This window comes from Seriola aureovittata, chromosome 3 (assembly GCF_021018895.1).
Source record: "Seriola aureovittata isolate HTS-2021-v1 ecotype China chromosome 3, ASM2101889v1, whole genome shotgun sequence".
In the NCBI taxonomy this organism is placed as follows: Eukaryota; Metazoa; Chordata; class Actinopteri; order Carangiformes; family Carangidae; genus Seriola; species Seriola aureovittata.
The window spans coordinates 1,211,248-1,355,426 of NC_079366.1; the positions used below are offsets into that span (position 1 = coordinate 1,211,248).

At 41.4% G+C, this 144,179-nt stretch overlaps 1 protein-coding gene across 1 annotated transcript; it reads left to right on the forward strand.

The window, feature by feature from the left end:
• Positions 1-5,288: 5,288 nt before the first annotated feature.
• Positions 5,289-67,031, forward strand: vegfc (vascular endothelial growth factor c). The gene is made up of 7 exons (XM_056371463.1): positions 5,289-5,665; positions 26,743-26,986; positions 28,650-28,840; positions 42,846-42,985; positions 53,692-53,834; positions 62,264-62,588; positions 65,923-67,031. The coding sequence occupies exons 1-7, from the start codon at positions 5,549-5,551 to the stop codon at positions 66,029-66,031; spliced, it is 1,269 nt and encodes a 422-aa protein (XP_056227438.1). The 5' UTR covers positions 5,289-5,548; the 3' UTR covers positions 66,032-67,031.
• The last annotated feature ends 77,148 nt before the right edge of the window (positions 67,032-144,179 follow it).

Sequence of the window (144,179 nt, forward strand, 5' to 3'; positions counted from 1 at the left end):
GAGTCTCTGTTTCTTCATTTAATTTATGACTTCTGATCACAGTTTGATGGTTAACACTACTGATATTATAAAAATTCATTTAATAAATCATACATCATTTCTGAATTTTCACAAGAAGCATCGTTTTCTTGAACAAAAAAACTGGGTCATTTCCATTTAGACCTTCATGATTTATGGCTATGAGTCTTTTCCATTTCAAGAATTTTTCACATAGCTGACACACACACCCACACGGACACCCATACCCACACACACCCACATACACACACAAACAAAACACCCTACTACCACCCTACCCATTGTTGTTCAGTTCCGGTAGACTAAAAATTCCCACAGTTGGAATGGGTGGCTGACTACACACACACACACACACACACACACACACACACACACACACAGAAAACACAAATATTAATCACTTTCCTCTTGACTGTAAAGCCTTGGTAGATCGGACCAGTTCAGAACAGTCCTCACAGTCAGGTCTGGAGTCTGGGTATAAATGTCCTCTACGTGGTTCGGCCTTTAATACAGTTTCTTTTGTTCTCCTACATGTGTCCACACAGCCTGTGATGGAGATGGTCCATCAACAGTTAGGCTCATCTCTAGAACCAACCTCCCAGAGAGGGACTGGACTCTGTTCTTCTCTGGAGCTGTGCAGGGTGAGGGGACTGAGATGACCCCACATCTGGGCAGATTTTACCTGAGATGATGAAGGCTCTGGACACTGGACACATGTCCTTCAGGGTCACGAGGCTGAGGAGAGCCTGTGGACTGGCAGGCCAGGTGGTGGTTCCCATATTTAACAAGACTAAGTATAAATCTATTGTCTGGACTGTGTGTTGGCACTGTGGGCTTAGGACTACACCTCTTGTTACAGGCTGTCACCCAGCCGCTCTGGGTTCCCAGAGACTTGGGAGCTTTTATTATATGTACCATTATCGCTTAAAGGGGCCACAACGAGCAGAGAGAGCAGGGGAGAGAAACGCCATTGCTAACTGCTAAGCTAAAGAAACTAGCTGATCTGAACAGCATGTAAACAACGGAAACACCAGGAACCGGAAAATGAGACATTACACCTACTGCAGCACAGCAATTAAAGTTATGTTAAGAAATAAAAGGTTTCTGAAACGCTAGAGGGCTTTTAAGTTGAAACACTTACAGGAAATGTTGATTTTGTATTAATGCATAATGCAGTGAATTTAACAGGAGAAGATCAAAAGGTTTTATACTAAAATACTAGTTGGATCAATTATATGTATATCAAACAGAGGGAGTTAGAAATAAAGGCCTGACTCTAATAAAGACCTGTTACGTTCTGCAGCTGAGCTAAATGTACTATTTTACTACACTATTTGAGGAAATACAGGCGTTGAAAACTGATGACGTAATACAAACTGTTCACGCCAAATCATTTTGAAAGAGCAAAGGTTGAAAGGTCGGAGACAAGAGGGTAAACCCAAAACAAGAGAGAGTTTTTTTTTCTGGCGTGGGATCTCTCAGGAGATCCTGGAAAACATTGCTATGTATGTGTATATCCATAATATCCATATGTATGGGGGACATACTGTATGTATATATCATTAAAAAGTCTCAGGTCTTTCAACTATGGAGGATGTGATCTTTCCCTTTTGGATGGAATCCAACCCAGTCTGTTACACTGGTGGATATGACTGTATCTTTGATTCTGGATACCCTACTGCTGGCCTCACCAGTGGTTGTCATGGCGATAAGTGATCCCCAAACACTGTTGACCCCTTGACCTCTGAGGCACAGGCAAATCACAAATCCCCTTTTGGTCTAATGAACTGTACATACACACACACACACACACACACACACACACACACACACACACACACACGCACACTCATTCCTCAATATAGAGTCTTGGCTAAACTTGGAGATGAATAGAGACCTCCTGCGTACTACAACCTTTCCACTTCACTAATACATATTGTGTGTGTGTGTGTGTGTGTGTGTGTGTGTGTGTGTCTGTCAGTGTTCGGCCTGCAGCCCAAGGCCTGTTCAATAACTCTGTCGCTCTGTCTTTCTCTTGTTCATTCCATGTTATTTCAGCTGAACCTGCTCACTCTGTGGACTGATTTCACCTCAGCACTTGTACCCATCAGGAATGTGAACGCAGCCTGAAACTCTCCTCTGATTTGTCAACAGTGAGGGAAACATAATCAGATGCAGTGGTACTCTGAAAAAACAATCCCTGTCAGAGATGTCTGTGAAACAGCCTCAAAGTTCATACACAAAACCACCAAGATGTGAACTGATTTATTTTTTGTAATATTTAACTTGAGGAAAAAGACAACATTAAGGACGAGTACAAAACAATAAACAGAAATTTTAGGTAGTTTCTTTTCAAATGTAATAGGTTACAGATCACTAAGTTTTAATTATTTCATCAAAGCAATAATACTTATTACATTTTATAACTTTTCAATTCCTGTTGGTGCTCCGTAAAAACAACAATGATGTCTTATTCACATTTCATATATACTGTATATTCAGTTAAAAACCCCCAGCTGAATGAAATCAGTGGGGCTATGTCCACACTACTACATGTTTGTTTTGAAACTCATCTCTTTGGCTTTGTTTCCTCCTCACATTCACACAACGCTGGACCAAAACAGAGACTTTGAGAAACTCTGCTGGACCCGTTTCAGTTCGAAAACTCTGGGGTTGTGTTGTAGTCTGGATGGACAGAAACGGAGACCTTTGGAAACGATGATGTCACACTCACGGTCTCTCCTGATTGGCTCTCATCAGCCTGGAGTACCAGTGGTGAATACAACATGATAATGAATTACAGTCTTACTGACCTTGTTGCCTTTGCTAGCAGCTGTTGTTCAATTATATTCTCTATTTTAATGTTACAACTGTCTTTCCTGTTCCTCTTACGTAGTATTTTTTGCAACTAATCAACTGCAGAGTGCCCAACGTACTTCGCCTGAGTGTCATTAGATCTGTGACCTGTCTGACCCACAGATACACCAACAGAAGACAAATGTCTTATTCTACCTGTCAGCTTTTTACCAAAAAGAATATATTCAGATGTAAAACCTTTGTAATCACCAACACTTTCATTAGTAACTGTGATTTATTTTTTCCTCAGTAAATGTAACAGATTACAATTACATTTATTTTTTAAATTTAATTACATAATCCCATTACATGTAACGAGTGTCTGCTCAACACTGTTTATATGTGCATGTAAATATACACTGAACAGAAATACAACCCTGTTGTTCTTGTTTCAATTTTTCATGAGTTGAAATCAAAGATACAAGACTTTGGTTCACTCACTCACTCACTCATTCCCTCCTCCCTCCTCACTATCCAGGAAGTTCTCTGTAGAGGACTGAGCTCATTGGTAAATGAAAACATTCAGGTCATTTTCTCTGCACCCTTTTCAGCGAAGGCGCAATGCATGATGGTATATATTGCTTGGTTAGTGACCATCAGTTGTACGCTAATTTTTCACGATGCATTGTACTATGAGTCCACTATAAAGGGCATCATATTTCTCACCACTATATGTGTATATATATGAGATGAGCTTTGAACACCAGGATTTGTGGATTTTCTGTCGTCCCTCTCAGGCTGTCTCTCACCGAACCCTCAGCCCAGTCCTGAGCGCTCTGGACCAGGTTTTCATTAAGGATACCTCTGTACTTTACTGTACTGTACCTGATGCTGTGTCCACCATGCTTCACTGTTGGGATGGTATTAGGCAGGTGTTGAGTGGTGCCTGGTTTCCTCCAGACATAATGCTGACATAAACAGTTTCATCAGACCAGACGCTCTGATATCAGAGCTTGCAGACATGTAGACTGGCTCCTGAGCTTTAGCTTCCAGCTGTAGCAGCACTGAGGCTTTGCCAAATGTAACTCACATTACATAGAGTCATAACTGAATCCTTGTAAGCACTGACAGATGGCTGTGGTGTATTTAACTCATATAGGTTAACATGGTAATAAAACTGCTTTAATAAATGCCAACAATAAATCACAGCAGACAGTGAGATGGAAGAACTTCCTGTCAGTCTGTATGAAAACTATAAATAAGGTTAAACTGTTTACCTTCCATGTAAAATACCCAGATCAATTAGGAAACCTAAAAGATATTGTACAGACGTAATGAAGTAATTCTGACATTTAATGCTCAACACAAACAAACAAACAAACAAACAAACAAACAAACAAACAAACAAACAAACAAACAAACAAACAAACAAACAAACAAACAGTGAGTGTGTTATTTTGGAAACAATGGCAGTATTAGTGGAATCTACTTAGCGAGATGGGTGTAAGCAGTGAGCCAGTTAAAGTGTGAGAGGGCGGCAGAATGAACCTGGCGCATACGTGAGCAGATTAATGGACCGCGAGCATTAGTCCACTGGGACCTTGTAAAGAAGGGAGACACGTCCGGTGGGTGCTGGACACCGCTGCTCCTCTCAACTTCATTCTGGCACTCACATGTTAAGACGCGGGGATCATTGTGAAGCTGTAAAAGACGAAAGTCGGGTGACTTCCTGCAGGCCTTTCGCAATAAAAGTACGTTTAGCTTCATATAACATCGATGTGACAAAACGGACTACATCAGTGGTTCCCTGAGTTTTCCTTTTGCAGATTTCAAGCACTTGTTTTGTTCGGTTGCTCCTGCACCTAGAGAAACATGCTCTGTAATCAATACAGAACTGTAACTTCAGTGTGTGACATCTTCCTGAAAAAACTAAATAAGGAACCAGTGGCTTATTGAGAGGAGGAAATTAAAAGTGACACTGCAGCATCTCCTGCATCTTCAGCTTGCAGCGTATTTTCTGCCTCTCTTCTACCATCTCCCTGGGAAATAAACACAAACCAGAACATTTTCTCTGCAAGAATTCCTGTAATCCTTTCAGTGACTGGCGTGGGCTAGCTTTGTGATAATATGTTTCTTTATTTGATCACCTCTGATATATATGATATGAGGCTATGCTGGAGCTTGGGTCACCAGATCCAGACCTTTAGTTCATGAACACCAGATAATAATAAACGATAACCCAATACTTATATATTTTGATATTGATATATAGACCCAGAAAAAAGGAGAAAAAAAGAAATGTAATTCCTATCAGCTGTCGATCGAGGTCAGTAGATAAATATTTACTCTATGCATGTTTTTATAGCTGACCAAACAAGTGGCCGGTTACCCCGTAGGCTTTTATTTTGAAGGCCAATAGCTGGATTTCCTCTACTTTTGCGCTTTAACGGATCTAATTGACGCAGCACACTCTTCTGACCGGATTTATCTGTTTCCATATGACCGGGCTTACTTTCACAGCGGGGTTCACACTGGAATACTGGACCTTGACAGAGAGAGAGAGAGACAAAGAAGAGAGAGAGAGAGTGTGTGTGTGTGTGTGTGTGTGAGAGAGAGAGAGAGAGAGAAAGAGTTATCAGCGGCAGAAGGAGAGGGGAGCGCAGACACTGGGGAGGTATTTTTAAATATCATTCCTATGGTTCTCGGATCATAATCACTTGAGGACTTTATAACCATGCACCTACTGGGAATATCCCTCCTACTGGCTTATCTGCTCTACACCAACCTCGCCAGCGACTTCAGCCACAGCAGTTATGATGATTACTACGAGCAGGAGCAGATGGACGAGCCGGTAAGTTTGAGAAAAAATGGCCAGAACTTGTTTGAAGTATGTCTATCTATCTATCTATCTATCTATCTATCTATCTATCTATCTATCTATCTATCTATCTATCTATCTATCTATCTATCTGTCTGTGTGTGTGTGTGTGTGTGTGTGTTCTCATAGAACAAGGCTAACATGTGCTATGATGTTTCACCTGATCCTGTCAGTGTGGGGGTCCAGGGACCACCAGGGTCCATCATGTGGTTTGATACAATAATTTGAATAAAGGATACAAAGACCATTTGAAAACCTTGTTGTTTTGCACATAACTTCAACCAAGTCAAACCAGACTGCTTTTCATTGTGAAATATTTTAAAATGACGAAATTCTGTACAAATCTATTAAAGTGGGCATGGATTTACCCATGAATTAAAGTTTACTCATCATGAGGGATGGTGGAAAAGTAGCCCTGATGATGTCATAGTGATGTCATCAGGGTGAGCACATCTTGAATTTTTAACAGAAAGTTTGCATTGTGAACTGGAGGTGTGTCTAATGAGAGATGCCACTGACTGCTTTGTATTTGTTGCTTTGGTTATGACCATTTCTGTTTTTTTTTTTTTTAAATGATTATCTGTCCTCCAACTTTACGGAATTGCAATATTAAATTGATAGAATACTCCTTTGATTTGGTTAAAGCTAGAAATAAGAACATTAACACAAACCTGTGGCTTCATCAGAACCTAAAATCTGCAGCTGCCGTGAACGGATCATTTTTATACATCAACAGGATATTACATAAATGAGGTTGTAACATCAGTGTGCTTTATTCTGAATTATTTACATTTTCTTTCCAAAAATTGTACACATATCCCCAAGAAATATTCTTATATCCCCTATCCTGGGAAAACACACCATTATGACCCCAGAACTTACCCCCACATCTCCTTTATTTACCCCAAGCCTATCTACAAAATGTGCCTGTTCACTCAGATAATGCAGACAAATCCCCTGAAACACAGAGAAAAGTGCCCAAACAAATGAATAAAACTTTTGCACTTTCTCCCTCTCGGATCAGTTTTAGCAATTATCTCTATTCACTTCCCAAGTTTTATTCTGCTGTTGTGTGTGTGTGTGTGTGTGTGTGTGTGTTTGTGCGTGTGTGTGTGTGTATGTGTGTGTGTGTGTGTGTGGCTTTAACAAGTGAAAACAAAAGGGACATTAGTAACAGTCAGCGCTCAGAATGAGAAGCCAAAGCCAAATCTCGGAGTGTATTTTCCTACTGATGGTAATCATCTGTTCTGGTGCGCAGGATATCATTAAAGGTTTAGCCTGAGCTTTTTCTGCTGAGCCTCTGGATCTGAGAGGTCAAACAGTGTTTTTATGCATCACACTTTAAATGAGGTGTTTAGTGTTTTACACAAGAAAAAGTAACACTGATGTTAACTTTCTTTTGTTTGATGGTTATTATCCATCCGTCAAGTGCTGTAATAATAGTTGGATTAATACACCATTGAAACATACTTTTCTTTAATGTTATGCCAGCATAGCAGATTTGAATTGAACTGAATTAACAGAGAACCTGGACGAGAGAGGAAGGGAATCAGTGAGAGAGAGAGAGAGAGAGAGAGAGAGAGAGAGAGAGAGAGAGAGCAGTGAACATTTTCCATCCAAGGGGGAGGATTATCCAGAGAAAAGAGCCAATGAAGGCAAGTGTCACATAGGTCAAGTGTGTGTGTGTGTGTGTGTGTGTGTGTGTGTGTGTAGCTTCCACAGAGGCAGGGCTAGAGTAAAGGGGGGTTTAAGTGCTAAGCAGAATCATGCAGCCATTTGATCATAGTAGACTCTGAACTGGGATGATGAGCTTCTCTCTCAGCTCCAGCCTCCTCACAGTTATTCTGTGGAATTTAAATAACACCTGCTTGTCTGTGCTGTCAGGTGTCTACGGATTAAAAAAAACAAAAACAGATAATGCAGCACTGTAGGAATGAGGTTTTCATGAGGGTGATCATGAGGGTATCATTTAATTTTCTATCCACACTTGATTTCCTGGTTCCATGCTTCAAATGAGTGTTTCTTTCTGTTTTGTTCACCTTACTATGGAAAATGTATCACTTTAAAGACCCCTTAATCTTTTCCTTAGCCTTCCTTTTACTTATAACACAAGTAAAACAGTATAGAGTACTGAGATCCCTTCACCTTTTGCACACCTGTCTACACCCAGTAACCCATAATGACAACACGAAAGCATGTTTTCAGATTTTTTAGCAAATTTATTAAAAATCAAAAACTGATCTCTCATTTACAGAAGCATCCATCTATCCATCCTTCCTTCCATGCATCCGATTTCTGCCACTTATCTGGAGTCGGGTCATTGTGGCAGCAGGTAGTCCAGACATCCCTCTCCCCAACACTGCTTTCCAGTTCCTCCCAGATATATAGTCTCTCTAACATGTTCTGAGTCTACCCTGGAGCGTCCTACAGTTTGGACATGCCCACAAAACATCCAATTGCAGGTACCCAGGAAGCATGATCAGACGCCCAACCACCTCTTCTGGCTCCTTTCGACAAGGTGAAACAGTGGCTCGACTCCTAGCTTCCTACCCTATCTATAAAATCAAGTACAGCCACCCTGTGAGGAATGAACAGCCTAAATGAGTTTCCTCATTTTTATTACTCACAATCTCATCCCAAAGCCTCTAATCATAGGTGAGGGGTGAAAGGCAGATTGGTTGGTAAATCGAAAGCTTTGCCCTCCAGCTCATCTTCCTTTTCAGCTCAATGGTCCAGTCCAGTGCTTGCATTACTGCTGATGCCACAATCCACGTGTCAATGGCAGAACCCCCCCCCCCCCCCCCCCCCCCCCCACAAGATCCTCCGCACAAAGTCTCCTCCAGGTCCACAGAACATATGTAGACTGGATGAGCAAACTCCCATAACACATCCAGTAGCTATGTGAAGATAAAGAGTTGGTCCATTGTTCCATGCCCAGGTCAAAGTCCACATTACTCCTCCTGGATCTTAGGTTCGACGGTCAGTCGCAGTCTCCTCTCCAGCACCCTAGCAGAAGCTTTTCCTGGGGTGGCTGAGCAGTGTGATACCCCAATAATGGGAGCACACCCTCTGGCCCCCCTTTTTAAATGTGGGAACTGCCACCATGGTCTGCCCGTCCAAAAGCAGTGTCCCCAACCTCCATGTAGCCTTGAAGACAGACATCATCCAAGAGTGAATCTTCCCCTGAGTCTTCAAACACCATAGTCTCCAGGAACTCCTCCCACACCTCAGCCAGGTGTTCCCAGGCCACCCTCACTACACATTTGTGTAGTGGAGTTTGTTATGGCCAATCCATGACGAGCTTGGAAGTCCAATAACAAAACTCTGCACGTGTTTATTTCAGACAGGCTGTTCCTTTCAATCACCCACCTTCAGGTTTCTTCATCATTGTGTTCACCATGTGAACACTGAAGGCCCCCAGGAGGAATATAGAGTGTCCAGGTGTTTCCCTTTTTAAAACGCCACCCAGAGGCTCGAGGAAGGCTGGACACTCAAACAGTCCTCCTCCCAGTGACTTGTGGTCACATGGAGACAACCCTCTCATTCTCTGAGGAGAATTCCAACACAGCATCGCTCAGCTGGAGGCTCCTGTATATCCCCAAACCCACCTGGTGACTCACACCTTGGGTAACTCACTGAAATGAGAGAATCAAGCCCTTCCCCAGGAGTTTGGTTCTAGAGCCAATGTCGGTACTGCTGTACCTCCTGCATCAATTCGGACTCCTTCCCCAACCAGAGAGGTGGAAATTCATGTCCCCAGGACATCTGATGCCAGGAATGGCCAGATGCAACAGTATATTCATCATTAAAGAATATTCAACCAGTTTAGCATTGCCATGCTTTTTTTTTAAAGCATCACAATCAATGCAGCAGAACCAGAAATGTAGGGTTTATTTTATAGGTCTGTGTATTCTCTTTACCTTTTCAAACCCTGGGGCCTACATTACCTAAAATGCAACTTGACTGCAAACAGTTCAGTTGTGTTATGCTAGCCAAAGTAGCCTCACAGCACTAGTCTCTAGCATAGACTGAACACACAGTCTGTAGAGGAAAATGACTGGTAATTATCAAGTGGTTATATTGGGGACAACAATAATGTCTAAATCTGTCATATCTACCATCTGCTTGTGGGGGCTTTGCAGGACTACACTGGGTGTCTGTCTGAGGTCCATAAACCTGAATAAATCACATTAGCTTGACTTATAAAAAAGAGTATCAATATGAGCTCTGGCCTGGAAGAACCCATGTTTCAGTTCTGACAAATACTGTACATAACACATCAATATGCACATTGAATCCATGACAAAGCTTGTACATGGTCCAACTAGATCTTCTCTGACTCATTTGACTTACTACATTTGGCTTCTTCGTGGAGGAAAAATCCATCATCAGTCTCTCCAGTGAACCCTGTTGTGTGCCATTTGTCTCCCAGCAGTTCCTCAGTTTTTTTAGTTTTTTGTAATCTTTCCTCCATGTTTTCATTGGCTTTCTTCTGACCTGCAATATCTGAACAGTTTTTACTTCATTGTTTTGGGGATTTTCAAAATAGCAGTGTTAGTGAGTATTAATAGTTTTTTATACATCCCTGACAAGCCTCATTTATCACAGCGCGGCTCAAAGGTGGCAGTTAAACAAAAGGAATTTATTTACAAAGAAGAATTTAAGTCTCCCAATGTGACTAAAGACTATATAACAAAAAGAAAGTCACAGCTGTCATCTGGCCAGGGGAGAGGGAATCTCCCCCAGAGGGAGCAGAATGAGGGAGATTTATAGCGAAGAGCACACTGGATCCAGGTGTAGCTCGTGCAGCTGATGATTCAGCACCTCCAAAACACAACCAAAACAGAAAAGAGACACCTAGTGCCCAGGTGGAGGTGTTCTCCTGTGCCTGGAGTAGCAGATGAAAGGGCTTTGTCATGTTTTTCAATGGCAGACACTTTTTGTTAGTTTTGTTTTGGGACTTTTCGCACTTCCTGTTTTATTTTGTAATTTGGTTCCTTGTGTGTCTCAGTGTTTTTGCTTCCTGTCTTGGTTTCTGTTTAGTGATTGTCTGCCCCGCCCTAATGTGTTTCACCTGTGTGCAATCACCTTGTCTCCTGTGTCTATATAGTCTTTGTGCTCCCCTTTGTCTGTGTGGGTTCGTCTGTTTAGTTCAGGGTTTGTTCATGTCCTGTTGTTCTCTGGGTATGTCCTCGATCTGTTCATGTCTGTGGTTAATAAACCTGTCTGCACCGTCTCCCATGTGTTGGCTGCATTTGGGTCCAACTTACCTCGCAAACCTTGACAGGCTTTTACCATACATGGCAATACAGTGAGTGCTTAAAGGTTCAGACAAACAACATACTGCTTAAAGGTTGATTTGGTCATATTTCTTGTTACCAGCAATTTACTGGACAGTATATGTGACTCATTTCCAGTGTGATAGATACCAGGGATCTGAAATTATAAGGCTGTTTGAAAAGTGCAGCTCTCATTGTAGTTTTTGTAGACTCTGTGTCAAACTTGAATGTTGTTTCCCTTTTTCCTAAAGATTTTAAGATTTGCAATCACTCATGTGTCATGTAGGGTTTTTCATTGCACTCTAACCCTGTAGCTGGAAACGTGGACAAATCTACAGCCATATGAACGACACTGGCATTTTATATACAGCACTTGTGTTGTTGTTTTTGTACTTGCTTACTTGTCCATCATATCATCAAAATATGGTTTTAAGCTTCTAGACAATTATATATACATACACAACAATACATCATAGAAGTTGTGTTGCAGCAGAAAACAGTTAGCATCTTACCTGCTAGCTTGTGGTTACCCTGTCTTGCCTTATCAAAACGTAATCATAGAGTCAAAATACATATTTGTTGCCTTACAATAAAAAGGGTGTGGGCTGGAACCTGCCGGCCGGCTCATGCCTCTCTGTGTTGAGTTTGCAAGTTCTCCTTGTGTCTGTGTGGGTTCTCTCCAGGTAAGACATGCAGGTTTAGGTTAATAGGTGACTTTAAATTGACCGTAGGTGTGAATGTGTCTCCAACTGGTTGTTTGTCTCTATATGTCAGCCCTGTGATAGAGTGGCGACCTGTCCAGGGTGCACTCCGCCCTCAACCGATGACAGCTGGGATTGGCCCCCTGCAACCCTATAAGGATAATGGAAATGGAGACATGGCATTCGGGTACATTTCCAGTGTGGGGAGCTTTTGGAGACATTTTGGGGCTGTGGTTTTATAACGCAACTTGGAAACCTGTTGGTGATGGTCAGTACTGTGTCCACCAACAGTTAGTCACAATCAGTTTGTCCATCAACCTAAGATTTGGTACGCACCTTACACTATAGGCATGTTGAAGGAGAACACCCTATTTTTCTTTGTTTAAAGGAGCTAGTTGTAAGTTTTGCTATTGCCATATAGCTAATGAGTTCAGCATCATGCTTCATTCCTTTACAGCTGTCTCCAGAGGTGGAAACAAACACCAATGTTAACTCTTGTCTTTATCACTTCTTTTCTTCTACTGATGTTAGAATGCTAACCAGCTAGCTCCGGCCTGTCGTGTCACTTTCCGATAGCGACTCACTACAGTCTCTAATCTGCAGAGGACGGAAGATGAATTGCAACCTCTTGTCTTATAAACACAAAGATGGCTGAAGCTCTTGTCAAGCAACAATCATGGCCATCTGCTCCCAGCATGGAACCACATTCAGCAGTAGAGAAAACTTACAGATATTGTGTTATTCAGCAACAGATTCAGGACGTATTTCATGCTTTGAAATTCAGTGATCATGGTTTGTCTCTGGCCACTGTAGCTCGCCAGAAAGCACCAGAAAGCTACAACCCTGGTGTAATCTGTAGACAACCCTGAATTCAGAAGCAGATGGATGGATGTGGTGAAATACCTGACATGTGTCAGCATCTCTCTCTGTCTCCCCAAGTCTGTCTCAATGTCTCTCTGCCGCTCCCTGTGGGCTTCTGTTGCTCCATCACTCTGACTGCTTCATAGTGAAGATGACCAAGAATAGAACAATGTAAATGCTCTTTCTCCCTTTCTGTAGCCTTTATCCTGACCCAGTCACTGCAGTTTCTCTTTCATCTTCCAGTTTCTATTTATTCTGTATCCCCCCCCCCCCCCCCCCCCCCCCCCACCTCTGTTGCACATATTTCACAACCCCCTGGAGTCTGCAGAAGAATGTGCTGTGTAATTATCAATCATTTTGAAGGAATTTTCTGTGATTTCTCAGCTCAGCCTGAGTGTGGAGACTCGTGTTCGTCCCAAATGTGTGATCTATAAATATCACTCTGAAAATTTCAAATGATCCCGCAGATTCATACAGGAGGAGACGAGTAGTCTGTTTGGCTTCCTTATAACTTTGGTGGTTCAAAAGAAAATAGAAGAAAGAAAACCCTCAGTACTCTGAGAGCCACTTTGACAAAATCCAAGTAGCTGAGAGATCCTCCTGTCTTTTATCACTGGTGACATTTATTCACATATTGTATCAAAACACTCAAAGTGAGCCAAAATAATCAGATCAATAAGATTATTTATGATTAAGTGATGAAGTCATACCTGAACTCACAGACATGAGAACACTGCAAATAAACCTGCATAAATCTGATTAGAAACCAGAGAAACACGAAGCTCCTCAGTCAGCGATCAGTGATAGTTGTCAGTACATCAGATACTACATAATAAACAGGAAGTTCAAATAGATAATTCAGTTCACTTCATTTTCCAAAATGTGAAAAAAAACAGGGCTCAAGTTGAAGCTGATATGATGTAAACAAACTCATTTGACTGACGACTGACCAATAATGATTTGTTGATCTCTCACCTCCCTGGTTCCTGCAGCAACATCCCCTCTGCTGCAGCCTCCTGCATGTTCTGTTAATGCATGGCTGTTTTATTCTTGGCAAGAGTGACAGAATTGTGTGATACAGTGGAGGATATCTCACTCATTAAAACATGATCTGACCTTAACAAAGTAACCTGCTCCACTGCAATGACCCCGTGGGGGTGTGTGATTATCTCTAATCATTGTAGGTGGGAACCAGGTGGGGGAGGTCAGGTCTGTACACTTGACTCTCAATCATCCCTTTTAATTCCATCTTAATTTCTGAGCTGTACTTCAGTATTGTTAGAGTCAGCTGATATTTAGCGTCGGCTCTGACGTTGTCACTCCCTGTTTTGTCCCATGTTTTTTTATAGGTAATATGGAAAGTAACATCTGTCACATCAGGACTGAAACACTGATCAAATTAATCCAAGCTCATGTAACTGGATAGTCATCCTCCCTTTCCCTCCTTTTTCTACTCCTTATTATTGCCTTTATTCATCACTTCATCCTCTCCTCAGCTCCCATCCTGAGCCCACTCCATCTGTCTGAGTCCGAAAAAAGTTATCGAAAACCACGAGTGTGTTCGGCTGCTGGATGAGTCCAACATTTGTAAAACTGAAACACTGGGACATTACACTTTTATGTACCTCTGTGTTTGTATGTGACATCTGAACCTTTATTTACACCGGTCCCTATCAGAGCAAGTGCCAAAACTCATCCAGTTCCTTTGTACAGCAATGTACAAAACTCTAATCGAATCTAATCTAATCTAATCTAAACTAATCTAATCTAATCTAATCTAATCTAATCTAATCTAATCCCCTGTCTCACATCTCTCCAGCTCGTTATCATCTCTCTTGGTGTTTCTCTGCACCTTGCTCTCGTCCATATTACATATGAAACATTTTTTCTATTTCTGTAAAGAGTTGCAGATGTTATCTCGCTCTCTCTTCCTGCATGTGTGTGTGTGTGCGAACAGCTGGTTTAACACTCAGAGAAAAAAAAGAATCAATAGGCCGTTAAAATTTAAATGCAATTTAAACCAACGTCGTTGCCATGGCATATATATGTGTGTGTGTGTGTGTATGTGAGTATGACCCATACTCCTGTACTGAAACTGCGTGTGTGTGTGTGTGTGTGTGTGTGTGAGTGTGTGTGCATGAACATCTGTGAACATGTGTGAGTGTTTGAGTCTATGACTGGATGTAAAAACCCATTGATGAGGACGAGAGAACCAGAGGGGCTGAAATGCATCTGATTTCTGGGGTTTAGGAATCATTCCTGCAGCTCTCTATTCTAATGCTGCACACAAGCCTGGCTCCAGATCTCTGGATCACATCTCATGTTGTGCTTATTGCTTATTTTCTGCCACGTTCTATCAATCAACTTTGTAGGCGGGATCAAGAAGATGGATGTTGTATTCCTACATAACTAGCTACAGTATGTACATGAAAAATATCCACTAAATGGCAACAAGTGTGCAAACAGACACAGCTGCAGGTTGTTCAGAAAAAAAAATCTGTTAGATTATTTAAATGATATATTTCTTCAGCTTACAGGGAAAACTGCTCTTACCAACCTCTGCTGCAGCTAGCGTGTTAGAAATGTTGAGGTTAGGGCATTTGTTCAGGTTAGGGATTGATTAGGGCAAAATAAAATAACATTACCCCACCCCAAACAGAAATAGGAGCACATGAGCCCAGTGTCAGCCTGAATGAAAGGACTGAATTGAAAAGTCAAATATTCTCAGTATATTAACAGAAACAGTGTTAGTGCTGTAGTGGGGACCATGCATATAAAATAAAAAAGTATTTCCAGCCTCTATAACAGGTTCAGACTGACAGCCTGGATCCTCGGCGTCACTAACTGTTTACTGTTGTGAGACATTTAAAGTCTGAAACTGTTCGGTGCTCTAAACATTTCATGTAGCAGTGAATGACATCAGTGGTTGTCGTTGTTTGGGGGAACATGCTGCAGTAACATACTGGCAGGATAAACTGTGTGTGTGTGTGTGTCTGTGTGTGTGTGTGTGTGTGTGTGTGTGTGTGTGTGTGTGTCAGTGCAAACGCGTGATCAAACACTTGACTGTTAAACAAACAGAGCCATGATGAAACTCCAGTACACACAGAGCGAAGCAAAACACTAACTACTGATCCGTGCTGAGACCACCAAGCTGGAGGTTTGTATGGTTACGGACTAAACACACACACACGTCTCAGCATACAACACATGTCAGTATATTCATGGGTATCAAACCTGAAGGCTCAGGGAACATCATCTGTATCTACAAGGGTACGGATCACTATGTTTGTTTCTCTGTTACTGAACAACAACATCTGTTTTTACATTCCAAATAACTACTGGCTATTTCTGGGAATATAAATAAGCAAATTCAAAGAAAGGAATCAGCACAGAGCTGTTATCTATTAGCTATCAGCAGGTTCACTTCAATAACATCTGTGCTGTCCTTCAAGATTTAACAAGAGGTATCTATAACTCAACCCATGAAGACCTGGGCTCTTCTAAAACCTCAGCACTGAGATTTTATTATAAATATTGGCTTTGCCATGGAAATTGTATATGGCTGGAAAAACAATCTTATTTGTCAATATTCTCAGTTAACGTGTTGATGAACATTAGAGTAAAGGCCGTTTATCCATTAGGTAAAGGGTAAGTCATTTACACAGCCCTCACTCTGTGCGCCACAGTTACAAATAGGGCATCTTGATTTGACCTGGATTTATTGCTCCCTCTTTAGGGTCATTTAAGCAATATCACACACAAGTTCGTGATGTACTGAAGTTCAGCACAGCCTTGAGTGTGATATTTCTTTTCTACACAGTTCTGCACTGGTACACTGCACCTGGAGGAGTATGCTGAAGTATCCAGGCTTCTTCCCTTCATCCTTTTCTGATGACCAGACGTCATTTAATTAAAATGTTATTTCTGGAAATATTTTCATATTTGTTTGTTATGATCTAAGAGAGATAACTGCTGTTAATGTAACGCTGATTAATGGTTAATAAAACACCTGTGATACATGTAGTTAAAAGTACTAGTGCTGATGTACTCTATATCATGGAATGACTCTTGTCCAATCAAATTACTTGCTCTGAACTAGCTGTTGTATAGTCATTTGGACAAGCTTATGAATATAATATAATATAATATAATATAATATAATATAATATGATATGATATGATATGATATGATATGATATAATATAATATAATATAATATAATATAATATAATATAATATAACATGATATAATATAATAATATAATATAACATGATATAATATAATATAATATAATATAATATAATATAATATAATATAATATAATATAACATGATATAATATAATATGATATAATATAATATAATATAATATAATATAATATAATATACTGTATCTCTAAGGAGCTTGAGTTAGAATAACAACATCAGTGCACAAGATCATAGATGTTTGTGTGATGGCTGCATATAAAACATTACATGTATTTTGTGACATGTCCTACATGGTTTTTATAATGTCTTGACGGCCATGTTGGATTTCCTCTCTGATGTGTGTGTGAGTGTCTGACAGGTCTTTTTCTTGTGTTTCACCATCTGTTCTCAGTCGAACACTTCTTCTCTAGAAATGTTTCACTGGCACCAGCTGAGAGAAGGAATGTTTTTCAAACACAATACAAGTTGCCAGTTTAGGTATGGTCACCATGAGGACACAGTCTCCAGGAGTGTGAGACGATGTCAGCTGTATTTCATAAAAATCTGGTCTTCAAAATTCGAGTCTTTTTAGAGTCAAATTAAGTTTTTGTATAAACAACCGAAGACATTTGGTGCATAATTTTCTTGGGAAATATGAGCATATGTCATTATGACAAAAGAGATTTCAACCAAATCTCCAGAGACTTAATCAGCGCACAGAAATTGCTCAGTTGTGTTTGACCACTTGTCCAATCAATCGATCGATCAATCAATCAATCAATCAATCAATCAATCAATCAATCAATCAATCAATCAATCAATCAATCAATCAATCAATCAATCAATCAATCAATCAATCAAACTTTATTCAGATAGCACCTTTCAAACAAATCAAATGCAATTCAAAGTGCTTTAGAAGTGACTGACAACATGTATTCAGAGACTAATGCGAACCAAAAGAGCCCAAAAAATATTTTCAGCTTCTCTCACTCTACCTCCCTCATTCAAAATGGCCGCCACTTTCTCCAACTGTTTAGGGGAGTTTGTTTGCTGAATCTGCTAGTGTGTTTTGTCAGAGTTGATGATGGTGTTGTTTGTGGTAGCATAGGCAAGATAAAGAAAATGGTGGTGTGAGGAGCAGTGATGGCTGGCATTAGGGGAGTGACTCTGGGACGCCAGTGATCACTGTCTAGCCTCCTGGAGGTGTCGTGGGACCAACTAGAAGAAACACTGGTGAAAGGAGGTTCCCACCTGATGACCCCAAAGACATGTTAGTTATCACTGCTCATTAGTCTGTACAGCTAAATTAATAGTTATCATAGGACATGTTAAGCTTAGGGAGCTATTCACTGAGTCTGGTCCATTTTCTGTAGCACAAGTTTCTTGTGTTTACCTTAAATTAAAAAGATCCTGGAAGGCAGTTCCTGCAGTTTGGAGTGTCATGGCTGAAAATCAAGCAGCATCACCAGTTGTTTTTGTTCTGCTTCGGGGAACAGCTAAAAGAGAAGAACCAGACTCAATCTGGCTCATAAACCAAAAGTATTTCAATCAGGAGAGACTAATAAAGGAAAAACAGTATGAGAAATTTAAGTAAAATGAAATTTATTGAGAACAGAAGGAGCAGACTTTGGCGCTTAGACCCCAGCCAGAACTGGATCACCATGGAAACGAACCATAGGTTTAAGGTCCTTCCAATTAGAGTAATCTTCCCCTGGAGCCTCAACACTGGTGGAGGTGAAGAGGAATGGAGCTGGAGGATGGAACGTCTTCATGAGAGGGAAACTTCTGATTGGATGGTTTGATTGGAGATGGTCTGGAGTTCATGGTTGTGGAGGTGAAGGGGTGGAGGTGGGTCCCAGAATGATCACGGTGCTGAATGACAGCTGAGTGACAGCATGGAGAGAAAATCATTTTAAAGTCTGACAGCTTACAAGTGATTGGCTGAAGGCCACCGTGTCAGGTTGTGATTGGATGAAGATGAGAAAAAGCTGGTGGATCTTTGAGAGAGCGACAAAAGTACTTGTGACTTAGAAGGTGTCCTGACTGAACTTTCGCCAAGTTTCATTTCTGATAGATACTCTAGTGCAAGACCATGTAGAGCTCTATAACAGGAAACCAGTGTAAAGACTTTAAAGTTTGAGGTGTAATTGTGCTCTCCTAAGCCAGCACTCCAGCAACAGAATTAATTGTAACTGATTGATTGTATTCTTCTGCAGTAGTCCAGCTGAAAGCGAGCATCAGTCTTGCTCAGACAGAGAAATGACTTCACTTTGGAGTTTTTGTGACACCTCACATATGAGCTTTAAGTCAAAATACACTCCTAGATTTCTTGAGTCTTGGATTGGGTTGAGTCGTTGTGTATTTAATTTAGAGGCCAGATTCTCTGAGCCTTTGAACCAATCCTCAGTACTTCTGTTTTATACTGGTTGAGCTGTAAAATATCCGCGACATCCCGAACTTAACATCTAAAATACATGTAACAAGTGAGTCAGGAGACATGGCCACATAGAGCTGAGTGTGATCAGCATCGCTGTGGAAAGAGATGGGATAACATGTACACATTAAAAAGTAATGGTCCTAAAATTGATAGAATTGAGGAAGTGGATTTTCATTTTTTTTGCAAAAAATATTTTACATTTGGATATTTCTCTTCCTGTTTTACCTAAATGAACTTGAGGTAGGTATTTGAAATAGTGAAGATTAACCATAGTAATGAGATAAATGAGGTCTCTTCACTCATTAGTCTTTGAGACCATTCAGATATTTAAAGCAATCTGAACACAGTAAACTTAAAAACAATACTAATTCACTAATGAGTGTATTTTTAAAGAGTAAGAGTTTGGATTCGTGAGCAATAACAAATCTTCCAAAAAACAAAAGAAAAGCTACACAGCAGAGACCGGAACTCTTTGGATGTTCAGTACCTGGATCCTGTGAGAATAAAAATCTCACCGAACTGGAGACATGGATCCCCCAGAAGGACTGGATGAGTCTCAGCTGCTATATCCAGCAGTAGAAGGTTGTTCTCTGGTTTCTGGGCTGTCTGACACGTGTGCAGCTGCTGTCTGGCTTTTCATCCGACACCTTTGTGTTTACATTTTTTTCCAACCTGTTGCTGTCTGCTGCTTTTTCCAGCTTGTCACCTGCAACTTGTTATTATTGCAGGTTATTGTCTAAGAATGCTTTTCTACATAATCTGTGTGGTTTGACTGATCTGTGATGAGTTTGCACATTTGGTTCAAGTCGTTAAAGCTCATGGGAAAGCTGGCAATCAAGTGCTGGTGAGGACTAAAGCTGGACCGAGGCAGCGCTGAGCGTGACACCAAAGCTCACCAAACACAGGATCTAAACTGATATGAAACCCATCTACTGACTGTGATCTGTTAAGATAGAAACATCTGATCAACATGAGTAACTAGAGATGAAATGGTTACTATTATTGTTGAAATTATAATTATCAATTTAACCTTGATTAATTAATGTAGTTAATTTAACTCTGTACGGCATCAGCCAGCAACAGTCTCCCAGACACGTGTCTGGGAGCAACGTGGGTTAGTTTTGTGTCAGTTTTAACATGAAGAAGAAAGTGACAGCGCTGCTCCAGTGATTTTTCCCGCTATTTTCTACACCAAAGTTAGCAAGTATAAGCCTTTATTTAAACTTGGGTAAACCCGCCAAAAAAAGGTGATTGACTCCTTTAACACTGTCAGACGAGTTCGCCTTTTTGTTTGGAGTGATGTTATCACATGCACTTACAGAGCACACACACAGACAGATAAACAGTGAGCTGCTAGCCGGTGTGCAAACTGGATAAAACTGGATTGGCGCTCCTGTCGGTGTCGGAGCCTCCGTGTGAGGCGCTTCCATCTGTGATTGTGTGTTTTTAAAACTGATTTAACAGCCCCGTGCTGGACAAAGGGACAGGTGTATTTACACTGTCTGTGCTCTGAAAGATGTCACAGCTCGGAAAATAATAATAATAATAATAATAATAATAACAATAATAATGATGATGATTATAAAAGTGCATTTGCTTTTGGGAATGCAGCAGGCAAACCCAGCGCTGCTACTTGTTCCTTGTCCTCATCTGTCACACAGATGTGTTGGACATGTTTTTATTTTGATGTTTAAATGCAAATATTCACTTGGTGAAATGATAGTACTGATAACCATAATCATTTTTGTCACTATAATGGTGATATTAAATTTTTATACTGTTTCACCTTTTATACTGTTTCATCTTATACTGTTTCATCATCATCAATTATCACTACAGCTCCCGACCAATGATCTTTGACAGTATGGACACTGTATTTGTCATTAATGTTTTTACATTTGTGGATTATTGTTTCTTGTTTTGTATATTTGTATCATGTTCAGGCTGTCCTGGAAAAAGTGAGCTTGCACTCAGTGACATTTCCTGTATAAATAAAGGTTTGAATGAATGAATGAATGAATGAATGGTGAGCACACGAACCTGACAATGTTGGTCTTTCATCAAGTTACTCATTAAATACCAATAGCTTTTCTTCCCCCCAAAAAAGGGCTTGTTTTCAAAGATGAAAAAAAACAAAAACTTAGAAAATGATCCTGGCAAAACATAAATAAATAAAAAATGTGCTTGCCTTTCAGTGCTTCTGTAAGAAGTGCAGTGCAGTACAGTGCACAGTGCTGTAATGTAGATCCTGGTTGTTGTAAAGCAGAGAAGCAGCTACAGCAGCTACAGCAGCTACAGCAGCGTGCGGTGGACAAAGTGCAGTTAACACGTGACTTGGTACAGAATGAGCATCTCAAGTTTGTTTGGACATGAGTCTTAAATTTTACACCGTACTGCTGCAATTCAGCTCCTGCTGTGTTTGAACTTAAAAGGCTGATACCACCTTAATGCACTGCCAACTATATGAAAATATTTTGATTCATCTGGCGGGTTCAGTGCTGTTGACGTTCTAGACAATTTGAAACCTTCAAACTTCGAACAGGAGGAACACCTGGTAAATGTGGTCGCTCCACTGGTAAAGTGCTGTCATTCATTCATGTCCATGGAGCCTCAGTCTGCAGGAAGCTGGTAGTTCCTCTGTCAGGTGTCTGATTTAGAACGGCTGTATTCTCAATTGTTCCTTTTAGTTTCTTTGAGCCGATGTGACGGCAGAGAAAAGGCTTGTTCCCATGTGAAGGGACAGTGTGTGTGTGCGTGTGTGTGTGCGTGTGTGTGTGTGTGTGGGTGTGCATTTGTGAAAACACAAGCAGAAACACAGAATCAGGGGAAACTGCGACAGGACACACACAGAAAGACAAACACATACACACACACACACACACACACACATTGAGGAAACCCAGACAGGACGTGTACATGTAAAAAAAAGAAGCACAAACACAAAAATTGGATATACATATAGAAACGCACACACACACACACAAACAGACTCATAAATAAATAAGATGTTTCAAGTAGAAAATTGAGTGTTGTGTGTGTTATCTCTGCAGTGACTGTAAACAGTTACAGAGGCAGTAAAATACAATGGACTGTTTCAGCAGTGTGTGTGTGTGAGCATGTGTGTGTGTGTGTGTGTGTGTGTGTGTGAGAGAGAGATGGCCTTGCCTGCAGTGAACAGTCACATTGTTGCTTGCAGACAGATTGTGTGGACGTTAAAGTGCTTGTTTATTATAAATAGTACAATGGCATATATCTAATTGTACTGAAGGACAGGAAGTGAGATAACATTCATAGACACGGCCCATACATTTGTCAGAAAAGAAGAATTAGGTGAATTGTGAGCTGAAACGAAACGCTGGACAATAATAGAGCTGCCAGGTTCATTAATACTTGACACTCATTTACATGGATCTCTGAGGCTACGTGTACGTTTTAGCCAAGTCTGGTCCTGGTCTGTGGCTTTAGACTTTTGGTTTTGTTGTGGGCTCAGTGTCTGATAGAAATTTAAAGACAAGAATTACCTGTCATAGTAAATGTGGTAACTTGTACCTTGAAAAAGAAGCATGTGACATGTACTATCGTTCAATTGGCTTCATATTGAACCTGCACGATTAATACATTCACATACGGACTTGAGCATCCAGCACGCTGCAGGGCAGATGGCCGACCTGGGTCACACATACACACCTGAGCCGGAGTCACTGGAGGTACTCTTGTTCACTCCTTGAAAACTCATGAACACGTCAACTCTGTATAAACAGTGTACTTTACCCGTATGTTAACACATCAGGGTCAGGGTTAACACACACTACACATTATCACGTTTTAATGCTGTCCAATTACAAAGCCCCCCCCCCCCCCCCTTTTAAGTTTCAATGCCTCCCTATGTAAATGAATACAAATTAATAACAGTGGAGACTTGCCTGCACCTCAACATTAAACTTAAACAGCATCACAACCACTAATGCAACATGTGAACAATAAGTCACATTCCCCCATTCAACAGACTGTCCAATCCAATATTCAGTTTGTCTGGAGGTTTGCGAGTGTGCTGCGACCGGCACGGCACCTTTGGTGACTCAGAAGGCACCACAGGTGAGGGTGGTTTGGGAGAGGCCGGTGTTGGGGGCATGAGGAGGTCCCACCTCATCAGGGGGCACCAACAACTCAGCACTGTTGCTGGGGGAAACTCTCCCACAGTGGACTGTCTCGCCACAGCCTCTCTGTGGAGTTGTCCATCTCTGAGCCTGATGCCTGCAGAAAACACGTCCATCCTTCAGTTTAACAACATATTTGGGTGATTGACGCCTCCATACTTGGGTCTGCATCCCATCAGCATCTCAGCTGAGGTGCGTGCAGCCGTTGTCTGTGGCGTGAGGCGGTATTTGCACAAGAAACATGAAAGCCTCATGCTCAGGGAATCACGGTCTGCACAGCCCGCTCCGTCAATTGGCTGGGCGGAAAGGGGCCGTCCTGATATGATGAATGCCACTCTGTTGGAGACAGGGTCTTCGGCAACAGCAGTTGACTCAGAGCGTCAGCGTTTGTATTATCCTTACCCGCCGTGTGCAGTATAGTGTACTGGTAGGCTAACAACGTGAGAGCCCAGCGCTGTAACCTGGCTGAGGTTAGCGGTGGAATGCATTTGGTCTCACTGAAAAGGTTCAACAGTGGTTTATGGTCTGTGACAATTGTAAATGGTCTGCCATTGAGGTATTGGTGACCTTCTTTGTCTAACTGAGAGTAACCCTTCTCCACTGCAGTCAGGATCCTTGAAGCAAAACCAATGGGTTGGGTGGTTGGGGCAGACATAACTCTGTCCTATGACAGTCTTTGGCAGGGTCAAAGTGAACCAGCAGCTTTGCTGAGTGGAGGACCTCTTTGACATCCTTAAAAGCTGTCTCCTTCTCCATATCCTACTCCCACTTAGTGTCATTGCAAAGCAGCTTGTACAGTGGGGCCAAAACCTTTGAGAGGTCAAGAAGAAACTTGCCATACTAATTGACCATGCTCAAAAATGATCTGAGTTCATGGAGGCTTTTGGGGCTTGGGGCCTCCTTAATGGCCCTCACTCTGTCTTCCACCAGGCAGAGCCCCCCAGCTGTGATTCTGTGCCCCAGGTAGGTCACACTCTGAGCCCTGAACACACTTACCCCACTTCATCACAGCCCCGCCTATGAGAGCATCCTGAGCACCTGTTCCAGGTTAGCCAGATGCTCCTCCTCCGTGGCCTCTGTGACCAAAATATCATCCAGACACACGGCCACATGTGGAATCCCCTGCAACAAAGTGTCCATTTGGAAAATGGCAGGGCTCGATGCCACTCGGTTGTATTTGAAAAGGCCCTTATAAGTGTTGATGGAAACGTACTCCTTTGAATCTTCGTTAAGGAGCAGTTGTAGGTGGGCGTGGCTAATGTCAAGTTTTGTGAAATGCTTCCCCCCAGCGAGGGTCACCAAGAGGTCCTCCACCCGCGAAAATGGGTACTCTGCCGACTTGGAGTCTTGGTTCACCGTCAGTTTATAATCCCCACAAATCCTTGCTGTCTTGTCCTCCTTTAACATGGGGACAATGGGAGCCGCCCACCTTTAAAACTGGACTGGTTCAACGATGCCCAGTCGCTGCAAACATTCAAGCTCCTCCTCAACTTGTTCTCGATTCCCATTCCTAGATATAAACCTTATAGTCAAAATGTAAGTATTGTAACAGAAAAACAGTGGTTCAGTTATTTTAAAAGCTCAGATGAGCAGTCGTGTTGCCTTTTTTATTGTTATTTGCACAGCTGTGTATTTTGTTAAGCAGAAGAGGAAATCCTGTAATTGTACTCTATTGCTCTCAGAGATCGGCCTATTTTCATTTAATATAGGTTATTTGTTTTGTATCATTTTCATGTTCTGCAGCTGTATATTTTAAAAAAGGGAAGGAAACCCTGTCTTTGAGTTTTATTTTATAAAAGTGTTTCCAACATCTTACAACTCACAACTCAACACTTAAAAAATACTGAGATATGATTTTTGATTTTGGTTTTTACCCACAAGCACTTTGATTGGAACTGATCATGTCATCATTGTCAATAATTGTTAGCAATACAACTTAGGATAAAATAACTTGCAGAAGTGTGTAGGGAAATTACCCATAAAACCTGTGTATCACCATGTACCACAGCAGTGTCAGCCTCTCACACAGCTCCTGTTTTCAGACTCTCTGCTCCTCCAGGAGATACATTTCTAAATCTATGTTAAAGCTGAACAGTCAGAGTAAACAGTGTCACCTGTGAGCCCACATTGAACAGCACAGGTGTCCCTCAGGTGTGTGTGAGTTCTCCAGTTGTCTTCACATTATACAATAGTAATCATGTCAGCAGGAAGCTCCATAACTACATCATTAAGGTTTTACACTCCTCATCCCGTTGTAGATAAATTATACAAGTTAATAAGTGACCAGAGCCCAGCATTATTCATTCGTTATTCACTCCCTTTAAACAAGTAACTTATAATTAACCAGGTCTTGGGTGAATCTTATTTGAAAACAGTTTGACTGAAACTACAAAATAAAATATTTGCAACATTTTTGTGAACAAATGTGAAGATTAAAAAAAGATTAGATATTTTTGTCGACTAAACATTTCCAGATTTTCTCTTCCAACCATATAGGTCGTAGGTACGCCCCTACAGCGGCAGGCGTACCACACCTTGCTTTTCATGCTTACAGTAATAACTACACGGGCTGTCGCCATGATCACTCTAATAAAGATCATGGCTTTCTTAGGAGAAAAGATGGTGATTTGGGTTAAAATAAGTACTTCCTCAACATTACATGGTCTTTGTTGTCATGGTTACAATAAAAACAGCTAGTTTCACATGGGAATCGAACACTGCTCTCCTGTGTCCCAACCTCCTCCTGACGTGGACTTTGTCATAATTACCACGACCACTAGATGTTGCCTAGCAACAAAACAGAACTACAGGTCACAATAACCTGCTGCACAGACAGCTATGGGCCTATTTTTTAAAAACTCTCAAAAGACTCAGATAAAAGGGATGAGGTCGACCAGATATGACTAAAACTAACACGGACATTTGATCTCAGGACTAAGACTAGATCTCAAAATAACAGGAAAAATCAACACTAATCCTCACTTGTTTATAAAATGAAGCTTTCATATGTATAGTATCATATACAGTATCTGGATGACCGTATCAGTGAACTAAAGGTAGAACAGAATCAACATCCTCAAATCTGCAGAAGTGGTGATCTATCAATATGTCCATTTATCCGTGGGGTTGAAACACTGAAGAGCGTCGCTCAGTCCGACTGGATGACTTAGAGTCAGTGCACACACTGTGATCCTGTTTGCCCTGCAGTTCTGATCCCAGTCACACTGACATGTTTTTGGCAGTGAATATTATTATTATTGTCAGTCACAGGTGTGCTGAACTTTACACTGTCTTCCCACCTGTGCACCATGAGTCTGACACCAAAACGCCACACAGGAGCACCACGTGCACTGAGCAGGGCACTGCAGCGTGTTTCTTAGCCGGTCAGTTGGATATCTTCAGTGACGGTGTCTCTCTTTTCCTCCAGGATTCTCCACCAAAGCCAGACATGGAGCAGAAGCTGCGTTCAGCCTCCAGCGTAGACGAACTGATGAGTCTTATCTATCCCTCATACTGGAGCGCTCTGAAGTGCAGGTCCAAACTCTCGGCCGCCGCTGCCTCCTCCGCCTCCAAGCTCTCGCAACGGCCGCAGCCTCGCCGTCTGAGGCCGCTGGCAGATTCAGAGGAGCCAACATTCGCTGCTGCCTACCTCAACTTGGACATCTTGAAAAGTATGTTTACACTTTTATACATAAAGATAGGGGGAGGTCAGCATAGCAGCACTGAGTTAGCTAATGAAAACTGGTCTTTCAGATCACAAAATGTTTCTACACCACTTAGAGCTCCATACTCTGCAACTTATTTCTCCCAGACTCTGAGAACCACATGCATCATATTATCTTGTTAGTTCACATCAAGCTCAGTGTGTTTCTTTGCTGTCAGACTCATTTGGTAAATGTGATGTAGTTGTCTGAGATAATCACTGTTCCTGTTTTTAATAGAAAGAAACATGTGGAGTAAATACAGTGTATGATTGACTATTATGTCTTAAACTGAGCTAAAACAATATAAGGAAAGTGCATCACCATGAAACGCTCTAATACAATTTAACATGAATTTTGAAGATACTTTACAACTACATTTTGCCTCAGTGCAGCTGTCTGTAAGCAAAGCGTTTACTTCTGTGCAGTGTTTTTGTCCCACACATGTAGTTTCATGTCCTTAGTGTCCATCATCAGTGAATCTGAAGATGTTCCACTTGCTGTACTAAGCTCTTTAAGTAATTGCAGTTTTCTAAGAAAAGGTTAATAAAAAGCTACAAAAGTCCAGTTTTCTCGTGGATTCTCTGTTGCTGCCATGTTTTTCAGTTTCACTGCTGAACTTTCAGTCTCAGTTCTGACACCAGCCTCTCGTGTGGTCGGGTGTTTCAGGATGCTGTGTATTTTATATTTGATATATTCTATAAGCGATACATATTCAGATGGACAGTGAGTTAGTCCACATCTTTGTACTACCTCTGTCTCACCTTCAGTATAAAGAGATAGTGGAGACTGCCAGGAAAAATGGGAGTGTTGGCAGATATGGAAGAAGAGCTAAAGAAGTCAGCACTCACTGACATCAGGCTCCTGATGGTCAACAGCAGACGACCCTTGACGGTCCGTGCGTCCTGTGTGGCCTCGTTTCCCATGTATGGAGTCCTATCACTAGGGAGCGGCAGTGGGGCCTTGGAAACTGAAGCTTCACTGCGATGGCGCCAAATCGAACTTGATGTCGGGTGACCTATATAAACTTTGGTTATGTACTGAAACGCCCTTTGAGCTGTGGGCCACACTGGTGCCTTTAACTATCTGAAGAAAAAGGGTGGTTCATGTGTGAGAGCTGATTGAAACTGGTTGTTTCATCACAATTTCTACTCAAGGTGAGAGCAAGGTGGCGTCTACATAGTACAAGGGCATGGACTAAAATTTCAGCAGTGAAACAAAGCAGCAAAAGAGAAATCCTGAGCACTTTTTTATAGTTCCATTGTAAGTTTATCCTTGAGGTGTTTTTTTTGTTTCAAATAATTTTTATTCACTTTGATTTATTTTAGATTTTTTTGCCGTTTTTTTTTGCCTATACCACTAAAGGATATTACATGGGAACTTGATATATTAGGAAGAATCTATTACTGCTGACATCAGTCGCGGGCGATCGCACTGGTTCCACTTTGATGCACTCGAGGTTTGGTAATGACCTCAGATCTGGCCAAAGTTCCCACAGTTCATACCTGGCAACATCAGAATATATTTGTAAATGTGTCTTTCTGCCTTTGTGTGTTGCCATCCAAGTGTATAGAAAGAGAACCTGATCTGTTGCATGGCTGTGGTGGAGGCCTGACTTTCTGTGTGTGTGCAGGTATAGAGTCAGAGTGGAGGAAGACTCAGTGCATGCCCAGGGAAGTGTGTATCGACGTGGGCAGGGAGTTTGGAGCTCCCACCAACATCTTCTATAAACCACCCTGTGTGTCCGTCTACAGATGTGGAGGATGCTGCCACTCTGAGGACAAACAGTGCAGGAATATCTCCACTGGTTACCTCAGCAAAACTGTAAGCACACTCTTCATCAATACTCACTGTTATCTGTTCAAATATGGACTCTGTTATATGAAAGCGTTCAGAACACATAAGGTCTGATCCATGGCTCAACCTCCAGAAATACACCTGTGGGTGCTGGATGAAACATCACACACACTTCTGCCTGTGTGTGTGTGTGTGTGTGTGTGTGTGTGTTACAGTTGACTTTCTCCAGTAATCTGATATCTTAAAGACCCCCCTCTGATGAAAATCCAGTGTTTCACCTTGTAAACATTCATATGATGTTTTTATATAATACACAACACCATGACTGAGTGTTTCCACCTTAAACTGCAGTGAACCAATGACAGTCTCATAAAAAGAGATTCAGACAGCCAGGGATTCATACGTCACAAACCTAAGGAACCAATCCTGTCAACTGTTGGGGATGGGGGGCGGGGCTAAATAAACCTGAAACCTTGTCAGTACAGAGAGAGAGTTAGCATTAGCACAACTGCTAACACTGTGTCAGCCACTGCCAGTTACAAGCTAACAAACAACATAAACAAATACAAGATGCTAACTGTGCTAACAGTTCTGATCCATCTGCTAGTCTCTGGTTCTGGTCTCAGACTCCTCATCTGAGTCTGGGTCTGACTGAGGCTCAAACATGTGGCTGAGTCTCTCTGATGTTTCTCACCATCTTGATGCTCTCTGCTCTTTCACCTGTCCACCTGGAGCCAGCAGGTGGTGGTGGGCGGGGCACAAGGCCTGATCTTAATTTTTTTTTTTTCACTTTTTAAGAGAAAATACCATGTTAAACTAAATATTAATCATAGCAACACTCATGTAAACAAGAAACCTTGTGACTGTAATTGTGGTTGGGGATTAGTGGAACCTATTTTCTCAGCTTGATCTCCCTGTGTTTCCAATCGGCTTTTTACACGTGTGCATGACAAAACAGAGCAGACAGGGAACGTACCTCCTGAGGAACTGCATGCAAGGAGAGACCATTACACAGGGCGACATGGCCACATATTTAAACTGAAATTAACGTGTAAGTAACGTGTAGAAGCTCAGCCCTCACAGCCTGCTCTGCTCTACACACACATACAGACCCCAGATAAAGTCAGGACCTCAGGACCAACACAGTTTACACCTGAAGTGATTCTAGAATAAGGTGGAGGTAGAGGAGAAACACGATTAACCAAGGTGCTGCATGTATATGTGGATTTACAATAACCAGGTTACTGGAGTTCATGTAAATGCTTTGTCGGATTATCTGTGTTACCAGGTTTCTCTGAGCAGCCTGGTTATTTAAGTTCATGTAATGTCAACTGTGGTGTGTGTGTGTGTTTGTGTGTGTGTGTGTGTGTGTGTTTGTTTGTTTGATTGTTTGTATGGAGGGTGAAGTAGGTCACAGAAGATGAAACATATACACTAGTGTAAGAAGGTGTTAAACCTACGATCGTTGATATCACGGATAGTTCGTGTTGACAGTTAATTGTGATGTTAAAGGGAAAACGAGTCATTCAGTTAAAAGCTTTAGAGCTTAAAATCACTTTGGATTCAACACAGTAAATCATAATCGGACAAAAATATTAAGTTTGACCTGTTTTTTTTTTTAGCATTTTTATTAGAAATTGTTACTGCATGTGACAGATATTACAACTTGTCAGATAAAATTATCACGAGGGCTTTACTTTCTTGCTGTTTATATTGGAGCATATTCATATAGCACGTCTTACGTATTCTTATAGTCCTACTACTTATTTATAGTGGAGCATATCAAATTAAACGTGTTGATTTTGGTCATTGTTTACACTGAGATTTTGTCCATGATGATCTGTTTTAACACTTTGATCCACCAAAGCCTTTTCCGTTTTACTCGTATTTAAATGTATTAATTAAGTCACTGTTATTTCATATAGCTGTCACAGAACCCAGATATTTTCATTAAGTACATTAATGTCCCAGACATTTGATTTGAATAAGATAAAATAAATCAAAAGGATTCTTAAAAAAAGATTTAATTTAAACAATAATGAATGCCATTGAACATTTAGCATACAGTATACTGAATACATAATGACGATGTAGGGAGTAAGAGAGACGATGATGAGGACGTCATGGACGGTTAGGATGAGAGACTGCGGGCACACAGATCACAGAAAAGATCACCTGTCAGGTAAATGACTTACCAAATTAAAATTCACTGAAGAAAAGGAAGCTATTAAAAATCACTTACAGTGTCATATCAGTGAATCCAGTCGTTACGCAGCTAATATTTCGGCTAATATATAGATTAAAAAACAATTACGTTTGAGAACAAAGGCTGACAAGTGACCAATAACTGCCACACAGAGTCACAAAATCTAAATATCTTGATGTGTGAAAACAAAGACTCACCTTTATGTCATTAATTCAGTTTTCCAACTAACGTTTGTACATCCGTACGGCATTTGCATCAACCCAGCAAACATCGTCGTTCCCGAGACACAGCTCGACCGCGTGCACGTACACAGCGGTGACGTCATCCAGAAAAAAAAAACTTTTTGGGGCTTTTTGTGGGCTTCTTATGAATATTAAAAGTCCGTCGTTTAAAAATATACAATACAAATATTAATAATTGACTGTGTTTGGACCGGAGGTGTCCTGTCAACAGTTTTACAGGCGGCTCTTTTACTATTGTGGTCTATGGGACAAATGCTTTTTGGGCCACAGGGGATTTTTTGCTGCAATACCGTGAGTGGCCACTGGGGAAAATTGCAAGGCAGAGCGATGGCGCTGTATCCAGTTCTTATAATACATCCATGATGGAAGCTAGGCAAAGCAGTAAAGTGAAGGCAACCGCCATGAGGCAGTGACGATTTCATTGGTTGACATTCTGTTGGTTGGGGAATTTTGACAGGGTCATTACGGGTCCAGAGCAGAAATCTGGGAGCAGAGGTCCTGTGAGCGAACAGCAGCAAGGAGGGGGACTGAAACTGCAGCAACAGTTTATCTGAATTCAGACACACAGTTTGGAGCAGGAGCTGTTACAGAGAGGGAAAGCCAATAGGATAACCCAAGAACAACCAGCTGTTCTAAATCTGGACTACATTAAGGCCTAGTGACCTAGTATGATTCACTGTTGGTGACTATGACACATCTGCCTGTTGTCAGTGTGTTTGCGAGAAAGAGAGTAAGGGGAAAGGAGGAGCTGAGTGAATCAATGTGAAAAGATTTACAATAACATGATAACACAAACCATTATGTTTGATAACTTTTATGTTATGAGGAGTGTGAAAACATTTTCAGTTCATTGTGAAACTGTGGTGGGACAAATTACTTAATTAATGGGAAACACTGCTCGTCATACTGGTTTCCTAGTGTGGTTAAAGTTAGCAACGCTAGCACCAGCAGCATTCTAACCTTGCAGGATCACATGTCTGTGCTGAAGGTCACACGTTGCTCCAGTCGGGTGGTTATATAGAACTTATTTTCAATTTCTACATCAAAATTCTGCCAAACCGCGCTGTCATCTGTCCCACCTTCCACCTGTTTGTTTACAAGAGGGGGGGGGGGCAGCCCCAGCTAGTGGCGGATGTCTGTTTCACATCATAGATGCAGTTAGCAGTTAATTAGCCCAGCTTGTACATTAATCAAATATTTATAATTAGTTTAACCGACTAGTATTTCTGGTGCCAACTACTGAGAGTAGCAACATTTAATCATTTAGTCAACTAATCATGTACATCCCTAGTGTGTGTGTGTGTGTGTGTGTGTGTGTGTGTGTGTGTCTGTGTCTGTGTCTGTGTGTGTGTGTGTCTGTGTGTCTGTGTGTGTCTTACTGGTCTCCAGAGTACATCTGTGGTTAAAGAGAGTTTCTAGCATGCGGTTGGTTTGCTTATTAATTGGCTTCTTATGTGGTCCGACCAGTGGAGTACAGTCTGTGTGTGTGTGTGTGTGTGTGCGTGTGTGTGCGTGTGTGTGTGTACGTTCTCTCGACCCTGAATCACTCCTGAATTGTTTTAATGAAAAGCTGCCATGTGTCACTGTGAAATAATAAATCAATTATTTAAGATAATTTTGAAATTTTAATATAGTTTCAGTAAAACAAGGAGACTTTATCCAGTGGATTTTATGATAAAATGAAGCTGATTTCTTAGGCACAAAGTGAGTTTTCACAAAGTTTTCACAAAGTTATGTCTTTGCCTTTATTCCTAAAGGTGCAGTGAGAGAGACAGACAGGAAAGGCAGGGGGAGAGAGAGAGAGAGAGAGAGAGAGGGGATGACAGCAGAAGGACATGGTTGGGATTTGAACCCAGCCGCTGGGTTGTTGGATGGATTCACTCAGTAAACAAAAAAAGTAAAATCATTTTCTGAGCCAGTTCATCTTACTTGTATGTAAAGACAAAGATGGATTTTCATTCATCATAATCCTCATAAAAACATGCATATATGGGTATTTAAACAAGCTACCGAATGAATGATTATGTTTTTATATAATTTGAATTGTCTTTTAAAATGTAAGCTTTCTCAGGTCAAAAATCCCCACAATATATTTGCACTTAAATCATCCAAATATTTATTTTTTCCACTCATGGAAATAATCCATCATGAGGACATGCAGGGGTGTAGCATGAAACCCCTGGGCCCTCAGCAGTCTCTGTGGGCCCCTTCCTCTCTTCACCCATATATCTCAAGCATTTTTAAAAACATTTTTTACAAATGATTGGGCAGACAATTGTACACATGGATCTGTAGTGGTTATTAGGATCGTGCCTAATGAACTGTTCATACCACATTTAAACAAGTAATAACAATCTGTGATATGTCACTATATGAGCTCACCTTGTCTCACCTGTCGCTGCTCCACTCTGAGGCTGTTTCTGAAACTAAGGGCCATGTGTTTCATGATGTTAAGCTTTGCTAGGTATTTTATTTATTTGATAGATATAATGTCATATGACATTGTAGGTATAATGCTGATTAATTAATGACATTGATTAATTCATGCTATACAATGCTGTTATGCTCCAAGCTAGATTCCTCGCTGACTGCCTTCAATCTAAACAACTGCTGATATTAAGTTAAACCATTCTGAAACTGCTGTGCTCACCTTTCTTTTGAAAGAAAGCAGTTAGGAGTTGTTTTCCCTCAGCTTGCTTTTTTTTCTCTTTCCTTCCTTTCTTTTCTTTCTGACCCAGATTTCCCTTTCTTGGGCAAAGACATGACTGTCCTGGTGCAAATTAGCACTCCAGCATTAGCAGTCACTCAACTTGCGATGAGCTGTGTTGCTGTTTTGGGGAATCCTCATGCAGGGGTGGACTAAACCATTTTGCGCCTTCTGTAAAGGGTGATGGTGAGCCTCCACTATATTTTTTAGATGCACAGTTCAGTCACTCAAACGTTTTATTCAGCCAATTTAAAGATACGTATGACATTAATTATTTAGAAATAAAAAACTGCAAACAAGAAAACAACTTTTCATCCCAGGCTTTTTGAGGGCCCCCCTTGGTACTCAGTCCCACTTTTCCCCCCAACTACGACGCCCCTGAGGACCTGATGCTCAAATACATGGAACTGTCCTCTTTTGGTAGTGAATGAACAAGCATTTGTGAGACAAAGACTTGCTTCATGACTCAACAGCACTGTGGTGAAAACTCACTCAGCAAATCCTGAAGCTAATGATGTCTTGCCCAAAATAGCTGAAGCATGCGAGCAGTAGTTTAGTGCTAATGTTTACTCCTGCTGCTGTTGACCCGAGCAGCGCTTCACAAAAGTGGATGTTGTAGATATTAGAGCACCTGTTTTCTATAAACACGTTCCGATGAAGAAGATCACCCAGTATGACGTCTTCCTGCAGCTGGATTAGAAAACATCAGCACACAGTCCAGCCAGATCAAGTCAAAGTTATTTATATAGTGACAAATCTTAACAAAAGTTATATCAGGGTACTTTTCATATGGAGCAACCATCAGTGAGTAAACACTTGGCGACAGTGGCAAGAAAAACCTTGTATCTACAAACGTGTCTCTCCAGCTGCAGAGGCAGACATACCTGCAGAGAACCACTTGCTCTTTAGCCATTTTGCCTACAAAAGAAAAGCGCAAGAATCTTGTTTATTATGAACTTTTATTGTGAATAAAGTTCTGACATGAAGTTCCCCAAATGTTCTGTTGTTTGCTCGACAGATCTCTGAAATGGCGGACATAAAAAAAAAAAATAAAAAAAACACCAGCTCAGTATAAAATGTGATGTATAATATGTGAACAGTAAGAAAGAAAATTCCAGTTGAATTTTTATCAATTTCTTTAGTTAGACTTTCATTATGTTCTGGGTGCCATCTAATGCAATGCAGAAAAAAAACCTTATTTGCCGACCTCGGCTCTAGGAACCAAAAGTAAGCCTGCGTTGTGGGAGCAGGTTATGTAAACAGGGCAGCATGAGCTCCGGGATTTTACAGGGAGCCAATCCATCAAGTCAAGTCACAGCTTGAGCTGAACAAAGTGCTGCACAAACAACAACTGAAATAAAGAAAACAAGTGCATTAAAATAAGTAAAACCGACCAAAGTAAGGAAAAAACCAGCAGTCAGTTTATGATTTGTTTGACTATCTAGAGTTGTATCCCTCTACTTTCTGCAACTCAATGATTGCTCAGGTTTAGTGCTAATGGCAGCAAATCAACTGTCTCTGTGGAAACAGTAAAACTTTACCATTGTAAAATCTCTTTCACTGCTGCAAATGCCTTAGCTTTTTTCCCTTAACTAAGGAAACCTTTTAAGAGATTCTGTGCAACACACTTAAGTAATTCCCTCAGATAAGAACTTAAACTGTAGGTGTCATACTTAAGCAGAAAACTTAAGGTGCTGTTTCCTGTCAAAATCGCACTGATCTTTCTAAATGTAAGCTCTACCTCGGCAGGGTGGGAGGGGTGGGAACAGTCGTACTTGCACCTGATGAAAATGGCAAGATGACGGCCTTTTACAGCCTGTGTTGGGTCCTTGTAATACAATGTACTCCTTATGTATTTATGTACATCTTAATCAACTGTCAGCTGTGGTGAAGCAGTGGGTAAATACTCTCAGCTGGTTAGCTCATTCCCAAGTAGCTGCTGTAAATGGACTGGCTCCTGCAGTGTGTGCCTATTGTTTCAGCTCAGCTGCTTTATTCATTTCCTGTAGGTGTTAACTTAATGAACTGGCAGTGGCAGTCTGGGTTAATAGCTCTTTTGTTAGATGAATTGTTAAAGCTGATTCAATCAGAGCAGGAAGTTCACTGTAGCCAGAATGTGTCAGTGTCTCTATGCGTGTTTGGATCCACATGTACAAATGAATTTTTGTTTGTACACTCATATCTATGTTAGTAGCCCCATCGCAGTTTTGCACAACATAGAAACGATTTTTTAGAAGAGCCTAAAAAACACAGTTGCGAATGGGCTGTGTAGAGATGAAACAGTTACCAGTTTCACACTAAATCACAGTAAAAATGCCAGACAGTTAGTATTACTGTTTTAAGTTTAAATTATTTTAAATGATCACTATAACCATGGTTGATTACCGTGCAGTATTTAATTTAACTCAGATTAGGTTCTGTAAGGCATCAGCCAGCAGCAGTCTCACAGACGCATGCACGGCAAGCAGTATGGGTTTGTTTTGTGTCGGCCAAAATATGACTGAAAGCATCAGGCCGTTAGTTAAAGTTAGTGGGTACAAGCGTTTTTTTTTTTTTTTTAAATGTGGGTAAACCTGCTAATACAAACTGGTACAATATATGATATAATGTCAGTGTGTTAGCAATTGTCAGGCAGGGACTCAAGGCAGGACTCAGATGCAGAGAATATGAAAACAATAGGCTTTATTGAAAACACCGGTAACAGAGTGAAAAATAAATGGCTATGAAAAAACTAGTCCTAACCTGACTCCCGGAGGAAGTCACTAAATTCTAAAGTCTAAGAGAAAACAAAATCACTCCAGGAGGAGGAAAAACCTGAGTTAATAAAATAATAAACCAAAATAATCAACTCACGCCACTAAGCAGAGGATCTAGGATAATCTATGAAAAAATAACACGAAATAAAAATCATTCTTCACGAGGTACAAACGGCTTACTTTGAATAACACTATGGCTGTGGACATGGACAAAGGCTCGGGTGCAGGACAAGGACGAAGACACTCTGGCACAAGACAAGGGGAACACAGACTATTTAAACACATGGAGGGAAATAGGGCACAGGTGGAAACACTTAGGGCAATCAGACTGAGACACATGAGGAAGGGCAAGTGACCTGAAACAAGAGGAGAGTTACTTTTCAAAATAAAACAGGAAATGACAGGACAAAACAAACCCAGGACAAGACAACCTCACCACGGTGTGACAGCAATGAAACAATGCAATGTAAGCAGCAGAATAAAGTAAAGAATAAACTGATGTTTTTGCAGGCACTGTGGTGAGTGTTATAGGTACAGAACTGACTCATGAAACTTTAATCAGTGGTCGATATTAACACAGAATTGAATGAAAGTGTTGTAGGGAGCCATTTCTATCAGAACTGTTGCAAAGACAGGGAAAAGGACCCACATGCAGACGCAGGCAAAGCAAACGCAGTTCATGAATTTGCTAAACACACACACACACACAAAAAAAAAAAACAAAGGCTGACTGAGTGGTCAGAGTCAAAGCACCATGGAGCGCAGGCAAACTAATGTAAAGGCGAGCAAGCAGAAATCTGACATCAAAAGAAACAATCAAAAAGTCCAAACTCAGGTTAATTAGAAACCAAGACAGGAAGCACATAGTAACTAGCCTAACACAAGGCTATTAATACACAGGTAACTAACGAATAAAACACAGGTGCAACATAAAAACAGCAGGAAAAAACACAGAACAAGACAGGAATACAGATTTCTATCATGTAAAGCTTTGACAAACCGTCTGTGCGCTAACTACACTGCACCAAGTTAACAACTAGCTAGTGAATAATAATAACTGTTATTCAGTCTGTCACAAATATGATTTATCAATCAGTTTGAAGGACTCCCGCTCCTGAGTCACAATGAAGGTGATGTTGTTTTCTCCTCCAGCACAGCCACGGGGAGCGCTGTGCCATCTAGCTATTATTATACTCTATGCAGCTATTGTAATGAAAAGTGCAGGCGCTTGTGTATTAATGAAATGTTATTTTATTCCAAAAGTTGCAAAGAACTCAAGGGAAGCACATTTAATAAAGCCCTGGGCGGTGTGAGTGGATGAATCCAGTTAAAGAGTACCCACCCGTACGCCATGCTCTAAGAAGTATAGTGAACGCACCTGCAAGGAGGAAGGGATAATCTGATTGGTCAACACTATACACTGCCTTCTATTGGTTAGGGGTTTTTGACAGGGGTGTACAAGCAGCTATATATCTGAGTGCAAGCACACAGTTTGAGCAGGAACAGAGCAAATTTAAGCGGGAGCTGAGGCTACTGGAGTACGAGGCCAGGGTTTGGAGAGACAACATTACAAAATCTGAACATGAAATCGATAAACCATGCCCTCAAATTGATATACCACGCTCTTGAGTAAAGATAGGATAAAACCTCCATACAGATGATGGTCACTATTTTTAAAAATGGTTTTGTTTTCCCTCGGCAGAAAGAACATGCCATTGTTGTTGGAAAAGCAAACGTCTTCAAAAAGTCATTTAAAAACACAAAGTAAAAATGCAGCCTCGTTGTGTATTTTGAGAATTGGACAATGGTGTTTGCTTCTTGTGTGACAAAATCAAAAAGCTTGAGTTGAGGTAAGAGAAAAGGAGGCCAAGGTTGAAGCTGAGAGGCTCTCGCCTGGCACCGGTGACGAGGCTGTGGGTGCTGAGCCACGGCCTTTTTGAGGTTTCACAAGACATTCTTTCTCTCCACTAGTTTTTCCTCACTGCTGTTTTTGGCTGCAGTCTCAGACTACTGGCCAGATGGAGTGCAGAGATTTAATGTACGAAGGCGATGAAGTACATTATTCTAATTATACATAGATAGATAGATAGATAGATAGATAGATAGATACTTGATTTATTCCCTAGTGCAAAATTCATGTAATTTGTAATTATGACAAACAAGACAATTTACACCCAAGATGACTTTTTTGAATGTGACTGAAAATAATTTCTCTGAAAATGGACGTATGGAAAAGTGAGGAGTCAGATTCTATTAACACTGTTCTGAGGTCAGTTTCGTCATCCTCAAAGTTTCATTGTGCTGATTTGCTTTGGCAGCGCCTCAAAGCAGCTGGCAGGCGTTAAGAGGTTTCAACACTTAGCGGGTAATAGAAGTCATGCTAAACTTTCTAATTTGCTATTTGACTGACTGTAAGTATCTTACAGCGTTTATGTCTGTCTGGTGGTTCTTTGTGAAAGGTTTGAGTTCAGTACCTGCTGTCGAGGCTGCAGATGTTCATGTGGCATATGGCAACATGTGCTATAGTAGAGATATTTTCTCACTAGCAATGGAGCCTAACAATAGTGATTTCAGTTGGTCTGTCCTTTCTTCTAATGTAGAAGAAGATCGTTAGATGTCTACTTACTGTGTATTCATGGTCTCTAGACATGAATCCTAATGCACCATGATCAGGCCAAAATCTCGTTAGTTAATTAGTAGGCTACATAAACAGGTTTAAGTTCAATTTTCAAACATTAAGTTTTGCTCATCCTCAACTGATCGCCTTGATATCCCCCAGGAGGAACTGGAAAATGTTGTTTGGGAGAATGATGTCGGGACCTGAATCAAGATAATAAAACAGGAAGTGGAAAATATTTGTTTTTACTTATTTGTTATTTTACATTTTAGATGTGAGAGTGTCGTGCTGAGTTGCATGTCGGTAAAGAGAACTTTCTGAACAGTAAAAGTATAATGCAATACGGTCCTCTAACTTTCCCAAACTCAACATCGATAAAGATGATGTTTTGTGTAGATCAGAATCGCAAGGCAGAACATGGAGTATTGGTCTTTTATTGTAGTTTTGGAGGTAAGGTGTGGAATGGGGCTGGTTACGGTGACGGGGGCAGGGGGCTGTAGATAGTCTGGCAGGATAATGGCGGACATGGGCTCACAGACTGGGATCCACAGAGCTGGTCAAACGGGGGGGGGGCAAACAATATCCAAGCTGGCATGACGAGACAGGAGCAGAGCGTGGCCTGTGGCCGGATAACAGGAGTATGGATCTGAAGCACGGCAATAACAGGATTACAAAAAGTTCAAAATGACACAGAGAAAACAGGAAACAAACTGACCTTGGCCGTAGAGTTAGTACCAAAGAGACGCAACGATCTGGCGAAGAATGGTGAATAGACCCCGTCCTTAAATACTGCTGCTGGTTGTGGAGTTGCTTGTGTGATGTGGAGCAGGTGAGTATGGAGATTGGTGGGAGCTAGTTCATTTGCAACAGCCCGTATCATTACCAGAACCCCTTCAATAGAACATATGACTCCTGTCCTCAGACTGCACTGGCTTCCTGTTAAACACCATACTGCTTCCCACTTTTAATTCACTTCACAACCTAGCACCTCCGTATCTCTCTGATCGTCTTCACACCTACACACCTGCCTCTTCCACCGATCTCTCTGTACCTCCCGCCTGTCTGACCCACACCATTTTGTTCAGAGCCTTCCACAAAACATCCTATCTTCGAATCCCACCTCAAAACACACCTCTTCAGACTTGCCTATTCTGTTTAATTCCAACACTATTTATTTTGTATTTAACTATAAATAAAATGTATAACTATTACTATTATTACAGTTCGCCTTAGCATCTGTATGATAACTGTGAAAAGCCATACTCAGCTCATTATCCTGAGGTAACGAGATATCATCAGGAGAAAAGGATTGTTTGTTATCTAGAGATAAGGAGATAATTATCCAGTTATCTGGCGATAGCAAAGCTTCCTTTCTCATTATAATGACTTTGGTAATCAGAGATCAGATGTGCCATTATGCAGATGGAAACTTGTAGTGCTGTAAACTTAAAATGGTTGGACGACGCATTGATCAACACATCAGAGAATGTTTCAATCAAGGGCTAACTCAGGAAGAAATCACATCGTCGTTATGGTTACCGAGTGATGCACGTCAGGTGCAGATTATCTGGACGAGTGTTACTAGCGACTTACTGTAGGAGGTTCAGTCAAAATCGTTTTCTCCTGATAATATCGATCTGTGTCCTGAGGAAAGGTTACTGAATCAAATTGCCTGATATACTGTAAATTAGACATGTTAATAAGACTTGTGCACCTGTATCCACCTGTTACAGGTTTTCTGACTTGCGTAGGCTGACCCTTCTCTTTCCCTTTGCCCAGTTAATGAGGACAGAAAAACAGCAGTGCTCTGTAGTTTGTACAGGGATTCAGATCTCTGGTAAAACTTGAGCACTGTGGAGACGTTCCAAAAATGTCTGTCTAAACCCGAGGACTTTCAGCAGCAGGACGCTTAAGTATGAAGGAAGAATTTTGCCGATCTAGATGCCAAAAAAAAAAAAAATGTTTGCAGTAGAACTTTTAAACCCAGTGGTTCTCACTGAGATCTCAAAGAGCTCCTTTTGTGTGTGTGTGTGTGTGAGTGTGTGTGTGTGTGTGTGTGTGCGCGCGTGTGTGTGTGTGCGCGTTCTCTGTAACCATGGTGAACACTCCACCAGGTCACGAACACTGAGGTCAGCTTTAATGATATCCTCATTAGGATGAGAGGGAGAGAGACAGTTTAAGCTGTTAAGGGTCTTGAATAGTAGTAGAGTCATTGAGACTAATTAGTTTCTATGCAGCCTGGTCGACTCTGAGACTGACGGTCTGAAGTGGCTCTCGTGGTCTCTGCTCTGCTGTGTGCCACAGTCTTCATCAGTGCCATGTGAAAACACGAGCCCAGCTCCTGATCACTCCTGTTGTTCCTCGAGTGGAAATCTTTCACATTCTTTCTCATTGCTTTCAGTCGGGTGTTTTGGTGTGTGGTGGTTTTGAGGATCCTGGGTAATTGGTGCTCTTTTAAAATCTACTAATTTCCTAGGTTATTCAAGCTTCAAGTTCAGCTCCACATTAAGTCTTTGTTGAAGGGTCCTTGTGAAAAGAATGTGTGAAATAGTGGTGTCTTATGATGGACAAACTTTATTGACTGAATTTGAAGTCCAGGCTGATTAAATGGGACAAAGTGAACTCAAGCACTTTCACAATATATATTTCATTTTGACACATGCATGTAAAAACTTTTTGATACTCTTACTTACTTACTTACTGGACAGTAAGTAAGAACTAATGTTTTAACAATGTGAGGCATGCTTTATTGTGGCACATCTCCCCATAACTGCCGCAGCAACATTTCCTTCCTAAAACAGGGATATTATTCAATTCAATTCATTTCAATAAAATGTTATTTATATAACGACAAATCAAAACTTTCATTCTCTCAAGGCATTTAAAAGAGTCAAGACCTTATGATAAGAAGAGCAACCCAACAATTCCCACCACTGTTATATGTAAATGTATTAACGTGTAATTGAAGGCAAACTTATCATTTGAAGGTCCCATACTTTACACTTTTCTGGTGTTTTATTTGAAGTTTTGATCCATAAGAAGATATATTTGTGGAAGAGACACTTTGAGCCTCTCAACTGATTGGCTGACTGTTTTCTGAGTGTATATAAAAATATAGCAGATTTCAGGAAAACACTCAGAGAAACCAAATCGTGCAAGGTGGTGCATGGCGGATGGCGGTTACTGCTTTGTTGTGACATCACAAAGTAACAGAAGTCCTGACGGCTGGTTTTAAGGCTCAGTTTCTGAATACAGGCCGTGTGCATTTCTCTGTGGACTGAGGCTTTGATACTTTCACAGTATTAATATAGAACCTAGACCTGATCTATAATCAAACAACACATGGACATCTACCTTTAGACTATATGGACCTTTAAAGGACAAAAAGAAAAGATTTTCTTTATCATTACTTCTATTTCATGTTATTTATAATTGTTGTCATTTGCAATGTGTATTTCACACCTTGTCTTCATTCACCTCATTGCTCTCTGCCTCTCTCTGCAGCTGTTTGAGATCACGGTGCCGATCACCCAGGGCACCAGACCAGTGACCATCAGTGTGGCCAATCACACGCAGTGCAGCTGTCTGTCCAAACTGGACGTCTACAAGCAAGTCCACAGCATCATCAGGAGAGCCCTGCCCGAGTAAGTGTTCATACTCACTGCATCACTGTGTGTCTGTGGAGGCTACGTGTGTTCAGGATAGGAACTGCCTTTTCCTTTTTCCAGCAGAGGTCTTCTTATGGCAACACACACACACACACACACACACACCCACACGCACAAAGGGTGTTTGGTTCTATTGTTACAGTGGTCACTTCCTGTGCTGTGTGTGTATACAGGGATATTACTTCAGGAAACACTTCAGATTCTGTCTTGATTAACTTCACAGTTCCATGAAATGTGTCTATGTTCCTCTGTGTAGACCTACATGAAGCCGGACTTCATGGCCGCCTCCATTTCTTTCTTTCTTTCTTTCTTTCTTTCTTTCTTTCTTTCTTTCTTTCTTTCTTTCTTTCTTTCTTTCTTTTGTAGCAATATGAAGACAGACAAACACTAAAGCCATCAGAAGATCCAGATGTAAAAGCTCATGAAATGAGTAATGGCAGCTACAGGCTGGGGACGCAATGATTTTTAGCCCACATTTGTTTAAATTAAAATATTAAAATATTAAGTAAAAATATGCCCCTTACTTACAATGTACCCATGGATGTACAGACATCTGTCACTGGATACTACTTAATTTGATACTGATGAAACTTTAAACTCACTAACATCTGCCTCTAGGGGTCTCAATCAAAACAATAACAATGGATGGTGTTAGGTGACGTCATGAAATAGCGTGGATCATGGGAGTTGTTGTCTTCAGCACCATTACTGTAAGCTCCTCTCGGTTTGGATTCCTTCACTGTCAGTGGTTCAGGAAATCAAACAGACCTGTTGATTCTAACAGGACAGAGACTCAGGGAAGAGTTGGAGCTGAGATTGATGCTAACCTTTGTTCTGATTGTTTCTCTGATAACTTATGAAGCAGACGTTCAGCAGGTTTTTACCAGCAGCTGAATTATCCACAGAGGTGTCCTCCTCTCCATAACAAACACACCAGGGGATTGAAACCAGTAGAAACACCCAGAAAGCAGTTTCACTTTAAAGATCAGAGATTCACTGACGTTCTTCAATGACAAAGGACAAGATGTCTCCAGCAGCTGGGAGCTGAGCTGTCTAACATTTCCTCAGCTTGTTTCTCTGATAACTTCAGATCCAGACGTCCGACGACTAAAATCCTTCATCTGGTTCAGATATAGAGCTGAAAACCACCAAGGTGTAAAAAGTGTATGTGACTTTAAACTAGATAAAAGTCAATGTTGAGCTTCTGTCAGACAAACACACTGACACATGATCATAGAGGATACGATGTCATTGACCAATGAAATGTTACCATGATTAAAATCACAGATTTCTCTGGTTTGAGAATTGATGGAAACATTTGTGATAATGTAAGAACACAACTCAGCCACATATAGAACATAGCTCTAGTTGTTTGTAGATATTTTAATGTGGAAAAGCTACAGATTAGAACATTAAAATGTTGAAGCCATCATTTCTCAGTGGATTTATGGATGTGTATTAGTAATGGACCTCAGTTATGAGTCCAAGAAGGAATACACCATCACCTTATAAACATCTCACAGTATCTTTGCCTCACCTTCAACTCCTGCTCCTTTGGCTGTGTCCTGCTGACTGCCAATATACAGAGTTACAGAGTTTAATGTGAATCCCATCTGAATGGAGCCATAGACATCAATGCTTTTCACCAGGATTGTGCCATTTTCCTACAAAACAGAACAAAACTTTTCACATCTGTTTAGTGAGGCAGGTGTGTAGGAGCGTGTGTGTGTAGCAGCAATTAAAAAACAACATGAGGTGTGGTGTTGTATGACGTGTTGGAAAGGATCTTTGTATGAATATTTATGAAGTATGTAGTTAATGCACCTGAAGCATTATTTATTTTTTTTATCAACTTCCCTATTCAATGTGAAAAATTTAAGGGTAAACCTATTTTTCACTATATGATCTTCTACCTCTTTATATGTTATATCATGAACTGTTATATAGTGAGTTAATGATTCGGCCATTCCTGTTTAAGATGGCTCCTCATTGTTGAAAACCATTGTTTATTGTTAATTTTCCTATTATTCTGCACACAGTGGCTTTCAGAAGTTATAGTTTATATACTTGCTTGGTGAGTGTATACTAGTAGTAAATGTGGATGAGACAAACACACACTATCTTATACAAGGAGAGAGAGGAAGCGCCTGTGATCTCAGATCTTTTTCAAATCAGGTGAATGAGCGATGTGATGAGCGAACATCAGATCCTGATGCAGTGAAATGAAAAACCTCTTTGTGTGTATGTCTGTGTGGGGGGGGGGTCCTCGACCGGAGAGTAATGACCTGCTCCATGTGGAATGTGCACTTATATGAGCTGTATAGACCATCACAATAAATCTGAACCCAGGGGGGTCAGTCGATGCAGACTCATACTGTGTGTGTGTGTGTGTGTGTGTGTGTGTGTGACACAAGATTATTATTAGGATGTAACCTCTAGGATGTGTAATATGCTGATGGTCTATCAATGAAATGGGAATCACAAGCATTTAGAAAAACTAAACTGACCAATTAAACAGGTTTATCCGCTCTATAAACACCCAGAGAATCCACCTCACTGACAGTAGGCTTTGATGCAGGTGAGTGTCTGTGTGTGTGTGTGTGTGTGTAAGTAAGAGGAGTAGGACCACTTGTGATGTGGAATGTTGATACGTGCTTGTTTTGACTCACACACACACACACACACACACACACACACACACACACACACACACACACACACACAGAGCAGTGGTGTTAAACACAGTGTGTCAGATTAGGACAGGAAAGGGAAACGCATTGTAGAGATTTCCACACCTACAAATCATCCAACATGTAAGAACACACACACACACACACACACACACACACACACACACACACACACACACATACACATACACATACACATACACACACACACATAAACACACACACGCACTCAGGCACACACAAGTAAGCGTGAAGAACACGTATGTTTCACATTAGGTGAAGTGAGCGAACACACTAGTCACTCACCTTCTCGCCTCCTCTCCTCGTCTTTTCTTCTCTCCATCCTTTTCTTTCGCTTTCCTTATTTCCCTCTCAGCCCCTAACACATCAGTGTGTGTGTGTGTGTGTGTGTGTGTGTGTGTTACTGTGCCACTGCAGCTCTAATTAAAACCACACTGTCTCTTTTCATCGACAAAGTCTTTCACAGCTTCAAACAATTTGTGTGTCTGCAGACAAGCCGCTCGCCGTCTGTCTCTGTGTTCAAGTTCTAAGTCTCCTTAAATGCTTCGTTGTAATTGGACATTTTGGTGTTTTATATAATTGACTCTGTGTGTGTGTGTGTGTGTGTGTGTGTGTGTGTGTGTGTGTTTGTACAGAGGAAGTGTATTTTTCTTGGCAGTTTGTAGAAATCCAAACAAGGTATCTGGTTTCTGATGTAAATCAGTATCAGGCTGGAGTTTGTTTTCAGTAACTTGGAAGTTTTTGAAAATATTTGTATATTATATTATTAAAAATGTGTATATTTTTGATGCGTTTGACTATGGAGTTTGGAGATAATGATTTAAAAGACAAAAGGCTTTAAAGATGATTGTGTGTGTGTGTGTGTGTGTGTGTGTGTGTGTGTGTGCACATGTGTGTGTGTGTGTGCACATGTGTGTGTGTTTGTGGGGGTTCTATGTAGAATGGGGCCTAGAAAAGCTGCTGTGGGGATGATACTTATCAAGCCGGGACACACTGACCTTCAGCATCAAAAAGACACTCTCCTGTAATGCTGCCCACACACAGATCTGTGATCTGTTTCCTGTCTTAGGTCCTGTATCTTATCTAGTTCTATAAAACCAGCTCTGCTTGGTGTTAGATCTCTAGCTACCTAATTATTCTTAATGAATGAAAAATCATAAACTAGATGTTTTGCTTCTAACTGAAACCTGGTTAGACACGAATAGCAAAGCAACTCTTATTGAGGCATGTCCGTCTGACTACATCTCCCATCAGTCAGTGAGAAAGGAAAAGAGAGGGTTACCATCATTCACTCAAAGCAGTTTAGTTATACAAAGCTCGACCTGGGTAAATTTTCATCTTTTGAATATCTTGCCCTCATGCTGTTCTCATTCTAATAATATACAGGCCTCAAAACAGTTTCTTCCAGAATGCTTCAGCTGGCTGCTCTTAACATAATAATTAATAATTAATAATCAATAATTAATAATATCTCTATAGCATATTTAGAGCACTTTTCTAAACCCATGTTACAAAGTGTTTTACACAAAGCAGCAGAATAAGACACACAGCTCATATAAGGCAACAGAATTGATGCGGAGCTCAACAAGTAACTTACTCATTGTAAGTGTCAGGACTGATGTCTAAAACTCATAGACAAGAATCTAGTTTCTAAAATACTGACAAATTTCATTGAGAATCTGTCTGTGGGGAATATGAGTGATCCTCGAATCATCATGATTCAACAGAGAACAACTCACATTCATAATGACATATCAGCTGAGTGTCAGCCTACTCATTTCCTGCAGAGTGACCAGAGACATGGAGCAAATGTGTGTGTGTGTGTGTGTGTGTGTGAGTGAGTGTGTGTGAATGTGTATAGGTGTGTGCCTCAGATCTTATGACTATATTGCAGTCTTCTACAGCTTTAATTTCAAAATCCAAATGTATTATTTCCTGTAGTTCTGATTCTGGCATATATTATGGCACATAATTGATAGGAGCAAATAAACTATATTAACTTTAAAGCTCCATATTTTCTTCTTCTCTTGTGTTTTATTTGAAGTGTTGATCCATGAGAAGATATATTTGTGGTTTTAAGAACAAAAAGCCATCTCAGTGTAGTTTTACATCTCCTCTCTCAGGCTTCTCTCTGGAGCTCTAGTAACAACAGGTTGGTGAGCCAATCAGAAGAGAGGAGGCTCTTCTGATTGCACAATATCAGTGGATTTACCACTGAGCAGAAAGGCCACATATAGCTAAATAAAGCCATTATGATCAAAGATGCCAAACTTAAGGCGTGATAAGAAATGGTGAAGCTAAGTGAAGAGCAGTCAGTGTGGAAGAAATGAGATGAAAGACAGACTGAAAAAGATGTGAAAGGATGAAAAATGATTAAAAAGGCACAGGGAAAAAGAAAACAGGAACAATTTAGCTTGAGAAAACAAATACCAAGGTCATGTGGTCTTAAGACAGCAAACAGCAGAGCTGCTGCAGCACAGACAGATATCAGTGTCTCTCCTCCACTTATCTCAAGTCGACCCAGGAACCCTCTCTTTGATGGACATGTTTATTTACCTGCAATATGCTTCCTTCAAGTCTCATAATGATAATAATTGATATGATATCCTGTTAATATAATAAAAAAATAAATTCATAAATAAATCTTACAACAAAAAATATGTTATATTATAAAATGTAATAGAATAGAATCTAAAATAGTGTGGTGGTGTCATGACAGAGAATAGTATTTATTACATATATATATATATATATATATATATTATGAACAACACTAAATTACGTAGTGATGGATGTTGAGGTCAGGCCGGTCTACCCCCCCACCACCAAGGAACACGTCCAGGGACCTCAGCGAGAAATAGGGGCGCCCTGACACAACCAAGAATTAAACCAGAGTTAGCTTTTGCAGCTCTGCTAGCGGCTATGCATGTATTTTTGCAATAATGGACTTAACACAAGTGATTTGATTTATTGTGTTAGCATGTTGGACTGCTGCAGCTTTGCTATCTTTACATCGAAGACCACTCTGAAAATAAGTGTTGGACTTTTTTGTGCCACCCTTGACCCTTGTTGTGTGATTCAATGACCTCCTCTTCATAATGTTAAATAATCAGACCTAAAGTCAAAGTCTTGGGTCATAAACCACAGTATTGGACAAATTGAACTTTTGACCCGATGAATGCCATAGAGGAAAGGTTTTACAGTTTATGAACAAAATTCAGTTATCTTCTCCTTCTCCTTATTTCATTGTATTTGAAAACATGTCACAGAGTTGCATTTTTGGGCCCCTCTGCTCTCAGCCGTAGTTGGACCCGATATTATTTTAGAGGATCGACAGGTTGTCCTCCCACCTGGTGAATGGATGAGAGCTCAAGAACTTAAATGTTTTGCTCTTCGGTATGAAAAAATATTAAAACTGGTTAAAATAATGGGGTGTTGAGTGGCGCAGTGGGTTGAACTTTCCTTTGCTTTTTACAAAGCAGCACTGAAATGCTACATGTCCACTTGCAGCTCCTGGAGGCTGCAATCATTTGTTGTTACACAGTACAGACTCACACAAGAAGTGCAGCTATTCCCTCAATGTTGTCCGTCCTGGGGACAACTGAAAAGAAAAAAGCCATGGTGGGCTAAACAAGCCTGTTGCCACTTTTTCTATTCCCCACTGTCTATTGTCATTTCTGTAACTATCACAGAGGCAGAAGGTCTTTAAAGGTCCATAGAGTATAAAGGTAGATCTACATGTGTTGTTTGATTATAGATCAGGTCTAGCTTCTATATTAATACTGTGAAAGTATCAAAGCCTCAGTCCACAGAGAAATGCACACAGCCTGTATTCAGAAACTGAGCCTTAAAACCAGCCGTCAGGACTTCTGGAACTTTGTGATGTCACAACAAAGCAGTAATCACCATCTGCCATGCCCCATTCAAACTTGCACGATTTGGTTTCTCTGAGTGTTTACCTGAAATCTGCTATATTTAAAAGACAGGCTCTTCCACAAATATATCTTCTTATGGATCAAAAGAGACGAGAAAAGAGACAGTGTTTTTACTTTTCTGAAACAGTTGTTGATTAAATGTAACAGTCTTCTGTATTTGGAGTCAAAGCTGTCAACATTGTTGTCAGTCTTGGTTCACCCAAGACTGACAACAGTGTTGATCATGAGTAAACAGAGCCCCTCAGTGGCTGTAGCCCCACCCAGGTAGAAACATTACCAGCAACCACTGGTTCTGCTGCATAACACTCACCAATAAAGAACTTTTTACATTTCAAAACTGAACAAATGCTAGAAGGCAAGCCAGCAGTGACATCCCAGAGACATCTCATCACAGATAATCCTCTGATACTTCCCTCTCCCTCCTGACCGTCTGATTGAAGCTGACCCAAGAAATCCTCCTTTGATCGAGGTGTTTATTTGTTCTACAGCCCTTCAACTGGCTTATCACGGGCTGTGGGTTAAGAGAGGCGAACTGCACTTTCACACGCACACACACATCTGAGGAATCCTATTTCTTGAACCAATTAAGTGCCCAGTTTGTGTCCCAGCCAATCCTTTAAGATCGGATAGACAGAGCTGTGTTTGTTCTGGGTTTATGCCAGTTTATTTAGACTTTTGAATTTTTCAAATGAGATTATACTGGATTTGTTTGACAAACCCGGAGAAATCAGATACAAATAATAGGACAATAATCTCAAATGGACAGATGAGCATGTATAAAAAGTGTGGACTGAAATGAATATCAACAGGAAATGCCAGTAATTAAAGCTACAATATGCAAGTTCTGGAGACCCAGCTAGTGCTAGCTTGAGACTGGACAGCAAACCACTCTGCTCCTCCCACCCTGCCCTCTCTCTGCCCTGTTAGGCTCCACCCAGTCCTTCACCCACATCCTCGTCATGTTCGCTGTCTCAGCTGAAGCAGGAATCAGGACCTCATTATCCAGTGAGTCAAATAAAGACATCTTCCAGCAGCTAATACCAGCCGGAAGCTTCGGTGTGAGAGAAGCAGAGGACTGGAAGGGCTGTCACATATTGTGTAAAGTGTTCACATTTTGATTGACAGCTGTAAGGTCCCACCCCTGGCTTTGGTCATCTTAGCAGTTTTGATGTTTTGGAGCATATTTCAATTACAAAATACTAGAAATAGAAGTCTCACAATTGATGTTTGGAGCACAGTAAAGAGGACCCGGATGTAAACACAGGCAGGTGCAGTGAAGGACTTCAATAATGGAAATAGACTTAACCGCAAAGGGCTGCAAGCAAGTCCAGAAAACAGACCGGACCAAAGACTGGCCATCGACAGCTGCTGCAGCACAATAGACTGTCCAGCAACAGCTAAATGGAAATGGACCAGTATATATATATGCAGGGGAGCTAATGAGGGAAATTGACAACAGGTGTGTAGGTGACCCGGAGAGTGGGAGGCAAGCAGGTGGATGTGGGAGTGAGGTGAGGAAAGTCAGAGGACATCTGGTGGGTAGATGGAGAGTTGCAGTGACTGCAGGGGTTCACAGAAATGGAGGAGGGAAAGAGGGTGGCAGAGGGGGACAGAGACAAAATGTTGCACACTGTTATAACTTTAATAACATCTTAGTGGTCTCCCAGAAACTATACTACACTACACACAAACATACTCCCAGCAACAATCCTTGTACTATACCCACCTCTCCCACTCCTGGCTGAACTGTTAGCAAACACTTTTATGGGCTCAAATTAGGGTCAAAAAGACTTTGAACTAAAGTGATGTTCACAAATAATTCCAAAGCTTGTATTTGTAAATCAGCCTTTGTAAAGCTATGAAATAATTCTGCATGAGAAATTCAAAATTGTGCATGTGTAGAAAAGATTTGTATTGATTTACAGCTAATACAATTATTTATGAATATCTCTTTGCTAGATCAAAATACTTTTGATAGTAATTTGAGAAACAGAACAACCCGTGGATCCCTCTGGAGGGCTCTTTATGCGCACCTGTCGACTTCATTATTTCCTCTCCATCACTTCACTTCAGTTTAGGTAACATACACTTTGGTTTGAAGCCAGAAAATATCAGGAAGAACGTATCAATTAGTATAACAGTGAAAAAAAAAACATCTTAAAAAAGCAAAGACAGGAGAGACAGATTCCTGTAGATAACAGGATGTATACCAAACTCTTGACTGTGCAAAGCTGACAGGAGCTAAACAGGCCAATGGTTAATTATACCAATGAGTTAAAACTGTCCAGTTAGGCCCATAGGAGTGTTGATTCTTAGTGTGAATGGCAGTACTACAGACAATATTCAAACTACTGTGTAATGGAGCTATAAATAGATTGGAACTAATGCTGCTCTTCTCTGTCAGTTAGTGACTGTATGTGGGTAAATACTGACTCAGCTGCCATTCTGATAAATGATCTCCCTCACACTGCAGTCTGTATTATCACAAATAAAAAAGGGTGCTGCAATGATTTTGGTTGGAATACCAGACTGGATTCACTGATCTCCCCTGCAGAGGTTAGTTAAAGGACTGAGGTTGAAGAGGGCAGCTCCCAGTGTTCAACAGTATGAGACGGTGCTACTACCAGTATCAATGTGAATCTGCCAACGACTCCTCCAACCTGAACAACCACACACCTCCACCCTCTCATACAACTCATCAGGGTTTCTCCTGAAGCGCCCCTACAGCAGCCATACCAGTCCTCGGTAGTCATGGTTACAATAATAAACATACCGACTGTACAGGTACATACCTACCTTTGTCACCATGGTAACTATAATAATGGTCATGGCTTGGTTAGGTTTAGGAAAAGATGGTGATTTGGGTTAAGATAAGTACTTCCGCAACATTACGCAGTCTTTGTTGTCATGGTTACAATATAAACAGCTGGTTTCACATGGGGATCGAACACCACTCTCCTGTGTCATATTCATCCATCCACCACAACCTCCTCCTGACGTGGACTTTGTCTCTCTTTATACTACATCACCGCACTTTTCCCTTTGCTCCTGTGATCACTACTATGACCACTAGATGTCGCCTAGCAACAAAATATAACTATGGGTGACAATAACCTGCTGCACAGACGAACTATGGGCTCATTTTTTACAGAACAGTCTCTAATAGGTGGAACTGTATGAAGGCAAAAAGGTGCCACAGGAAAAGAGCTATGTCATTTCTCTGGACACAAGGTAACATAAGCCAAAGGGTTAACCACAGTGAAGCATTTTTGTTTTGTCTGATATTTCACATGTCAATATCAGGCTATTAAATGCATCCTCTCAGTCACCCTACCATGTACACAGGGGTTTGCAAAGTCAGATACTGTGGACTCCCACTGAGACTAAATTAAAACAGTTTTTGCCATGTCAGTGAGTTAGCTATGGGGCATTGTTTTTTTTAACCTATATTAAAAAAAATTGACAGATTAACACCATTAAATGATTAGCTATTTAATTATTAATTGAATTAGCCTTTAGCAGTTCTGGTTTGTACCCATGGATGCACAGACAACTGTCACTGGGTTCCCCTCATACTGAAGAAAACTTCACAAGTTGTAGAGTTATAAGAAATGTTTGAAAAAAATTTGATCTACACTTTCTGTTTATTTCATGTGTATTTTCAAGTCTGTCCTATCACATTCACATCCACATCATGACTCTGGTTTTTCTGAATAATGATTTACATATAATTGTGTCCCTTTTTATGTGGTTGAAAGTCGGGTCCACCATGCTAAAGACATGTATCCAGATAGGGTTGTGCTACTGTGCATCATGGCTGCCTGGAGTTTGTAATAGTTATTTCAACTTAAACCTTTTATCTTAAATGCATAATGTCATTGGTACATAGCAATATAATATGCAGGTAGGAAGTACTATCTATAAAATCTATACAATATCTAATAAACTACAGTGGGAGTTCTGTGTCATTTTCAGACAGGAAAGCACCTGTGGGGCGTCAGGGTCAACTGTCTCATGAAATGTGTCTCTCTTGAAGGTGTCCGATAGCCAACAGGACATGTCCTCCTGGTCAGGCTTGGAGCAGCAGACTATGCTGGTGTGTCAGCATGGCCGCCATCATGCACCACAACACTCCTCCGTCCCCGCTGCCCCCTCCACGCCCCTCCCAACAGCACCTTGGTGAGTGTTTACACATTTGCACACAAAAAGGTTTATCTTGTATCTCTGGTTCATTTTTTTCAGAAAACACTACAGAGGAAACTGTGTTTGCTTATTTTTTCTGCAGCAGCTCAGAAAAGAAAAATAGGAAGAAACAATTATAGCAGGGAAATTACCCTTCACTGCCAACAATATCAAGACTGCAGTAATGAGCAGTTTAAATGGCAAAGCTGTTAGAGGGTGTGTGTGGTCGTGTTCTTAATACCTAATGTGAAACCTAAATAGATGCAATTCATGAGTGACAGAGGAAAACAGCATTTGATGTGGAAACTATGCAAAGCTGCTCTTTGTATAGCACTGGCTGCATTCTTCAAATCCAACATGCTGGTTAAAGATTGGCTGCAATCTTCAACCAGCACTCTCCTCTGAAGAAATGTACATATGAGAGAAAATTAAAGCTCCATATAGTCTAAAGGTAGATGAGGTCTAGGTTCTATATTAATACTGTGAAAGTATCAAAGCCTCAGTCCACAGTGAAATGCACACAGCCTGTATTCAGAAACTGAGCCTTAAAACCAGCCTTCAGGACTTCTGGAGCAAAGCAGTCACGACTCTCAGCCACGCCCCAAGCCCCGCCCACCTGGACCCACCATCCCACCTTGCAGGATTTGGTTTCTCTGAGTGTTTTCCTGAAATCTGCTTTATTTTTATTATATCAATCAGAAAACAGGCAGCCAATCAGAACAGAGGAGGCTCACCGACCTATTGTTACTAGAGCTCCAGAGAGAAGCCTGAGAGAGGAGATGTAAAACTACATTGAGATGCTTTTTGGTTCTTAAAACCACAAATATATCTTGTTAAGGATCAACACTTCAAATAAAACACAGAAGAAGAAGAAAATATGGAGCTTTAAGACACGTGGACAAATGCACTGCTGTCTTTCAGTACCATTACGCACACTGATAATTAAACTAAATAATGCTTTTGTCTGCTGATTGTTTCCTTAACACCAACTTCAAGATCTGCAATTTTGAAGTTCTTCATTTTAGTCTTGGGTGACATTTCTAAAGGAAACATACCCTCAATGGAGCCAATATGCAGAAAGTGGGGTGGTGTTGATTATGCAAATTTGTGCAGTTAAGAGAGTTTAGTGATTCCTACTTGGAACAGTCAAACAAACTGACTTGACAGAAAAAAGTGTAGGGTCATTAGAGGTTTAGAGGTTTAGGGTCATATAATGACAACTGCATAAGGTCTGTTTATGCTATTGACCCATAAAGCTCTCTTATTAATCCCTGTTCAGACGTGCTTTGAATTTGATGCTATGATTTACCCTTAAATCAGACATATTGTCAAGCTTCTATATCTGAATAAAATGGACAGAAACCTGCCGAAGTAGTTTGCCAACTAGTATGTTTTCTATGAGCACGCATCAACAAATTTAAATTATATGTAGAGAAGCTGAGGTTCCCCTGCCCTACCTGGAGCTGAGAGAGGAACAGCTGATCACCTGTTGTCTCTGATCTCAACCAGTTTTACTGTCACAGTAAAGTTTGGTTCCTCTGACGCTAGAAAAGCCAATTCTACAGATCAACCAGTACAAACAAATATCTGCCAATAAATACAGGTGATCAGTGCTGCATGATGACGTGTCGCCGAGGCCTGCAGTGAGCACACATATACCAAAACACTGAAACGAACACACACTGTTACTGGAGCCCATCTTTCTCTGTGTTGGTATTTGTGACAGGAGAATGTTCATGTGCTCAACAAAGAGTATTTATGACTGCAAGTGCGTTTGTTGAGAGTCTGTATGTGTGTGTTTGTGAGTTTCTGTGTGTGTGTTTGGCTATGATAACACTCTGAACTCAGTGTAAACAAATGACAAGCAGAAGAATGTGGAGACCCTGGAGTAGCAGATTCCACAGACACTCACGCACACAAGTCCACTCGTATGAATGAAAGGCGCAAAACAAATGGCCAGTAAACGATAATGGGGGAGATTTTTTGGTGTTGAATTTTATTTCAAAACCAAATTCAGAAAAAAGTAGGTGATTTGGTTAAATTACAATGGCTATGAGGAAATTATGTGTTTCTCAAAAACTAATGACTGTGCCCTTTGACCTTTCCTCCATATCAGCATTAGGCCTAAATCTCCACCTGGACAAAATCTCATGATCAGATTGTACATTCATGTTGATGAACCCTTTCCTTATCAGATACATGAGCTTTCCACTAGCTCTGCTTATACAGTACATGACGACTACTTTAATGTTATCTCCCCCCAACTTTATTTATAAAGCACTTTTTTAGCTATTTTATAGGGTATAATGTATTATAATACATCCATGTGCACTTGTTGTTCGGTGCTTTTTACTTAAAAAGTCACAAAGCATTGAACAAGTGTGTCCCAGCCGAGTTCGTCACTTTTTAGTGTCCCCTGGAAACATTTCTGTTGCGTATTTTCGAGTATTTGCAGCTCATGTGTTGTCAGACTGATGAAGATGATCTACTTGCATGCAGGGCGTTGAGCTTTCAGGGCCACCGAATGAGAAAGATACTGCTCCATACTTACACTGACACATCAACTTATCTCCACGGACAAAGGATTAAGTTTCAATTTCTTAAACATGATTTTGACATTTCTGCAATGTGAAAAAGTGATGTGATGATTAAGGAACTACATTTAGTTAAAATATGTTAAGCTAATGTACCTGCTCATCTATACTCTCCAAGTTCTACATCCTTTCCTTTAACTCTTACCTCCCCTTTTCTTTCTGGGGAATCTTAGCTCCCACATTCATTTCATTTTGTTAAATAAATGAATGACATTGAAGCAAATCCTCCGCATTTGCAGACATGTTGTAAGGACAGATGTCTTTATCAATCTGTTACATGATTGACCTGTGGACTGACTAAAGCCCTCTGAATCCATTGTGCCACTTTTAATCGCAACAACATACACACTTCTCATGATGGAGAGGGACCCAGAAGTCAACCCTCAAATCTTAGGACATTAAACAGAAATTTGGCAAGTAGGTTTGACAAACCATGGCAGGAGTCCAGTAGAACAGACCTGAATATTAGGAAATATTACACAAATAATTCCCCGTGGCAGAGCTCCCCCCAAAACATGTGTTGATGTGCCTGAAAAGGCTACAAATAACCTTGCCATAAAGAGTCAGTATGACATGGTGGTATTTGAATAAGGAATAGCGAGTTACAGATGAAGATGGATGATCACGTCGTTGTGAAAAAAATATGAGTATTATACACAGTGTTATACACACAAAACTTCTGCCAGAAAGTTAATAGGGGATGAGGGAGATACAGTCAGGAACAAAAAGCTTTGACCCCTGACTGACTGTCCACAGACTGCACTAAGCCCTCTGCTCTGTGTTCAAAGGGGCCAGAGTTACTTTCTCCCAATTACAGCAACATTTTTATCTGGCAATTTAGCGCATTGTGCATTAGATAGAGTTCACACTTAAACTAAGAAAATGTATCCAGGGGCAACATGTAACATGTCGGGCCTGAGTCACTCTTTACCACACAGACCTGTAAATAGGACATCATTCACATAGAGGAAAAGTCACAAGGACAATGTTGGGACCCACAGGAAGAGGGACATGGAAAGTGAGAGTTGTCCCAGAGTGGTCCATGTCCCAGCACAGAGAACCCTCGGTGTTGAAAAGAGATGTCAAGGAAACAGAGGCAGAGGAGGAGGAGAGGGAGATAAAGACGGACAGAGAGAGAGAGAGAGAGAGAGAGAGAGTGAGAGAGAGATGATTGATTAAATTGTGGGGTGGGGGAAGGGTGAACCTTTTTCAGCTTATGAAGGGGGGCATGCCAGAAAAAAAACACTTGACAGTGTTCCAATTAAGACTACAATACAACCGAGACTACTTCCTGTAACTTTTCTTCACTGAAAAAATAAAACGTAGGATCAACTTACAAAAAATGAAGTAATCGATCACATGAAATATTTGACATTGCCTCAATGTAAAGTATTTATTCAGTTTAACCTATACTTTTAACTTGATGCAAACTATTTTCTGAAAGTGGAGCAAACCAAATATTTCATGTTGTCCTAAACATAGCCAGCGTTACTGACTTAATATAAATAATCCATTCAGTTTAACCTTAAATGTTTAACTCCATTCAAACCATTTTTAAGATTGCAGCAAACTCATTATTTTACATCGTCTCAAAAGGTTTTGACTCATTCATTTACAACCACGACTCCAGCGTTTATGTAGAATCTGTTTACACCTTCACAATAAGTGTAGTTCTGCCAAAATGCAGAACTACAGAAAATTAGCAAGGATGGAAAATGGTCGACCTTGGCTCGTCTATGTCTCTTCACATTCTGTCCTGGGTGGGCCTCCTCTTGAGACTTGGGTTTCGAAGAATTCACACTGCTTTAAGTAGAGTCTGGTAGTTGGCGATTTTTGCCCTTGAGCCTTTGTTTCCATCCATAGGTCTCATTGAAAGACCCTGGTTCTCTCAGGCAGGGGTGCTTCCTTGTCAGTGCCTCATCGCTGAAGTCTGTAAGGTATTACTGATACTGAGGAAGAGTCTTCACTATCCAGTCCAACTGAAGGGGTGCTACTCATTAATGGATGTTGTAGAGTTGTAGAATCAGGGTCTAATTCTAACTTTAACAAACTTTAACAAATATTTCACAGTCCTTCATTAGATATAGCCTAAGTTTTACAGTGTTTTTCACCTCAGTGCTACAGCCAGAGCTGAAGGCATATTGTTTTCAGGTTGTCCTTATGTACGTATGTAAATGGATTTATTTTTTTTCTTTGCACAAGCCATTTTGTTCGCATGTACTGTGCATGTCTATGACGTGCACACTTACCAGACGGCACCTCTTCCTAGTAGGCGCCATCATCAATAAGCATTTGCTACAGTCCTCACAGCTATTGTTGCAGATAACATTAAGTTAGAAAAACACACAGCCCACAGCAGTTGTGGGCAAGTTGGCTTAGTTAACGTCCCTTTAGGTATACAGCTTGAATTATGAATGCTCGGCTATCAAGCGTGATTACTGAAATTATGGCCAGCACCAAGGACAGATATACTAGCCCTATACTAACGTTAATGGTATGCAGAGTATATTCTTTTCTCCTTACCAGTATCAACTTTCCTCATTCTTCCAAGTGTTGCATGCTTGCATCTAGTAACAGCCAGGTAGGTGGCAAATAGCCTTAGATGTAAAGCACAATCAAGAAACTGACTTTTAAAAACTCACCAGCAACGTGTTGTTCCAGGATCGATGTCTTAGTTATTCAGGATGGTCCACAGACTTCACTGCAGACAGTTTAAATTACTTTTGTTGTTGTGACATTGTATTTTGGTCAGAATCAAAGACACTGTGAAACTCAAAAACTTCAGTGAAAAGCAAAGATAGAAAAATTGCAATGAACAAATGACAGAAATAACAATTGTATGACCCAGGTGTAAATCAAGACATATACCATGACTCTTTACTGGAAACCAGTTCAAAACAACAGCAACTGAGTCTGCCTGTCCAGAGAAAGCCATGCTTGTTCATTATTTTGTGTTTTATTAGATGTTTTTTTAATCTTTGGTGAAAGTGTTATTTTGTATAAAGAGGTTAAAGGTTTTTCTGCAAACTGTTTCCCACCACAAACAATGAATGGGAGCTTACCAAAAACAATAACAGTTTTCCTTAACATAGCTTCCTGATAATACTCGGAGTTACCACAAGTCACTTAGTTTCCACAGAGGTAACATTTCTCACCCCAGTAGTAACTAGCGTTTGTGTGGTTGTTTATGCCCAATCCCATTTCTCATTTTTACACCTATCCCTTCCCCTACCCCTGGCCCTTGGAACTGAGTTACAAGAGGTAGTGGTTGAAATAATAATAATAATAATAATAATAATAATACATTTTATTTGGCAGCGCCTTTCACAGCATTCAAGGACACTTTACAGAAGATTAAAAACACAATAAAAATAATAAATACAACAGACAGTTAAAAAGAAAGCAATGAAATTACAGCGAATATGCAGATTGACATTTACATTTAGGACGTCATATGCCATCAGATGGGGTGGGAATGTCAATGCAAATGCCAAAATGCGGGATTATCATGCACAAATCCGTAATAAAATTGTAACATTAACGATAGCTACAGAGACATCAGCATACTACTAGTGATTTTTTTTGTGGCTTTTATGAAGCAGAAGATCATAATTAATTGAAACAACATTAAACTACGACAATACAATGTTTGTCGTAATTTTAAATCTTTATTAACAGAGGAAATTACATTTGTGCGTTTCCTTGGTCGCTTGGGCCGGTTCCGCAGCCCCTTTGATGAAAATCTAGTTTTTAACTAACTTAACTTATTTATATAAGACAAAATAATCAGTCAACACCATGACTCAGTGTTTCCACCTTGAACTAAAAACAGATTCAGACAGCCAGGGTTTCATATGTCACAAACCTAAGGAACCAATCCTGTCAACTTGTGGGGACGGGGGGGCGGGGCTAAATTAACATGAAAACTTGTCGTCAGTTTGCATTTGCACAGCCACTAACACCGTGTCAGCCACTGCCAGTTACAAGCTAACAAACAACATAAACAAATAAAAGATGCTAACTACGCTAAGTGTTCTGATACGTCTGCTAGTCTCTGGTTCTGGTCTCAGACTCCTCCTCTGAGTCTGGGTCTGACTGAGGCTCAAACATGTGGCTGAGTCTCTCTGATGTTTCCTCCTCTCACCATCTTGATGCTCTCTGCTCTTTCACCTGTCCACCTGGAGACAGCAGGTGGTGGGCGGGGCACAAGGCCTGATCCAGATTTCTCAATCAGTAAGTAAGAGGAGATGAGCTTCAGACCCAGTTTTCCATTTTTTTTTTAAACTTTTTATGTGGGAAAACATTATTAAACAAAATATATATCATGGCAGAGGATTTTTTACAGAGTTTAAAACATGTCTGGAGAGGAACTTCAAATAATGTTATTTGTTGTCTCAATTACACAATTTATAATTTTGTTCCCCCAAAACGACAATTTAATCAGTAATACAAATTGTGGATAGTTGGGTCAATTTAAGAGAAGCTGCTAGAGTTTTGGCATTAATATTTTATCAATATTTAATGCAATAAATGTAACACAGTTAACAGGTACAGAAATATATGTCTTCAAGTAGTTGCCTTCATATTGCATAACAACACTGGATGCTAAAATAGCACAACATATTTATCCCTCTCTTTTGTGCTCGTCCCCTTGACTCTTGTTTGGATCCTCTGTTGTCTTCATTTGTTTTGGACGTGGATATTCTTCTGATGATGGCAATGAAAAGTGTTGTGTTCTATCTGACGTTCCTTAAAACACCAGTGTTGCAGATATCACCCAGGGGCAGACATAAACAATTTAATAGCAAACATGAAACTAATTTCAGTTTGCAAGTTACTAATTTGTCATTTCAGGACAAATTAGTAACTTGAGGGAGACATTTAACAAACGGTTTCACCACTGAGAATTCAAGAGTTTGTTGTCATGGAAAATAAAGTTCCATAAAGTCCGTGTAAGGACATACTGCTACGCTGGAGAACACACCAGCATTTTGTCTTTGTTATCTCTGTTTGTTCATCTGTAGAAACACAAACACACACACAGATTGAACAGTCTCAACATCCATTTGCCAGACATTCTGTTGCTCTCTCCTCCTCAGTTTTTTAGCTAGAGGATGATTTGCCAGTGTTGAAAGAGAACCATCTGTGCTATCCCCGAGGAAACAGAGAGCACCACTACTCTATTCCAGGAATGTCTCAATTTCATAGTTTATCAGTGATCTCAAACAACTGCCACGCACACTGTTTTTATATGTAGTTGTGTAACATTTTCAGTAATAGCCAACATTTACAACTGTGTTTTGCGTACGGTATCAGTTTGTTTCCTTAAAACCTACAGCAGCAAATGACCACATCAGTAACCCTGTTTCTAAGTTTAGTGAGATTATACTCACTATACTGTATATGTGGTGCATATTTAAAGACATGTTTTTATAGTTTTTGATAGAGTATGTGTAGATCAAGTCATATACTTTAGTGACATCTGCAATTGCTTCTTGAAAGTGTAACCACATATCTTTAATGCTGTTTGGATATTTGTTTCATTCTTCAGAAATCCTGTACAAAATGGTATGTTTTAAGAATTTATTCTTGGGTTTATTGATAACATATTGTCATTTATCCACACACCAAACCATACCAAAAAACCTACTGTAGGATTTGTCATCTTATTGACAAAGTGAATTTATCTTCACAGAAACTGACTCATTCTGGGGAACTCCACCTCCATTCACACTTTCTATCGGTGTACAATCTGTGTCTTCAGCCAGTGACCTCCTGCCCAGACTCCTTTAAATAACAACTCACTCTGTGTGTCTCCTTTCATCTCTACAGACATATTTTCATCAGATGTGTGTGGCCCGGGTAAGGAACTGGATGTGGAAACCTGTCAGTGTGTGTGTCGTCGCGGGGATCAAACTCAAGACTGTGGCCCGAACCGACATTTGGACCGTAATACCTGCCAGTGTGTTTGCAACATCCCGCCTGCTCCCTCCTGCCCACTGAACCACGTCTTCAGCAAAGACACCTGTCAGTGCACGTGTATCAAGACATGTCCGAGGCATCAGCCCCTCAATAAAACAAAGTGTTCCTGTGAATGTAATGAGTCGCCCAATAAGTGTTTCCTGAAAGGTCGGAGGTTCCATCAAGCTACATGCAGGTAAGGAGGGATGTTGGGCGTTCGGTACCATCCAGTGTTTGGTGATTAAAACAACACTTTTAGCAGGAGAGAACTTAGCGCTTAAAGAAAGAGAAGCTTTGCCTTAAGCTTGGGACAGACCTGGAGACTAGCTGAAACCTACAAAGACTCGACAAAATGCACATAAAGAATAAGGTGGTACAATTAATGTATTCATCATAATGACAGAAGGACATGAGCACAAGTGTAGTGCAAACATGAGAGTCTAATCATGAAGGTTTAATTTCTAAAGGATGGTGGTGCTTTTCTGTTGTCCATCCATCCATCCATCCATCCATCCATCCATCCATTCACCCATCCATGCATTATCCCATCCACCCATCCATTATCACATCAGTTTTCCATCCATCCATCTACCATCCATCCATCTAACATCAATCCATCCATCCATCCATCCATCCATCCATCCATCCATCTAATGCTGGGGTAATGAGCAATGCTTGGTAATGATTTCTGTGATAAATCTTCCATAGTAACATCAATATTCTTTTAATTAAATCTACCCTTAAAACCAAAATCCATTATCCTTTTCATTCAGCAGACAATGTATCAGCCTTTGTAACTGTGACAGAAACAGAACTGGTAGATTAATAGTGTTTCATGGCCATTTAAAGAATATATAAATCTATACAAAACCAAAATAATTTTACTTCACACAAAGTTGCTTTCTCATTCTTCATTGCTGTATTTGAAACAATATTGTCATGTGTTATGTGAAGTGTGCTGGCATAGAATTATTATCTTATTTATGCGCAGGTTTGTGTAATGATCAAATCAGCAAAAAGATTTCTATGTCACTTTGATGTGAAGGAATTTGGCAGCTAAAGTTCTACTTGTATTTCACTGCTTCAGTGGTTGCATCATCACCCTGTGCTAACCCACAAGTTCACACACACACACACACACACACACACACACACACACACACGCTTGTAATGTTAGTGGCTGTGTGTAGTCAGAGGAAAGCACTGGTCCAGCAGTGTAGGTGGTTGTTCCCGGGAACCTGGTGTGTAATACAAGACCTCAGTTTGCTAATGACTTCTCCTAGCTGTCACTTAACTATTTCCTTTCCCTGCACAGGAGGAAACACACACACATACACACACATCCATCCATCTTGTCCAGTCTTGACCTTTCGTGACCCTGTTTGAGAGTGATTTATGAGTATAACATAGCAGTAGGAATCTAGTGTCTGGGATCCGGCACTCGTGTTAGTGTGTACGTTTGAAATAGACCACGTGTGTCTGTTTGAGTCTGACTCTGTGTATTTCATCATGGGTTCATAGATATTCATAAATATTCTGTCGTCCACCATGTGACATACCGTGCAGCCAGAAAGGCGGTGGCAATTACAGGTGTTGATGAGGTGTGTAAGTGCTACTTAAAATGGGAATGAATCCCTCCAACACTTCATGTGTTCGTGGGAATTTCATGGATCCGCTGCTTGTGTAATCCTTCGAAGAGGTGACAATCAGGCCTCGATTGTGGGCTGGGATTAACGAGATATGAGCTATTGAAGGCCTGAACACTAATGTCCAGGAATTTCCTTACACAATTTCATTATTGTTCGGTTAAAAAATTCTCTGAAACAGGATTATGCCACTCTTGTGTCAGGAAACAAAAAGAAGTGAAGCTAAAAATTTTTTCAGCTTTGACGAACTGTTCTGATGGAAACTCTGGTGCTTCAGACAAGGGCTGTAAATCACCAAGTAGTTCTGAAGGCTGTAGTTTTTACTGCCATGAAATCTAAACCGTAGTTCTTACCTTTGACCCTTGGAACACACAAGAAAGTAGTTACTGTTGGTGAGGCAGCAGAGGTTCTCAATCATTGCAGCAGTGTTTGGCTTTACAGAAAATCTGCAGACCACATCAGACAGCCGTGGAGGTAGACTGTTAAGTGACCAGATTAAAATAGAAAATGCTATGTGAGTAAGTGGTATTTATGCACAGCGGTAAGGAATCTGTTAGGGGACTTTGTAAGCAGGTTTATGGTTGACTGCTGTCTATAAAAAACCTTTGCAGTCAATATTTCTACAATAAATGTGCAATAAAACAAATGATGGTTTGTAATCAAAGGATGAGGGGTTTCCTTCACTAACAGCACAAGATGTAATTTGTGACAGAGCGGTAATAAAAGCCAAGCATCACCACCAGAATCCAAACACATGACAGAAACATATATTTTTTTATTGATATCATTGTTCATTTTCTGAAATGATTTTCCTGTGAAGTCCTGTCTGTCTGTCCTAGAACACTTTGGCTGTGAGGCAGAAAATATTACAATGAATTACAATGATATGAATATATTTCCAAATGTACCTCAATATACTGTAAAGTACCTCGATCTCAGAACTCAAATCAGATTGTGCCTTTAAATACAGTATAGTGGATTTCAGCTCTTCAAGTGGCCAGCAACATGACTCTGATGTTGCTCTGTGTCTGCTGGATGAGTAAATAGGCAACTGTTTGCTGTTTGCAACTGTTAGCTGGAGTTTTTCTCCCAAGTGAAACAAAATGAATAGATAAAAAACAAAAGGTCAATGCAGTGATAAGGTCTGAAACAACTGTTTCCATTCAGCACTAGTTATTTCCACCTGTCGAGCAGCCTGAGGATTCATGCTCCCCAGAGGATGATTTGACTATTTTGGTGATACTCTATGTTTTGTCAGTCTCCACCATCACATTTCTTCCACTTTCTCCTTCATAACACTTTGATCCATGAATAAGGTCTCTAGGACACTTATGGTCAGAAGTCCTCAGAATAATCTAATGGCAATGTCTGCTGGTCAGTTCACCACATTAAGCAGAGATGAATATCTCAGAACCTATGAGATGGAAAGCCATGAAATTTGAATAGACAATGATTGTCCTTGGAGGATGAAGTGTAGTCCAATCCATTAGCTCTAACTTTAGCATTACTCTTACGACCATACATCAACTTTGCAAACAAGATATCAAATGATCTAGCTGTCTGTTTCTAAAAGGCATGTTGCTACAACATGTACTGAGCACTTTCTTGGGTAATAAATCCAACTACCTTATTGTATCTCTGACCCTGTAAAAAGATCTTCTATACATACATGGAGTCATGGTGATTATAATGTTGACTGCAACTTGCAGGCCCACGCTAGACCATATACTCATATGAGTAAGAATGAACTCATTTCAAACATAAACAAATAAGGTGTTTCATCAATTTGCTGGTTCCAGACCAATATGTTTGACCTACTTTAGAAACTGCTGTTATGTTGTTAGTTTTGAAGCTAAATCCTGTGTTTTTTCTCTTTCATTGCAGTTGTCTCAGGCCTCCCTGTGAGGTCAGGAGGCGAAGGTGTGAACCAGGTTTCTCCTTTAGTGAGGAAGTGTGTCGCTGCGTACCCTCGCACTGGAGACGGGTGGACTAACTGCTGGCTAATGAGATGCTAACATGATGCTAACGAGCATATAACAAACTTATTAAGTAGAATTCATCACCCATCCCCTGTAGACTTGCGGGTCACGAGTATCCCAATCAGCTCTGATGGCAGCTAAGTGTGCGGACCCTGATGAACGCGGGAACCTTAGTGATTTGAGTGCAGGTATGGGAAACTCTGGTGATTTGAAGGCGGGAAATGCACTGACTTGGCTTTGAGGACATTTTAATAAGAGCACGACTGATTAGAGCCCAGGAATGAAGGAAGGACTGAAAGAGAGTCAACACTCGACACTTGTTTTATAATATTGTCTAAATAATTTGTCTTAAAATATTTGGGGGGTTTTGTATTAATTATGTCTCCGTATTCTTTATATTAATTATATAATTTATTAAATGTTATTTTTCAACCTCTGTTTATTGCAATTTCAATCTTTTCCAAGAAAATACACTGTGATCAGTATTTTTGTATCATGTAAAGTATATGTGTAAAATAAAGTATACTGGATGCTGAATATTGTTAACTTAGTTTGTCATCCACTCTGTTTTGGTGTCTGTTGCCCTGAGGTTTTTCTGCTGTTAATCCACTTCAGCATCAGAAATAAACACTCTAAATTCTAAATTCTGGGTAAATTCTTAAGGTAAAAAGGTAAAAAAGTTATTTTGCTCATAGTGTGAGGTCTAGATTTTTTACTTTTAGAAAGTCCCTTGGTCTCCCTCTATTGACTTCAATTTATTTCATATTTGTGAAACTGAGAGTTAAACCCAGACAAGTTGAATGTTTATACCTGTGAGTTACAGTGGAATATACCGTGTAGAACACTTTGATTAAGGAAGGCAACTGTGATATGAGCTGAGGATTTAACTCTCTCTGTGTTTGTGTTTCTCAGGCCTGTCTGATGTTTAAAGGAGGTATTTGTAACTTTTGCTAATGCTACATAGTTAGCTGTAGCATTAACAGCTGCCTGCCAAGAGCTTCGGCCATCGTTGTATTACAAGCCAGAGGTTATAATATATACATAGGTTTCCCTCTGAGCAGCTACTTCTTCAGGGCAGAATGGATGCTACAGAGACGAGGCTGTGGCTATCTTGTTAGCATGCTAACTTAAGTAGAAGAAAAGAAGTAATAGAAATAGAAGCAACACAAGTAACATTGGTGTTGCTTTCCACCAATGGGGACAGCTCTTAGCGAGTAAAGGTATGTAAGGTAGTAAGGTAAGTTTGATGCTGAATTTGTTTAAGAAATGAGGTTATAAATTCTCCATCTCACCTGAAGAAACATTGTTTTTCCTATTTTAGTGTGGGCAATAAATCATTTGTCGATGTCACAAAGCATGTGGAAGGTCAGTTCCTTTAAGGAAGGTAACTGGCTCCAGTCATCACCACTCACTGCTGTGCATGTGCTGGTCTTCCCCGTTCTGAAGGGACCAAAACCCAACCTGGGACCCGAGCTGGACTGGACTGCTGTGATATTCAGGTCTGTTTGTCAATTTGTCCAATACCAATTTGGGTATCAGCTGTGATCATGTGGTACGTCACAATCAGCACAGAGAAAACTGTGAGGCGAGGGGAAGATCGAGAACTTTACAGTTCATTTCATAGTTTTCAGTACTGTCTGGTTTAATTTTATACTTTAATATAGGCCTAGGTTATACATTCTTTGATTCTCAGAGAGTAAACGTGTTTTGAAGGCTCTTGAAGTGTCAGGCAGATTTGCAACAGGCGATAAATAAAAGTTTTTTAAAGTTGAACCAACATTAGTGCCTCTTTTCCCGTCACAACGACTGAACTCATACAATATATTCAAACTTTGTTCAAATTGTCTTTGAAAAGGAGATAAACCAAATCTAATGAGGATTCGTTTTGTTCGGACAAGGGAACTGAAGCTGAGTTTATTTTGGGAAAATCAGTAATCTACAAGATTTCTGCTGTTTTTGGAATTTGATTCACAGCTATTAAACATGTATGTCCTTTGTCAAGGTGTTGATCAGCTAGCTTCAGAATGTTTCAGTGTTGGTGCAGGAGGTGTGAGGTGAAATACTCTGTGAAGCATAAAAACAAGTTGTTTTGGTTGCTATGACTTTACATTCATTCGTAGGACATCATGCTTATCATTATTTTCACTGTGGCTGCTTGTAAATTGATCAAATGAATCCATAGATCATCATGCTGCTGTCAGGGTCTGTTCGGGTCAACATTTTGGATCAGGGTGTCATTATCCTTGAATCTATTCGGAGTGGGACTGGTTGAGCATGAGTCCCCCTCAAATTGGGACTCTCTTAATTAATTTGGTAATTAATTGAGGCATGTGAGGTTCAGATGTGTTTGTCACAGGTCTGTTTTGGATCCGGTTTAAAGACCTCTACATGCTACAGATTTAATGTAAAAAAGAGTTGGCTGTCCCTAAAGAAAGATTTTGGAGACAAAAATGTATTCTCTTTTTTGCCAAAGGTTAGAGAAGAAGGTCGATAGCCTACAACCATGTGCATGAAATATGTAGCAAGAGCCAGCAGCCACTTATATTAGCTTAGAATAAAGACTAGAAAATGGGAAACAATGTGTGTGTGTGTGTGTGAGCAATGAGCAGCAGCTCTGTGGATGGAAACTGAGACACATCAGAGGAGAATGGACAGTCTAGTTGAAGCTGACAAAAAGACTGCGGTCACTCAGATAACCACTCTTTACAACTGTGCTGAGCAGAGAAGCTTCAGAGTGAACAACACGTCCAACCTACAACAGCAGAAGACCACGTCAGGTTCCACTTCCTGTCACCAAGACCAGAAACCTGAGGCTGCAGTGGACACAGACTCAGCAACACTGGACAGTTGAAACCTGGTCTGATGGATCTGGATTTGTGCTGAGGCAGCAGATGGTCGGGTCAGAGTCTGAATCCATGGAGCCAACCTGCCTCGTGTCAACAGTCCAGGCTGGTGGTGGTGGTGTGATGGAGTGTGGAACGTGTTCTTCTTAATACCAGTCAATCATGGTCTGAATGTCTCAGTCTATCTGAGTATTGCTGCTGACCATGTTCATCCTTCATGGCCACAGTTCACCATCTTCTAATGGCTCCTTCCAGCAGGATCATGCTCCATGTCACAAACTGGTTTCATCAACATGACAGTGAGTTCAGTGAACTTCAGTGACCCCCCCAGTCTCCAGACCTGAATCCAGTAGAACACCTCTGGGACGTGGTAGAACAGGAGATTGGCAGCTTGAATGTGCAGCTGAACAAATGTGTAGACATGATGTGATGCAGTCATGTCAACGTGGAGCAGAGTCTAAGGGGAAAGTTCCAACATCTGGTGGATCCATAAGGAACTGAGGAGCAACCCAGTGTCAGTGTGGTGTTCCTAATAAAGTGCTCAGTGAGTTGAAATGTGGGTTTTACAGCATGTACAGAAACCTCAAATTGTCTCTTGCTCTCTTTCTCTCTTCCACACACATACACACACAGACACACATACATTAGCTGGTTTGACATGAGAGGTGATGGTGTTTCAACAACTAACATTCTACATCTGGAGTGGATTAAAAAGTATATCAACCTCTGGAGCAGCGTGTTCCCTGTACACACACACACACACACACACATGCATGCACACACACACACACACACACACACACACACACACACGCACACACAGTCTCTCAAAATACAACATAAACAACATGCGTGTGTGCCTGAATGAATTGCTCCAGGTGCAGTAGTGCTGAGGTTATTGTGTGAGTGTGTGTGTCTTTGTACTGTTGATTCTTAAGTTCAGGCAAATTATGGTAATGATATAAAATCTCTTTCTTCACTGTCTAATAACTTTCAGGGCCCTCTATCTTACACCTCGCACCGAGTGAAATGCAAGTGTCTTTACTAGTTTCAGACCAAGGCAGTTAATATTTCTATCCAGCAGCCATGATGTTAAAATATCAAATGCACTTGTGTGCAGCTGAGCACCCATGGGCGTGTTGGTCTTAAAATGAGGTGTGGTCAGGCACACTGTTGGTGCATTGTTATCTTGAGGCAGCGAAACATAGTAGTAGTAGAAATATGATCCTACACAGGCAGGTGCACAACACACGTACATTCTGCCTGTGACGCACAAGCAGAGTGAGCAGAAGATAATGAGCTTAGATGTTGAGATAAGTCAGTTGAACATTAGAAGGCCTTAGAAGGTCGGAGCTTCTCTGTGACATGTTGTGTGTTGTATAAAGTTGTCGTGTCATGGACGTCTCTTGCACGAGGCTCTGCAGAGAAGTTCTTTCTTACTACCTGGTAAATCCTCCACAGTGTTTTCTATTCATCACCTAGAATAAATGTGTCCACAGTTTCATAAAGAACCAAATATTTATTCACACTTCTCATCATATAAACATAACTGTTGTCTAATGATTTGTGCTGTTACTTCACTGTAGCGCTGTGAGCAGAGTGTTGATTCACTCAGACCTTCTTTGCCCCTCACAGTCACAGAGCTGCTGCCTGTGTCAGGACTGGACTCTCTGGTCAGGTCTGGACTCACTGGTCAGGACTGGACTCACTGGTCAGGTCTGGACTCACTGGTCAGGACTGGACTCACTGGTCAGGTCTGGACTCTCTGGTCAGGTCAGGACTCTCTTGTCAGGTCTGGACTCACTGGTCAGGTCTGGACTCTCTGGTCAGGTCTGGACTCTCTGGTCAGGTCTGGACTCACTGGTCAGGACTGGACTCACTGGTCAGGTCTGGACTCACTGGTCAGGACTGGACTCACTGGTCAGGTCTGGACTCTCTGGTCAGGTCAGGACTCTCTTGTCAGGTCTGGACTCACTGGTCAGGTCTGGACTCTCTGGTCAGGACTGGACTCTCTGGTCAGGTCTGGACTCACTGGTCAGGACTGGACTCTCTGGTCAGGACTGGACTCACTGGTCAGGACTGGACTCTCTGGTCAGGACTGGACTCTCTGGTCAGGACTGGACTCACTGGTCAGGACTGGACTCTCTGGTCAGCCACAATATGTGACTGACAATCACAACCACAACCACAACATGTAATTGACCGCAAATAGAATCTAACTCTATATGAAACACTGTGCTGTTATAACAGCAATCTGCAAAGGTGCAAGTGTGCTTTTAAAGGGAATGGGAGACAGCACTGAGATTGGTTTGGATGTTACACCCAAAACACTCCTGTGAATAATTAAGGTATATAAGATATGAACATGCCATAAATTATGAGATTTGGACTACAGCCCTGAGTCTGTGATGTAAGACATGTTCAAAAAAAAAAAAAAATTATTTTGTAAGCTGAGAAGTGGCTTGTTATATTTTTCCCTGTTGATACATTAATAAGTTTCTTTAACAAGTTACATCTTTTTGCCTGTGTGTATTTATTTGTCAGTAGGTAGTATGCAAAGAGTAGTGAACCAATTTGCACTGAACTTGGTGGAGGGATGAAACCTGGATCAGGGAAGAAGCCATTCAATTTTGGGGCAGATTGAGATCATTTACCATGAATTAAATATGTTTCCTTTTCAGTCTGGTGTATGCTGTTTAACATTGGCCTTGGCAGGGGTCTGCTCTCTGAGTGGCCTTCTAATTTGGTTTGTTTTTGTTTCAGTCTCCAGGAAGTAAAGGTGGGACAACTGTAGAGGCACCACCAAACAACCGCTGCACACACACACACACACACACACACACACACACACACACAACCGCACCCACACAGAAACACACATGTAAACATACCTTAAGTTCCTCCATAAAAAGGGAAGGAAGTTAACGGAGCTACCCAGGTCTGCTGATGAGAAGATAAAATGTTGGCACATACAGTGTTCGATTGTGTGTCAGTGAGTGAGTGAGAGAGAGGCAACAAAAACATGAGCTCCTGCTTCAGCAAGTAATTTCAATTTCTTTTAGATCATGTTTTATATCAAATGAAACTTGAAGAATTTGGGAACAAACTGGCCAAGTTCCAGGTCAGTCTGATGAACTGTAAACTAAAACCAGTAAAGAAAACTGTGGAAGAAGCTATAGCTAGCTGGCAAGCTAACTGGTAACAGCACTGACTGTCAACTGTCAGATACCAACTGCCACGGACTCTCAGACCTGGACCTGGACAGAACTACAGAAAAGGGCAACAAGAGGAGGAGGAAAGATAAGAAAATTGTTGAGGGGTAAGAAGATTTGTATTAAAGGGAAACTGGACTTCTGGTACATCACAGTAAAAGTTGTAGCCGAACAGCTTAAAGTGGAGGACACAGAAATAATTTCTCTCGGTTGTCTGGAGTCTGGATAGTCTGGTGATCCACCACCCAGAGGACATGAGCAGTGAAGCTGCTGGGAGACCAGAGCAGGCTTTAAAAGACAAGGTGACAGAGCAGTAATAACAGGAGCACCCAGAAGCCTGGCCTTCCACTCCCCGAGAGCAACATAAGGACCTCAAAATGATCCATCGGAATTTTGGACGATTGCATTTGGAGTTAATGCCCCAGACACATGGAATACGCTACAGGGCATTTTAAGAATTGATAGTTTTATAAATAATCCACATTTTAGAAACAAGATTTTAAACCAAAAACAGAATGCAATTGTTTTAACTGATGAGACTGTTGGCTGTGTTTTATGGTCTTGGAATCTTGTTTGTTTTAAATTTTGCTTGTGTGTTATTTTTATTAAACTTTTGTAATTCTTTAGTTTGTTGACTCAGTGAGCAGAGTCCAGCCCCAGAGAAGGGCCGACACAGGATGTCCTGGCTACTGGAGTCCGAGCTCCCTGCACGACAGGTGAGGCAGAGATTCAGCAAACTTATGCTGCACAATACAATACTGTGTGTAATAAAACAACATCAGTGGATGTGAGAATTAATTATCTTGACATAACCTAATGGATATGGAAGAAAGAGAGAGAGGGAGAGAGAGATGTGAAGATAGAGCTCAGTTCACAGCAGTTCACACCATATATTACAGTAAAGTCCAGTATTAACAAACCTACTCCCTTCCTGCAATTCAAACCCTATTTGACTTATGACCTGTGTGTGTGTGTGTGTGTGTGTGTGTGTGTGTGTGTGTGTGTGTGTGCGCGTGTGTGTTTGTGTCCATGTGTGTGGAAGTATGACTCTATGAGAGAGAGACAGAGAGAGATGGAGGGAGGGAGAGAGAGCACAAAATTATAAGAGGGAAATGAGGGCACTGGGTGTATTAGCTGCTAAGATAACACTGAGGTTGAAGGGTTATAAGTGTGTGTGTGTGTGTGTGTGTGTGTGTGTATATGTTAAAAATGTGAAGTGAAATGCTCACACTTACAGTTATTATAAAGTTAAAAAAATTTCACTCCAAACAAGTTTAACCTCTGCTGGGCCTTCTTTTTGTTCTTCTTCTTCTTCCTCCTCTTTAATTTATTAATGAATGAAGTCTTAAGTGTTTTAAGTGTTTACAACTTTTACAACTGACTATATATATATATATATATATATATATATATATATATATATATATATATATATATATATGTATATGTATGTGTATAAAATTATATGTATATGTATAAAAAGAAAGAGGGGAAATCCCAACAAGTTAAATTTGACCCTTAATGAAAACAGAGCAACAAAAACATCCATCAACCAGATTCATTGAGAAAGACATCACTCAGAGCTGAGAGAGTGAGAGGAGTGAAATGCCAAATTTCGCCAAATATATAACAACTCCTCCCACCTGAATAACCATCAACCCTCTGCTATGACCCATAGGAGTGTCTCTTAAAATAGCGCCCCTATGGTGGCACCGGACCTCAGTTGTCATGGTTACAATAATAATCACATGGACTGTAGTGAGAGTGTTGTACCCTGCTTCGTCGCCATAGTTACTATAATAACGGTCTTGGCTTGGTTAGGATTAGGAAAAGATTGTTTAGATGATCTTTGTTGTCATGGTTACAATAATACAAAACAATTACCTTACCATTTGTACTCAATGGTCACGATATAGACATTTACTACATCCCACATGGAAAAAGCCACAATACATAAAATATATATGATATATAATGAAACCAATTTATCCATTCTGTATCTAACTTAAACATAAAACTGCAAATTAATTTCAACTACATCAAACGAACATTTAATTTGAGATGATACTGTGAAATATTAAAACTAAAACTGAAATATGTGGAACTGAAATAATAAAATTTAAATCCATCAAAAATGTTTCAAACATAGTTTGTTGCGCCTAAAGATCTGATACAAAATTCAGGTGACGGATGTGCTTACATTTCTCTCTGGCAGACTGAAGGCTTTTAATAACTACCACGAGTCAGACGCTAGCACTGAAATCACAACAGGCAGCCACTTTGTCCGGCTAGCAGCAGGGATGACGACATCAGCTGGTCATTCGGTCCGGCTAACGCTTTGGTCCAGAGCCAGATATGTAGGAGAAATCCTGGTATTCTGGTACAGTCCCACCTGGGCCCTTGGCTTCATGGGAGCCCATCAGCAGTCAGTTCATAATTTAATACAATGGTGATCTGTTGAACAGATGTTGATCCTGTTCCCTGGTAAAAGCAGTTTAATTTTTCTTTTTCCACGTGATACAATACCAGTGTTTTGTCTGATGTATTGATGAAGTGGCTACATTATATTGTGAAAGTTGTCACTCACACAGTGACAGTGAATGACCTCTCCTTAGGAATGACAGGTTGTGCACTTAATGCATTTTTAGATTATGTAACCTGAGCACATTTAAAAACAAGTGGAAAATATTATTAGTCTTATTCTCATTGTAACAAAAAATGTCTCAGCAGAGACCTTGGCTCAGCTCTCTGTTCAACCTGCAGCATAACGAGCTGCTGGTCGAGCTGGTTCCCTCTGGTTTATTGTCACTTATTTAGCATAAAAGTCCAATTTAAAAAGACACATTGAGCCTGTGTGCACACTGACACACATCAGGTTTTTATTTAGCTCATATCAGTGTGTGTCTCCTGTGGGTCAGTAATATTCAAAGGGTCTACTAGCTGTGAATAATTGTGAACAAAAGCAGCAGAAATTAAAAACACATGCTTGGACACTGTGTATGTGTGTGTCTGTATGAGGCCCAGTTAATTGGGGATAGCTTGTCCAACAAAATCCGTGTCCCCACTTAGGAAAAAGCTTAGATTAAAGGCAAGGTTAGAGTTGGGACAAGTGTCCGGGAAGTGAATGTTAGTCTATGTAATGTCCAAAAAAGAGACCTATGACAAACTCTTAGTCCTAATCATATCAATGTAAATAGTTACATACAAACATTAATTGACTTAATGTAATAAACAGAAACAATTTCCTTCTTAAATGTCGCCGCACTCTAACCCTCTTCAAAGGTCACAGCAGTTATTTTAATCTAACACAAATATCCAACACAATCAGTAACTCAGGTAAGTACCAGCATATGAACTGCAGTTGTTAGCTTAGCACAGACCTATATAGAAATACCCCCTTAAGTTACTCAGCAAGCTGAAAAGTAGAAGAAATAACCAGCATGTCCCTTTCACACAATGATCTCCCTTTCAGACAGTAATTCACATCTTTACCTACAGACATATCTACTCCAAAGGCTTGACCGAAAAGGTGATAAATGTTCTGCGTGCACACTGGTTGCTCTCTGTTCCACTGAAAATAATATGGTGGATAGAAAGTGAAACTTGAGATAAATAAACACTACCTGCAATGTCCACTAGGGAGCAGTGATGCAAACTAAACAGGGATCAGAACAATGGTGCTTGCACAAATAAGAAAAATTAAACTACCAAAGTTCTGTCTTAGTTATGGGTGAATCATGACCTTTAATGTGCCTCTATGGGATCTATCATAATGATCTTAGTGCACGGAGCAAGTCCATTTAGGGCATGTCCAAATCCACTTTTGCTAGTTTAACGGCGGGAAAAACACTTGCAGTGACAGGAGCATGAGATAGTGTGACATTCACTTTCGTAACTGTAAGTCGTTTTTTGTGTACTTGTATTTTTTTTGAGTATTTTTAAAAATCAGTAATTTCAAAAATAGAGTAAAGATAGCTCCGTATGCAATAATCAAAACACACATGAAACATAAAATATGCATAAAACTTGCACAGCTTGTAAGACAGCATGCATTTGAATGTATTTTGCCTCATATGTGATGCAGATGCTCTGGTGCTTGTTTATGCAACAGAAATAATGTTTATGAATATCTGGCACGTAATCATGTGTCAATTTAACATCCAAGAAGAGTCCAAAACGTATCAACTGCTGTCTGCGCTTATCCTCTGGTGAGTCTTCTCACTGAACAATACACTGTAATCCAGTGCATTCATGATGCTTTAACCTGCCTGAAAATAAAAATGGACTGAAAAGATCTTCTCTGATTTTGGATAAAAAAATGGCAAAGCAAAAAATTTGATCCTCCAGCTGCAACAACATTGATTGTGGACAAAATTAAAGAGGGCTGAATGAGTGTGTTTGGTTAACATGAGTTTGAGTAAAGGACATTATGTGATGAATTTAACCCTGTTACAGTATGAACCCCTGCAAAGTCTCCACTGTCTGACCTTCTGCTAACCCTGAACATGCCTGTCAAATGGGATGCCTATCAGCCAGAATATGTTTTTTTATGACATCTTTGAAGCACTCACTGGCTGCAGTGATATGTTTGTGTGTGTGTGTGTGTGTGTGTGTGTGTGTGTGTGTGAGAGAGAGCGAGAGAGAGAGAAACAGAGAGGCAGAGTTACTACTCCTCTCCTCTGGTTATGAAAACACAGCGTCTGCCAGCACTGGCAGACACTTGGTCTAGCTAATATTAAATCTCTGAAAAACACACATTATTCTATATAAGGTCATTTATTCTGACTTCGAAACATGGGAATGAAATACTCAATCACATGGGACATAAAAAAATGAATGAACACCAACCTTTATTTATGTCAGATCACCTCTCACGTTGTGGGGAGAATGTTCTCAGTGGGTTCTGTCTGCTGGACTCCAGGGGGATGTCCAGGTTCAGGGAGGTTGTCATATCAAATCCATGACATCTTGATTCAGTGTATGAAAATGCTGTGTGCTTAGTGAGGCATTCTAGCTTTCAACCAAGTCAGGAAAATATGCATTAGCACACATGTACAACAAGACAATGAGGAAATATGACACCATCCATCCATTTTCTTGCTCTTAGACAAAGTCATGTCGCCGTGGCAGCAGGTCAAGCAAAGTAGTCCAGGCCCCCCCTTAGCAATGTTTTCCAGCTCTTCCTGGGGGATCCTGAGGCGTTCCCAGATATATAATCTTTCCAGCTTGTTCTGGGTCTACCCTGCGGCCTCCGACCAATTCGACATGTCTGGAAGACCTCCAATGGAAGGTGCCCAAGAGGCATCCTAACCAGATGCCCGAACCACCTCAACAGGCTCGCTTCAACGCAAAGGAGCAGTGGCTCTACTCAAAGGTCCCTCCGGATGTCAAAGCTCCTCATCCTATATCTCCAAAGCAGAGCCCAGACACTCTGAGAAGGAAACTCATGTCAGCCACTTGTATCCATGATCTCCTTCTTTCGGTCACTATCTAGAGCTCATGACCAGAGGTGAGGGTCAGAACGAAGATTGACCGGTAAATGGAGAGCTTTGCCCTCCGGCTCAGCTCCCTCTTCACCACAACAGTCTGATACAACACCCGCTGACAGGTGAGACACTAACTCATGTCTGTTTATGCATTACAAATGGCTGAATTAGAGATCCAAACACAGAGAGCTGACCTGTAAAGAACTAGGGGACTTGAGAAGGAACTGGGACTGGGGAAGTTTTGCATGTGGTGCAATACTTAGGTTGTCTATCATGTCTACCTTCAAACATGAGAGTAACTCCAGAGCCTGGCCTTCATTTTCACCATCAACAATGAGATGACATGCCCCAGAGTTGCAGCCTGCATCAAGCCATGATTGTTATTCAGAACAGTGTTGAATGGTATAGAAACAATCCTCATCATGTTTGTCCAAGTATTGATTTTAAAATACCACTGTCAGTTCATAAAACGCTGAATTATTTACAGCCAAAATACATTCCTGGTCTACTTCTAAATTATGAATTGTCCAGACCTCTCAGATCACCTGGGAACAGGTCTTCTTACTGTCTTACAGAGTCAAAATGCAACATGGAAAAGGAGCATTTGTTATAATTTAAGATGCGTAGACCCAAACACAAAGACTGGCAGGTAGAATTCAAAGATTTATTTGACAAAGGACATGGAGGTGGAAGATATGAAGATCAGGCAGGTAGACAAAAACCCAGAAAAAGCCAAACTAAAGAACAAAACAGGAGCATGATGGAAAACAGGAAAACATAGCAGGAACAAACCAGAGCAAAACAGACAAACTGACAAAGACAACAGGGAGCACAGAGACTAAATACAGCGCAGATAACAAGACACAGGCGTAACACATTAAGGCGAGGCAGACAATCAACAAAAAAAAGACTGGAAGTAAAACCACAGTGGACACCAAACTTAAAGTCTATTCAATTAGTCCAAAGAAAGTTTCCTCAGGGCAGATCAAGCCAGCATTCAGTTTTTATGTACCGTACATCTGGAACAACACTCCAGAAAATTGCTCCGACTCTGTTCTTTTAAATCGAGGATTAAGACATTCCTGTTGGTCACTGCTTTTTACGAATTCAGTTTGGTAGAAATTTCCTGCAATTTGTATTCTACAGTTTTATCTGTTCTATCCCAGTTCGGCTGATTTCTATCTCCTGTTTCAATCTACTCTTTTAAATCATATTGGAATTTGTTTTACATTGTCTTGTGATTCTTAATGAAATGTTGCCTCGACTTGTGAGAACAATGTTAAAACTGTTATAAATGATGGCCAAAACTATAAAAATAAAACCCAAGTTGTAACTTGATCTGTTGGACACATGGAAATCTGGACCTGGTTCAACTGTGGTCATGTTGATTACTTAGGGTTTCATGAGGTCAGTTTGCCCAAAGACCTCTTTGAAAAAATGAAAAGACTCATAACTTCCTTTTTCAGTATGAGCTCATTGAAAAGGCTAAAGGTAGCTGAAATATTTTGGTCTACCACTCAAACCCACTCACAGAAGAATCTGTTTAAAAAAACAGCACAGTGTCACCGGGTCACCCTGTTCATATTCAAAATTCAGATTCTTCATTGGTTGTAATTCCGTCTGCCTGTCATGATTCACCGTTGTTTTTCTTCTAGAGAGAATGTTGAATTGGAAAAGGGAAATCGTGTCACGAAACCTGCTGTCATATTACAAAATACTATGTTCTTATTGACCGGTGTTCACTTGACTGTGTTATGTGAAGAGCCCCAGGCCATGACAAGTCCCAAGAGGACGTTCGATCGGTTAATAGTTCCAGATCTACATGTACTGTACCAGCCAGCAAGCTGTATTGTAGCTTACAGCGCTTAGCAACAAGACATCAGCTCCAGGAAACAAAAGACTGAACCACTGAACCTAAAGTGCTTCCAGACACCTCAATGTCACAACTCTTACTCATACAAAACTGTGGCCAACAGAATTTGACTGGTCCTCCCAAACAATGTAAGCCTCCATGGACCCAGTGAATGGGTAATGAGTCAAAAGTTAAAGTAAACTTTTCTTTTCTGTGTGCCATGGATGTTGTTCTCCAGAACAGAGCAGCAGTCAATGACCCTTGACATTTGTCTTTCTGCCAAATGTGATTGAATACTGCCACGTGTTGCTTTGAACAGCTAGTATCAGATATTTAACATCTACACTAAGAGTTAATGGTCCTTACCTAAATGTGATTTCAAAGTCAATGATGTTGAATCAAAGTAAAAACCCTCACTGAGCGCCAGCAACCCTGCGCTGCTCTGCTGCCAGCAAATGGAGCAAAAACATCTTTCTGTTAAAAACAGATAAATGCCTCCATCTAGTGGTCTGAATCAAAAATTACTATGGGACAGGATGACACCTAATTAAAAAGCAGTTGAAGATGGATCTCCACTGATGATCTTTTATTTATTTATGCATTCAATTTTGAAAAGATTATATTTCAATACACTTTGTGTTTTGCATAAGGTCAACAACAGTTCATTCTTTAAATCACAACCCCTCTACTATCAAAGGTTTGCATACCTGATGTGGAGATCCATGATGATTCAATTAACATTGGGAGGCAACTGATGTTCAGAGCTGAAATAATGTGTGGGCCCGCATTAAAGCCCCAGAACAATTACCCCAATGAGTCCCAGAAAAACAACAAAGATTTCTGTGCTGGAATATGACTGTCCCAGGTTTGCTGTGTGTCAGCTGGTTAGTGATTTGTTTAAGCATAATATCAACCAGAAATACTGAAGGCATTAACACTTGATTTTTTTGTCGTTGTTGCTCCTATTAGTGACTTTACATCACAAGACCAAGTTTGACCTGAAGGGCACATATAATGGACAGAAATGTAAATGTCAATCAACAGGGACGTCCAAATGAAAAGATTGTGATGTGTATGGTATGTGTCTATGATTGCATGTGTGTCTGAGTGTTTGTGTGTTTTTCAAGGTTTATATGTGATGTAGTCGCATGTATCTGTGTTATTTGTCTGTCTTTTGTGAGAAGGTGAAAAGGAAAGTATAGTGGACATCAATGATGTAATATAAATATAATCGTAGGGAAAATGTAATAATATAAAAATAATAGTAATAATAATTTATGATATCCTGTCAATGTAATAAAAAAACAAATCTTACAACAAAAATATGTTATGATATAAAAATTTAATAGTACATAATATAAAATAGAGTAGAATAATATTATAATAGTGTGGTGTTGTTATGACAGAAGAGGATGTATTATTTATATAATATAATAATTCAATCCAAACATGTAATATTATGATATATAATATATATTATTATATTATGTAACATTCAAATATAACAACGTGAAGTTACCTAGTGATGGGTGTTGAGGTCAGGCCAGTCTACTGTGGAGGTGAGCAACAGGCCCCCACCCACAAGCAACACTTCCAGGGACCCCAGCGAGCCACACAGGTGACCCAATGTGACCCCCCCCCCCCCCCCCCCCCCCCCCCCCCCCCCAACCAGGCGCTGCTTTTCCCTGCTCCTGTTAAATTGCTCCTACTCCTCTTAACCTCTGCCAAGGAAGACAACATCAGATAATTCACACACACACACAAACCTCTCTTTGGATTATCCTTTGCTTTCATAAATTTGCTTCAAAGCATTCTGTACATGTTGATATTATTAAGGTTTGGTCTGTAAATAATATCTATGATGTAGATACTGTGTGTTCAAACCTCAAGGTTCGTGCCAAGACGCGGGTCAACTTCCCTTTGTCGCCGCACCTTTAACCCAAAGCACTAATTGGTTCAGGGACTCTGTCCACTGTCTTTATTTCTGTACTGTCAGGCCTCTATCAGGCTTTTATTTTTCTTCACATCAGCCCACATCACTGCCTCTTCTCCTAATCTGAATTGAAGAATTGGAGATGGAGGATTGACTTCCTATAACTTCTCAAGCCTGCGCTGTGTTGCTGCCTAGATTCATCTGGCCAAACAAACTAGGCCGCCGCACACTGATCTACCTACGACAGCAAAGACTCAGACTCTCTCTCCACACCTGACTGGTGTGCGATCGCCATGCTACTCTACGTCAATGAGCTGCAGTGTTTTCCAAACACTCACATTAAAGCCTGCTGCCAGCAGCTTCCTCTGGCTGATGACTTCAACTGCCTAAACACATCCTGTTGTCTGCAGTCCACTGAACTCTGCTGGACTTCAAGCTGCCAGCTGACCTGCATGATCAACCCTGCCTGGGCTGCGGGAGACCACCTACGACCACACAGTGGTCCTGCCGTCATCCTTTACTGCATGCTACCACAGCTACTGTCCATGCATTATATTACATCATGGAGAGCTCCAAAGAGACTGATTAGTGACTTAAGAAACCAATATAAACTGTTATGGCCTAGAGTTAGGTTTGGACCCAAAAACAGACCTCAGAGCTTGAGTAGGTTAAAGAGACAGTTTTATTGAGCACTCTGGGATGGAGAATAGTACAGGGATGCAGGTAGATGAGCTGAAGGCCTGGGTGTTGGTTCTGGGTCTGTAGCAGAGAGGCAGGCGCAGGTGTGGCTGAGGACAGAGGATACACAGAGTGAGCACAGGGAATAGCTTGAGAAAAACAAGAAGGAAAAAATCACTCGAAAGGTTTCAGCCGATGTCCACCACATAGGAGTTGGTATAATCTGGCGATGAGTGGATGATCTGCTGGGGTTCTTACACTGAGGTTGATGAAGCACTGCCCACAGCCAGATAGCCAGGTCACGCCTCCCTGGGGAATGACAGACAGGGAGGAGGGAGAAACACAATAGGAGCAGGGGAACAGGAGAGACAGGAGGAGAGAGAGAGAGAGGAGGAGGGTGGGGATCCTGTTGTCGCGGCTGGGAACGTGACAACAGGATCGGTCCCATAGTAAGGAATAAACTTGATCATTTATTTCCTTTATTATTAGATACGGATCTCACTGTAAGTATCACTATTTGAATGTTCATCACATTTGGAAATATATTACACACTGCTAGAGACAGTGTGTGTTCACAGAGGCAAATTATTATCATATGTTTTGGTCATGTCTGTTGAGAGGTCCATAAAAAAGTATTCCAGGTGGACATCCCATTGGAACAACCAGTCTTCCAACATAAACAACCATATAGGTTGTTTTTTTCAACGCTCTGATACGACCCATAGGAGTGTCTCCCAAAATAGCGCCCCTACAGCAGCATGAGACAATCAGACCTTGATTGTCATGGCTACCATGACAAACACGCAACTGTACCGAAAGTGGTGTACTGATTGTTGCTACGGTTACTATAATACGTTCGTGACTTGGTTAGGTTTAGGAAAAGATGGGGATTTGGGTTAAAATAAGTACTTCCTCATCATTACACTGCCTTTGTTGTCATGGTTACAACAATGATCACGTGGGCTGTACTGAGAGTGTCGTACCTACCATTGTCGCCATGGTTACTATAATAATGGTCATGGCTTGGTTATGATTAGTAAAAGATTGTTTGGATTAAAATAAGTACTTCCTCAACATTAGATGATTTTTGCTGTCATGGTTACAATACTAACAACATGGATAATAGATGAATAATAGCAACAACAACATAAACTGCTACTTTCACATGGGAATCAAACACCACTCTCCTGAGTCATATTCATCCATCCACCACCACCTCCTCCTGACGTGGACTTTGTCTCTCTTTGTACTACATCACAACACTTTCCCCTTTGCTCCTGTCATCATTACCACGACCACTAGATGTTCCTTAGCAACAAAATCTAACTATGAGTCATAAAAACTGTACATTGATCATTTGTATAATTTCTCTATTTTTTGTTTTAATTATTCTTTCAGGCTTTTTATTCATATTATAGTAGAAGTGAGAGACAGACAGGAAGGTTGGGAAGAAAGAGAGAAAGGAAAGGGACATGGGCTGGATTCAAACCCAGGCTGCTACGGTAAGGACCAACCCTGGATGGTGGGCGCTCTACTAGGTGAGCTACTGAAGCACCCCACAATTTCATTATTTTTAAATGAAGAGAAAGAAAACTAAATAAAATGAATTGCAACATAGATGAACTAAGGGTCAGGTACATGCTTGGCCCACTTGGTAATCCATCGCTTGACTTGAAATACTTTGTCCTTAGAATTCTGTTGCTTCAAATACTACTTCCTATTATGCTATATTGTCATTGACACAAAGACCGACCACCCGTATCAGCTCTGTAAAACTGACTGATCTGACTAACTGCTTTTAAATTCAGACCATTGTGTGGGATGTCTAACCCTCATCATTAACCTCTTCTATGGTAGATTGATGAAAGTTAATACGCTGTGGGAGGGCCTGGCCTTCTGGGACTGTATTTGCTGTTAAGCAGCAGGTGGTATCCGAGCATTCACTTCTGTGGCGAACACTTTTTCATCTGACCTACCGGGTTAATTAGCAGCTGCAAATCATTTTTCAGTGTTTGTTTTAAGCCACGGGGAGTAAGTGCCACATGAGAGGGGTTTACTGAAGCAGCTAAATTCAGATAATGTTGGCCACACTGTCGGCAGTCACACAGAAGCAGTGAAATAAGTGTCAAACACTTTCCTGGAAAGGTCTGAAAAGCATCTGCTCCGAGTCTGCTTTTCCTCTATGTTACATGACGGAGAGAGCCCAGAGCCTTGACAACAGGGTCACTCAAAATGCTTCACTCTACACAGGTGACTGAGTGTTTTGCTAAGAGAGGATTTATAAGTGATGGGGGGCGTTACTGAAATGGATGGTCAGGTCAGAGTATGGTGATCTTTAATCACCTCCTCTGCACTGAAAGAAAATCTCCTGAACAGCACAAAAGCCTCAGATGCTGGTTCCAGCAGCTCAAAGTGGAAACAAGAAATTGCACTGAATGCAACCTAGAAATCTTCTTTTGTAGTTGTACCTCTTTACAACTGCACATTCACAAAGGAAAAAGCCAAGCCAAAACAGAATGTGCATTATGCTATTCTACTGATTTTGGATGTTGAGTCCAGAGCTATACACAATCCTTAGTGCAATAACAGAGCTTCAGAAGGTGAAGTGAAACATATGTCAAAACCTAGAACATATCTGGACCCACCAATGGTCAAATTCTGATTTTATAACTGTGAAGTTGTCTGACAAAATCAAGACTGAGCTGTGAGTAAGTCCAAATGGATCACTAGGTTGTTGTTTAGTTGTTTATTCTGTCAGAACGTAATAGACTTTTATTAGAGGCGTGATCTAGAGATACGGTCTCTAGCTTATTTTTCACGCATCTCCGAGCAGAAATAGATAGAGAAAAGACCTGTTGATGTCATATTCACATCATACCAGCAACATTACATAAAACTGGCAGCTTCCACTATAGCTGTCTCTGTCTAGGCTAAATCTAAATATTAAAATAACATGAAAAAATTTCAATATATTAGAACCATTTTAGCAGCTGCTTGTGGAGACAGTGGGACTTCAGTGACATTTAATCCTACAGTGACAATAAATTCAACATTCTAGTAACCAAACTGCAAACTGTGTGTGCAGAGAGAGCTGCAGCAGAGATGCATCTGATCCTCAGCGACGTCAGTCACCATGCTCATCCAACACAGACAGTGTGTTCCTGGCCGAACTCCCTCTGTTTGATATGTAGAGTTGGTCAAAGTCGTTAGTATGAAGCCTCGTTACATGACGACTTTTCTCTCTCCCTCCCTCTCTCCTGCTCGGTGTGTCTTATGTTATTCCTCTGCCTCCTTTAGTAATAATGATACATGTAATGAAAGTAGTTTATTTGCTGTAATGGAGGCGAGGTTCAGTGTATTGGAAACGCTCCTCCTCTTCCCTGCAGTTCCTGAGCAGCCAGGAAACTCAGTACACTGCAGCTTGGCTTTCCACTGACCAGTGGTGGAACTATCCCACAGTCTCACTCCCAACTCGTCACATGTGGATACTTGGTCAGGAGGCCTTGGCGTCATATACTAACGCACTAGGTACACCTTCCGCGTCGGTTTTCAACATGCAGGGTTGTCCGATAGACTCCTATTGAGCTCCCTCAACGTAAGAAATTGACGGGGAACGCATTTCCTTGTTGACATATATGGCGCTAAACCACATTATAGTGGCAGTGGAAACGGCGACAGTAAATAATATACTTTAACCATTTTCTTCTCCCTTGGGCACAATTACAGCAAATAATAGACTTATACTTAGGTGGTTCTATCTGTGGCTGTAATCGCGGTGACAGTAGAAATGTTGCATGCTGGGTAACGTTGATTTTTATTTTCAATTCTAGAAATTGCTTATTGAGCTCCTGGCTGTCCCAGTGGCCAATCATCAGGTATGTGGTGGGAGGAAGGAGTTAAGTAAGTTGGGGTACCCTGTACATCTCAACACGCAGTTTTCTGCATATTGTGATGACTGGGCCAGCCACATGACCACACTGAGAAACGTTTTCAAGCGCCTGTCGGCTGCATCTCTAACCTTGAACCTTGCTAAATGTGAGTTTGGGAAGGGTACTGTCCTTTATCTTGGTCAGCAGGTTGGTCAAGGACGGGTATGTCCTGAGAATGCAAAAATCACAGCCATTTCTGAGTTTCCAGTACCATCTACCAGGAAAGAGCTGCGTCGTTTCCCTGGGATGGCTGGGTACTATTGCCGGTTTTGCAAGAACTTTTTCCTCTGTTGCAGCCCCACTGACAGTCCCTCCAAACCCTTTGTCTGGTCTGGTGAGTGTCAGCAGTCTTTTGAGAACTTAAAAGGTCTGCTGTGTTACACTCCTGTTCTGTCTGCCCCAGATTTTTCTTTGCCTTTTAAGCTGGAAGTTGATGCCAGTGCACGTGGGGCTGGGGCAGTACTCCTGCAAGAGGATGACCAGGGCATCGATCATCCCGTGAGCTACTTCTCTCGCAAGTTTACCAAATACCAACTTAAATATTCCACCATTGAGAAGGAAGCTCTTGCACTCTTTAGCCCTGCAACATTTTGAGGTTTACCTAGGGTCAAGTGTTAAGCCTGTCGTGGTTTTCACAGATCATAATCCCCTGGTATTCCTGTACAGAATGTACAACCACAACCATCGTCTTATGTGTTGGTCGTTGATCGTCCAACATTACAACCTTGAGATCAGCCATAAAAAGGAATCCGAAAATGTTCTTGCTGATGCATTGTCATGAGCTGTATAGTTAGGTAGGTTACTATAGTATGATTCCAAACATTATGTTTGGACTTGTTTGGGTGGGGGTGTTATGTGCCAGGCAAGGGCAGGCTCTTTGTTTTTGTTTTCTCCCTCTCCCTCTCTCTCAGTGGCCCTCATTTATCAAACGAACGTACGGCAGAAAACCGTGCGTACGACCGTTTCCACGCAAACTTCGGCATTTATCAATTTGGACGTGAGCGGCAATTGATTGCACTCATGTGCGTCTGAAGGCACCATCCATGAATGATTATGCATTCATCAATCGCAAAAACTACCACTCTATAAATGTACAAGTGATTTGTGATGCCAAGCTATCACTTTTAAACGTGGTGTGCAGGTGACCGGGAGACACACAATTCTTTTATTTTTCAAAACAGCTGTGTTGGCGCGCGGCTGCAGGAGGGCGCACTGCAGAGCCAAAGTCATCTCCTCGTTATGTAACTACCCTAGATAATTGCATTAACTAAACAAGGTGTCAGATAATTAACATTTTGGTATGGTTCTTCTAGGTGACAAGGGTTATCCTCTCACGGAATACCTTATAACCCCGCTGGCTAACCCTGCTACAGAGCAGGAACGCAGATTTAATAGTGCGCACACACGCACACGGGTCCCTGTGGAGCGCTGCTTCGGGTTGCTGAAGGGCAGGTGGCTCTGTCTTGGACCAGCAGGAGGAACGCTGTTGTATACCCCAGAAGAAGTGTGCGACATTATTATGGCCTGTTCAGTTTTGCACAACATTGCATTAGTGAATGGTTTGCCGTTTGATGTGCCGGTGCAGCCAGATGAGCCAATGCCCATGGAACCTTGGCCAGTGCAGCCTCCACTGGGGGCTATACGGAGGAGACAGAACCTCATTCATCGCTTTTAAAACGCAAAGTATACCTTAAACTCTTGCAAATGCTCTGCAGTATTTAATCAGTAATGTAAAGTATTCTAGGTGAAATTGGCTAAAGTCATACTAAACACAGACAATGGACAACATTTAGTCATTTAAACATTTTATTATGGCTTTTTTAGAGTGTCATTAATTTCTTTTAATGTGTTATTTATTGCCTCAAGTGCACCGACAACTGAGGTCAATAAACTGCATATTTCTTTTTGTTTCTCCAGGACCTCTGCCGTGACGATGTTTGCTCTTGGCGCAGCACGGGGGGCAGAGGGCACGCACTCTGGGGAGGAGACCTGGCCGACATACTGCTGGTGCCTGGCTCTGAAACATTTAAAAATACAATAAACATGTATACCCATGTAACATGCGTAAGCCTAATTATTTGTAAGAAGTTGTGTACAGTCAGAGTGCGATAGATTTTACAATGCAAGCAAAAGGGGGTAGTTACCATTCTGCTCTGGCTCTGGCGCGAGTTCGTCTGTGTCTCCTCCACCACTTATGCCCGACATCGACTCGGACCCAATCAACGAGGCAATTTTCTCCTCTGTCCCTGTCAAGATCAGGCTGGAGTCTGGTTGGCCTCCTCCAGTCTGCCTGATGTTGCGCTTTAGTGCAGCAACCCGCTTTTTGGTGGCCAGCTTTAAATCAGACCACTTTTTTTTTACCTAAATGTAAAGAATTGCCTTAATCAATTAGCAGACATAAGCTTTTAGGCTGCAGATGAATCAAAGATTCAATTAAATCATTAGGCATAGGTTAAATTATTGACTTGTATTCAAACCTCAGCCGGAGTCCGTTCCTCTATGGCAACGCTGTTGACTGCCTCCGTTCACCCTCTAACACAGCGGTTTTATGAGCGCCTTTGATCCCACTCTTCAGACTGCCAAAAAGCACATCCTTATTTTGCACCACCTCAGATGTCAGGATGTCGATTTCCATCTCTGAAAAGTTTCTTTTCTTGCCAGTAATTCTTCTCTCCATGTTTGACCTTAGTGGGCGAGGCCTCCGAACCAGGAATATTTAAGGGCGTAACATGTTAATGACGATCGAATTCAGCCGCCGCATTTATCAAGAGCCGATCATTCGTACGCTGGGATTGGTCAGATACGAATGTTTCATGAATCACACGTGTGTCCTATCGTACGACCAATTCTGCGCTCAGACCTGCACCTGTTTTCACGCAAGATTGATAAATGAGGGCCAGTGTCTCTCCCTCACTCGGTTTCCCTCCAGGTGCTGATTGGTGATTGGGCTCCACCCGAGCACACTAGTGGAGGATGGCTCATTGAGCTCCTGGCTGTCCCAGTGGCCAATCATCTGCCTCAAGTCCTCCAATAAAAGGGGAGCCTGAATGAAGCGATCTCTCTCTCCTTTTGCCTGATAGTGATCAGCCTGCCAGTTGTGTTTATGGATTTAAGGGATGTACTGAAGGTATGTGGTGGGAGGAAGGAGTTAGGTAAGCTGGGGTACCCTGTACATCTCACCACGCAGTTTTTCTTTGTCTAGAAACATTAGGTTAGTGGTGGGTGCCACCCGCTGTATTGTTTTGGAGGCTCTTTTCTTAGATTAGGTAGACAGGTTTTCTTTTGTGTGTTTTTATTTCAGTAGATGAAGGTAGCTGAGGCCTCATTTTGTTTTATTGGATTCATTTCTTTGGCACACCACCGTTGTCCCTTCCTCCCCCACATTGGACTTCCTTGTTGAGACCTTCAGGTTGCGATAAACTACCTTCAAGTACTCATTGACTCAGTTTTAATTCTTGATTTGTCATGTTACAGTTCCTGTCACCCCTAGCTCCAACTAAGGAACGTAACAACATATATGGCGCTAAACCACATTATAGTGGCAGTGGAAACGGCAACAGTAAATAATATACTTTAACCATTTTCTTCTCCCTTGGGCACAATTACAGCAAATAATAGACTTATACTGTAGGTGGTTCTATCTGTGGCTGTAATCGCGGTGACAGTAGAAATGTTGCATGCTGGGTAACGTTGAATTTATTTTCAATTCTAGAAATAAATATATTGTTTGTATAAAATGTTCATTCAACCCCGGTGTAAATGGTGTAATGCTCAAGAAGTGTTTTTGGCCAGTCTTTGTGGAAATTCGCATTTACCTTCTTGTATTCATTGTCAATGTTGTCCAGTCTAATTGCAAGTCAAATAATATGTTTTTAAATAACCCAACCAAGAAGTTGTTTTTTAGCACCTTAGAAACAGAGGTTAGCGGTTTTGTTGGACAGTGAATGATTTAGGACATTATGAAATGATAATTAGCTGCAAAAATGGCTAGGCTAGCTAAGTTGACTTATGTTAGCTAGTCTACTTTTCATTGGCCTACACTTTATTTGTCACAGTCACGCAGGGTACAATCATTGGGAAATGTATGACTTCTAGTTGCAATTTATTTCCAGTTACGTATGTTAGCTCACAACAATTTGTTAGTAGACACTTGGTGATATAATAAATGTTCCGACTCAGAATCATGTTACCAGATTGGTTCGATGTTTGCCAGCACCATAATGTGGGGGCACAGGAAGATTCCCTCTGGACTGGGTCTGGTTGTTGGGCCCCAGGGACCAGTGACAGGCTCAGTACACATAATGATTTTATAAATAGATTGTCATAACTGAACTAAGACTTGAACCCAAATGCACGACTCCAAGACAAAGTACCAATCAACAATATTTTAATAACAAAGTAGCAAAGGAAAATCAGCTCGTTAGGGGAAAGGGAAATAAAATAAAACCCAAGATGTTAAGGGTTAAATAGTCATTTATTAACAAAAGTAAGCAGGTTAAACAAAGGAGAGGCGGCACAAGAAAAGCAGAGCCACCCAATAACGCAATTATTAACAAATTAACAATTAACAAATAACAAATATTAACAAAAAAAGTTATGATAATATTCGGCCATGCCAAGAAAACTACGGGGGATTTACGCGTTTTTGGAACCGGATAATCATTGATGGCGGATACTTTCGCAGCGAGGGGTCTCACCTGACCCTGACCCATCCGTCTCCCGAGATAGGTGACAGTGGCTTTACCGACGTTGCACTTCGCGAGGTTTAATGTCAAGGACGCACGCGCAAGGCAAGTGAACACCTGTTCCAGGATGAAGACATGCTCCTCCCATGTCATAGTGTACACGATTAGATCGTCCAAATAGGCATTACAATTTGGCAATCCAGACAGGACAGTATTAACGAGCCTTTGAAAGGTCGCCGCAGCATTACACATGCCGAAAGCCATCACTGTATACTGTAGGAAGTTATCGGGGGTCACGAAGGCAGAGATCTCAGACATGCGTTCAGTTAAAGGGGAGTGCCAGTAACCTTTAAGCAAATCTAATTTGCTGACAAATTTCGCGGAGCCAAGTGTGTCAACACAGTCTTCCATTCTGGGGAGAGGATAAGAGTCTGGAACCGTTACAGCATTAACCTTATGGAAGTCTGTAATAAAACGAGGGGAACCGTCGGATTTCGCCTCCAAGAGACATGGAGAACTCCAAGAGCTGGAGCTTGGCAAGGCTCAACCGTTTTCTAACAGGTAGTTCGTCTGCTTTTTCATTAATTGGCGCTTCACGGGTTTAACCCGGTAAGGGTGCTGGCAGATGGGCTTTGCCTCTTTGACATCAATGTCGTGCTACAAAACAGTGGTGCGAGTCGGAACATCATTAAAGAGACATGGAAAACTAGGCGAGCAGTTTGATGGGGCAAATGGCGCGTCTTTAATCATCCTCATCATTGCCGCTGTTAGAAGGCTCATTGAAAATTAGCGCACTGACAGCGACAGGTCTGGACTTTACGGGGACCACGGGTGGAGCGGAATTTGGTTCACGCGTGAAATACGCCTTAAGCATGTTTATGTAATACACGCGAGTTTTGCGCCTTTTCTCTGGTGTAGCAATAACATAATCGGTTTCACTGAGACATTCGCAGACCTCATAAGGACCGGAAAATTTAGCAGAGAGCGCAGACCCAGGAATAGGCAACAAGGCCAGCACTTTATCCCTGACATTAAAGCGGCGCGAGACGGCAGAACGGTCATGCTGACGTTTCATTACTTTTTGGGGCATTGAAAGATTTTCCTTAGCGAGGGCGTTAGCATGGTGCAAACGTTCAGGAAATTTGCTCACAAAATCAAGCACGTTTCCCTCACTAGGGAAAAGGTCCCCAAAATACCACGGCCGTAACAGTACCCAAATAAAGATCGCTCTTTCTCAAACTTTTCCCATCTGTTAAAGTGTGGGGGGAATTAAAGCAGCTCGGTAAGTATTTGGTGTTTGATACCACTTTGTGCGCAAGGTTTTATGGTAGGTAAATTTATTAATCTCTGATTTGAACCGCTGTAATAATAAAAATGTCTGATATTTCCGACTTCGTTAAAGCTCCCTCTGAGGACTTTTTGAATAAATGCACTAAGGAGCAGTTGTTAAAAATTGCAGAGCATTTTGAAATTTATATTTCGGGCAAGCGGTTAAAGGACACTGTAAAGAGTATGTTGACAGCTAATTTAACTGAGATGGGTGTGTGTCATGGTTTGCTATGGCAGACACCTTTTGTTAGTTTTGTTTGGACTTTTTGCACTTCCTGTTTTATTTTCTAATTGGTTTCCTTGTGTCAGTGTTTTGCTTCCTGTCTTGGTCCTGTGTCTGTGGTGATTGTCTGCCCCGCCCTAATGTGTTTCACCTGTATTCAATCACCCTTGCCTCTCTTGTCTATATAGTCTTTGTGCTCCCCTTTGTCTGTGTCGGTTCGTCTGTTTAGTTCAGGGTTTGTTCACATCGTCTGTTCATGTCTGTTATTTTGGTTAATAAACCTGTCTGCACCTTTCCCCAAGTTTTGGCTGCATTTGGGTCCTACTTACCTCAAAACCCTTGACAGAGTGTTGCTGGTTAGCAAAAAATAACCATGAGAATTATTTTGTACCTCATCTCCAAGTAACACCATGTCAAACAAACCCTCTAGAGAAGGATCCGCCCGCTGCTCCAATTTCAGCTCTTCCTGCGACGCTGAGAGAGGGACGTCAGACAGAGAAAAATACAACAAATCTGACACCTCACCTTTAATTTTTACAGGTTCAGAGACTGAATCAGGAGTGTCACATGTCATTGAACGTGTTACCGCACACGCAGTGAAAACTTCAGGAAAGCTAGCCTGATACTCGTCGGGCTGTTTTCTCACCAGTGGAACAGAAGAGACTACAGGGGGCGGCAGAGGTTGAGCGTCAGTCCAGACCAAGTCCACCTGCCACACCGTTACCCAGAGTCATGGTTAGTCATGGTCTCATGGTTATTTTTTGCTGAATGAGCTTCTGGTGAGAAAGTGGGTGCCTCACGGAGATGACTTCGTTGGAGACCCCATTATCCAAGTTGTTGTGCCTGTTAAATTCGGTGAGTCTGTATGGAAACTTGCTCATGATGAATCTGGACACTGGGGGTGAAAAAGATTTATAACCGGGTCCTCAGGCACTGCTTTTGGCCTCGATTAAAGAGGGATGAAGTATCTCATATTAAAACGTGTCACACCTGTCAGCGCACAGGTAAACCAAACCAGAGCATTAAGCCCGCTCCTTTGCTCTCGATTCCTGCCGTAAGTCAGCCGTTTGAGCATCTCATTATTGATTGTGTCGGACCACTTCCTCGCTCTCGTTCAGGTGCTGTGTATTTGTTAACAGTTATGTGTCAAAGCACTCGTTTTCCTGCAGCGTATCCATTAGCAGCGATTACTGCGTGTCTCAGTTTATTTTTATTTTCAGCATTCCAAAGGTAATCCAGTCTGACTAAGGCTCAAATTTTACCTCTAAACTCTTCTCTCAAGTGTTGAGACAGCTTCACATTAAGCATAATAAAGCATCTGCGTACCATGCCCAAAGTCAGGGAGCTTTGGAACGTTTCCACCAGTCCTTAAAATCATTATTGCGTTCCTACTGTGTGCAGATGGACAGAGATTGGGAGGAGGGGTTACCCTGGTTAATGCTGGCAGCCAGAGACGTGACACAGGAGAGCACTGGTTTCAGCCCAAATGATTTGGTGTTCGGTCACACTGTGCGTGGTCCTTTAACTGTTCTGAGTGATCAGTGGAAGGAGGCCGAGCCACCTAAAATTTTATTGATTATGTGAATGGTTTCCGCCATAGACTGTTTGCTGTCGGAGAATTGGCAAAGAAAAACTTGACACCTTCTCAGACTAAAATGAAAAAACTGTATGACTGGCATGCTGAACGCCGCGTGTTTAGTGTGGGGGACCAAGTCTTAGTGTTGTTACCTATTGTGACTTCTCCCTTTCAAGCTAAGTATTCTGGTCCACATGAAGTGACAAAGGTAGTCTCTGAACACAACTACATGATTTCTACTCCAGAGCGCAGAAGGAAAATGCAGCTGTGTCATGTCAATTTGTTAAAACCCTATTATGCTGGTGTTTCAGATGACACCAACAGTGAGAGTGCCTCAGGACTTTCGCACTCTGCTTATGATTAATACGTCACCGTGGTAAAGCACTGCAGGTTGACGAGTCTATAGATGTGGACAACAAGGCAATACTACTTGTTTATGTGCGATACCTTTATCAGGAGGATGTGCATGAGGATATGTTGTGTGCACTATCGTTGACAAGCAAAACCAAGGCCGCAGAACTATTCAAGTCGCTGGATGATTATGTATCAGGAAAACTTAAATGGTCCTCTTGTGTCGGCATATGCACAGACGGAGCTGCTGCCATGACCGGACGGCTGTCTGGTTTAACTGCTCGGATTAAGGAGGTTGCACCTGAATGTGAATCTACACATTGTGTCATTCACAGAGAAATGCTGGCAAGCCGAAAAATGCCACCGGAACTTAACAGCGTATTGAATGATGTTGTTAAAGTTATTAACCACATCAAAGCACACGCCCTTAACTCGCGCCTATTCGAGCAACTTTGTGAGGAGATGAACGCGGAGTAAAGACGCCTTCTCTTATACACAGAAATAAGATGGTTATCCCGAGGGAGATCGCTGGCCAGAGTGTTTGAATTACGAGAGCCGCTGCAGAGATTTCTCTCAGAAAAGAAGTCACCGCTGGCAGCACATTTCAGTGACAAGGAGTGGGTCGCAAAACTCGCTTACTTGTGCGACGTATTCATCCTGCTCAATGAACTCAATCTGTCCCTTCAGGGGAAAATGACAACTGTCTTCAAGTTGGCCGATAAAGTAGCTGCATTTAAAGCCAAACTGGATTTGTGGAGACGACGCGTGAACAGAGGCATATTTGACATGTTTCAAACATTGGCGGGGATTTTGGAGGAGACTCAGCCTGAGCAATCATTCTCCCAGCTGGTGCAGGATCACCTGTCTTTGCTTTTAAAAGAGTTCGAGCGCTACTTCCCAACCACAAAAGACCCACGAACTGAAAAGGAATGGATCCGCGACCCATTTGTCAATAAACCAGGCGAATGCAGCATGTCTGTGCAAGAAGAAGATCAACTGCTGGAGATCACAAATGATGGCGGCCTTAAAAGTATGTTCGAGACATCAACTCTGCCGGTATTCTGGATAAAAGTCATGGCAGAATACCCTGAGATTGCCACAACAGTACTGAAAACCCTGTTGCCATTTCCGACATCATATCTGTGTGAAGCGGGGTTTTCTGCAGTCACAGCAACCAAAACTAAATTACGGAGTAGACTGGACATAAGCAACACACTTCGGGTGTCATTGTCTCCCATTACCCCTAGATGGGACCGTCTCGCTGCAGAGAAACAAGCTCAGGGCTCTCATTGATTTAGCGTTATGGTGAGCTGTATTTTTCATGTAGCCTACTTTATATTTGTTTTGTGGTGTACCTTATTTTGAAGGCATGTTCAAGCGTTACCATAGCGACCAGAGAGCGTTGGGGGGCAGAGAGGATGTTACTCTTATGTTGTTGGCGCATGTCAGGAGGAAGCTGCTAATAAAGTTACATACAAGTACACAGTGGATTCACGTTTATTATTATATTTACAAAGTACCACAGTTTTTGTGTTGGTCTTATCGTTTTATTTTGTTGTATTTATCTGCCACACCTTGAAGGCCGGTCCGTGAAAATATTGTCTGACGTTACACTGGTCCGTGGCGCAAAAAAGGTTGGGGACCGCTGACTTAGCTGAGTCCAAACAGGCAGATTTATGTAATGTCATCAAATCCTTTCCTTGTTTGTTCGTTCAGCGACACTCCCACGCAGACAAACTTAATAGAGCATGATATTGATGTTGGAGATGCGCAGCCAATCAGGCAGAGGTTTTACCGAGTGAACCCTGAAAAACGTAAATATCTGGATGCTGAAATAAAATACATGCTTGATAATGGCATTGCTGAACCTTCTTCTTCCAGTTGGGCTTCCCCTAAAACACATGCCTAAGTCTGACAACACTCCCAGATTTGTAACGACTTTCGTAAGTTAAACGCTGTAACGAAACCCGACTCTTTTCCACTTCCCCGCATGGAGGATTGTGTCGATCAAGTGGGCCACGCCAAATATGTCAGTAAGTTCGACCTCCTAAAAGATTATCGGCAGGTCCCTTTGTCCAAGCGTGCGCATGAGTTATCCGCATTTATTACTCTGAATGGTTTGTATTCTTACAATGTCATGCCTTTCGGGTTACGTAATGCCCCTGCCACATTTCAGAGGCTCATGACAAAAGTTTTGGGGAATTTGGAGGGGTGTACTGTCTATTTAGACGATGTGGTTGTCTTTTCTGACACGTGGGTTTCTCGTGTTGAGCACATGCGTGCGTTGTTTGCCCGTATGGCTGAGGCGCGTCTGACCACTAACCTCACAAAGTGTGAGTTCGCCAAAGCAACGGTGACGTATCTTGGTCGGGTGGTGGGGCAGGGTACTGTCCGTCCCGTTGAGGAGACAGTTAAGGCAGTTGCGTGTTTTACTGTTCCTACAACCAAAAAAGAGCTTATGCGTTTCTTAGGTCTTGGTTATTACAGGAGCTTTTGCGGAAATTTTTCTGATGTAGTCGCACCACTAACGGATTTGCAAGCGTGACTTTTGTATGGTCTCTCCAAGTTGATGCCAGACACGGGGGGGGGGGGGGTAATGTTGAAGAGTGATGAGTTTGGCATCGCAAAACAAGTGAGCTTCTTTTCTAAAAACTCATACCAACTCAACTATTCTACCATCGAGAAAGAAGCATTGGCATTAGTGTGGGCACTTAAGCATTTTGATGTGTATCTTGGATCTGGTGTCGTACCTGTTGTGGTCTTCACTGATCATAACCCTCTTGTTTTCTTGAACTCATTAGTGTCCCAATCAAAGGTTAGTGAGATGGTCACTATTCCTTCGGTCCCACTGGCTTGATATTCGACACATAAAAGGGTCTGACAATGTGGTGGCAGACGCATTGTCCAGAGCGCCTGTAGAGTAGATATAGCCAAGTGTTTTTCCTATGTTGTTGTTTCCTCGTCCCACTTGTTTTTCTCCCCTTACCCCTCTTAAATTGCTCCCAGGTTGCTGATGTGGGAGGGGGTGATGCAGGTGAAGGAAGGAGTATTAATAATAAGCATGGGTAGGTTTTTGTACATATTGTAAAAAGGGTAAAGTGAATTTTTAGGGTAAGTTTGTAAATAGTTTAATGATAAAGATGAAACAAAAGAAAATAGATGCATTCGATTTGGTTAAATTGAAAAATTTATATTTTTATTAGATTTCAGTTAGTGCTGAGTTGTTTGAGGTTCCGGAGTAGGAACCCGGTCTTTATGGAGGGGGGTGTGACGGCCCCTCGCCTCTAGAGCCTGCTGTTGTGTTCTGTCTTCCCTCTTTTGTGTTGGGTTGTCTTGTCTTTCCCTGCAGGTCGTAGGTGGGGCTTGCCACACCTGGGTGGACCTGGCCGGTCCACAAGTGTATAAGAGCTGGCACTACTCCTCACACTGGGGTCTGCCCTGCTCTGTTATGTGACCTACCTGGTGCGGCTGCACCATTGCGCCCGCGATCCCTCGTCGCATTGTGTTTTGGGTTTAGTTAGTATTTGATTATGTTGCCAATTTCCTAATTTTATAGTGTTTGTAATAAAATCATTTCGTTTTTACTTTTAAAAACCATACGTCTCCTCGTTATCATGGCTTTGAGCCAGGTCATGACACAGAGGAATATATATTTAAACTACCCAAATAAAAATCGCTCTTTTTCGAGGAAAACCAACAAAAAATTCAGGACACAGGAAAAGACAAAGTATCAAAATAATATACAGCAAGACTGTGGCAAAACGTAACTGTCATGGTTTGTCCTCCATACATACCTGCCTTCAGTAGTTTTTCACTCACTACTCCCTTGCTCACCCCAGCTGCCAACCACACCCACCTCGTCAGTCACTCCATTCACCTGTTCACTCAGCAGCAGCTCTTCAGCAATCAAGCCTGGTTAAAAGCTCCACTCTCCTCCACACTCACTGCCAGATTGTTCTTTGTTCCCATGCAAAACTTTCCAGCGATTACCCTTCGTCTGATCTCCCGGTTCCGACCCTGCCTGCTCCCGACCTACCCGCCTTGTCTCTGCCCTGGTAAATACTTCAGCCCTTCTGTTTTTGACCACGAATCTGCCTTGCCCCTTCCTGGTCTTCGTCTGCCTGTTCTCAGGGCTGCTCTGAGTCCTCCGCCTCCACTGCTGCAGCGAGTGATTTCTCCTCATTCCCCCATTGATCATCGCTGGGACAGTGTCATCGTTTCGACCATCGTGAAGTGTTTTTTGTGTGAACTTACCTGCTGGTTCTTCGGTCCTCTGCCTGGTACAGCTGCCTCATCAACAGCTTCATTCCGGGCCCTCAGATTTTCCCCAAGCCCCTCAAAGACTGCCTTTCCCCTTTGAACTGAACTGTGCTTATTTACCTGCTTCTGCTGACAATAAAAGTCATTACCAATCCATCGGCTCTAGTCGGTGCTGCTTTTGTGTCCAAACCTCACCCGTTACAGTAACACTGAATTCAAAACCTGGCATGGGACAACGTGGCTGGCGTGGTTCTCCAGCGACAAGACAAGACGAACTGGCACAGGACAAAGGGAAACGCAGACTATATACACACACAAGGTAATGGGAACAGGTGGAAACAACAGGGCGGGGCAGACAATCAGACCAGTGGGAAGCACACAAGGGAAGGAGGAAGTTACCTGAAACGAAAGGAGAGTTAGGTTTTCAAAATAAAACAAGAAGTCACGAGACAGACAAGACTAAACATAACTTAACGTCTCTTCATGGACATGACATAGCTCATGTAGGCTGTTGTTAGGGTCTTCAAATGAACTCTGACAACTACTGCCAGAATGTTTATGACTTATCAACTTCACATGGCAGCTCTTAGGAGAATGCTATGGCTAAATGTAAAAAAATAATAATGATGAATCCAGAAAAATCAAAATGCTTCAAATAGTTGTACAACTAGCAGTAGTAACTGCAGACAGCAGAGCAGCAGAGTGGGTTCAGGTTCACAAAATATGTCTGGTATTGTATTTTCTGCTGTACTGGCCAGTCTGAATTCTAATTTCACACTCTTTATAATTACCATCATGAGTAATTAATATTATTATTATTATAAATTAATAATAATAATTAAGAGCCATGTCCAACTTGTTGAGTGTCCCTCTCAGTCTTTCTAATGCTCTCTCTATATTTCTTTGTAGCTGTCTCTCTCTTTACTTTTGTGTTTGTCTTGTCTGTCCATCTCTCTGTTGTAAGTCTGTCTTTTTGGGTTTTTGTCACCATGAGTGATTCAGAACTCCAAGATCAGTTTATGACTCTGGATACCTGGCTGATCAGCAGGAAGTGAATGATGAGCTCCAAAGTCTGGATAATTTGCTTGTTGAGCTGCAAGAAGAGGAGGCAGCGGCACCAGCAGCATCAGTGAAGACACCAGAACCAACAGTGAGGTGCAGAAAGAGAGATGTTGCAGGAAACAAACTTTATGCAAGGCCAAATTTGTCAGAACTGTCAGGGTAGTCAGGGTTTAGTTGGACCCAAATGCAGCCAACACATGGGAGACGGTGCAGAAAGGTTTATTAAACAAGAAGCTTACACACAACACTGCTGAAACACAGCAACTCAAAACAGGAGACAGGAACAGGCAACATGAACAGACCGAGGACAAAGCAGACATGAACAGACTGAGGACAACCACACATGAACAGCTTTTTCGACCAACCAGACATGAACAGGCATGTGAACCGACGAGGACAAACCCAGAAATCAACAGAGAAACAACAGACGAACCGACCCAGACGAAGGAGAGCACAACGACTATATAGACAAAGGAGGCAAGGGTGATTGAACACAGGTGAAACACATTAGGGCAGGGCAGACAATCACCACACAGAAACAGGACCAAAACAGGAAGCAAAAACACTGACACACAAGGAAACCAATTACAAAATAAAACAGGAAGTGCGAAAAGTCCAAACAAAACTAACAAAAGGTGTCTGCCATAGAAAACCATGACAAAATTCAACCAGGAATCAGTCAAAACAGGGTCAGTTTTGTTTTTTCATTTAAAACATATCTAAGATGTAGATTGTTTAGTGACTTATGCTGGTTTTGAAGCTCAAAAAAGTAATGTATTATGCATTACTTGTTATTATATTTTTAAGAAGTAGTGCATTACTTTACTTATTTGCTCCCTGTAGAAAGTAATTTGTCACGCTACTTGTTACATTACTTTTGTGTTAATTCACAACATTGCCCGAGATGCATTGTCACGTAATTGCCAACAACAATCTAACATTAAACTTTACATATACCCACGTCAGCAATTCCTATCTCAATAAGGAGAACATACACAAGATCCTTCTTTTACGCTCTTTAACTATGTGATACCAAAAATATGACAGAAAAGTTGGTGAAAACAAGTCCAAAGAGCACTTCACAGAAAAATGTTGTGGCAACAAGGCTCAATTGCATGGCCAAGAGAATCAAGGCAATCGATCTTAAATGAAATAGATACATTGTCTAAAGCAGTATAATCTACAAAATGAGCTTATAAAAGTTAGCACGATTGTGGGCTGTAATGACATTTTCTAGAAATTATGCAGCTCCCACTACACAAAATCTCTTAAAAAATGTTGGTCTTAGCAAGGTTCAATTTGGGATAGTTTGTTCGGAGTGCATTGCCAATGGGCAGCTTGATGGCATTCCTATGCTGTATGTTGTCATGGTTTATATGGCACCTCATTAACAAATAACCGATTGTGATTGGACTGTTCACACCATGCTTTTGAAAATCAAAAGTCTAGTCCGTTCCAGACTGTCTCTCCAGCTAAATGTGAGCAGTGAGTTTGCTTTCAGGCTAGTAACGAGGCTAAAAATGTCCCCTTAGCCTTGGGACAGTTAGGAAAATTTTGTGATATAAATGTTGATTTGAGGTTTTTTCTGGCACAGCTAGTCACAGTCGAAAGACCGATCCTCCCTTCAATGCAGAGACTGTTGGAATGTACTTCATTGTGCTTCCATTAGCCCAAAGCAATATGTTTACATATTCATACTTGTACCCGTACAATGTATGTGACAGAGTTAGATTGTAAATTTCTTATTTCAATATAGATTTGCCAGAATAATGGACAACACAACTGTTACACCATTCACAACTACTGGTTAACGTGCATACAAATGCAAATGTGCATACCTATTTGATTACAGGGTAGAGAGCATTTTTTAAAGAAAGAATACCTAGACAGTTAACAGTTAGTACATTCCAATTATTCATTTTCACAATTTGATAAGCCATTCAGTGCACCATCACCTGATAAACCAACTCTAAGATGAAAAAAGGAATTGTGAGGAGGCCAAGTTTTCACAACAAATAAGTACTATATACAACAGGAGTTCTAGAAGACAAATAGTGACAAAAAAAAAAAAAAAAAAAACATCACATCAGCAAGGAGAAAAAGGCAATCCTCTGCCTCTTTGAAATGTGTCATCACGACCAGCAACGCTGCAAGACCATGGGTGCCCTCTCGGTCCTCCTTCAAGGCTTCTTTCAGAACAGCTTTAACTTCCTTACTCCACTCACTTCATCAGCTGACCTCTGAAGAACTCCAGGAGTCTCTTTCCCTTTTTGTCCAAGTCTTCATTCAGTCTGATATACAGTTCAATCCCAGTGAGGATGGTAAAGTGTGAAAGTAAGAACTTCCGAGGACAGGAGAAATGGCCACCGCTTACTTATGTCCAGAATGCTTGAAATAATGCAGAAATTGATGCTGTATTGAATTTACAAACCATACATGTGTAAGACATTTCCATAAGCTAACCGAAGATCGCTATCTGACAGTTAGGTTCACTTGGAAGGAGTTGCTTCTGCAACTTACTTTTTCACTAAGCAGACTGACGTCAAACTGTAAAACTGTGCGGGGCGTCGTGTGGCGTAGTGGTCTAAGCAGGCGCCCCATGTGTAGAGGCTACAGTCCTCGCTGCAGTTGGCCCCGGTTCGAGTCCCGCATCGGACGACCTTTACTGCATGTCATTCCCCCTCTCTGCCTCCTCATTTCCTGTCTCTCTCCACTATCCTGTCCAATAAAGGCACAAAAGCCCAAAAACATATACTTTAAAAAAAAAAAAAAAAAAAACTGTAAAACTGTGACAACTGTTACAATAATGAACGGACTAAGTTGGATTTAGTTAGTCAATAGAAAGTGTTTTGATAAAAGACACTGTTTAAAAGACACTAACATGAAATGATGCTCTCTGCTACTCCATTCTTCGAATGGTGCCAATCCTCGTCAACGTCATTTCCTTGTGAACAATCCTACAACAGTTGAAAACTTTTACGCCTAAAGGAGACGGCATCTTCTTCGTCTACATTTTTTTTTTTCCCACGATGATGAATTGAAGGACTGCTTCACATTGTGGTGGGATTGAGCAGACTCTTCACTGGACTTGTCTTTGCACCAAGGCTGGATAATTCTCTTTCTTCCATACAGCGGTTGCATTAATCATAAAATAATAATTAAAAATAAAGCATGAAAAAATTAAAGCCAACTTGATTCAATGCAAATAGAAAGAAAAATAGTTGATGTACGGAGCAGTAATACAACAATACAATACAAAAAATTATACAGTAGTGGAATTAAAACTGTGACTTTCTACAGTACTTTAATGGTTACTGTTTTTTTCTACAGTACTTTATTGGTTACTGTGTTTTTTACAGTACATTATTGGTAACTGTTTTTCTACAGTACGTTAATAGTTACTGTGTTTTTAAGCACATTACACAGTACTATACTGTAAAGAATATTCACAGTAATTAACTGTGCAGAAACAGTAAATTACTGTGGATTTCACAGCCATTTCTTACAGTGTAGTGCTCATTTTGGCACAGGATTGTATTGCATTAAAATCTCTTATCAGAAATACAGACACAGGACAATTTTCGTGACGTCACTTGGCATGAACACAGACCTCTCCAGAATGAAAAGCACTTTTTAATTAGATCACATATGGCCTCTTTCCATTTGCTACTGTAGATTCAAATATGCATCAAAAACTTTTAATGAGGCTGAGAGAGATTACCAACATTACTATCCACAAGTGTAATCTGAATGTTCTCTGTGATGAGTGAGCTGCTCACAACAACTTGAAGAATGCTTGATCTTTTCTGTGTATCTGCATAAACACCTCTATTCATCACACAACTGCAAAAATGATGTGTCAAACCACCCACGGCATAGTTGAGGCAATTTTGTATTAATATTTGTGGTGTGTATTTTTTATTGTCAAACTTGAGTTGCTTCTTTTATCTCTCTCTCTCAGAGACCTCAGCCTCTCTCCCTCTATTGCTGCTGGTGAGAGGTTCTCATGTGATTGTTCATTACTGTATCCCTCCCTACCCAACTGACCCAACTCTACCTGGTTGCACCTGGTTTGCACCAGCACCTGTGGTTGCTAGTCACAACCATTTTTGTTTGTGCCTGGAGATTTTAGTCGCATTTGCATCATTTGTCTTTTTTCAGTATAAAAACTGAAATGCCAAACAAGTACAGGATGCACAACAGATTACAACTACCAACTTCATTATCTGTTTGGCCCAAATCCCCAGAAACCAACAAGTTTGACTATGACAGAATTCAGGTGTGCTATCTATCATTGATGTTGTCGACATTATCAACTGAATTATTACTTTATTATTACCTTGATGTCCTGTTTTTAAGAACTGTGACAGAATCTAGTTTTAAGAACTTCATTATTCCTACATCAAGCTTACAGGCTACATTTTATGAATTAATTGGTGGCCACCTGCTGTGTGGGCCCCTAGAGGTCTGGGAGCATGTTACATTTGCAACACTCTACAAATAAAATGACAAAATATGTGTTTTGTCCATTCCCTCAAGAACACATTAAAAAATAAATCCATTTCATGATGTGTGTGGCTGTCCTCCCTTTTCTAAGAGTTTATCGTTGGCCTCTTTCTTTGAACAGATGACTCCAGAGAGAAATGAAAAAATCTTTTTGCCACTAAAGCTCACATTTTCCCTGTAAATACAAAAGTATCTGGATTTCCGTTCCCAGTTTTTCAGAAATTTAATTTCCCTCAATGCCAGGAACATTCTTGATCCTACACAAGCAGCAGAGAATCTCCTGAAGCAGGTCATGATGTCCCACTCCTCAGACCCAACAAGGCAGCTGCAGAATCTGAACAGATGATACCTTCAGGGGGTTTGACCAGCTCTATCCATCACATAGCCCATAAAATTGCCAGTAGCTTAGCTGAAATTGATCAGATTTGCAGATGCTCTGCTGAATCTGAAGATTAACTACATACTATACATCCCAAACCCAGTTTTCCCAGAGACTTGTATAATATTTGTAGACATGTCTATATGGAAGATTTCTGTTACACATCTGAGCAAGCAAAGATAAATGAACCCCAGGTTTAGGAGACCAGACAGACCCAATAACTCTCTCACTGTAATGTTTACTGCAAGCTGTCTTATGAAGAGATGAAGGAAATTTGACTTCTCCTTACCTATACATAAGTAATCCTCCAAAAGACGTTTTGCTGCAGTGATTCCCCCATTTCCCCAAGTAAGGCCCGAATAGGTTTTACCTGTGGTCCCTGATAGCAAATTTTTAGGGCATTTCTCTGGACCCAATCCAAGCAGCTGACCCAGACACAACTCATAGTCAAAAGTAGAACTTATCAAGGGTTGATAGATCATAAGCAGAGTGTCTCTCTCAGCCCCTTAGTCACTTCCAGCTAGACTACGGAGAATGGAGAATTTACTTTCTCACACTTACTTATATGAGTTTCCTGTGTTTGCTTTTCATCCATCCAAAGACCCAGAAATTTGAAGACTTTGACTATCGGAGACTCATACACAGAAAGATTTAAAGGAGGAATTTTTCCACTTGAGGCCAAACATCCTGAATTTACTTTTAGACCTAGAAATTAATCCTATCCCACTGGGTGCTCACTTAGTGTGCGTGACAATTGTCCTTATCCCATCCCCTCCCTACTGGAATGCCCCAAGAATCAGTACTGGGACCTCTCCTCTTTGCAATATACATCATGTCCTTGGGTCCAATTATTTGCTCGAATATCTTCTCATTTCACTGCTATGCAGACGACACCCAACTATACCTGTCACTCACACCAGACAGCCCCATTGTGTCTGAACAGATTTCAGCCTGTCGCTGATATATCTGCATGGATGAAGGAACGTCAACTAAATCTTTAAGACTGAACTCGGGGTAAGCCCTATGTTCCCACATTTCTTAGAACTTTTTTTTCCACTGAATTTTTTGAAAATTAGGGTTAGGGTTAGGGTTGTGGGAACATAGGGCTGTGGGAACATAGACACGCTACCCTGAACTCCTAGTCATTGGTTGCAAGATACATGGGTGTATAACCTAGTTCCTCCAGATGGCGCAATCTGCAAATAAAGACTTGGTGAATGTTTTGGAAGATATCATTTATTATTACCTTAAAGAGGACTGGACTGATGACTGAGCCTTGGGGCATGGCCATGGACCATTTTCAATATCAACAGTTTCAGAAGAAACTCATCTGAATAGAAATTTCATTTAGGAAATCCTTTATCCAATAAAACATTCTGCCATTAACACCTGCATCACAGAGTTTAATAAGCACTACCCCCCTCCACATAGAGTCACAGGCTTTTTTGGTATCAAAGAATACCCCAGTTACAGTTTCCTCATTGACAATAGCTTTCCTAATTTCCTTATCTAAAACTGTGATAGAATCCATAGTGCCTCTTCTTAAACAATTCTGATAATTCACAAATAAAATCCTATCTTCGAGGAAATTAACCAATCTTTTTTTAAGCATCCTTACCAGTACCTTGAACTGAATAGATGTCAACGCTACAGGTCCATAAGACAAAAGAAAGGATGGATCTTTCCTTGGTTTCAAAACTGGAATCACTACTGTATGTTTCCATTTTGTTGGTAACTTACCAGCCTCCCAGATATAATTACAAAGAGCAAGAATTTTTTCTAACACCATTATCATAATGATCAAAATGATTAAGCATTTCATAGCTTATGTTACTTACATAGACCCAGGCTGCACTGCATCCTTAAGCTCTTTCAAAGAGAAAAAAAAATGTATGAGCTGTTTCCTTGACATATATTGTTTAATTACCAATTACTTTCAAGACCTCTTCCTTTATCCTGAAGACCTTCTGTCCTGGTGAGTTTGAACTATGAACATCCTGAAATAACTTAACACACATCTGCTTTTTCTTTACCATTCAGCCTCAGCCATCATGCAGAAATGGCATTGACATCTTGACAAATTTTCCCTACGTTTTATGTAATCAGGACCATACACTCCCCTCCAAAAGTATTGGAACACTGAGGCCAATTCCTTAATTTTTGCTGTAGACTGAAAACATTTGGGTTTGACATCAAAAGATGAATATGAGACAAGAGATCAACATTTCAGCTTTTATTTCCAGGTATTTACATCTGGATCTGATACACAACTTAGAAGATAGCATTATTTGTAACGGAACACCAAATTTTTAGGTGAGCAAAAGTATTGGAACAGATAGACTTAAAATAGACTAAAGTGTATAAGACTTAATATTTATTTGCAAATCCTTTGCTTGCAATAACTGCATCAAGCCTGTGACCCACTGACATCACCAAACTTTTGCATTCTTCTTTTGTGATGCTTTTCCAGGCTTTCACCGCAGCCTCTTTCAGTTGTTGTTTATTTTGGGGGGTTACTCCCTTCAGTCTCTTCTTTAGCAGGTAAAATGCTCTATAAGGTTTAAGTCTGGAGATTGACTTGGCCAGTCTAAAACCTTCCACTTCTTGCCCCTGATGAACTCCTTTGTTGTTTTTGCAGTGCATTTTGGGTCATTATCTTGCTGCATGATGAATGATCTCCCAATCAGTTTGGTTGCATCTTCCTTTAAATTCACAGACAAAATGTTTCTGTAGACTTCTGAGTTCATTTTGCTGCTGCCATTATGTGTTACATCATCAATGAAGATTAATGAGCCCGTCCCAGAAGAAGCCATGCAAGCCCAAGCCATGACATTACCTCCACCGTGTTTCACAGATGAGCTAGTATGTTTGGGATCATGAGCAGATCCTTTCTTTCTCCAAACTTTAGCCTTTCCATCACTTTGGTAAAGGTTAATCTTTACCTCATCAGTCCATAAAACTTTGTCTCAGAATTTTTGAGGCTCGTCTCTGTACTTTTTAGCAAATTCCAGCCTGGCCTTCTTATTCTTCTTGCTAATGAGTGGTTTGCATCTTCTGATGTAGCCTCTGTACTTTTGTTCAAGAAGTCTTCTGCGAACAGTAGATTCTGATACCTTCACTCCTGCCCTCTGGAGGTTGTTGCTGATGTCACTAACAGTTGTTTTAGGGTCTTTCTTTACAGCTCTCACAATGTTTCTGTCGTCAACTGCTGCTGTTGTCTACTGTCAAACAAACGTGGAATTCTTGTTGTTAAAGAATGATGGCTGGAGTCGCAAGCTGCTGTTAAACTGTGCATGTATTTACAGTGTACAATTATAATAAAGGACGCCCAAATCACACCCACAATGAGCTTGCTCTGGCGTGCGTCACTCACTCTCTCTCGGGCTTGGTGTTGGCCGGGGCATTATATACACTAAGCTCCTCCCCAGCCCAACCAACTCCCAATTAAATCACAGATTACTATTCTGCTCCACCAACTACCTCTGCAATAGGGTCCACAATAGACCTGCAAAACAAATACACATCATTTAATACATTCCCCCATCAAACATTCTTCAATCAATAATAAATCACCACACATAAACAGTCAACTAAAGGTCGAGGCAAAAACCCCCCTACCACTCAGGGAACAATGGAATGAACCTGCCCAACAGGAAGCTGCCACCACTATATAACACAGCCCACTTCATTTGCTCTGGTTAGCACTGGGAGGAGAGAAGGAGGGAACCACAAGCAAACAATGGTAAAATGAAATAAACTTAACTAATGAAACTATATGTGTGTGGTGCATTTCTTTTATGTTATTCTCGGGGAGGGATATGATGTATGAACGAATGTCCAGTGTGGTGCGTGCACTCACCACGGAAACAGAGGGGAAACATTTGTTTGTGTATGAACCAGAGTTTTACCATGTGCCCCCATTTAGAGTGACGAGGCCTTTGTCACATCTACCTATTTGATGTCTGTTACTTAGTACACCAGTGGTTTCTTTCTTCTTCAGGACATTCAAAATGGTTGTACTGGCTATGGCCAATGTTTGTGCAATGGCTCTAATTGATTTTCCATCTTCTCTCAGCTTCACCCATAGACAGCTCTCTGGTTTTCATGTTAGTTACACCTCTAACTATAAATGCTATATATAAAAACTATAAAATCCAAATCTGAAACTGAGCGTAGACATTCAGTGCTATTTATTGTTTGAATAATCAATGTAATAGGACACACCTGGGCAATAATACACACCTGTCAGTCACATGTTCCAATACTTACACATGAAAAATGGGTGCGTTCAAAATAAAAGGTGCTATCTTCTAAGTTGTGTATCAGATCCAGATGTAAATACCTGGAAATAAAAGCTGAAATGTTGATCTTTTGTCTCATATTCATCTTTTGGTGTCAAACCCAAATGTTTTCAGTCTACAGCAAAAATAAAGGAATTGGCCTCACTGTTCCAATACTTTTGGAGGGGAGTGTATGTACCTGACTGAGGTATCCAGACTGAATGTACCACAAAAAAGTCCTCCAACATTTCTTTTGTTTTACATACTTAGTCTTTCTTGCTGATTCTCTTCATTGTTTGTTGTGAAGAATGCAGGGACGACCCTTAATAGGTAGGGAAGAAAATTCTGGCCGATTCGAGCCATCCTTGTTTCAGGGAGTTCATACTGCCTCTGTCCAGTCGCAGGTACAGGTAAGATGCAGAACTAATAGATTTAAGAACTCTTTTGTCCCTGCTGCTATTGGTTTCTTAAATGACACACACACATTACTAGTTGGACCTTTATGTTTATTCAAGAATTTGTAGTATTTATTGCACTGGATTTTTTTTTATATTTATCAGTTAGAATCTATTTGATATACTGTTTCTGTGAACATACTGTTTCTGTGAGTGTTTGTGTGAATCATTGTTTTACTGTAGTCAAATGCTACTGTTTGGGAAATATCTGGCTGCTGCTGGCTGCAATTTGCCCCTCGAGGATACTAAAGATATTTCAACTTCAACTTCAACTCTATGCAAGTCAGTGGCCCATTCCCAATGTCCACCCTGATGGCCTCACGGACTTTGAGACAAGTGCATGAGGTCTCTCTTTCGGGCCCTTTATGCACACATTCCCTCCGCCTGAGGGAATTACCCACAGTTCATAGTGGTGTGATGTTAAACACAGGGTTGTCATGGTTAACAGGGGATGACAGGAAGTGTAAATAAAAAAAGTAAACGTAAGCCATAAAATGGAAAAAAAAGAATTAGAGGAAGTTTACATGTTTGGTCTGGCTTTCCATAGTACAGAGCTCACTGGTGATTCAGAATCAGATCTGTGTTCTGTGTGTTCAGTTTTCCAATTGTGGTGCAGTGTAGGGGAAGGGGAAGAATGTATTAAGAGGGGCCAACAACACCACCTGGGGAATCACACCCCAGGATATACTAATTGTAAACTCTAGCGGTTTGTTAAATGAATATTAGGACACAGGTTTCGAATTCAACAATATATTTTATTTTAAACAAAATATCAAATAGCTGGGACTGAAGCTGCTGAAAAACAGTGTTATATTAAAGGCAAATGAGAATCAAAACAAACTGTTTTATGCAATGCATAGATTTCTTAAAAAGGTGGAGTATACAATCTTAAAATTTACAGAAAATGTTCCAAAAGATTATTTATGCTAAAATACCATAACATACAACTCACTCACCTCAAAAGCAAAGCAAAATAAACCAGGCAACAACAACTAAGCTTAAACAACAGCAGGTGAACCTAAAAATAAAGAAACAGAATTAGTTGGCTCACCATGCTGTATAAAGTTATAATTTAAAAAGGGTATACCCACCTGGGTATGAGGCATGATTGGCCCACTATGGATGAACCGGAGGAGGAGTCATCCCAGGGCTGTGTTCACAGGCCCTGTTCTACCTGAAGGTGCTCACCACTACACTATGATGACATGATGATGACGTCCAAAACTGCTTTCATCATCTGTTATCCAACATTACAACAACAGGGAGCAAAGGGATGGAATAAAAAATGTTAAATCCCAAACCTACAATTGTTCGCAGCATGTTTTTTGGCTTTGGTGAGCAAGTGTGTAAGCATTCAAAAGATAGCTCACACTCACAATATTTAGAATGAATTCCTGATAAATGTAGCACACCCACCACCTGGCCTATCAGGTTTATCTTTGCGCAGACACATGTATCCTGGACTGGAAATCAAGATTAGGTTTTAACCATGTTTCCTGACATAAAAAGTCAGGTTTAACTTGTCCATTGGCAATAAGATGTTTTACATTCCACTGAAGGATAAATATCATCAGAAAAATTTAAATATCATCAGAATCATCAAAGAATTCACCCTCATCCATATCCACTCTCTCCTCCATCTCAACCCTCCCTCTCAGTGCGGCTTCTCGTTGCTTGACTTGTTCTCATGAACTCATGCAGTAACTGAGAAGGATAATCCTTTAAACCCAAGAACCTGACAGCTGCTTCAGACACAAACTTCACTATAGAGCACTCATAAAGTATTTTTTTGTAATATTGCAGCCGTATGCCAAGATAAAAAGTGAAAAAGAAAATTCCTCATCAGTCTGTCATCACACTTAATACCAGAATTTTAGAAATGTTGCAATGCAAATTTATGAAAAACTAAACATTATCCCATTGACATAAGTATTCAGGCATTTTGCTTTGACACTTGAAGTTTAGCCGAGGTTCCTCCGTTTCTCTTAATCATCTCTGAGATGTTTCTACACCTTGATTTGAGTCCGTCCGTGGTGGATTCAGGACGTGATGTGGAAAGACACACACCTGTCTATATCAGGTCTCACAGCTGACAAAGCAGATCAGAGCAGAAACCATGAGTGGGAGGGAACTGCTGCAGAGCTCAGAGACAGGACAAGATAATATATAATGTGTAATCAGTGAGATGAGAGGTGCTGGTGGGCAGATTTAGAAACCTATGGACAGTGAGTCAGCTACAGTATTTCTCATTTCCAGTCTTTATGCTAAGATAAATAAGCTGCATATGTGAGAGCTATCAATCTTCTCATCAATCTCACAGCAAAGAAACAAATATATGTATTTCTCTCGTAACTGTCAAACCTTGTTCCATATTCACTTTCACATTTTCATATTAAATTGCAAAATGTTTTGAAAGTGGAAAATAGCAAAATACAGAAAGCCTTCATGTTAAATTACTGGATGTCTGAAGGAGTTTCAAAACTGATGTTTAAACTATTATCAATGCACAAACTCAAGTTATTGCAAAGTTCCAGTTAATTTGGAGACTGTTTGAGATTCAGCTCTGAGTAGTTGTCTGGTGTGGTTTTAAAGCAGCAGTGGAGACGAGGCTGCCGATCGATCTCGCTGTCTGTCTGAGTTTGTGTAAAACCAGGGAAGCGAGTCGTGTTTTCCTGCTTCCTCAACATTCCCATCCCGGAAGTTTTTGATTGATCCGGAGCTCTGTCGGATCGGAAGCTCAGCGTGCAGATGGGAATGAGAAGCACCTCGTCACGGCCTGTCAATCACAGCCACCACACACACACACACACACACATACTCTGGGCAGCTTACACACTTCATAGACTTGCCTTTTCCCTACGGGAGAATAACCACAAGAATATTTAGTTCCCCCACATTACCAACCACCCTCAGACACACCCAGACACTCACACACACAGACAATTGTTCAGTCATCTGGCCTCGTTTTTTCCCGCCTTCTTTGTATCTGTCTTCTTTCATGTAGTAAATGTTTGCGGGTTTTGACAGGAACACAAACAGTTTTTTTTTTCTGGTTTCATCACCGTCCTCCTGATCACGCTTTGAAAACATGACGGCATGTTAATGTAAGACGTCTCCAGCTCACCAAGCAGCAGTGGAAAAGCGAGGACCATGACTGAAACTTACATAAGAAAGCAGACACATCTGACAAGCATTTTAAATTCACTCAATTTAGGCAGTTCAATCCAAAAGTAACTGGTTTTATTAGGTTGTCACAGAGAGGAGGGAAGTGATGATCAAAGCTTCGAAATGAGGACTTTTAATCTCTTTAGCCATCAGTGGTTCGAAATCTATTTCCTATAAATGATCACAAAATTCGAAATCGAATTGAATATAAGTTAGGACACTCAGCGCATCCATGTATTTAGTCCCTGGTTTGACTGGGTTCTTGTGCATGGAAATTCATATTTCTCATAAACATATGCACATCAACTCAACATGGGTTTTTATTTACATACCTGTAAGTCACACACTGGTCAAAATCAAGCTATTCAATCAAGTGTTTTCAAATATCTAGTTTTAATTGAATCACTTATTTCACAGCATTTGAATATTTTATTATTGTACATCTCTGTATATCTTTAAAGAGAAACTAAACACCTGCTAAAATATAAACACGTTTGTTTTTACTCCTTTTCGTGATTACAATAAAAGACCTTAGACTTTTTCTATAAACACAAGAAACACACACACACACACACACACACACCGTGACAAGATCCTGAGGGCCATTGTTGTGCCATTCATCTGCTGCCATCGCCTCATGTTGCAGCCATGTCCTGGAAGTTTAAAAACATCCCACTTCTTGCGTGGCCTGTGTAGTCACCAATTGAGCAGGTTTAGGATGATCTGGATCTGTGTGTATAACAGTGTATCCTAGAGAGGAGATGTGTCACACTGCATGAGTCAATTCAGTTAAAATCAAGTGTATGTCTAATGTCTCTTGGCTGACTTCAAACTTTGCAGCATCTGTCTTGTTTATCCATGTACACACCTTCAGTAACACTCTTGTGGAAAGACTGGAGGCTGATAGAGCAGCTGGTTTATGCCCATGGAGTCACAGGTTCAACAGTCACATGTAGAGGAAATGTTTGCATACTTTTGTCATGTAGTGTAGTAACCACTTGAAAGTTGTGCAGAGGCTCGTTGAGGTGCCAAGATTTGTTGAACTGGTTGACGACATCAGAGCTCAACAGTCTCAGTGGGACTTTTGTGTTTGTTTTTGTGTAATACTCATATCAGGATGTTTTTGTAATGTACACTGCTTACACATTACATACATTACATATTACAGCCACTTGTGAGAAGTGATATAGACAAAGTAACAGCAGAGGTGGAGATATCCCGACTTTTAGTTTGTACTATCAGCTTTCAAAATGCTGAATCCTTCAGTTCCCATAATGCAACTCAACCCATCCGTCAGTTTGCAATGTAGATTTCCTGTGAAACATTTGGAGTCTCAGGCCCTAGCTGAGATCCCTCTGACTACATCACTAAATTTATTTTTACACACTTCCACTTCCTTTCCGCTTTTCATATTCCATTTGCTTATTGGCTGTGTGCCAATTAATTAGCTAATTGGCTGTGTGCTGATTGGCAGACACACGTTAGATACATTAAATGTGTGTGGCTGAGTCAGTCTGTGTGAGTGTGTGTTTGTCTGCTTGTCTCTCTCACTCTCTGTTTAGACACATCTGACAAATAAGTGAAATAGGTATGAATTTAACTTGCTTGACATTATGTGTGAAACGGCCAATCAGATTTATTTACTTGCTGTCAGGCCTCCCTGGCTTCTTTAATGTGTGTCTTCAGGCCAGCTCCTGCAGCGCTGTACAGGTCCTCTCACTTTTTGTTTGGACTTTCTATTAATTTCCTGTTTTATTTTGTTGTAGAGCTCCATGTTTGTCCACTTTGTCCTGTGTCCCTCCTTGTTGATTGTCTGCCACGCCCTAATGTGTTTCAGCTGTGTTCCGTCACCCTTGCCTCCCTGGTGTGTATTCTCTGTGCTATGTCTTGTCTTTGTTAGTCCGTCTGTTCATTTTGGATTTTGAGTTCTCTGCAGTTTCACCAGTTTTGTAAGTTTTCTTTAGATATTAAAATACCTTTTTCCCACCTATACCCTTTGGTGTTGTCTGCATTTGGGTTCAGTTATTTCTGCTAACATGACAGTACTTACTGACAAAGACTAAATACACACCAGGGAGGCAAGGGTGATTGAACACAGGATCTACAACAACAATTTACTTACTTACAATTTTAAATGTATTTACATATGAATATGTAAATAATAACATATGTTTGTAAAACCATGATAACTTGTCATCTGACAATACACCCTCCGGTATTATTGTGAAAGTGATGCAATCTTAACACTTGGCCAATGAGTCTAAACAGGACCATGCTGCTAGCTGCTAGTTAATATCAACTGCTCGTGCAACCCGATAACATTAATGTTAATTCTTTAACTGTGACACTGAATGTTAGCTCCCTCAATCCAGATGAAGACTCAGCAGAGCTCATCCTGAGAAGGGACAAAGACAGTCTGAACCAGAGGTATTAGTAACACAGAGTACCCAGAAGTACCCAGAAACTCAAGAGAAAACTCATGGGAAAGCCGAACAGGCTCCCAGTAAAAATAGACCTTTTGATGTCATAGTGATATCAAAGCAGCAGCATCACATAAAACTGACACCTTCCAGTATAGTTGTCTCTGTCTAGGCTGAATCTGAATATGGATATATTTTAAGCTGCCTGCAAACACAAAGAGCTGTTTACTTTTGTCACCTGGACTTTGCTGATGCTGCTGGACTGGGTGTGGATGAGGGGCCCAATTTGGAGAATTTTGTCCCCCTGTCCAAAGTTCCCAAGGGCTTTTTTTTCTTCTTTTTTTTTCAATTTTTACTTTTTTTGTTTAATCTTGAAAAACAATTAGATATACAAACAATATAAACATGCTCAACATAGTTGTACCCAGTCTGAAAGCTTAGTCTGAGAAAATAACCCTGATGTCACCAGAGTTCACCAAACTCGTCTCCAGCCATAGAAAACATACAACTGTTTTCAAAGCAGAGTTTTTGTACCATTACTAAAAACACTGACTGTCACTTTGAGTCTTTAGAAAACATTTCAGCCTCGTCGCCCTCTGAGTCGTGCAAATGTCTGTGCGCTGACAGAGTTTAAACTGTCCTGATACACAGGGCACATTTGAAGTTTGCTGAGGATTAAAGTCACAGACTGATTTTTCGGTGTGGTCCAGCAGACTGCTCAGCCATCCAGCCAAGCACGCAGACAGCCGTCCAAACAGCTCACCAGGCATGAAACCAACTGTCCATCCAGCCACATACACAGTCCTGTCAACACACAGACGGAAGTGTTAGTCCTTACAAGACACACATAATCCCAGGAAGCAGAGGTAATGAACTGCTCTCAACACTGGGCAGTTATTATGAATACATGGATGTTTTCCAGTCAGTAAAACCTCAAGTGCTTTGCAGACTGATTTGCTCCACTTGTTACTGGGACACAGCCAGGGGTGTCTGTGTGTGAGTCAGTAAACACACACACACTTCTGTGGGTCAGTCACTTCTGTGACCTCTCAGCATTCAGTGAATCTTTGTGGTTATTTCAGTGAAGACAGTAGACACTCAGAAACACTTTTACAGTATCAGAACACCAGCAATTCAACCATGGGACGTGTCCACTCTGTCATTTACACATAAAGTACTATTTCAATTGATTAATTGTGAATACCTTTTTTTGTTCTCTAAATAAAAACTGAGGTATTTGAGCAAGGTTTTTATTTATAGTAGTCGAGCACGCTGGACTAAAGCATTAAAGGGTGTTCTAGCTTCCAGCGCATCTGTAAGACATGAAAAAAGTCATCTATATGTGCTGTAATTTGATGCGATTGCTATCAAATTTAATTACGCAATATTCAAAACACCACATATTAGTGTATTATTTTTTTGTCATTTATAATTATTGTCATTTACTACTCCAACAGTGGCGTGCCGTCAGTCAGCAAAGGAAGCAGTGCTTGACCAGTTAAAGTTAAAAACAGACATCAATTAGAACGATACTGAAGTGGAAGCGATTTCTCTCCTTAAATCTGATCTCAGAACAGTGATCTGATCCATAAAGACTATAATGTTAACTGTTTGCATCCCTCATTTACTCAATTTACTGCCCTCTTGTGGCAGCAGCTGGCTATTGTATCTGAAAGCTAGCTTGACTTCCAGACTGTAACTATACTTTCTGTCATTTTTGATGGCTTGAATGTTTCACTTTGCCTGTCTCTCTCCTGCTGAACGTCTTCATGACATGTTGGGTAAGGTCAAGGCTTTCAAGTAGATTTGTGACTTAGTGAAATAGTGTCATTGCTGTTGTTAATATGAATGTTAAGATCTCCATTTAATCATAACTGGCCTGGAGAATTCTGGAAGAAATAGGGACAACTGTTTTGGAAGCCACGAATACTGTGCGTTCTGCCTAACTGCAGGCACAGTGAATGTGTGTCGTGCACCTTCCTATGTAGGCACATTACTCACCTACTAAAAACATCGAATGGGAGCTCAAGGCCTTCATTATGTAAAAATGATACACTTAGACAAATGCCAAATTAGGAAGGTTGGGCTGATCTGGAAACTCCAAGAAAAGAATCTGAAGATAATGTATGAAAAATTCCCTAATAAAGGAAAGAAGGGGATGCTCTGAGGAGTAAACTCCACAATAGGTGGAGACTCGCAAATAAAGAGATGTTTGAAGGAGTCCAGTTCAGTGTCTGTTCATGGACCAGCCTCATATCTTACCTAAAGATCAGTCAATCTTAGAATCATACTCTACTCTGCATCGTCTCCGTATGTTTCTTGAGTCTTGAATGTCAGTTGACTTCTCCGAAACAAAAGCAATATTGCTATTGAACTAAAGAGAAGATGACAATGAGCTGATGGAGAATGCATGCATTTTACTGATTCGTTCAGCATCAGCATAGAGTATATGTAACTTGCCAAATATTTAACGTATCCTCATCATATTAATAGACATTGTAATCCAGTCACAACTGCATTTCATATAAAACATATTTGCTGTGGCAGTTCAGTTGTACAGAAATATACCTTTTAGGAAACAGGGTTGATCTTGAAGTCATCTTGAGGGAATTTTATTAAAATTTGGTTGGCTCCGAGGAACAGGCAGATGAGTGGAACTTTGCAGTTTAATCAGGATTATGCGTTAAACTGTAAACAAAGAAAAGGGACCGCACCTTTGGGAGGAGCTACAGTTCATTCATACAGTTTTCAGACCTCTTCACTTTTTACATTTTATGTTGCAGCATTGTGCTAAAATCATTTAATTTAATTTTCCCCTCATCTATCTACACTCACTAGCCCATAATAACAAAGCCAAAACAGATGTTTACACACGTTTTATAATGTATTCAAAAGGAAAAATTGACATAAGTATTCAGACACTTGACTCAGTACAAATGTGCTCTTTTTCACCACCCATTTTGTCTTTGCAATCTGCAAACTCATCATACTGGCACATTTTGCTTGAGGTGTCACAGGTTATCATTTAGGTCAAACTCTCGAGATATCAGATATTAGAGAACTTAAAATGATTCAACTTCTCCATGACATATCTGAGATTTTCATGGATTTCTTTTCATTTTTTTCATGGCACAGACTGTCATGTATGCAGGAAAAACTGAACCCAAATGCAAACAACACAAAATGGTATAGGTGGGAAAAAGGTTTTTAATAACTAAAGGAAACTGGTGAAACTGCAGAGAACTCAAAATCTAAAATGAAGGTGAACGAACAAAACTAAAGAAACAGACAGACTGACAAAGACAAGCGGGAACACAGAAACTAAATACACACCAGGGAGGCAAGGGTGATTGAACACAGGTGAAACAGATTAGGGCATGGCAGAAAATCACCAAGGAGGGAAACAGAACAAAGACAAGAAGTAACTTCAAAATAAAACAGGAAATAAAACAAATGTCCAAACATAAAGTGTCCATCAAAGTAAACCATGACACAGACAGGTGTTAGAGTTAGAGAGAAAATTCCTTTGGAAATTTTTCATCGGGCCAATGATGTTTGTTAGTAGTTGTTTGTTTTCATCCTGTCGTTATCCGTCTAATGTCACCTAATCTGAAGAAGGTTTTGACTTTGGACTTGAAAGCAGTGGTGAACCTGTTTGTGGGATCTCTGTTGGTGGTACAGAGGCTGTCACTCTGAACACTGCGACGCTTCTTTGAGAATCCTTGAGGTCTTGTTCACATTCGTCCCCACTGTTACCTTCCTAATTTTTCTTGAATTATTCTTTATATCTTCAATCAAAGCTTCATGATAGAGAAGTGTTATTTCTGATTTTCAGTTTACTCTGCCTGTCTGAGTTTATTATTTTACTTTTGAATGTGGAGATTCACTCTTATTTAAGTGCTTATATCTTTTTCTGTTTTTGTCAGCGCACTCTCCTCTCCATCTCTATTCTTCCTGGACATTTGTGTCCTTTTTCATGTTCTCTGAAACAAAAGAAAAATCGTTTCTTAGTGGGTCAATACTTCTCTCTTAACCCTAAATAAATAAATAAACCCTCTTTGTGTGTAGAAAAAATTTTATATGTACAGTATACATTACCTTTTTCTCATGTAGCGGACATACCTGGCCTGGCATCAGTCACAAGCCATTAAGGAAGTTCATTGTAAGGACATGCAGCGTTATGGACCCACAACTGACACTTTGTGACTCTTCCCACCATCAAACTATCAAATTGATAGGAAACAGAGACAAAGGACCCCTCTTCCACAAACAGACCATGCTTTTAGCATGTCAGAGAGACACAGAACCAGACTAAAGGTCAAAGGGTCAGCTCCAGAGGATCAACCAATGGACACCAGACAACTGGAGAATATAGGCAAAATCTCCAGTTTGTAAAAATAAGACTGTCTAATGATATTTGATTGTTTCTTATATTGGACAAGTAATAACAAAAGGACTGATTAACACTAAGGTGTGAATCCTGGCCTCTCTGTGCCATGCATGAACACACACACACTCGCACATGTTACACTTAAAAGATCCTCTTGTGTAGCACATTAAATTTTATTCTGTAGGAACAGCAATATACACACACATCAGTCCTCAGCATCTGTGCCTGACGATCTCACTGCTGCTGTCTGACGTCTTGCTCGCTCCGCTACTGAGCTGAGGTAACTCACAATATCTTACACTTTAAACAGGTCAAAATCATTCAAAGTATAAACATGTGATCATGTACTGAACACAGTTTTTTAACCCAAATATTTCTATTCAATGAACTCTATTTAAACCAAAGTATTTATTATTGTCACCGTTTTAAGCGCCGCAATGCACGCAAGCCCTAATAGCCGCGAGCTAGCGCCGCAATGTATGCGAGCCCTGATAGTGTTAGCCTGTGTGTCATATGTCACGTTCGGTCCAAGGCTTTTACACACAATATCACTTCTCTATTCCTTTCCGGTTATGGTTTCTGAACCCCTTACCTGTAGGAACAGCAATAAACACACACATCAGTCCTCAGCATCTGTGCCTGACGATCTCACTACTGCTGTCTGACGTCTTGCTCGCTCCGCTGCTGAGCGGCGTCAGCTACAAAGACCGTTTAGACACAGCGCCCTCTGCTGACCAAGCGTTCCCACCGTGTAATACAAGTATTCATCAGAAAATAAACATCCTGAGCTGCTGCCCACGGGCACTTGGAGACGGGCGTTACCGCTGGCGCCACGGCCAAGTGCTGCGGGTCATCGCAGAGGTCATCAGCACAGGGATCTCCACCAGCAAACACCAACGACCAGCAAGGCAGTCCATCGCCTTTGTTAGGGCTGGGGAGAAGCCACAGCAGCACCGGAGTCAAGCAGGGGGGCTGCTGGCAACAGCTCGGGACTGGCAGCTGAAGGTCGACCTAGGGAGACAGCTCAAGTTCCCAGAGAACGTCGCGGTAACCACACTCAGGCCAGACATGGTCCTGGTGTCTGAAACAACAAGGCAAGTGGTCCTGCTGGAGTTGACTGTTCCCTGGGAAGACCGAATAGAGGAGGCTTTTGAGAGGAAGAGGGCCAAGTATGAGGAGCTGGCAGGCGAATGTCGAAGCAGGGGATGGAGGTCGGATGCAGAGGGTTTGTCGGCCAGTCTCTCATCAGGGCACTCAAGATGCTGGGAGTGAAGGGACTGCAGAACAGGAGAGCCATCAGAGACATCACTGACGCAGCAGAAAAGGCGTCAAGATGGCTGTGGATCAAGCGGGGGGATCCGTGGGCTACACAAGCTACTTAGACACAAGCCGGGGCCTGATCAACCCCGGCTGGGTCACCTGGGCGAGGGTGTCTGTTGTGAGACCCGAAACACCCAGTGAACCCAGGATACAACACAGATGATGTGTCTAAGTTGCACTAAGAGTGTTTATTAAAACAAGTAAGGAGATATGTAGTTACTCATCTACCAGGGTGGGAGACATACAGAACAGCAGGGATGATGTATTTTTGTAGGCTAACCAGGATGTTAGTTTTACCCTGGTTCCCTCCACAAGTTTAGTTCAACAGGATCATCTTGACTAATAAACACAACTTAATGATGCTTGAAGCCTCAATACAATCAAAAGCCAATGTTAGGCTGGAAACCCACTACACTACACCACGGTCACGACTTCAACACCACGGTCACATGACTTCAACATCACCACCACTAAACTTCAGCGTGTACTTTGATTTAGCTCCGACCTCTTCTACAAAAGCCTTTCCTCTGACAGAGTGAGTGACAGTTTCTATCAACATAATGATGCTGTAAAGGTGGACTGGTGAGTTAACAAGGCTGTAAAGGTGGACTGGTGAGTACATCAGTTTTCATGTTCAACGTGACGGCGTTTAACGTCCCTGACAACCTCTGTAGTCTCATTTAGACACTCTTTAGCAACCAACACATAAAAGCTTCAATAAATCAGGACTGGAGTATTTACTGATGTGTTTTACGCTGTAAAATAAAACATGAAAATGTCTTGAGCTTGTGTTAACACAGACCTTTTTTCAGTCACCTAACCAAAAACGCAGGACTTCAGGAAGAGAACCAGGAGTTGAAATGCAACTTAAGACTCATTCCTATTCAGATGCTCCATCATCTGCTAATGTGTGGTAAGTGTGGTTGGATTTGAAAAAGGGAATAAAATATTGATTGGCTTCCCGGACTATGGTGTTTGATGGTTTAATTGTTTTTAATTTTTCTCTCATGTATCTGACGTAGAGATGAGAAACACATTTTAGGGAGATCTGACAGTAAGGTGCAACCATTCTTATTCAACTGAGCAATAACCTGGAAAAAAGTGAAAAATTGAATTCAGCCCGTTGGTGTCCTGAAATCAGTTTCTTGTTGAACCTTCAGTTGAGATCCTGGATGGCGTTTGCTCTGCCAAGTCTCTGCACAGCAGCCAACAGTAGTGTTGGTATGTTTTCATGTGTTTCAAGTTCAGAAGAGTGATTGATTCTCTGTCACTGCTGGAAACTTCAAAAAGAGCTTCAAATGACTTGCAGTTAACTGGCCCTCTGCTTCCACACTGCTCCTTTTTTCACTCCTTTAAAATCTTATTAGACATCACATCAGTGACTCCGGACTTATTCAGCTGTGTCGCTCCCGCTAGGATAGCCACTTATCCTGTCAACCCCCCCTACCCACTGGACATGGCAGGACCCTTATTAACAGGCAAAGCTCCAGTGGGTCGTACCAAAACCCTCATGGGTGGGGGTGGTGGTGGTCATCAACACTGTGCCGCTGCGCTGCTGAGTGACAGCTAAACGGCTTAAAATGTCACTTTGAATAAAAAGTAGGCCACACACAGGGACTCACACACACAATAAATGCAGGGATTCACACACAAAATGCATACACTCACACACACACACGCACACTCACACACATATACACACACACACACACTTAAATGCACACATACCAGATCGTAGTGGCTTTTCTTTGTGTTTCTGCTGGATGATGTTTGTGTTTCTGTAGGGGGCGCTCTTTTCTTTGTTCAGCCACAAAGTTTCATGTGTAAAAATAAATCATCCAAAAAGTGTGAATGAGTGTAAATCTAAAAAAGTTGTGGTTTTTTGGGAAGATGTGAGAAAACTTTAGATGTCCCCACACACCAGAAAAGTTTCTACATGAGATAAAAGATTTATTTTTCTCTTTTCTTTGTTGACCAAACATTTCTTTAGGCCCCATAATCAATCTCAGATGAAAGTGATTGTACTGAGAAACATCTGCACTACACAGCCTGACAGTCTCTTCATTTCTTCTCCCTGTGTTACTGCACAGCTGACCAAAACTGATCAACCTGGAGTAGCGCTATACTCACCAGCATCTATGACAGGACAAGGTTCTTTTGCTACTTCAGTGTGGCGTGTTTTCTGGTTGGCATGTTTTTCAGTTAAGCAGAGAGTCTGATAGGTTGGCCCTGAGAGCTCAACACACTGCGACTTAAGAAAACATATACAAAGAGACAAAACACAACAAATTCAGAAACGTCTTCATCAATCTGACAACACATGAGTTGCAAATACTTGTAACACAACAGGAAGTGTTTCAAGGGGACACAAGCGGGGCTTACCTGGTAGGACACGTAACATGAAGGTGTTAGTCCTAACCGCAGCGGCGCATGAGTCCAACCCATGGCCCTCTGCTGCATATCATCCCCTCTCACGCTCTCTCTCTGAACCTGGCTGGGACGCTCTTGTTGTTCAATGCTTTGTGACTTTGAAGTTAAAAGCATCCAACGAGGCTATGTCTGAAATCACTCACAACTCCCTCTATAGTCCACTATATAGGGAGTTTGCCATTTAGTATTGCTGTTCGAATGTACAGTGAGAATTATTATACCCTATACTATGGACTCAGTATCCAACAATGCATCATGAAAAGTAGTGTACAACCAGTGGTCACTAACCAAGCAATATTAACCATCATGCATTGCACTTGTGCTGAAAAAAATTAGCTGAGTAATGTCTGAAAGTGTTTAATTTACCGATGAGCTCACTGCATAGTGTATATTTTCCTCAGGAGGCTCAGGTCCTTTGACGTCTGCAGTGAAATGCTGCACATGTTTTATCAGTCAGTGGTGGTCAGTGTACTCTTTTATGCTGCAGTCTGCTGGGGCATCAGCATGTCTGACATGAACACAAGGAGACTGGACAAGCTGGTAAAAAAGGCTGGGTCTGTGCTTGGCAGGAGGCTGTATTCACCCAGGACTGTTGTGGAGAGATGGATGCAATGTTGTTAAAATTATCACTCACATGATAAGACTAGCTCTGCGGTCCTGGTAAGTGGCTGCTTTACGCTCATTGTAACTGAGGCTTGTTCCGATGATGAGGATGGTTTACCCGCGCGTCCTTCCTTCACACAGAGTGCGCGGTTGCCAAATTCAGAGATGCTAGAAGTGTTGCCACGTCAGCTCAGCCAACTAGAGATCAAACAACAGCATGATATTACCACTCTAGTTGCGGAGTTTCCATGTCTTTTTGGTGATATCCCCACTCGGACTACTGTACCAGCATGGCATAGACGTGAAGGATGCCAGACCAATTAAACAGCATCACTACCGTGTAAATCAGATAAAAAGAGATCTGATGAAAAAGGAGACCCAGTACCTGGCAGGCAGGTTGGTCAGGGTCAGGTCCTTCTGCTTAAGGCCAAGGTTAGTGCTATAACCAGGCATGCATTACGGCATTTCCTGACATGACAGGCTACTGTAGGAACTTCTCTGCTGTGGTTAACCCTCTGACTAGTCTCACCAGTCCTAAAGTTGACTATAAATGGACCCTAACATGCTTTTGAGAGTGTAAAAACTCTCCTATGTCACACCCAGATACACTCCGCCCCCGATTTTTCCCGGCCGTTCAAGTTAGAGATTTACGCAAGCGCAGTAGGGGCTGAGGCTGTACTGATCCAGGAGGATGCGGATGGACTATTGAGAATCTCCTGGGAAACTGCGGGTGCTAGGAGTTGACACCATGGGAATGTTGGGTCTGAGCTCTACCTCATGAGCTGGACACCAAATATGTTGGATTTCGGTTGTCTATCAATTTATTGGCTATCATAAATTGAGAAAAATATTAATATTAAAAATATTAATATTAAATAATAACTTTAAAATAAATTAAAGTCCTAAACTAATAGGCAAAATAGCCAATATGGTTTCAGTCTCAATTTATTACCATTAATCTGGAACTCTGATTAACAATTAGAGTTTACTAACTATAACCAAATTACCATATCAACAGAGGTTGGCAATATTCACGCTTGTGCAACATTAAACACACCAGTAGTTATACTTAAAGGCATTTATTTACAATGGAGCAGAGTAAAACACCATGTCTAATCTAGTATATACAGGTGTGTGTATGTAGGTGTATGTGTGTGTGTCTGTGGGGACACAAACAAAGGCCAGATGGCCGATTCAAAGTGGTCACTGTGACCACATAACCTGAACAAAGAAGACTTCACAAGATGGCGGTAAACAAAGAAACTACTCAAGATGGCCGCTGAGACCACCTAGAGTGTGTGAGAGGGAAGGTGTGAGTTTCTTTGTTAGCCTAGCTCATGTAATCTAAAGGTACCAGGTTAGAGGGGGGAGGTTAGCGTCATGCAGGTTCTAGAACTGAGACGTACTACTATGTGTGTGATCATACGAGTACCCGATTAACTGTACGACTGACCACAACCTAAGCAAACATTACAACAACAAGACATCAATCAACAAGTACATTAACAAAGTTAAGACTTCTGCTGCTTAGCTATGCTGTGCTATGCTGTGCTGTGCTATGCTGTGCTGGGAAAGGTTAGGCCCAGTCAGTTAACGTTACCCAGTCCTTGGAACAAGCAAATAGGTCCTTTCCAGTGTTGGTGTAAAGTCCAGTGAGTTGGGAGGTTTCCTGGTGGAGTAAAGTCCTGTCTGGCTGTGTTGCTCTGCTGTTATCTCCTTTGTTCCCCTCACAGAGTTAGCTTTTCCACGCTAACTCTGCTATGACTCCTGTTGCTTGGAAAATCAGTTGGCCTTGTGTCATAGCTGCTGATTCTGAAGAGAACTTGGTTCACTCTCAGTTAATCCGAAGCAGGTCGCTGCTGTTGAGGAGAAGAGTATTTGCAGGCTGCTGGTAGCAGGCCGGCGAGGGAGAGCTGGTTTCTCAGGTAGCAGAGCTGACCTGGGCTGGGGCCTTGTTGCCCTTTGAAGAGCCGAGAGGACAGAGCAGGAGCTGCTCTCCAGAGCAAGCCTTTGCAAAGCAACAGCAGAGACAGTATCCCAGATTCTAACAAGGGAGACTCGCTCGGGTGTACCAACTTTCCTCCTCTCAGACCAAGGTTCCCAGTTTGTGTCGTCTGTCTTTGAAGAAACCTGCAGGCAGTGGAACCTCAAGCAGAAAAGGACCTCGCCCTACCATCCTCAAACAAACCTGACAGAGAGGATTTACCGTAATGTGAAAGCCATGATTGCTTCATATGTGGAGGAAAAACACAAGAGCTGGGACAAATACTTACCTGAATTTCGTTTCGCATTGAACTCAGCAGTGCATGAGTCCACAGGAGATATACCTGCAGAGCTCAACCTCAGTTGTCTTCTGAAAACTCCCTTGGATGTTGAGCTAAGCCCACAGCTATATAATCCTGACACACCTGCATACACTACAGCGGAGATCAAGAAACTTGTAAGTGACAAGAAAAAGCAAGACGAAGACGAAAACAGAACTCATTTGTCCGGTAAACACGCAGTAAGGTCGGTTAATCCCTTGCAAAGTGTTCATTCATCCATCACCAATAGCCGTCCTCCGATCAGCAATCATCTTCATTCTCCCGGATCACTCCATATCCACTCTGCTCAAATGTTTACAGAAGCTGGTCATTCACCCACAACCTTGCAGGAAAAACCCGGACTGGATTCTGAGACGGACTGGACTGGACTCACTGACTGACTGATTGTAAAGAAAAAAAGAAAAAAAGAAAAATCTTTTTGAAGGATTTTTTTTTTGTTTTGGTTGGTTATTATTTATGAACTAAACTTTGCTTACATTCCTGAACTGAACTGAATTTAATTTTCCTTTTTCTTTCCTCTGAGAAGATTTATCTGGACTAAAAAGTGTGAAGGAAAACCATTAGTGTAATCTTGAGTTGGATTATTTTTTGTTCTATGGACTTTGGAACTAAGTCTATAAATATATATGAATATTTTGGTTTTGCACTAACATTTTGTGTCTGTGTTGTTCTTGTTGGGTTGAGTATTGTCATTCAGTGTGTCGCTATGAAGGGGGGGGGGGGGGTGAGTGTGTGTGCTCTGTGGTTAAATAAAAATATATTAAAAGTAACAATGTAATTTAAAATCAGGCGAGAGTGCAGTTGGATTTATGATAGCCAATAAATTGATAGACAACCGGACAACATTATGGTCTCCCACTCATGAGGCAGAGCTCAGACCCAACAGAAACAATGATGCATCTCAAACCAAACTTGCTAAAATGGGGCTCATTAGCTGCTACTCTTCTGCCCAGGTAGACTGACCCCTGCCCCCCTTTCTTCCTTTGGCAGGTAAATTAAGCTCTGTGGAACTCAGTGCAACTTATCCCAGTAAAATGAACCACAATGCACTGCACTGTCTGTAACAGAACAGCAGCCCACTGTGGAGGGAATCAGAGGCACTTCATCCTCAGTGTACTTGCTGTCATACAGGTGAAGCAGCTGTCCTGTGGCAGAACATAGATGAATCTGCTCTACCCTTTATCTTCTTCTCCAAACTGAAAAAAAAAACTTTGATGGTGACTCAAGACCAGACCAGTTCCCACAGCAGGTCTGCCAGTACGGTTTGTTGAGTTTCAGTTCTTCTGTGCAGCCTCCATTTCCTGTGGACTCTGCAGAACTCTGCAACTCCACTATTTTAATCTCCCGACCCCCTCATAGATTTGACGATGTCATAAGAAACATTGAAAATTTACTGTTGACAAAGCTGCTTGATCTCCACTTTCCCATAATCCAACCACTGCTTAAATGTGCTGCTTTTCTAGTTCTAAAAACTTTCCAAAAAAAAAAATGTTTCTCTTAAATGTGCATCTGATAATATCTTAGCGCTAATATACAGGTTTGTTTTTAACATTTGCAATGGAACGATTTGAAAAGCCCACAGGTAATACTCCTGCACCTTTTAGATTCCCGTGTGTATTCTCAGGTAATATGTGAGCTTCCACCAGCTGCTTCAGGGAAATAAAAAGTCCTCAGGCTCACACTGAGTTCAAACCAGAACTCCTGGTTCTGCTTTAGGAGCACAGACATATGTAACAACAGAGGACTCCACTCCTCCACTGACTGAAAACAACCACTCCATCCCCTCCCCTCCTCCAGTAGGTCTCATTTAAAGTGTCTGTGTTTCCTGAACCAACGTACCATCACTGCTCTTCAATTTAACAAGTTCAAAGAGACAAACTAAGTGTAGAGACTGAAATCACTCATGATCGCTGAGCTCTGCTTTTTCACTGTTGTTACTTTTCATGTTCTTGTTCACTGACCAACAGCTGATTTCCCCGGTTTGTGTTTTTCAGTGTCTTCCTGACTCTGCTGTGTCTAATTTGTCCCCTCACCATCTTGTTCAGTGTCTGTGTTTGTCTCCTCTCTCAGAAGAGACTTTTTCAGGATAGGTTCAGATTAAAAGACCCTCCCTCCCACAGCCAAAACCCAAAAGTTCACAAACACATTCAAATTCATCAACTTTCATTTTAAATACAAGATGAAATTCTTCATCTTTATTATTGAAGACCATGTGAATCTGCCTTCTGTGACATGTTTCAGCTACAAGTATTTACAGAGCTCTACTGATCAGGGAAACTATCCACCACTGCCCTAACAGTTCTCTCAACATCTCAATCATCTCTGATAATTGGTGGTATATTTGATATCATGACCCTCAGCTGGCGTAGTCACTGGCAAGACTGACTGAAAAATATAGGTTGATCACAGCACTTTCAACCTTTTTTAGCCCTGTTCACCCCACCTGTGGATTTAATGCTGCCATAACCAACAACTTTACCTAATGCCAAACTCCTTTCTTCCTCTGAGCAAGGGTGGATATCAGGAAGTGGGTATCTTAATGTCATATGCTTCCTTATGAATTTGGTAAACCAGTGACAATGCAAGCCGACCATCAACACATACACAAAAAAAGCCCTAACCAAAAACAGTAAATATCTAACAAGCGTGGAGGTGGCTCATGCCAGGTGAGTTGATTAGACAGCTGGTGTTTGCTGACCAATCACACTCTCCCTTCAAATGCAGTAGCATGCTGATAACTGCCAAACACACACACGAAGAAAGACGGCCACACTGGTGCATCAGCTGTTTGTCGTCTTGTCAGTGTTTGTGCTGGGGGAACTCACGTGGCAGTGAGACCTGCTACACAAGCCTAACACAGCACACTATTTCTGCCACTGGACTCTGGAGCAGTAGAAACATGTTCTGTGGAGTGACGAATCACGCTTCTCTATCTGACAGTCTGATATTTGACTGCATTGTGCCAACTGTAAAGTTTGGTGGAGGAGGGTTAATGCTATGGGGTTGTTTTTCAGAGGCTGGCCTCGGCCCCTTAGTTCCAGTTAAGGGAAAACTTAATGCTTCAGCTTACCAAGACATTTTGGACAAATCTATGCTTCCAACTTTGTGGGAACAGTTTGGGGAAGGCCCTTTTCTTTTCCAGCATGACTGTGCCCCAGTGCACAAAGTAAGGTCCATAAAGGCATGGAGCCCTGACCTCATCCAACACCTTTGGAATGAACTACAACGGAGATTGCGAGCCAGGTCCTCTAGTCCTACATCAGTGTCGGACCTCACAAATGCTCTTCTGGATGAATGGGCAAAAATTCCCACAGACACTCCAAAATCTTGTATAAAGCCTTCCCAGAACAGTGGAAGCTGTTATAGCTGCAAAGGGCGGACCAACTCCATAATGCTAATGGTTTTAGAATGGGATGTCGTAAAAGCTCCAGTCGATGTACTGTGTAGGTTGCCCAATACTTTTGTCCATATAGTGTATGTGGGTCTATGTGCCATGCAGACATGTTTGTGCACACGTGTGATTCCCAACAAACAAGCATATGTGTGTACATACATCTGTGTGCACATCCTGTGACTGCATGTGTTTGTGAATCTTAACAGTCAGGCTTTATCTAAACTCTCTGCTTATGTAAATGTGGACGCATTGACATGTTTCAGTCAGCATGATTCATTTCATCTGTTTTCTGTATGTGTGATTTACCACCAGGTAGTTTCTGTAATTGGTGAAACTGTTATATGATTATTATCATATTATTTCAAATTAGATACTTGCTGCAGACATGCTGCAACAACAGATTCATACTTAAAATATAATAATTAATTTTAATTAAACACCCTCCAACCAAAATTGGCACAGAAACTCTTCTTTTTCCCTCATTTAAAACCTTGACACAACACCGATAAAGTGTTTTCCGACTCACACAGTTCAGTGACATTCGTATTTTACTGTCCACTTCAAGCAGAGGACCCAGTCTTTCACAGACTGGAAATTGCGGACTAATGCACAACCTGGGGAAAAGGTCAGAATCATCAGGTGTTAATTGTCCAGTAAACCACTCTTCTGGGAGCTGATCACACCGTCCTGAATTTTTCCAACATCTGCCCAACCACTCGAACAGATCAGACCTCCAGTCTTCTCACTAGGGTAGCAGACATCATTGGTACCTCTACCATTACAGAATAGACAGACCAAAATGGTAAATTCTTAAACCCCACTAATTTCAGTTTTTTGGGGGCATGACTAACAGATTGAGAGGCTATGGATGCACTTTAATTTTTAATATATTGTCTTTATAAATGTCTTCAGGAATGAGTTTTAAATTCTGTTTTTTCCTTTGCATCTACCTTAATTCACCTATCAGATACGAAGAGATGTCAAGGACACACTGGGAAGAGTGTTGCCAGTGCATTAGGAGTCTCACTTGATGCTTGGCAGATTAATGGATCTGGAGATTAAAGCGCTGTTACACAAGATACTGGCGTAAACATCCTTCTTATCTGCCTCTTAAGGACGAGCTCAGACTGCATCAGAGAACACTGACCTGTCCTCTCTAATTGAAATGCAAGAGATTCACTCTGTCACATAGGGACAAGTTTATTTTTCCAATTATAAAACAGAGTATATATTTCTTGGTCGGCTGTTTAAAATATAATAATTTAAGGGAACATTATAAAAAAAGATTAAAAAAGATCATGTTACTGGGTCTATAATCTGGTATAGGCCTAAAGAAAAATTCCTGTGTCAAAAACTCAGCTAATGTTCATCAGGACTGTGTAGATGTGGTTTGATAAGAACTGACTGACCTGACATCAGATTCTGATTCAAATGTAAACTAAAACCAGTGACTTTAAACCAGTGACCAGTGAGAAAAAAACAGTAAACAGTAATCTCACGTGTATGTGTGTGTGTGTGTGTGTGCGTGTGTGTTCATGTAGGATCCATTTGCTAATAGTAAGAATGAGGAAATAAGAAATAAGTTTTCAGGGCTTTTAAAGTCGTTAAGTGTATAATTTGAGAAAATCTGATTTTGGCTCCCCCCAGTGGTAGAGCCTATGTTAGCATTGACAAAATAAGAGGAAAAGTTTGACATCATAGACCAAATACATGTTTGTTTGCAGTGAGCTGTAGGTTTTGTTTGCAGTTCTTAGAAATATATGAGGAGGCTCTTTGAGATTGATCAGGTCAGTTGCACAGTGACCTCACTCTGAATGATGTCTGATTCAGGCTGACTTCTCACTCTGAACTTCTGAAATTCAGACTAAAGACTCAATGCTGCAGAAAGAGCAGTAGTGCTATATGTTTAAGTACTGGAGTGCACCTATGGCAGGTGCACATGCGTGCACATGCACAGTTGTGGCTCATTTCAAAGGTTATGTAACCACTGTTACATATATTAATCTACTTTGACTGACCACATGATGAAATGTTACACTGACTTTATGATCAGTTTCATCATGTTGAGCATGTGACACAGCATCATACAAACATCCAGCTCAGAATTAGATGATAACATGGATGGAGCAGGTTGTAATTAGCATAGCATTAAGTAATAGATATGTAGTTTATGTTTTATGAATGATTTCATTTACTTAATTCTGCCAAGCAAATGAAACCACATTCCAAACATCCATTCTGAGGAAAAGCTGCAGTGCAGGCAGAGATGAAGCTAAGCTAACAAGCTACGCTATGAAAATGTAGTCTTCTAGTTTTCATTTCAGCAGCACTGTAGAAGCAGCACAAGCTATCCAAGTGTAACAGGCTGACTTTAAAGTTTCTCTGCAAATGCATCACATCAAGTTAATGATACCTGTTAGAAAAACAAAATCACTGTGCAGCTCAGAGGCTCTCTTGCATGACATAAACTTTAGTGATGAATGGATCTTCAACATTTCAAAAGAATTTATATACTGTACATTATAACCGGATTTTGTGAACTCCTTTCATATCTGTGATACTATTTTATGTATCTTTTTTATCATGAATTCATTGAAAGTCTTCTGACCTTCTCATTTATTGCTGTAAAGGACAAAAATAGCTGAAGTGGTATTGTGAAAGTTTGCTTGAAGATAATTGGAGTACAGCAAAGAGACCTATTTCTCCCTTTGGGAGAAACGGATGGCCCTCAAAGCAGAATTAATTATCAGCCAATTGTACCAGTTCTGTCCAGGGAATTTACTGTAATGCTCTCAGGTCAGTATTACAATATTCCCCTTAGAACAGCCTTTCTCAAAGTGTGGTGGTCCGTGGCCTACCAGTGGTCCACAAGTAAATCACTTAAAATATCAAGTTATAAATTTAGAGTTCCTCAAACTGTCAGTGAGTGACCACAAAGCCTACTAGCAAGTATTGTATATGTGTTGTTTTCAATATTAAAACAACTAATATGTAAATTTAAACATTATTAGGCCTATATGAACTGGCTGTTTTACAGTATAGTTGGAATTACCTTTAACTGGCCGTTTTGCAACACTGGCAATGTGGATGAAGCTAACAGTTATACTGCCCTGGGATTGTGCTAAATTTCACCAGTTATCAGCCAGTGAACTCACAATCAAACACGGAAAACGGCAAGATCATGGACCGGATGATTAAGACCGAGTCAATTATCAGAAAATCTAATGAAACCTCTGATATAATGGACACAACAGGTGTGACTGTTAAATATAAATCTTTTACATTCAATCATTCATGTATTTATAATATTCATTCACTATAGGAACTGCAACATAATGTGTTATTTTTATCTATTGTATTTGTTTTATTTGTATTTATTCTACTTATTGCTGCTTGTTGTTCCTTGTACTGACCCATGTATGTTGATCTGTGGCCTCTGACATTAGCTATTTTGCCTGTGAGTTTTGTTGTGTGTGTGGACTGGGTAAGCTGCAAAGGAATTGCCCTTCCTGGGATAAATAAAGTTCTGAATATTCTCTTTATTTACTTTTTTTTTTAGAAAAATGTGGCAGAGAGTCATTCTGGTGCACTCCAGCACCTCTACACCTATGCTTGCATGTATGAGATGTGACTAAGAGGCTGTTTTTCTTTTAATGTTTGTTTTTTATATGTGTTGTTGATGTGCCACATCCAGTATACTCGGATGACACAGCTATTGTGGCGCATATCAGGAACGGACAGGAGGGGGAGTACAGACAACTGACAATGGCCTTCAGTGAATGGAGCGACAAAAACTGCCTCCTTCTGAACACCTCCAAGACCAAGGAGGGGTCTCAAGGGAAGGACATTGAGGTGGTGCACACTTATAAATACCTAGGTGTGCACCTGGACAGTAAACTGGACTGGTCCCTGAACACATCTACCTGAAGGAGCGGGCCAGCTCTTTTTCCTTCAGGAGGCTAATGTCCTTTGACGTCTGCAGTGAAATGCTGCACATGTTTTATCAGTCAGTTGTGACCAGTATACTCGTTTATGCTGCAGTCTGCTGGGACAGCAGCATGTCAGACATGAACACAAGGAGACTGGACAAGCTGGTCAAAAAGGCTGGGTCTGGGGCGTCGTGTAGCGTAGTGGTTTAAGCAGGCGCCCCATGTGTAGAGGCTACAGTCCTCGCTGCAGGCGGCCCCGGTTCGAATCCCGCATCGGACGGCCTTTCACTGCATGTCATTCCCCCTCTCTCTGCCTCCCCGTTTCCTGTCACTCTCCACTGTGCTGTCCATTAAAGGCATAAAAGCCCAAAAAAATATACTTAAAAAAAAAAAAAAAAAAGGCTGGGTCTGTGCTTGGCAGGAGTCTGGACTCACTCAGGACTGTTGTGGAGAGATGCATGCAATGTAAGATGGAAGCCATCTTGGACAATACCAACTGTCGCAGCACCTGATAACCCCACGCTCAGACTTCCTACCAGCCTGAGTGCGAACAAATTCAGACACTGCTTTGTGCAGAGGGGCCGCCAGCTTTGCGAAACCCTCAACAAAACACCGGTAGTAACTGGCAAATCCCAGGAACGACCGCAACTCAGAGACTGTGGTGGGAACTGGCCAATTGGCTACGACTTCAATCTTACTTGGGTCACTGGAGACACCCTCACCAGAAATCACATGACCCAAGTAATGTACTTCCTGCTGAAAGAAGGAGCACTTGCTGAGCTTGGCCTTGAGGCCAAGCACCACCTTCAGCCTGTCCAGATGCTGTTCCACTGATGATGAAAAAACCACAATGTCATCAAGATACAGCAGCAGTGACTGACACTGCTGATCGCCAAAAATGCGCTGCATTAACCTATGAAAGGTACTTGGGGCGTTGCAAAGGCCAAATGGCATTCTGTTCCACTCAAACAGACCAAATGGTGTATAAAAGGCCATCTTTGAGCGATCTGCCTCTGTAACTGGCACCTGATTGTAACCACTGGCCAAATCCAGTGTAGAGAACCAGCAGGCACCAGACAAGGCATCAAGGGACTCATCAATGCGTGGCAGAGGAAAGGCATCCTTTCTGGTCTTACTGTTAAGTTGCCTGTAGTCAACGCACATGCGCAGACTACCGTCCTTTTTCCTCACCAGCACGATGGGGGATGCAGAGGGACTGCTGCTCTCTCGGATTACCTGGGATGACAACAGCTGGTTGATGTGCTCCTTAACAGCTTCATAATCTGAGGGTGGAACACGCCTATAGCGTTGTCTGACAGGAACATCATCAACCAGGGGAATATCATGAGAGATCAGGTTGGTACAACCCAGATCTCCATCATGAGCTGCAAAAACACTGGAGTACTGCCTTAACAGAGACCTCACCTGACCCTGTTGCTCAACAGAAAGAGCCGACAGGTCCATGTCCTCCATCTGCTGTGATACAGTGGCTGAGACTGTCTGGGAAGACATGGTAGCTGCACCTGTTGGCACCTCAGTGACTCCAGATGGGAGGCTGACCACATTAACGGTGTCCAATGTGCCGACCATAGTGCGGCGATACAACACCACATCCACAGACCCTACATTAACCACTGGTATGTAGGCCGTGCCCCTGATAACCCGAACCAGGGCAGGGCAGGCAAGCAACCCCGCAGGCAAACCAGAGTCCGGGGGCTCAAACAACACTGTTGACCCTGAAAACTGTGCAGAGCATGTGGCTGCCACAATCTTCATGACACCACCAGGAATCCGCCAAGCCTTCTTACCCCTGACCTTCACCTTCCCTGAACTGTCCTCTGGGGCTGCAATAGTAGCACGATGGCACCGCTGCAGTGCCTGCACAACAGGCCCTGGAGCCTCAGAGACACAGGGCTGGGAGAACAAAGCCACACCATGCTGCCCAAAGAGCTCATGGTAGCATTTGCGGATCACATTCATCCCCAACACACCAGGCACTTGAGCAGGCACACCACCAGGGAAGTCCCTTACAACCAACACTCCACACCGGGGCATCACTTTACCACAAAGTTGTACCTCAAGCTCCAAGTAGCCGATATAGGGGATTGCCAAGCCATTAGCAGCTCTAAGCTGCAGTCAGTGACATGATCGGAGGCACTCCTGACCCCAAGGCTCAAAATGCTGGCGGAAAAAGCTCTCAGAAACAGTGGACACCATGGAACCAGTATCAACTAAGCTTGGGACCTTCACTCCACCCATGTCCACATCTAAATGAGGACAAGAAGAAATCAGCTCAGCAACATCTAAGCTACTCGAGACATCTTGTGAGCCAGTAGTGGCCCCACCCAGACTGTGGCTCTGCAGTTCGGTGCGCACTAGTTTTCCGACACCGAAGCAGAACGAGGTCGCCTACCAGCATTGGATGGGGGCTGCAAAGGGAATTGCGAGCGCGGAGGAGCACGCACTCCATCACAATCCCTTGCAATGTGACCAGGCTGATTGCAGCGCCGGCATATTATGGGGCCAGTATGAGGTGGACGACTGTGCTGCTGGAAATTCTGTAACTGAGCAATACTTTCAGTTAGTTGACTGAGCTGCTCTTGCTGACGCTTTAGCATCTCTCTCATCTCATTCATCTCAGACACTGGGGGTGAAGAGACAGCACACGGGGGGCCACCTTTAATACCATACTGGACACCAAACACTGAGGGGACTGAATAACTGCGGCCCCTCGCACCGCCAGGTAAACCCTCACGCTCCCACCGGATTGCCTCTGCCCTGACATCAAGCAAGTTGTTATCAGGCTGCCTACGCACTAACTGCTTCAACTCACGCCGCAGGGAACCATCCAACACATACTCAACAAATTGATCTCTCAGTAGCGCTTCAGAATTTGGCATGCAAGTGGGTGCACACTGCTTCACCTTCTCCATGAGGACCATTTTAATTGCCTGACAACGCCACCTTGGGAATTTCACCCGAGGAATTATTCACCATTATCAGTTAATGTGACACACAGGTTCGTTATACTCAAGGCACAAAACGCGATTCCAAGTACTTACAACAAGGTTTACTTTATTACAATATTATTATTATTATAAAAAGGCTATAAACTCCAGCCGTACAAAACAATAAAGAAAAAGGGAAAACAAGGTTCAGGAGCTGAGGCCTACAGGTGTGAGCAGGAACTAGTGAGAGGAGTGGGGGGTCTACCAAATACTAAATAATATTAAGGACAAAATAATCAAAACACTCAAACACACGTGGCAAGCACTCACAATGTGAAATCACCCACAATCCCAGGACACAGGACACAGAGGGGAAGGACACCACCACCCGAGTCACCAGCACCACCACCGGCCTGCAGCAACTGAAGAAAGAAAACAACAAATTACTACAAAATAATCACAAAATGAACATACAAAATGAATAAATGGGCAGGTAACTACTAAACTAAAACTGCCCACGGTGAAACAAACAATGTAAAAACAAACAAAACTCTGCACAGTATTGCTACCACATTAAGTGGTGCCAGTCCTGTTCACCACCCAATGGCTGTGTATGGCAGCAGCCAGCCACCCTCAGCAAGCACCGCAGCAAAAGCAGGAGGGAGAGCGTGGAGCGGTCGACCGACCAAGGCCGAGCCAGGAACTGAGCGAGGATGGAGAGGCCAGCAGCAGCGCAGACAAGCAGCAGCAAACACCGAGCAGAGGAGCAAGACAGCAAGCACGAAAACAGGAAACAAAGCAAGCAGGAGACGAAACAGCAGCGGCTCAAATCAGCTGGTGGTGACGTCACACCACCGGTGGACTCCGTCAGCTGATGAGACTTCCTTTTGAAAGTTCACACAGGCATATGGGGAATGAGGGAGAGATGAGACCCGCACGGCTACCGGCATTTACCAATACAGAAGACGCCAACTACAACAGAAGCACAGCCCACCGTCGCCGCTCTGAGAGGGCAAACAATCGTCCGGTCCGGAAATTACGCAATGGGGGGGGGGGGGGCGCATGACAAAGAGGAGGTGAAAGGCTGCCACCTTTATACCAAGCTGGACCAATTATCAGCTACCAGCTGGCAATCAAGAGCAGCGCCCTCTATGCTGCTACACAACCATCCTCTCCACAACATTCTGGCAGGACAGACGCAGCTACAGCTGCAGCAAACGTCTCATCTCACTGCACTGCAGAACAGAGAGGTTCAGGAGATCCTTTGTTCCCACTGCCATCAGGCTATACAACACCTCAACCAAAGGATGTCGATTAATCTAATTATTAGTTTATTTATTGTTTTGTATTGTTTTTTGATTGATTTTCAGTGAGTAGACAATAAGGTCAACATTGAAAACATCCTCATTTCTCTGCATCCTTCAGGCATCAGCTGAACCTGAAGCCGTGTGTGTGTGTGTGTGTGTGTGTTTGTGTGTGTGTATATGTGTGTGTGTGTGTGTGTGTGTGCATTCAGTATTTACATGGATGTCCACAGAGGCTGTGTTTATAATAATAGCATGTTTATCTCTTTTGCTGTGTCTGTAGCGCAGCTCTCAGTGTTTTCTTCCTGTGTGGATTGGAAAGCCTTGCCTGCAGTAAGACCTGGGGCTGTATCTAGAAACCCTTGTGAAAGCCTCTACAGAGACACAGCTATGGAAATATTAGTCTATAAAAGATGGACTAATGTCACTTTCTACCACTCAGCCATATAAGAATAACCAGACTGTTCCTCACAGCTGGGTTATAAGACACCAAAGATGCAGATTATTATTTATTTTGATGTCAAGTACAATTTCTTTAAATGTCTGCATTTTTGTACCTGATGATTATCCATCCATCCATCCATCCATCCGTCCATCCTTTTTCTTCCGCTTAACTGAAGTCAGGTCACGGTGGCAGCAGGTCAAGCAAAATAGATCAGACGTCCCTCTCCCCAGCAACATTTTCCAGCTCTTCCTGCTCTAATGGGAGGCTCCCAGGTGGCATCCTGCCAGATGCCTGTACCACCTCAGCAGGCTCTTTTTGACATGAACCTCGTGATAACAACAACATTTTTAATGTGTTACAGCAAAGCCTCACACACCTTAAGGTATATAGTAATATTCTGTAGCATTTTATGTTACATCCATATTTTTGTCTAATGATACAGAAAATGTTGAATTTCTTTAGATTACCTCAAAGACTTGAAGCAGGGCTAAATCTTCAAGTAGTTGCATTCGAACAACTCCATAGCTGACTTATTTAGAGAGGGACAGAGGAAGAAATGTTGCGTATGCATGACACAGAGAGTTCAGGATTTACACCTTAGTGATCATCACAGTCCTTTTGGTCTTACTTTTCCTATAAGTAACAATCAAATATCAATAGACAGAGACCAATTCGCGTTGTGTCTTTACATTGATCCTCTGGAACCTGTGACCCATGCTCTGGTTGTGCATTCCTCTGATGTGCTAAAATGTGGAGAAAAATCCTTTATCTCTGTTTCCTTCAATTTGATATTTGTCATTTGTTTGTTGGTGAGAAGAGTCACGTCCTTACTATGGCTTGTGACTGATGCCAGACCAGGTGTGTCCGCTACAACTACATCTTTTTAATAAGTGCAAGGAGATCAGGTAAAGAAGAGATGAGTCTTCAAGAGATTCTTGAAGACAGAGAGGGACGCCCCTGCTCTGATAGACACCCACACAGCACACTCACACACTGATGGAACCCCATCAGGGTTCAGTATCTGCCCAAGGTCACTCTGACATGTGGACTGGAGGAACTAGGGGTTGAACCACTGACCTTCTGATTAGTGGACAACCTGCTCTATCTCCTGAGCCACAGCTGCCAGAGGAAAACCTAAAGCTGAAACCTAACTGACAGGCTGATAGTCACTCATATATCCAAATGTTGATAAAGTTTAACAGTTTTTGGAAACATATTGGAAAACACAATTTTGTGACTACAATGCCTCCTTCTGTAAAGACACAAGTGCTTTGGAGTTGTTGGAGGGTGTTGTGGTCTGGGTTTTTTTCTGTGTTTACTTTTTGCTCCTGTTTGACTTCTCCCTCCCGTTCCTGCAGTGTGAGTGCCGAGAGGCGGGGCGATCTCCGGGAGCGCTCTTCCACCGACACACCTGCAGCTCGTTCGGCCTAATCAGCACCCTACTTAAGATTCACTCTCCTTGTCCCCAGTGCCGGATTATTCCTTTGGCATCCTGTCCCCCATGCTCCCGTTGATCTCTAGCCTCTCGCCTCTCGCCTATGTCTAAATCATGATTTAGACATAGAAAGATTTTTTTTTTTTTTTTTTTTTTTGAAGGGCTGAAAAATGACATTGGGAAAAACTCAAACTAGGAGTACACTGTATCATCTCTATGACCTGAATCTCACATGTGCTGGACAGAAGTGAAATGTAATAAGTTCTTTCTGCTCCACTGGTCAGGCACAGTTAGCTACAGTAGGTCAACCATTATCACAAACTTTGATTCAGGATATTTGGGCTACAGATGTAGATTTGTGGTATAGGAAAGTTGACAAAAAACAGTTCATTGGAGATGGATTGTCCAATTGGTGACAAAAGCTGTGTCCCCAAATGGAGAAAGCTGATTTTGTTAGGATTAGGACATTATGGTCCTTTTCTCTCCCTCATGTGTTTGTTTGGCCCTAGTTTGTACTCTGTCTGTATTTGTGCATGTGTGTCAGCTGGGCGTGGCTTCCTGGTTCTTGCTCCCACCAGCCCCCATACTCACCTGCTTTTCATCATGCAATCAACTCCACAACCTGCTGCAGTTCAAAGGACCATTTCAACTCACCATTCTTCACCAGATTGTTCTGTCTGTTCAAGTGATTCTTACTCCTGCCATCCGGCTACCTGCCACGCTCGGCTTCTGTCCTGTCTTGCCGGCTTGGATTTTGTTGGATTCCTGTCTGTAAAGCCATGTCTGCCGTTATCCTGCTGGACTGTCTACAGCCCAATGCCGTCAGCATCATAACCAGCCCCCGTTCCACACCACAACTAAAAGTGCAGTAAAAGACTTGTTTTTACCATTAATCTGTGTTCTGCCTTGTGGGTTCAGATCATACCAAAATGTTACAGGTTTTAGGGTCAGTGTTTAGGGTTAAGATCCAGGAAATGATTGCAAATCAATATAGTTTCTCCAAAAGTGTGTGTGTGTGTGTGTGTGTGTGTGTGTGTGTGTGTGTGTGTGTGTGTGTGTGTGTGTGTGTGTGTGTGTGTGTGTGTGTGTGTGTGTGTGTGTGAGGATTTTATCCTGAAGAGGGTTGAACCTGCCAAGTCAAGCAATCAATTGGATTTCCTATTGAGATGGAAAACAAATAGCTCAATCTATCAGTGTCACGCAAATCCATCTCTTTCATACTTTAATACACACACACACAAACACACACACACAGGGAAGAGAGAAATGCTGCCAAGTAGTTGAACACTCAGGCAATAGGAAGCCAGATGTTTAAACAATGAGCAGCGCCCTTCAGAGGCAGGATGTGGAACACTAGGATGGGACTCGCAGTGGAACAAGTACATACGTATACGAGCCCAGCAATTAGTGTGAAAATGACGCACACACATTTGTATGACTCTACCTTCGAAGACATGCACACAGTCTAAGTAGGAATCAATTACAACCCAGATGTATTGACAAAGAGAAAAAAGCCACAGGGGGTTTTACATTGTTAAACAGATAGCAATTACACAATACAATACATCACAATACAATATAACTGCCTTCATTTCATAATAATGGAGCAGGAGAAGCAGGCTCATTCTTTCCAGCAGCATAGAGTACTCAGAAAGACTAGAAGCTGGAAGCTTATGATTCAGTGAGTGAGTTGTGTTTAGATCCATGAAACCATTCGCATCCTAAATGCATTAGAACACTTCTAAATAAGAACCCTATTTTCTAGCTTTGTTATGAAATTCACAATTTGATCATTTACGTCACTGTAGTGCTGGAAGTGCCGCTGTTACATATCTCTCTGGACCAGTTCTAATGTCTCTCTGTCCTTTATTTTACAGCTTTGTATAAAAGTCACCTGTTTTGCGTCTTCTAAGGACAGATTTTCTTTGCTTGGTTGCTGTAGCCAACCTCTGGCAGACATCAGATTTGGAGTTTAGTGTTTGTTTGTTTTTCAGATGTTAGTCTTATGTTACCGGTTGCTTTAAATTTGAATTAGAGCTGGAGGCATATTGTTTTAAGGTTTTCCGTCCATACATCCCATTCTCGTGGACGCAATATCTCAGTAACACCTTGACGGAAGTTCTTCAAATGTGGCACAAACATTCACTCATAAATTTGTTCACTAATTATGACAGAGTTTAACTCAAATGTCTCCAAGGATAAAATGAAGTGATGGCATTTTATATCCAAAAGGTCAATGGTCAAATTCACTGTGACATCTTAATGTTCTGCAAAAACACTTCTAGCCATTATTCAACACTGTAACTCAGGAAGTGGAGATTGTGACCATATTTCCTGCAGCTTGGCAAGTAGGCGGAGGAAACAGTAATTGTAGTTTCTGTTACTGCTGATAAACCAAAAACCAAAATATCTCCTGCTGATGCTTTCACACCAGTCAAGCAGGGGAGGCTTTAATAGTGAAGAAGCTACAAGAAATTAATTGTATGAATTGTCCCTCTGCCAGATAAACATGTGACCAGTTTTGGGACCCTCAGTTCTGAACTTTGTTAATTGATCACTGAGTACCGGCACTGTTCCCACTGTTTTACAGCTGCTGTGGTTAAACCTTAAGAAGCCACACCTTCAGCCAGGGTCTCTAAATAATTTTCAGCCAGTCTCGAACCTTCTTTCTTTTCTAAAGTACTGGAAAGACTTGTGTCTCAGCAGCTTTCAGCTCAATAGTCTTTTTGAACCGTTTCACTCTGCCTTCAGGGCCTTTCATTCCACTGAAACACTGCTTACTAAAGTGGTACATTCAGATTCCACCTCTGTGCTCCTCTTACTGGACGCCAGTGCAGCTTATGATAACACAGATCAGCAGTTTTCAAAGCTTGACGCACACCTCCCCTGGGGGGCGCCAGAGAACTTCAGGGGAGGGCTCAGCTGTCTTTATGTTGTCAGGGGGGGGTTATTTTCCCAGACTTTGAAGACATCTGCCATAGATCATTGTATTGTCCTACACAGGTTGAAAAACCAATTCAGCGTCTCTGGAATTCCTCACCTGCTTAAATTCTTACTTATCTGAAAGAAGATTATAATGATACTGCATCAACATATTCTGATATGAAATGTGGAGTACTACAGGGCTCAGTTCTTGGGACTCGTCTTTTCTCTTTATATTTTACATCTTGGTCATACACTCCATCTGACTGTAGAGTCCTGGACATTATCAGTTGCAGCTGATAAGACCCGGTGTGTTAGGACATTCTAATTAGATGGTGAAAGGACGCTGCTGACTTTCACACATCTGGTTGGTGTTGATACTTGATAAAATAGCAGCTAATAAACCTGTCTTTGACATAAATGATGCTGCCTTGCTGGGGTTAGCCAATCAGATCTCTCAGGTAATTTAGCTTCACCTTAAAGACTGAGTCTTATACTGTGAGATTATATAGACATTCATATCCTCAAGTATGCCAAGTTTGTCTGTTCTCCCTCTCTCACCCACTCTTTGTCTTTTACATTCCCTCTTCAGTTAGTTGATGACTTTATAGTCTGGGATATTTACATTGGTGTCTAATTAACCTGAATATACCTCCTTAAATCGATGTATCAAACATAAAGCTGTGTAGAGAATTTGTGAACGCCAACCTACTTTCTCAGTTCCCAGAATAAACGTATTATCATTATCAGTGCTGACATCTGAGGGGTGTATGCTAGTCTGAACAGAAACCTATCGAGGGTGAATTTGAATGAGGAAATCCATAGTTGATGCATTATTCATTTTTCAGATGCAGCATCTTTAGTTTCGGTAATCGTCGGTAAATGTGTAAACTACAGTGAATACGGAAAGTATTCAGACCCCTTTACATTTTTCACTCTTTGTTTCATTGCAGCCATTTGCTAAAATCAAAAAAATCCATTTTATTTCTCATTAATGTCACTCAGCACCCCTATCTTGACAGAAAAAAACAGAAATGTAGAAATTTTTGCAAATTTATTAAAAAAGAAAAACTTAAATATCACATGGTCATATTGTATTAGGAATGCACATAATTGACCTTTTGTGGTGGACTAAGTGGGCTTTTAATTTCTCTCTGTGTGATTCAGAGCTTAATGTGAGACAGGAAGGCTGGCAAGTGGCATTTAAAGACATTTACATGATGGTATTTTATAGATCAGATAATTAAAGTCACATTTTAAGACGTTAAGAGGTAAGAGGACACAGCGAGGTCATCCTCTCAGCTGTGTGAACATCTTATACCAGGATATCTGTGAGTGTGAGGACAGTCTTATCTGTGGAATCATCTGCCATGACATATACAATAAAATGCTCCCTGATAATTGACTGTGGATGCGCTGGTGTCTGCACATCTCATCTCATAATACACACAAAGACAACATCCACCCTTTCATACTGTCACCACACACACACACACACACACACACACACACACACACACACACACACACACACACACACACACACAAACACGCACACACACACACACACACACACACACACACACACACACACACACACACACTACACTGTGACAGTGTCACACACATCCAAATGTCCAGCCTCTATCCATCTGCCACATGCACAGTGACGTCTTCATGGTCATCACTTCAAGGCTGCGAGGGAGCTGGACTGCAAGAGGATGAGATGGGATTTACAGGCCTCATGTGTTTCCATGGAGATTAAATGAAATTCCTGACCTTGTAATTAATTGCAGGGTAATTTTTCTGAATGGTTAGTTACAGTGTTGATACTGACTTAACAACTAAATATGTGCAGGTCTGCTTCTTTACATTGTAGCCATGACAGATATGGTCTGAATGTACTGTAAAATTTCACATGAGCTGCCAAACATTAAACCCTAAACTCAGCATCCTAAGTGCTTTACAATAAAAACATCAAATAGTACAATAAAATAAGGACGAATTGCAGGACAATGAAGATAGACAATAGAAAGACAATGATAGATGATAAACTACACTGTTCAAAAAAATTAAGGGAACACTTAATTTGTT

What these genes read in the sequence shown, in the direction of transcription:
- vegfc (XM_056371463.1), top strand. Translation starts at nt 5,549, where the DNA reads ATGCACCTACTGGGAATATCCCTCCTACTGGCTTATCTGCTCTACACC. An exon ending in CAACTTGGACATCTTGAAAA is followed by an intron (nt 26,987 to 28,649) that starts GTATGTTTACAC and finishes GTGTGTGTGCAG; the next exon opens with GTATAGAGTCAGAGTGGAGG. An exon ending in CTGGTTACCTCAGCAAAACT is followed by an intron (nt 28,841 to 42,845) that starts GTAAGCACACTC and finishes CTCTCTCTGCAG; the next exon opens with CTGTTTGAGATCACGGTGCC.